The 144,179-nt window shown below is 38.1% G+C and overlaps 8 protein-coding genes, 1 non-coding gene and 2 pseudogenes across 9 annotated transcripts; 3 read left to right on the plus strand and 8 right to left on the minus strand.

The window, feature by feature from the left end:
- Positions 1 to 10,361: 10,361 nt before the first annotated feature.
- On the minus strand, positions 10,362 to 11,398 carry LOC102279477 (olfactory receptor 51F2). The gene is given in 3 exon segments (XM_005902200.2): positions 10,362 to 10,496; positions 10,499 to 11,353; positions 11,356 to 11,398. Coding segments are annotated over 3 exon segments (939 nt in total). The 3' UTR covers positions 10,362 to 10,455.
- A 6,679-nt stretch (positions 11,399 to 18,077) lies between these two features.
- On the minus strand, positions 18,078 to 21,291 carry LOC102279755 (olfactory receptor 51F2-like; annotated as a pseudogene).
- Positions 21,292 to 31,771: 10,480 nt separating this feature from the next.
- Positions 31,772 to 32,717, minus strand: LOC102281095 (olfactory receptor 51F1). Its single transcript, XM_005905152.2, is given in 2 exon segments — positions 31,772 to 31,921; positions 31,923 to 32,717. Coding segments are annotated over 2 exon segments (945 nt in total).
- Positions 32,718 to 42,005: 9,288 nt separating this feature from the next.
- Positions 42,006 to 42,965, minus strand: LOC102280816 (olfactory receptor 51F1). Its single transcript, XM_005902198.2, is given in 1 exon segment — positions 42,006 to 42,965. A coding segment is annotated over 1 exon segment (960 nt).
- Positions 42,966 to 50,187: 7,222 nt separating this feature from the next.
- Positions 50,188 to 51,121, minus strand: LOC102279194 (olfactory receptor 51F1). The gene is given in 2 exon segments (XM_005902199.2): positions 50,188 to 50,422; positions 50,424 to 51,121. Coding segments are annotated over 2 exon segments (933 nt in total).
- A 2,954-nt stretch (positions 51,122 to 54,075) lies between these two features.
- TRNAG-CCC (transfer RNA glycine (anticodon CCC)) lies at positions 54,076 to 54,147 on the minus strand. The gene has a single exon. It is a non-coding gene; the product is annotated as a tRNA-Gly (tRNA).
- A 17,487-nt stretch (positions 54,148 to 71,634) lies between these two features.
- Positions 71,635 to 72,594, minus strand: OR52R1 (olfactory receptor family 52 subfamily R member 1). The gene has a single exon (XM_005910870.2). It carries the CDS (start codon positions 72,592 to 72,594, stop codon positions 71,635 to 71,637), a length of 960 nt encoding a protein of 319 aa, XP_005910932.2.
- A 2,659-nt stretch (positions 72,595 to 75,253) lies between these two features.
- LOC138990948 (cytochrome c-like) lies at positions 75,254 to 75,559 on the plus strand (annotated as a pseudogene).
- A 24,020-nt stretch (positions 75,560 to 99,579) lies between these two features.
- Positions 99,580 to 100,530, plus strand: LOC102281517 (olfactory receptor 51F2). Its single transcript, XM_005910869.2, has one exon. It carries the CDS (start codon positions 99,580 to 99,582, stop codon positions 100,528 to 100,530), a length of 951 nt encoding a protein of 316 aa, XP_005910931.2.
- Positions 100,531 to 111,044: 10,514 nt separating this feature from the next.
- Positions 111,045 to 111,984, plus strand: LOC102281792 (olfactory receptor 51A7-like). The gene is given in 2 exon segments (XM_070383178.1): positions 111,045 to 111,166; positions 111,168 to 111,984. Coding segments are annotated over 2 exon segments (900 nt in total). The 5' UTR covers positions 111,045 to 111,083.
- Positions 111,985 to 117,866: 5,882 nt separating this feature from the next.
- OR51S1 (olfactory receptor family 51 subfamily S member 1) lies at positions 117,867 to 118,834 on the minus strand. The gene is given in 2 exon segments (XM_005906027.2): positions 117,867 to 118,738; positions 118,741 to 118,834. Coding segments are annotated over 2 exon segments (966 nt in total).
- Between the last annotated feature and the right edge of the window lie 25,345 nt (positions 118,835 to 144,179).

The raw sequence follows: 144,179 nt of genomic DNA on the forward strand, positions 1-144,179 counted from the left end.
GAGGCAGAAGATAGGATTAGTGAATTAGAAGATAGAATGGTAGAAATAAATGAATCAGAGAGGATAAAAGAAAAACGAATTAAAAGAAATGAGGACAATCTCAGAGACCTCCAGGACAATATTAAACGCTACAACATCCGAATCATAGGGGTTCCAGAAGAAGAAGACAAAAAGAAAGACCATGAGAAAATACTTGAGGAGATAATAGTTGAAAACTTCCCTAAAATGGGGAAGGAAATAATCACCCAAGTCCAAGAAACCCAGAGAGTCCCAAACAGGATAAACCCAAGATGAAACACCCCAAGACACATATTAATCAAATTAACAAAGAACAAATATTAAAAGCAGCAAGGGAAAAACAACAAATCACACACAAGGGAATTCCCATAAGGATAAGAGCTGATCTTTCAATAGAAACTCTTCAAGCCAGGAGGGAATGGCAAGACATACTTAAAGTGATGAAAGAAAATAACCTACAGCCCAGATTATTGTACCCAGCAAGGATTTAATTCAAGTATGAAGGAGAAATCAAAAGCTTTTCAGACAAGCAAAAGCTGAGAGAATTCTGCACCACCAAACCAGCTCTCCAACAAATACTAAAGGATATTCTCTAGACAGGAAACACAAAAATGGTGTATACACTCGAACCCAAAACAATAAAGTAAATGGCAACAGGATCATACTTATCAGTAATTACCTTAAACGTATATGGGTTGAATGCCCCAATCAAAAGACAAAGACTGGCTGAATGGATACAAAAACAAGACCCCTACATATGTTGTCTACAAGAGACCCACCTCAAAACAGGGGACACATACAGACTGAAAGTGAAGGGCTGGAAAAAGATTTTCCATGCAAATAGGGACCAAAAGAAAGCAGGAGTAGCAATACTCATATCAGATAAAATAGACTTTAAAATAAAGGCTGGGAAAAGAGACAAAGAAGGTCTCTACATAATGATCAAAGGATCAATCCAAGAAGATATAACAATTATAAATATATATGCACCCAACACGGGAGCACCACAGTATGTAAGACAAATGCTAACAAGTATGAAAGGAGAAATTAACAATAACACAATAATAGTGGGAGACTTTAATACCCCACTCACACCTATGGATAGAGCAACTAAACAGAAAATTAACAAGGAAATAAAAACTTCAAATGATACAATAGACCAGTTAGACCTAATTGATATCTATAGGACATTTCATCCCAAAACAATGAATTTCACCTTTTTCTCAAGCACACATGGAACCTTCTCCAGGATAGATCACATCCTGGGCCATAAATCTAGCCTTGGTAAATTCAAAAAAATAGAAATCATTCCAAGCATCTTTTCTGACCACAGTGCAGTAAGATTAGATCTCAATTACAGGAGAAAACCTATTAAAAATTCCAACATATGGAGGCTGAACAACACGCTGCTGAATAACCAACAAATCACAGAAGAAATCAAAAATGAAATCAAAATTTGCATAGAAACGAATGAAAATGAAAATGAAAACACAACAACCCAAAACCTGTGGGACACGGTAAAAGCAGTCCTAAGGGGAAAGTTCCTAGCAATACAGGCACACCTCAAGAAACAAGAAAAAAGTCAAATAAATAACCTAACGCTACACCTAAAGCAACTAGAAAAGGAAGAAATGAAGAACCCCAGGGTTAGTAGAAGGAAAGAAATCTTAAAAATTAGAGCAGAAATAAATGCAAAAGAAACAAAAGAGACCATAGCAAAAATCAACAAAACCAAAAGCTGGTTCTTTGAAAGGATAAATAAAACTGACAAACCATTAGCCAGACTCATCAAGAAACAAAGGGAGAAAAGTCAAATCAATAAAATTAGAAATGAAAATGGAGAGATCACAACAGACAACACAGAAATACAAAGGATCATAAGAGACTACTATCAACAATTATATGCCAATAAAATGGACAACGTGGAAGAAATGGACAAATTCTTAGAAAAGTACAACTTTCCAAAACTGGACCAGGAAGAAATAGAAAATCTTAACAGACCAATCACAAGCACGGAAATTGAAACTGTAATCAAAAATCTTCCAGCAAACAAAAGCCCAGGTCCAGACGGCTTCACAGCTGAATTCTACCAAAAATTTAGAGAAGAGCTAACACCTATCCTGCTCAAACTCTTCCAGAAAATTGCAGAGGAAGATAAACTTCCAAACTCATTCTATGAGGCCACCATCACCCTAATACCAAAACCTGACAAAGATCCCACAAAAAAACAAAACTACAGGCCAATATCACTGATGAACATAGATGCAAAAATCCTTAACAAAATTCTAGCAATCAGAATCCAACAACACATTAAAAAGATTATACACCATGACCAAGTGGGCTTTATCCCAGGGATGCAAGGATTCTTCAATATCTGCAAATCAATCAATGTAATACACCACATTAACAAATTGAAAAATAAAAACCATATGATTATCTCAATAGATGCAGAGAAAGCCTTTGACAAAATTCAACATCCATTTATGATAAAAACTCTCCAGAAAGCAGGAATAGAAGGAACATACCTCAACATAATAAAAAGCTATATATGACAAACCCACAGCAAACATTATCCTCAATGGTGAAAAATTGAAAGCATTTCCTCTAAAGTCAGGAACAAGACAAGGGTGCCCACTTTCACCATTACTATTCAACATAGTTTTGGAAGTTTTGGCCACAGCAATCAGAGCAGAAAAAGAAATAAAAGGAATCCAAATTGGAAAAGAAGAAGTAAAACTCTCACTGTTTGCAGATGACATGATCCTCTACATAGAAAACCCTAAAGACTCCACCAGAAAATTACTAGAACTAATCAATGACTATAGTAAAGTTGCAGGATATAAAATCAACACACAGAAATCCCTTGCATTCCTATACACTAATAATGAGAAAACAGAAAGAGAAATTAAGGAAACAATTCCATTCACCATTGCAACGGAAAGAATAAAATACTTAGGAATATATCTACCTAAAGAAACTAAAGACCTATATATATAAAACTATAAAACACTGGTGAAAAAAAATCAAAGAGGACATTAATAGATGGAGAAATATACCATGTTCATGGATTGGAAGAATCAATATAGTGAAAATGAGTATACTACCCAAAGCAATTTATAGATTCAATGCAAACCCTATCAAGCTACCAACAGTATTCTTCACAGAGCTAGAACAAATAATTTCACAATTTGTATGGAAATACAAAAACCTCGAATAGCCAAAGCAATCTTGAGAAAGAAGAATGGAACTGGAGGTAATCAACCTACCTGACTTCAGGCTCTACTACAAAGCCACAGTTATCAAGACAGTATGGTACTGGCACAAAGACAGAAATATAGATCAATGGAACAAAATAGAAAGCCCAGAGATAAATCCACGCACATATGGACACCTTATCTTTGACAAAGGAGGCAAGAATATACAATGGATTAAAGACAATCTCTTTAACAAGTGGTGCTGGGAAATCTGGTCAACCACTTGTAAAAGAATGAAACTAGAATACTTTCTAACACCATACACAAAAATAAACTCAAAATGGATTAAAGATCTAAATGTAAGACCAGAAACTATAAAATTCCTAGAGGAGAACATAGGCAAAACACTCTCTGACATACACCACAGCAGGATCCTCTATGACCCACCTCTCAGAATATTGGAAATAAAAGCAAAAATAAACAAATAGGACCTAATTAACCTTAAAAGCTTCTGCACATCAAAGGAAACTATTAGCAAGATGAAAAGACAGCCTTCAGAATGGGAGAAAATAATAGCAAATGAAGCAACTGACAAACAACTAATCTCAAAAAAATACAAGCAACTCCTAGAGCTCAATTCCAGAAAAATAAATGACCCAATCAAAAAATGGGCCAAAGAACTAAATAGACATTTCTCCAAAGAAGACATACAGATGGCTAACAAACACATGAAAAGATGCTCAACATCACTCATTATCAGAGAAATGCAAATCAAAACTACTATGAGGTACCATTTCACACCAGTCAGAATGGCTGCGATCCAAAAGTCTACAAATAATAAATGCTGGAGAGGGTGTGGAGAAAAGGGAACCCTCTTACACTGTTGGTGAGAATGCAAACTAATACAGCCACTATGGATAACAGTGTGGAGATTCTTTAAAAAACTGGAAATAGAACTACCTTATGATCCAGCAATCCCACTGCTGGGAATACACACTGAGGAAACCAGAAGGGAAAGAGACACGTGTACCCCAATGTTCATCACAGCACTGTGTATAATAGCCAGGACATGGAAGCAACCTAGATGTCCATCATCAGATGAATGGATAAGAAAGCAGTGGTACATATACACAATGGAGTATTACTCAGCCATTAAAAAGAATACATTTGAATCAGTTCTAATGAGGTGGATGAAACTGGAGCGATTTATACAGAGTGAAGTAAGTAGCCAGAAGGAAAAATACCAATACAGTATACTAACGCATATATATGGAATTTAGAAAGATAGTAACAATAACCCTGTGTACGAGACAGCAAAAGAGACACTGATGTATAGAACAGTCTTATGGACTCTGTGGAAGAGGAAGAGGGTGGGAAGATTTGGGAGAATGGCATTGAAACATGTAAAATATCATGTATGAAACGAGTTGCCAGTCCAGGTTCGATGCACGATACTGGATGCTTGGGGCTAGTGCACTGGACACCCCAGAGGGTGGTATGGGGAGGGAGGAGGAGGGTTCAGGATGGGGATCACATGTATACCTGTGGTGGATTCATTTTGATATTTGGCAAACCAATACAATTATGTAAAGTTTAAAAATAAAATAAAATAAAATAAAAAGGTTAAAAAAAAAAAAAAAGAAACAGCTAGGAACACATGCACTCTAGAGCGTGGCTGGCAAGCCTTCACACATTCAGAGTCCTTCCATATCTGTAAAACTCTTAGTGGCTCAGTGTTCTGGAGTCTGCTAGGACATTTCTTGCTCAGTAAAGTAAAAATGTTGTGTTTTGCTCTCCAAACCCAAGAAGGATAGCAATGTTTAGTAGGCCCCTTTGGGTTTTGGAGGCATTTACCCTGACTCCTTCTCTCCCTTCCTCTCTCCACACATTATTAGGTGCTGCCTCACTGACACTGAAATTTTCTTTTTTTTTTAATTTTATTTTTAAACTTTACAATATTGTATTAGTTTTGCCAAATATCAAAATGAATCTGCCACAGGTATACCTGTGTTCCCCATCCTGAACCCTCCTCCCTCCTCCCTCCCCATACCATCCCTCTGGGTCGTCCCAGTGCACCAGCCCCAAGCATCCAGTATCATGCATTGAACCTGGACTGGAGACTCGTTTCATACATGATATTATACATGTTTCACTGCTAGTCTCCCAATCTCCCCACCCTCTCCCTCTCCCACAGAGTCCATAAGACTGATCTATACATCAGTGTCTCTTTTGCTGTCTCGTACACAGGGTTATTGTTACCATCTTTCTAAATTCCATATATATGCATTACTATACTGTATTGGTGTTTTTCTTTCTGGCTTACTTCACTCTGTATAATCGGCTCCAGTTTCATCCATCTCATTAGAACTGATTCAAATGTATTCTTTTTATTGGCTGAGTAATACTCCATTGTGTATATGTACCATGGCTTTCTTATCCATTCATCTGCTGATGGACATCTAGGTTGCTTCCATGTCCTGGCTATTATAAACAGTGCTGCGATGAACATTGGGGTACACGTGTCTCTTTCCCTTCTGGTTTCCTCAGTGTGTATGCCCAGCAGTGGGATTGCTGGATCATAAGGCAGTTCTATTTCCAGATTTTTAAAGAATCTCCACACTGTTCTGCATAGTGGCTGTACTAGTTCGCATTCCCACCAACAGTGTAAGAGAGTTCCCTTTTCTCCACACCCTCTCCAGCATTTCTTGCTTGTAGACTTATGGATCGCAGCCATTCTGACTGGCATGAAATGGTACCTCATAGTGGTTTTGATTTGCATTTCTCTGATAATGAGTGATGTTGAGCATCTTTTCATGTGTTTGTTAGCCATCTGTATGTCTTCTTGGAGAAATGTCTATTTAGTTCTTTTTGGCCCATTTTTTGATTGGGCCTCTGATAAACAAATGGGACCTAATTAAACTTAAAAGCTTCTGCACAACAAAGGAAACTATTAGCATGGTGAAATTTTGTTCAATACCAAGAGGATCCTCAGATATTTGTATGTATTTCCTCTTAAAGGGTTAGTTTATTTGGTTAACTATTTTCCTTCTGAGTGAAGGTCAGAGTGCTCTATATTTACAGGCCTGAGGACTATGACTGGTTAAGAAATCTGACTCTGGTCCAATCTTGCCCTGACATGTAAAGACAGTTGTCAGCAGCTCTGCTTTCTCATGTGACCCCCCCCCCCCAACCTACACATTTGTATTTCTGGGATAAAAGTGAAGGTATACTTAGATATGGTTAATGTATAGCTCAGATATAGGGACACCTCAAAAAGTATCTGGATTTAATATTCTATTACTTAATTCTAATATTAAAGTGTGTGTGTGTGCATGCATGCATCTTTTTCCTATCAATTCAGAGCTACTCTGAAATAATGTGTTTAGAAATTCTTCACTGTATGATCTTCTATATATCTAAGATTTTCTGGGTATTTTTTTCTGCTTCCTATAGACACTGCCTTTGATATATCTATGGATAGAATGACATATCTTGTCCTGGGGAGGGCAATATGCTCTTTGTTCTTCATCTGGGCATAAGGGTTCTCTGTTCATCCCAGATACTGCCAAAAAGTTAAAGTGCAGACCTGCCTCAGTGGCAGAAACATCCTTATTCATTCTTTTATGTTTAAACAAATTTCTCCTTGGCCTAAAATTTGGCACTAAGAGGGTCAGGTTAGGGTGAAAGGAGCAGAAGTAAAATCATTGGGTATTTGATGGAGTTCTGCAGTCCAGCACCTCAGAATTTGAAACAGCACTTAGAGCAGCCTCCGTTTCCCCTTCAGCATGATCCTGTACATACTGTGGGCTTGCCTTCTTTACATTGGCAGGTAAAGAATCTGCCTGCCAATGTAGTAATCCCAGGTTTGATCCCTGGGTCAGGAAGATCCCCTGGAGAAGAAAATGACAATCCACTCTGGTACTCTTGCCTGGAGAATCCATGGACAGAGGAGCCTGATGGGCTACAGTCCATGGGGTTGCAAAGAGTTGGACATGCCTAAATAACTTTCACTTCACTTTCACTCACAATTGTCAAAATGGCTATTATCAAAAAGACAAGAAATAATAATAAAGTGTTGGAGAGAATGTGGAGAAAAGGGAGCCCCCATGCACTGTTGGTGGAATGTAATTTGGTGCAGCCACTACGGAAAAACAAGAGATTAATTTTTCTAATTAAAAGTAGAATTACCATATGATCCAGCAGCTTTATCCCTCAGTGTTTATCCACAGAAAATGAAAGACTAATTCGAGTAGATCCATGAACCCATATATTCTCTACAGCATTATGAATAATAGCCAAGATATGAAAGCAACCTAAGTGCCCATCAATATTTGAGTGGATAAAGATGTAATATATATAACTAAATGTTATTCAGCCATAAAAAATAAAATCTTTCCATTTTTACCACTTGGATGGACCCAGAGAATCTTATGCTAAGTAAAATAAGTCAGACAGAGAAAGACAAACACATTATGGTTTCACTTACATGTGGATCTAGAAAACAAAACAGATTAACAGCTATAGTGAAACAGATTCATATACAGAGAACAAACATGTGATTATTAGAGGGAGGCAGTTTGACAGTCAAGGGAGGAGAGAAATAGAAGAGGAAGATTAAGAAACTGGTGAGGGAGAATTCATATATAAAATGCATGAGTCACAGGTATGAAATGAACAACATAGGGGACATAGTCAATAATTATGTAATATCTTTATATGTTGACAGATGGTAACTAGATTTACAGTGATTATATTGAAATTTATGGGAATATCAAATCACTATGCTGTGTAACAGGAACTAACAATATTAAACATAAATTCTACTTCAAAAACAAAAATAGAAAAAAAATCATATTTGTGGTTACCATAATGGGGATGGGGAAAGGGGGAATTGGTTGAAAATAGTCAAAATATAAACTTCCACTTAGAAGATTAACAAATACAACATGATAAATATAATTAACCTTGCTGTAAGTTATCTATGAAAATTATTAAGAGTAAATTCTGAGTTCTTATTACAAGGGAAATATTTTTTCTATTTATTTATTGTTTCATCTTTATGACATGATGTTGTACACTAAATTTATTATTCTAATCATTTAATGTATGTAATCACTGCAGATGGTGACTGCAGCCATGAAATTAAAAGACGCTTACTCCTTGGGAGGAAAGTTATGACCAACCTAGGTAGCATATTCAAAAGCAGAGACATTACTTTGCCAACAAAGGTCCGTTTAGTCAAGGCTATGGTTTTTCCTGTGGTCGTGTATGGATGTGAGAGTTGAACTGTGAAGAAGGCTGAGCTGTGAAGAAGGCTTTTGAACTGTGGTGTTGGAGAAGACTCTTGAGAGTCCCTTGGACTGCAAGGAGATCCAACCAGTCCATTCTAAAGGAGATCAGCCCTGGGATTTCTTTGGAAGGAATGATGCTAAAGCTGAAACTCCAGTACTTTGGCCACCTCATGCAAAGAGTTGACTCATTGGGAAAGACTGAAGCTGGGAGGGATTGGGGGCAGGAGGAGAAGGGGACGACAGAGGATGAGATGGCTGGATGGCATCACTGACTTGATGGACGTGAGTCTGGGTGAGCTCCAGGAGTTGGTGATGGACAGGGAGGCCTGGCATGCTGCAATTCATGAGGTCGCAAAGAGTTGGACACGACTGAGTGACTGAACTGAAGTGAACTGAACTGAAGCTATATTTTCAATGTAGACGTTAAACTTACATGGTGCTGTGTGTCAATTATTTCTCAGTAAATCTGGGAGAAAAATTAATTTCAAATCAGTCAGGGAAGAGAAGCCTCACTACCTACAAAAAAAAAAAAAAAGATTTCTTAATGGCACCTGGATGAAGGAAAGAAAGCAATACCAGCAAGAGATAAAATAAGTATATTTTTAAAATTTCAAAAATCAGTAACAGCATGTGGATAATGTAGACAGAGAGAGCAAAATGATCAAAGACAATGGACAAGAGTTAGGGTTATTCATGGTGTTATTCAGAAGTAAGAATGTCTTACAAGAGTGTTACACTAATATGTGTGATATTGTATAAGGTACCTTGTTAAAATGCAAATTCTTGTGCTGATGGGTGTCTGATTAAGTAGTTCTGGGGTGGAGTCAAGGAATCTGCACTTCTAAAAGAATTTCAAGTGGTTTTGATGACCTGGTGCTGGACCACACTGAGAACAGTGAAGGATGCTAAAGGAAAGTGGATGTCATATTCTAAATGTATCCAGTGGGAGTATGAAGACTGATTGTGAGGACACACAGGAACGAAGAGCCTATGGAAGATGAAGAACAAATGAGTTGTATTTTTAGATAGCTGTTTAAACGGATATTATTTTGTTGTCTGAAGTTAAAAAACAGCAATGACAAAAACCTAGTTAATGAGCATTTTTAAGTTACAAAAAGGAAAAATTATAAATCAAATGTAATTAATTGACATTTTGAACATATATTTCCATATCAAATGTGTTATGTACATGTATAATTCATATCTATATTAGTATTTAACTGTATTGTTGGAATAACATTTATCTATATTATTTTATTTTGGATGAATATAATATTTTACCAATATTCTCAAATAAACATTTAAGTAGTTTGTAAATTATCTTTGAATATATAATGATGTGTTGAATATGACAACACATCATTGCATTCTTGACACTTGCCCCCATTAGACACACATTTAGAAGATGAATCACTAGACATTAGATACTCAAAATGTTAAAAAATTTACCAAAAGTTGTGAGGAACTCTGTTAAGAATAAAAAAAGTACACTTTAATTCACATTTCTTCTAGTTTATTGTACTTATTCAGGATTCTCAGCCATGAATAATCTATTTGGGGAAATAATAAGAATTTCCAATAACTAAGAATTATTGAAACCTAGACTTTGCTACTGATCAAATTTATATCATACATGTCTTGATAACTGCATGCACTAGAAGTGGTGAGACTATTTGAACTGCAATTTATGAGTTAATTTGTCCTTTTGCAGACATACTTTAACTATCATCCTATTCTGTGTCAGGTACAGTATTTGTGATAGGCTTACATAACATAAGACATACTCCCTGTTCTTAAAGAATTCAGTCTAGAACTCTTCAAATTGTATTTTACTAGCTCATCAGAAGAATAAAAGCATTGTAACTATATTTCAATGTATAGTGGTAACTCACATTAGTGAATGATCAAAGTAATCAGGACAATGTAAAGAAAGAACACAGCGAAAAAATGTCCTAAATTAGCTTGGAAAGAAATATTTTGACCATGGCCTTGCAGTTTGCTTTGTCTTCACACTGTAGATTATGGGATTCATTACAGGAAAGATGAGCAGATAAATGTTGGCAATGAGAGTATGTACAAGGGGAGGGGCGTGCTTCCCAAATCTATGCACCAGTGACAAGCTGATCATGGGGATGTAGAAGATGGCAACGGCACTTGTGTGGGATACACAAGTTCCAAAGGCCTTTTTCTGCTCCTCTGAAGAGGCAATGTTGAGCACGGAGCGGATGATCAGGACATAGGAGAGGAGGATGAAGACAGAGTCCAAGGCAGTGGTAGAGATGACAATGGCCAGACCAAATGCACTGTTGATCCTGGTGTCTGTGCATGAAAGCTTCATCACATCAGGGTGGAAGCAATATGAATGGTGCAGAACATGACTTCCACAGAAGGACAGACGCTTAAGGAGCAGGAGTAAAGGCACTGTAACTGTTGTCACCCTAACAACAATGGCAAAGCCCACTTTGATGATCCTTGAATTGGTTAAGATTGTGGCATATCTCAGTGGATTACAGATGGCAATGTAGCGATCAAAGGCCATTGCAAGGAGTACCGAGGACTCCATTAATGTAAAACCATGGATGAAGAACATTTGTCCAATGCAGGCATCAAAGCTGATTTCTCAAGTGTTGAACCAGAAAATACCCACCATGGTGACCAATGTGGAAAGGCATAGTCCTAGGTCTGAGAAGGATAGCATGGAGAGGAAATAGTACATGGGCTCATGAAGGCTTGACTCAGTGATGATGACGAACAAGATCATGCCATTCCCTGAGATAGCAATGACATAGAGACAACAGAATGGGATGAAAACCCAGGCATGGTAGGTTTCAAAACCAGGGATGCCTGTAAGAAAAAGACTGTAGGGTGGAAAATGCTCTGATTGAATGATGGCATGATGAGTGCAGGAGGCAGAGTTCCCTGAGGAAAAGGAGCATGTCCTGCAAAAACAGGGAAGAATAATGTTTTATTTTCTTCTACAAATCTTACAATTTTGAATCACTAATGAACCTTGTCTTATTTTTAAATGCAAGTGCCTTACTATTTATTCTTTTATTAGATTCAGAGTTGTATTGATGACTTAGTGGAAGAGACAGAGGACTAAATCCAGAGCACATGGGTTTTAGCAAGATTCTCATTTGTTACCTCTAGGCTTCAGTATATTAAATATATCCATGCTTGTGTGTGTGCTGTTACTTCAACTGTACCCGACTCTTGTGCCCCTATGGACTGTAGCCTACCAGGCTCCTCTGTTCATGGGATTCTCTAGGAAAGAATACTGGAGTTGGTTGCCATTTCCTTCAGCATGGGATTGGACCCAGGAATTGAACCTGCATCTCCTGCATTGACAGACAGTATCTTTACCAATAGTGTCATCTGGGAAGCCCTAAATATATTCATTCAGTTCAGTTCAGTTCAGTCACTCAGTCATGTCCGACTCTTTGCTACCCCATGAACCACAGCACGCCAGGCCTCCCTGTCCATCACCAACTCCCAGAGTCCACCCAAACCCATGTCCATTGAGTCAGTGATGCCATCCAATCACCTCATCCTCTGTCGTCCCTTTCTCCTCCTGCCCTCAATCTTTTCAGCATCAGGGTCTTTTCTAATGAATCAGCTCTTTGCATCAGGTACACACATATAAAAGAGGATGTTAGACTAGATAAGTTAGATTAGATAATGGTAATATATTTCCCATGTCTATGATTCTATGTTCATGGGCAGATAGGGCATTTGTACACAAAAATATAGGATAACACAAAGCCAATCCATCCTGTTTCTTCATTTCTCACTTTTCAAGGAAAATATTCCTGAAGAGGACCATTAAGAATTTGCATACCCAATAAAAGCAGTATAGTAAGATATTTTAAAATATTTTACAAAAAAAAAAAAAAACTACTTGTTTAAATATATAAGAGCTTGGACAGCAAGAAGATCAAACCAGTCAATCCTGAAGGAAATCAACCTTGAATATTCATTGGAAGGACTGATGCTGAAGTTGAAGCTCAAATACTTTGGTTACCTGATGGCAAAAGAGCGGACTCATTGGAAAAGACTCTTATGCTGGGAAAGATTGAGGGCAGGAGGAGAAGAAGATAGCAGAGGATGAGATGGTTAGACAGCATCACCAACTGAATGGACATGAGTTTGAGCAAACTCTGGGCAATGGTGAAGGACAGAGAAGCCTGGCATGCTGCAGTCCATGGGGCTGCAAAGAGACATGACTGAGAAACTGAACAACAACATTGATAAAAATTAAATATTAAGAAAGATATAATTTAATCAGTACATATAGACTATAGTGTGTATAGTTGGGAAAGCATTTGTTCAAGTAGTAGTTATGAATTTGATATTGTTTAAGAGAAATTCTCCTGAAGAAATAGGGCTTAAGTTAATTTTAATGAGAACAAAGGAAGTCATTGCAAACTAACAGATAATAATTGGAGCAGAATCATCTAGTAAGAATATTTCTTTAAAACAAAAGGACACTGAAAATGAATTGAGGGGTTTTGAGGTGGGTGTATGGTCCATCAGAAAGTCTTATTAAATTTGGATGCATTCCATTTGGATGGTGTTTGATGACTCTGAACCACCTTCTCTGTTTGAGGTTATGAGCATATACTCAACCCAGATCAAGAAATCTCTAGGATCAAATAAGTTCCTTTATATTGGTTTTTCCCTAAGTTTTTTGACACCCTATTTTTATCTGTAGAAAGAATGCCTGAATTTTAAAGTATGTATATATTCTTTCTCTCATTCATGTATGCACCCTTTAAAGAAATATGTAAATGATTGACAAAATGCCAAAGTGCAATAAACAGAATTAAAATTAGGCCTAGTGCATAAAGATAGTTTATATGTTACATGGGGAAAAAAAAATCTCAGTTTAAGTTAGTTTGATGAGTTTCATGCCAGCTCCTTAAAGAACATTGGCATAGCTTCAAACTGAGTGGGAATAACTAATTACAGGACTTGTACTAAAGAGAGCATTTGAGAAAAAAAAGAGAAATATGTTCAATAAAGGCATCCCCTTGAGGACTTACTTTTTAAAAATGGGTGGAAATTTTGAATTAATAGGCAATGCATAAAAACATAAAATCCATTGACCTCATTTGAAAGAGAAGGCACACTTTTTAACATTTGACTTTAGAACATGTACTTAATCTCTACATTCCCAATGTCAACTTAAAAAATATTCACAATGGAAAGGTGAGAGTTTTGTTTTACTCAGTGGATATTGTTAGGACATCAAGCCAGAGAGGTGGCATCTCAAGTAACCCTGAGGATAACAGTATCTAATGCACATTTCCAGAATTGTTTTTCTTTTCTTTTTACAGATGCTAAACCCCCACCATATGGAAGAACTTAACTACTTAATTATGATGAACACATTGCCCCCAGATCTATTGGAGCTGGAGGATTGATGTTAACAATTCTGACACCAAACTCTTTCCTCACTACCAACCAACTAGAGTAGTGTGCACCAGCTGATCACAGAACCTGGGACACCCCTCCCTCACCTTGCCTTAAAGGTGCTTTCCTGAAATCCATCAGATATGGGAGTTTGCTTGTTTGAACACACGCTGTCCAGAACCCCTTGCTTAGCGCCCTGAACTAAATGCTGCACTTTCTTCACCACACCCAGTGAGTGGGCTGTACTGCTCAAAGACAAGGGGACCTAAGTTTGGTTCCATAGCAGAAGCAGGCTCTCAAGCTATAGCTCCTTTAATTATAGTACATAAATTAAGTGACCTCATGGATTGTCCAAGTGTCAAAGCTAGTCTTCTTAACAATAGTGATAATTTTTCACTGTCTCCTATGGGCCAAACAAGTTATATCATTTTACCTCTTTCTTTGAATCATTCTTTCTACTATTCTCTAAGCTTCTTATGATGTCTTTTTTTCCACTGATATAATGAAAGGGAAACATAGTAGGGCTATTCTAATTTGGGGAACTCTGTTAGTAAAAAATGTGGGCAGGAATGGCTTTCCCTTTCTTAATTCTGTGGTTCTTAAACTACCCTTAGTTGTTCTTGCACTAAAACTAATGAGCAAATGATAAATCACTCATCTTGGAAAAATACATTTATGTCTCTTTCTTCCCCATGGTGAATCTTTTAAGAATTATTAAATTCTTAAAGAATCCTTGAAACCTAAGCATCCTTGTAACCAGACCACCAAGACCCTGTAAATAGATTGCCCCATCACAAAGCTTCACATCCAGCACAGTCACAAATGCATAGTATATTATCAGCTCCTTTTTACAGATGAAACATTGAGGCTAAGATTACAAAACCAAGGCTCAGCAAATCATGTTACTTTCTCACATTTATCCACATGGAAAATCCAGGACTTGAACTGTGTTCTCTCTGATTTCACTCTGTTCTCTTCACTTCTTATTTAAAAAAACTTAATGAAACATGTGGGATAATGAACACATGTTCATGACTGCAGTCACTATTTTAATAACTATGTTGAACAACACAGCAACTGTTTTTAAATTGATATATATGAATATAATATACTAATCTCTTGAATATGTACTACCAAATGCACCAATTTCTTTTGAACTTTGGCTTTATAAACTATCTGAAAATTACATAGTTCCTCATATATTTAGAAAAGACTTCAATGCATGGAAACATTGATCTCATGCAAAGAAGACTTCTTGAATGTGGAAAGGGAGATCATTTGACCCTTTGAAAGCCATCCCAGGCAGCAGCAGTCTCTTAGAGAGAGAGAAAATCTCAAACTCAGAAACCTACTGGCAAAAAGTTCTCTGTCCTAAGGCTTAGGAAACAGTTCCTGAGCAGTCCTGCCTCCTAAACCATCTCCAAAGTTCTCTTTTGTTAGAACTCACAGGCATTTTTCAGGAAGGAGAGAACTCTCAGATCTGAGAAAGAGTTTATAAGGAGTCCAGGAGCTTCCTGGGAAAGCCATTTACCTAGCAGAAAAACCACAGTTCCTAAGAGAGAACTCCATCCAGCTGTGTCCTTCTAACACTTTTGCCCCAAACAACTGACTGTGGAGGGCAATTCATTTCAGTCTAACTTTTTTTCCTTCCTCCAAAGAGAATCCTGAATGGATTATGATTGTAGTTCTCATTCAAAAGCAATATTACCCCTGTACAATTTACAAGACAGTAACTCAGCTAACAAGCTTTTGAAAACATGATCCACATCATATGTCATTAGGGAAATGAAAATAAGATAGTAATAAGATACCACTACACATCTGTTAGAAATGCCAAATTCCTTAACCCTCAAATCCTTGTGAGGATTTGAAGCCACAGGAACTCTCATTCACTGCTGATGGGAATGCAGAATGGTACAGCCCCTTTAGAAGACACCTTGGTGGTTTCTTACAAAACTAAACAAACATACTCATACCATGCAATCCAGCAGTTGTATGCCTTAGTATATACCCAGAAGGATTGAAAACCTATGTCTGTACAAAGATTTGTTACACTTGTTTTTTTCATTTCTATGCAGGGACTGGTATGATAGTTCCTTGACTTTTTGTATCCTTGTAAAAGTTTGTTAAAAGTAAATTTGTGAGTAGAACATCCAAAACAAACCACCTGTTCTATGCCCAGGCTCATTCGTGATCCCCACACAACCCCGCACCCAGCTGTGAAATCTATCAGCCTCCAATATCAAGTGCATGAATTTTGTACATTTCTAAGAAAACTTTACATTTCTTTTAAAATGTCATTAATTATTTCATCAAGCACTTTAAGTATCTATCACATACCCAGGTTTTGCGCTGGTAATGCAGGGAATGGAACTGAGTCCATGCAAACCACTTTTGATGTGTTTGATCAGTCACAGTACCTTCTTCATATGCTGCACAAATTTTTATTTTATTTTTTTTTCAGTTGTATTCTTACATTTTCTGAAATAATAAAACATAGTATGCCAAAAATGTTGCCTTTTTTCTTCCAGCTTCAATAATAAAATGTGTTCACAAAAGTTCCCAATTTTGAGAAGTGTTTTTTAATGCATGCTGGTATGATAGCTGTCACAGTACAATCTAACAGAATTGTGGATGAGGTTAAAGACAACTAAGCACCACTGGAACCATCTTATGGAAAAAACAAAGGAACCTTTTGTCAAACCCAATGCTTTGTGTCTCTGTAGATTTGCCTACTTTAGACCCTTCATATAAATTGAATCATACACTGGGTAGTCTTTTGGTACTGGCTTTTTTCAATTATAATAATATTTTCAAGATTCATCTATCTTGTGGTAAGTGTAAATGCTTCACTCTTCCTAGTGGTCAAATAATGTTCCATTGTATAAATCTATTGTGTTATATATAAGCATTTTTCAGTTGAGGGACATTTGAGTGGCAGAAACATTTGTTAACACTGTTCTTTCTTCATTGAACTTTATGCATATCTGTGTCAAAAATCAATTGAAAAGAAATGTGAGCTTTTGTTTCTATATTCTCAATTCTATTTCATTAAATTATATGTCTATCCTATGCCAGTATTAGACCACCTTGATTACTGTAACCGTATAGCACATTGTGAAATTGTTTAGTGTGACTCTTCCAAATTTGCTGCCTTTTTATGGTTTTTGCTATTCTGGGTGCCTTAAAATTTCATATGTATTTTGAGACCAGTTTGTCAATTTATGTAAAGAAACAAACTTGAATTTTAGTAAAGATTTCATTACAACTTAAGAATCAATTTGGGAAATATAGCCATATTAAGTCTCTAAATTCATTACCATTGTATATCTTTTTATTTATTTCCACTTCTTTAATTTCTTTGAACAGTGCTTTTGTCTACAATGTTTTCAGTATATAAGTTTTGCACCTCCTTGGCTAAAATTATTTCTGAATATTTTTATTCTTTTTGATTCTATTGTAAATGAAATTACTCCTTAATTTCAAATTTGAATTGTTATTTGTTAGTGTATAGAAATACAATGGATTTTTAACATATTTATCTTGTTTTATTGAACTTTATTGATGTGATTTATTAGTTTTAATAATTTTTAGAATAGATTTCTTAAAATATCAGATCATATGCAACAATGTGGATGGACTTTGAGGGTTATACTAAATGAAATAAGTCAGAGAGAAAAAGACAAACACTGTATGATATCACTTAAATGTAGAATCTAAAAATACAACAAGTTAGTGAATATGATAAAAAAAGAAACAGACTTACACATATAGAGAACAAACTAGTGTTCACCACTGAGCAAAGGGAAGGGATGAGGGGCAATATAAGGTTAGGGGAGTAAAAGGTACAAGCTAGTATATATGAAATAAGCTACAAGAATATACTGTGCAACATGGGGAATATAGTCAATATTTTATAACAATGATAAATGGAGTATACGCTTTAAAAATTGTAAATCACTGTATCACACACCTGTAACTTTTATAATATTGTAAAACTATACTTCAATTAAAATAAATAAATAAATAAAATTTAAACACTAAAAAATGTAAATTTCCACCAAACTACATCCCCACCCCACCCACACAACCTTCTACTTTTTTTGCTTTCGAGTTACAGATAATAGATGATATTAACTAAACCAAGTTTTAGAAGTCATAGCTAAGGAGTAGCTTTTATTGCAGAGTTGTTAGAGTCAAACTCAAATCCCTTGGGAAAAAGGAGTTTTTTAATGGTCCTAATGATCTATTTGGTTTTCACACTGTAGATAATGGGATTCATCACTGGTGGAATAAGCAAATACACATTGGCCATAGGAGTGTGTGCACAAAGACAGAAACATAGATCAATGGAACAAAATAGAACCCCAGAGATAAATCCACATACCTATGGACACCTTATCTTTGACAAAGGAGGCAAGAATATACAATGGATTAAAGACAACCTCTTTAACAAGTGGTGCTGGGAAAACTGGTCAACCACTTGTAAAAGAATGAAACAGGAACACTTTCTAACACCATACATAAAAATAAACTCAAAATGGATTAAAGGTCTAAACGTAAGACCAAAAACTATAAAACTCCTAGAGGAGAACATAGGCAAAACACTCTCTGACATGCATCACAGCAGGATCCTCTATGACCCATCTCCCAGAATATTGGAAATAAAAGCAAAAATAAACAAATGGGACCTAATTAACCTTAAAAGCTTCTGCACAACAAAGGAAACTATAAGCAAGGTGAAAAGACAGCCTTCAGAATGGGAGAAAATAATAGCAAATGAAGCAACGGACAAACAACTAATCTCAAAAATATACAAGCAACTCCTACAGCTCAACTCCAGAAAAATAAATGACCCAATCAAAAAATGGGCCAAAGAACTAAATAGACATTTCTCCAAAGAAGACATACAGATGGCTAACAAACACATGAAAAGATGCTCAACATCACTCATTATCAGAGAAATGCAAATCAAAACCACAATGAGGTACCATTTCACGCCAGTCAGAATGGCTGTGATCCAAAAGTTTACAAGCAAGAAATGCTGGAGAGGGTGTGGAGAAAAGGGAACCCTCTTACACTGTTGGTGGGAATGCAAACTAGTATAGCCACTATGGAGAAAAGTGTGGAGACTCCTTAAAAAACTGGAAATAGAACTGTAGTATCACCCAGCAATTCCACTGCTGGGCATACACACTGAGGAAACCAGAATTGAAAGAGACACATGTACCCTAATGTTCATCGCAGCACTGTTTATAATAGCCAGGACATGGAAGCAACCTAGATGTCCATCAGCAGATGAATGGATAAGAAAGCCGTGGTACATACACACAAAGGAATATTACTCAGCCATTAAAAAGAATGCATTTGAATCAGTTCTAATGAGGTGGATGAAACTGGAGCCGATTATACAGAGTGAAATAAGCCAGAAAGAAAAACACCAATATAGTATACTAATGCATTTATATGGAATTTAGAAAGATGGTATCAATAACCCTGTATACGAGACAGCAAAAGAGACACTGATGTATAGAACGGTCTTTTGGACTCTGTGGGAAAGGGAGAGGGTGGGATGATTTGGGAGAGGCATTGAAACATGTATAATATATGAAACAAGTCGCCAGTCCAGGTTTGATGCACGATACTGGATGCTTGGGGCTACTGCACTGGGACGACCCAGAGGGATGGTACGGGGAGGGAGGAGGGAGGAGGGTTCAGGATGGGGAACACATGTATACCTGTGGCAGATTCATGTTAATATATGGCAAAACCAATACAATATTGTAAAGTTCAAAAATAAAATAAAATATTAAAAAAAGAATAAATATAAACTGATATATTCATATTTGGAATATATGGTGGGAATATAAACTGATATAGACACTATGGAAGATGGTATGGAGATTCCTTAAAAAGCTAGAAATAAAACCACCGTATGACCCAGAAATCCCACTTCTAGGCATATATCCTGAAGAAACCAAAATTGAAAAAAACAGGTGTACCCTAGTGTTCATTGCATGGCTATTTACAATAGCCAGAACATGGAGGCAACCTAGATCTCCTTCAGCAGACAATTGGATAAAGAAGCTGTGGTACATATATACAGTGGAATATTACTCAGTCATGAAAAAGGAACGCATTTGAATCTGTTCCAATGAAGTGGACGAACCTAGAGCCTATTATACAGAGTGAAGTAAGTCAGCAAGAGAAATGCCAATATCATATACTGATACATATATATGGAATCTAAAGAGATGGCACTGGTGAATTCGTTTTCAGGGCAGACTTAGACAACAGACCTATGGATGTGGGGAAGGAGAGGAGGGAGGGGGAGATGTATGGAGAGAGTAACATGGAAACTTACATTACCATATGTCAAATGGAGAGCCAATGGTAACTTGCTATTCGACTCAGGGAATTCAGACACGGGCTCTGGGACAGGCTGAAGGGTGGGATGGGGCAAGGAGTTGGGAGGGAGGTTTGGAAGGGAGGGGACACAGGTACACCTATGGCTGCTGCTGCTTGATGTATGACAGAAACCCACAAAATTCCGTAAAGCAATTATCTTTCAATTAAAAAAAAAAAAAGTGTGTGCATAAGGAAGCGCCTTTTCCCCAAATCTATGGACAAAGCACAAGCTAATGAGAGGGATGTAGAAGATGGAAACAGCCCATATGAGGTAGACAAATGTCTTAAAGGCCTTATGCTTCTCCTCTGGGGAAGTAATGCTCAGCTTGGCCTTAATAATCAAGACATAGGAGAGAAAAATAAAGATGGAGTCCACTCCTGCAGTAACTATGAGGACAGTAAGTTCTTAAACACCATTGATCTTATTGTTAGAACATGAGAGCTGGATTATATCAGGATGGAAGCAATAAGAATGATGGAGCACATGGATTTTTCAGAAGGATAGATATTTAACAAGTAGGGCCATAGGCATTAGGATCACTGTGCCTCTGACTAGGATGGCAAACCATACTTTGATAATTCTGGAATCAATCAGAATGGCAGCATATCTCAGAGGGTTACAAATAGCAATGAAGCGATCAAAGGCCATTGCCAGGGGCACTGAAGGCTCCATGACAGTAAAAAGTTGAAAGAAGAATGTCTGGGCAACGCAGACATTGAAATTGATCTGTCTTGCGTTGAACCAGAATATACCCAGCATGGTGACTAGTGTTGAAATACACAATCCCAGGTCGGTGGGAGACTTGACTCAGGGATGATGACAAATAGAATTATACCATTCCAGGTAAGGCAGTTATGCAGAGACAGCAGAAAGGGATGGAAAACCAGGCATGGGCAGCTTCTAGTCCTGGAACTCCCGTCAGTAAAAAGATCAGAGCAGAGGAAGTAATGTTAGGAAAAGGTGACATTTATACTATGGATGAATAATAGTGTTGAAATAAAATGTCCTATAATGATAAAAGAAAACACCATTCAGTAAATTCATTGTGATTTTTATTAACTGCAGTTAGATAAATCAAATTGGAGATTTTCCTTAGGACCTTATCTCCACTTTTTTTCTCCCTAGTCTTTAGGCTTTCTTTGCTGTACTGAACTTCTCTTGTCTCCTGATTTGTAATAGAGAAGAGGGCATTTTTAATAGTATCTCAAGAGTACTTTTTGTCATCTTCCACTTTGATCCTAAGAGTTTTTCCCCCTTTCTTTGTATTCCCCACATAAAGGAGAATTGGATCAAGATAATCTGAAAATACCCAAGAAGTTAATGGAGACCTCAAAGTAATAATAGGTTATAAAAGAAAGTTGTATTACTTAATAAAAATAAATCATATGCTAGAATATTTGTATTAATTCTAGTGCATTATTGTGGAAATTTATCATACATTTAAAAATATATAGTCTTTCTAGGAAGGAATTTTTTGAGGAAATACTTTTATACATGTTGAGATATCTTAATTTATTATTTCTTGATCAATGGATCTTACCCCTGACTTGATTGGGTCATTTCTAATCTAGAGTTACATTTCTGGTCTTGATTTTTTTCCTTTTATGTCTGTTATCATTGTAGTTGTGTTGAAACGTACCTAGTAAAGATAACTCTGTAATATTGCCTTTAGCAATTACTTCTTTCAGAGACAACTGTATTAAATATCAGGGTTAAGAGTAAAGCGTGCAGATACCTGGTATTAGATACTCCCTCTTCAGCCTAGTCTTGTTGCAATTATCGCCACCCTTTACTTGCCTACAGTCTCAGAACAATACCCTTACAGAGCCTGGCTTCCTCAAAGTAAATAACATATTTGAACTTCCAGTTCCACCAGTAGATTTTTTTGTTAGGTAAGTTATGTCCTGAATATTTTTTTTTCCTTTCTCATATTGACTTAACTCTGATCTAGTCCCCTTATGTACTGCAAACTCTTGCTAAGATCCTCACTAAGCCGATCTGGTGGTGCTGTATATATTCTTAATTTTCTTCTCTTTGCCTCTTGAAGATTGGATGACTTCCTCATAGTCCCAGTCATTGACTGGAATTCCATTGGTCACTCATGAATATTGGAAACATGATTCTCAAAACATATACCCTATTACACAAGAGCCTAGTCTTGCCTCTTGTGATTTTTTATTTTTAATCCCCAGCTATTATTGCTATCCAGTCTCAAATTTTATTCCTGTTCTTATGATTGAATTAATAGCCACGTCTTTGGTCTTGTCATTTGGTCTTAGTGATTGTTTTCTTATTCTATGCAGTTGCAATTTAAAAAGACTGGTACATGGTTATGGACACTACTTAGTATCTTAAATATATGAGAGATTCTAAAGGGATCCACATACAGAAAAATTCAAGTGCACGTTTTATTGATTATGGAATGGCTACTGTCATGATATAAAATGATTAATGTTCTATTAATTTTATAATTATTTGATGGAAAGGTATATTAAATAAAATTAAATCAAATTCTCACTCAGTTTTATGGCATCATGAAAAATTAATATGCAAAAATTTTGAAATCAGAGGACATAATAATCTTGATAACATTGGTAAACTGGAGATGTTAATAGTTAGAGTTGTTTTGAAAGGAAGTTAAGACCTATCATTCATAGAATTCCACAGTATATCAGGCCTGTTATTTAGCTCTTTAAGTGAAGAATCTTATTTAATTTGAAAATCATATTGTTTTTAAGACTCAGGCTTTTCATCCAGAAAAGTAAAAATTAGAGAAATAAATTTTGTAATATTTCATACAATGGAAAAGCTAGGCTTTGAATTCCATCTTGGTATATTCAAAATTTGTTAAAGTCCACCACGGTACATACCAATGCTTCTTGATGGTGGTAAAATTGGTAGAATAACATTAAATAAATAAACTTTTATGTTACATATATATGCAGTTACTAAAATGTCAATTATTCATGTGATTTTTTTCTTCAACAGCCATATGCTGTCATCTTTCTTTGTCTCTAAATAATTGTGTAAATGCATAGACATTAGCATTTCAAACACTTGGTGCTTTTATAGATTTTTGGTGTGTGTTCTGATTTCTATTGTTCTACTAAAACTTATTTTCTTATCAACATTCAAGGGAGATGAAAAAGCATTATTTGCTCACATGCTAAATTATTAAGATGACTGGTAAGATTAACATTGTATAATGAGACCTGCTGGAATCATAGATTTGAGCTAAAATAATAAAAATTAGTCCTATTCATTTCCATAGTCAATGCTGGCATATTTAACCTAAGTTAAGTGACTTCAAATGCATCTCTTTGATATCAGTCTGGCTTGAATATCTTGATCTCTTGAAGAGTATTATAGTCTGTTATTCTGAATGGAACAATATTGTTATAAGGAAGATACTAATGAAACTGTCATGCTCTACTACTAATAAATCACTATTAGTTTTTGATAAATTATTTATCTCTTTGAAGCTCAACACTAGGATTTGAGCATATGACCCCAGATATCCCATAGGCAATATTTTCCCTTAAAGAAATCAAATCTCACTTTTCATGGCAGAATTATATATTGATGACTGAAATTCAGCTCTTTGGGCTATTTGAACTCTCTGTGTTCAGTATCATGAATAATATATTTTAGATATCTTTTCTAAGGACTCTAGTCAGTTTTCAAATTGACCACATAACCTGGATTACTTTTTGATTTTCAGAATTTTATTGTTTATAAATTTTTTAGAATGGAGATTCAGTACATTGGAAAGAATATCTGTTCTTTATTTCTAAGCTGCACTGAAAACAATAAAATACCATTTTATTGTTTTCAGGTAATGGAATATAGCCAATTAACAATGTTGTGATAGTTTCAGGAGCACATCGTATGGTAAATTCTTAAATCAAAGGCAATTCTACAATATCTTTTGTTTGCATGGCTATTATAATTTCCTCTTAAAAGTACTTCCCCAATACATTTGAATCAGTTCTAATGAGGTGGATGAAACTGGAGCCTATTATACAGAGTGAAGTAAGCCAGAAAGAAAAACACCAATACAGTATACTAACGCATATATATGGAATTTAAAAAGATGGTAACAATAACCCTGTGTACGAGACAGCAAAAGAGACACTGATGTATAGAACAGTCTTTTGGACTCTGTGGGAGAGGGAGAGGGTGGGATGATTTGGGAGAATGGCATTGAAATACATATAATATCATATATGGAATGAGTCGCCAGTCCAGGTTTGATGCACTATACTGGATGCTTGGGGCTGGTGCACTGGGACGACCCAGAGGGATGGTATGGGGAGGGAGGAGGGAGGAGGGTTCAGGATGGGGAACACATGTATACCTGTGGCGGATTCATGTTGATATTTGGCAAAACCAATACAATATTATAAAGTTTAAAAATAAAATAAAATTTTAAAAAAAGTACTTCCCCTGAAGAATCCAAATCTCTTACAGCAAAATGAGTCCACATAAACCTTCCAACATTAATACACATCCATGTCTCTCTGATGCCCTTGTACTTACATCCAGTGAAGAGGGTGAGGAGAGACAGGGCTATGTGATCTCCTTCAGTTCCCAGAGTAGAGGTTCTCTATAAAGAACCCATTCTCTTGGAGACTCATTTACCCATCATAAAACCCTATTCCTAAGGGATCTCCCTGGCTAGTTGTATCTGCTTGTTTTGCCGCCTTTGTTCTTTAGAATCACTCTGCATGCCTAAATTGGCTTGCTCTCCCACAATGTTTAGTGTACTATGATTGCTGAGGTTGTTTTCTTTTTGACTTACGATGGTTCATATTGAAATTATATGACAGGAAAATATAAATATTGAATAAACATGAAAAGTCTGCAAATACAGTTTCCATGCATGTTTGGAGAAGAAAAAAAATACCATCCTCCTATACTAGGATTTTAGATCCGGTTATTCCACAGACAGGCCTTCCACAGTGGCTCCGTGGTAAAGAATCAGCCTGGAATGCAGGATACTCAGGAGACTCGGGTTTGATCCCTAGGTTGGATGATCCCCTGGAGGAGGGCATGGTGACCTGCTCCATTATTCTTGCCTGGAGAATCCCAAGGATGGAGGAGCCTGGTTGGCTACAGTCTATAGGGTTGCACAGAGTCAGACATGACTTAAGTGACTCATCACATAGCACACATTTCACATAGAGGAAGATTTAAATTTTCCTTCACAGGTAGACATCAAAACAAATAAATTTAGATTGGAGATAACAATATACCACAGATATTGTACAACACCTTGTTGTATCCTGTTATATATCAGTGGCTCTTCAAACTGGCTAACTTTTAGATATACCTGAGGAATCTTATTATAGATATAGATTCTTAAGCCAGAACTGATAAAATAATATATTCTGGAGGGGGAGTTGAAGGAGGGTGAATTTTTGTAGATTTAAAAAAATTTTTTTTGAAGTCTTTATTGAATTTGTTGTAACATTGCTTCTGTTTTATGTTTTTAGTTTTCCGTCCATGAGGCAGGTGGCAGTTTAGCTCCCTGACAAGAGATCAAACACAGATCCCCTGCATTGGAAGGCAAAATCTTAACCACTGGAGCCAGAGAAATCCCTAGATTTTGATTATTTTAGTGCAGTTTTAGTTTCATATCAAAATTAAGTGAAGGACCTCCATGGTGGCTCAGTGGTAAAGAATCCTTCCACCAATGCAGGAGACGGGGGTTCCATCTGTGGTCCGGGAAGATCCCACAAGCTGCAGAGCAACTAAGCCCATGCACCACAACTACTGAGTCTGTGCTCTGGAGCCCAGGAACCACAACTACTGAAGCCCACGCAATGTAGAGACTGTGCTGCTCAACAAGAGAAGCCACCACAGTGGGAAGCCCAGGCACCACAAGGAGAGAGTAGCCCCTGCTTGCTCCAACTAGAGAAAAGCCCGCACAGCACCGAAGATCCAGCACAGCTGAAAATAAGTTTCAACAATTAGTTTTAAAAATTAACTGAAAATTACAGTGCGCCATATACATCCCATTCCAACACATGCACAGCCTCCCCCACCCTCAACATCCCTCGCCAAAATGATATATTTGTTGCAATCAATAAACCAACACTGACATACCATTATCATTCAATGTTCATAGTTTACATTAGGATTCATTCTTGGTGTGGTTCATGGTACATATTTTGACAAATGTATAATGACATGTATTAAAAATTGCCCTAAAAATTCTCTCTGCTCCATCTATTCATCCTTCCCTCTCCCCAAGTTCTTGTCTCCATGGTTTTACCTTTTGCCAAAATGTCATATAGTTGGAATTATATAATACGTAGCCTTTTCAGATTGATTGCTTTCACTTTATAGTATCCATTTAAGGTTCGTCAATGTCTTTTGTGGCTTGATAGCTCTTTTTAGCAACCACTGTGTGGATGAACCAGGGATCTGTATTTTTAATAAGATGCCCACCCATCAATATGTATCTATCCTGTATTATAATCCTATGGAAAGGCCTTTGGGGAATATATTACAGACAAGAGGTATTTTCTTTAAAATTTGAATGTCAGTTAAAATTGTATATAGTGGATACAACATTCCCATTGAATTATTAATTAAATTAATATACCACATTATTACTTCTCATTTTATCTTGCTCCTATCATTTATGGTTTATGATTTCATACCATGGTTATAATAAAGTAGAATTGCTATTTAAAGTTCTTTTAAATTGAATTAGTCAATGTTTGTCTTTTACTAAGTCTCCTGGAAACCAGGAACATCTATAATAAACATTTTAATGCAACTTACATCTTTGCAAATTATATTCCTTACTAAGAAATAGCTCACTTAAAGTAAGAAGCTAATTTTGTTCACATTTATAGTCTCAATAGACATCCTAAAGTCTGTTTTATTAGAGATACTAGATGCATGTTACTACTGGAAAATGAATAAGAATGTAATTTGGGATGGCCATATCCTTAGTTTTATTTGTTCTACTTTTGTGGCTGCAAAACTCTGAGCTGGTGATATCTCAGATGGCATAGTGTGCCACTGTCTTATCATCATCAGTGAAGAAGCGAGAGAGTGAAGTAGAGTGGGACCAATCAGACTAGCAAATCCAGGGCATTGCTTGGTAATGAACTAGAATAATTGAGGGAGGGTATTTAATTGAGTCTGGGGAAATAAATCTTCGAGATAGCATTTCGAAGCATTTCTATGTCTATACAAAGTTGCAGCCCAGTGCTAACTTACCAAATAGATATCACAGACATATACAGAAATAGACAATGAGGCTTGAAACCACACTGAGCTATTACCTAGGAATGTGTTGAATAGGAGATATGTAGGAAGAGTGAGAGAGAGGAATTCTGGGCAATGGCAAATTTCTCTACTTGGTTTTATGTAGTTATTGAAATAACAGGCAGAACATCCCTAGGAAAGTACTGTCTGAAATACAAATGAAAAAAATTGCTTTACATTTTATTTTTTTCTAAGTTTATGAGTACACATGCATAAACAAAAAAGGATAAAAATAAAATTCATAAAGTGGTTACCTATGGGGAAGTTTGAATGATTGAACTTGAGGGACTATATCAAGGAGGACTTTGTTTTTTCTATAAAATCTTTTATTTGTGGGAATATATTTATTATTATTTCTTGTATAACTAAAATTTAATTCAAAAGCCATTTACAAAGCTTTTTTCTGACTACTTGACAGCAAACAGGAGGAAAAGGGACAATTTTAGAAGTTTATAAACTTAAAAGGAAGCCAAGATTTAGTGTAGAAAGTTAAGTGTTGGAGATGAAAGAGATATTTTGGTGTTAGAACAGTCAAGAAATACAGATTCATTGCATGCAGAAGCAAAAGGAAAGTGAGCATTTGAAGATGGTTTATAAGTTTTTGTCTCTGGCATTGGAAAAAATTTCCAAACTTACCTAATAGCAGCAGTTCTGGAAAACATATTCAATTTTTTAAAAATGGCTTAAATTATTCTTAGTCAAATTGAGCTTTATGGAAACTGGGATAAGTTCCTGAGAGTGCAATCTCAAGTTCCAAAGCAACCCTTTCTCTATATGATGGAGAAATTCAGAACTGATCAATTACTAGATAACACAGGCAGAAAAACTGGGATAAGTTATAAGAGCGATTTCTTATGTTATACATGCCAAACACTGAATTGAAAACTTATCACTGGAATTGTTCAGAAGGACAATTTGATAGTCTATTATGTTCAGTTCAACTCAACAACTATCACTATGTCTGCTCTGTGAGAGATGTTTTGCTATGTGTTGTAGAAGTTTTAAAGAAAATCAAAGCATTTTTTTTTTTTTTTAATTTAAGGAATTTAAGGCCTTGTGGAAAGTATAATATTTATATACAAATGTATAGTCAAAACATTTAAAGGCAAAAAGTATACAGATAAAGCACTTAAAAGGTAAATTATGGGAAGGAGAGATCAGATGTCACCAAAATAATCATGAAAAACTTAATGACAAAGATATTTACAGAGGAGCCTTGAGATATCAGTAGAGTTTCAAGTTGGAGTTGCAGTTGTCAGGATTGAAGTGGAGTCAACAGTAAAACACACCATTAGGAAAGTTGTATGTACATTTGGAGCATTTACTGATTTTTTTTTTAGACTTGCAGAATATGTGAAGAGATAAAAAGACAGATTAAACTTTATAGCAAAATTGAACCAGAATTGTGGAGAAATTCATCACAGATAGGAATTTCTTCTTCATTTAGTTGGTATATGAGGAATAACCATGAAAGAAATGCTTGTTGGTTTGTTTTTAAATTTTAATACAAATTGATTCAGCTATTTGGAAAATTATCTCAAAATGAATGATGGGTGTTTTGGGGCAAAAATATGATTAGAGAAAGGAATTTGGTTAGTCATCTGTAAAATTAGGCTAACTGAGAGATAGTGAGATTCTGAATTCATATTTTAGTGGTGTAAAAGGTAAGATTTCCTTAGATGGGATTAACTAAATCATGGAGATAACTGAATTGGATAATATTTAATTCCACTGGACTATAAAATTGCATATGTTTAGTGGAAAATTCTGAAAGAGATGGGAATACCAGACCACCTGACCTGCCTCTTGAGAAACCTGTATTCAGGTCAGGAAGCAACAGTTAGAACTGGACATGGAACAACAGACTGGTTCCAAATAGGAAAAGGAGTACGTCAAGGCTGTATATTGTCACCCTGCTTATTTAACTTCTATTCAGAGTACATCATGAGAAACGCTGGGCTGGAAGAAGCACAAGCTGGAATCAAGATTGCCAGGAGAAATATCAATAACCTCAGATATGCAGATGATACCACCCTTATGGCAGAAAGTGAAGAGGAACTAAAAAGCCTCTTGATGAAACTGAATGTGGAGAGTGAAAAAGTTGGCTTAAAGCTCAACATTCAGAAAATGAAGATTATGGCATCTGGTCCCATCGCTTCATGGGAAATAGGTGGGGAAACAGTGGAAACAGTGGCAGACTTTATTTTTTGGGGCTCCAAAATCACTGCAGATGGTGATTGCAGCCATAAAATTAAAAGAAGCTTACTCCTTGGAAGGAAAGTTCTGACCAACCTAAATAGCATATTCAAAAGCAGAGACATTACTTTGCCAACAAAGGTCCATCTGGTCAAGGCTATGGTTTTCCCAGTGGTCATGTATGGATGTGAGAGTTGGACTGTGAAGATGGCTGAGCACCAAAGAATTGATGCTTTTGAACTGTGGTGCTGGAGAAGGCTCTTGAGAGTCTCTTGGATTGCAAGGAGATCCAACCAGTCCGTCCTAAAGGAGACCAGTCCTGGCTGTTCATTGGAAAGACTGATGCTGGGGCTGAAACTCCAATACTTTGGCCACCTCATGAGAAGTGTTGACTCACTGGGAAAGACTCTGATGCTGGGAGGGATTGGGGGCAGGAGGAGAAGGGGATGACTGTTGGGGGCCAGAGTGAGGTACTCCGCCCATGGCAAAGGTCATGAGGAAGGAGGCTGGACATACGCAAAGGCGGGATCGAGCCTCAGGAGTCCCCCTGGAAATCCTCGAGCATCTACCCCCATAACCAGAGCCTGCCTACTTTACTACTTTGTGCTCTCACCTACACCTCTGACTTTATGGGGGACTGTCCCCACCATCTCTTTCAGAGAAGGAGTTAACTTAAAGCTCCAGTTAATAAAAACTCCTGGGCATGACAAGAATGTTTTAACCTACAAACTCCTCTGAAGGTTCTCTAGCCTGCCTGATGGGCTTGTCCAGCCACATGTGATTGCTCACAGCCTCCCAACCGTGAGAGGCACGACATGCTTTAAACCTTCTAAAAACAGGTTCCTTAGAAAAGTTAGAAAACTATTAGTATAAGTATAATGGGCTGATTAGAAATTGTATTGGTGAAGGGTTTTTCATTTGTTGAGCCAATGTTTGTTGCTAAGTCTCCACATCCCCTGCCCTTACACACATTAATGAATATATAGAAGAAATAAGTATTAACCTTTGATATTAATCACGTTAGACCTTAGGCTAAGTAAATTCTTTCCTTAACTAAAACCCACTATACCCTCACCCTATAGGAATGTAACTTTATTTGGGTGGTGTCTGTTTTAAGAATAATCACCCCTGGAGAAATAAGTGTTGACTGACCATTGTCACAAGGAGAGGGTCGTAAATTGTCAGCAGGCCCCCTTGGCCAGAAGATGATGTAACACCCCTAAGACCTCTGTATACATTTGTGTGAAGCACCTGACTTTAATAAAAGTCAGGACTGCTGTCCCCGCGTGACTTTTGTATAACATCTCAGTGTATAAAAACAGACTCTGGAAAATAAAGAATTGGGATCAGTTCCTCGAAATACTGGTCTCCCCATGTCTTTCTCCCTCTCAAACTCTGGTTGAGTCTCCATCTGGAGCGCGGGACCCACCAAGCTTACTAATTTTGCCTGGGCTTCTAAGATCCGACCGGGGAGGCCTCAGTGTCTCCTCTCCTTCGGGAGAATGGAAGGACGACTGCGGCCTACGTAAGTGGTGCAAGCTTCTTGTCTTGAAGTTTTATTTGTCTCCCGTGTAAACCAAGCTACTCAGCCTCTTTTCTCCACTGAATTTTCCTACTGAGCTATCCTCATTCTATTACTCTTTACATCTTTAATTAATATCTAATTGAAGCTACTGTATCCTGATCCTTGCCGACGCCGTCCCCGCTTTGAACACCCTGGATCAGCCGAGGCTGGACCCCGGCAGATGACAGAGGATGAGATGGCTGGATGGCGTCACCAACTCCATGCACATGAATTTGGGTGAACTCCGGGAGTTGGTGATGGACAGGGATACCTGGTGTGCTGTGATTCATGGGGTCGCAAAGAGTCGGACATGACTGAGTGACTGAACTGAACTGAACTGATAACTCTAATTTGTGATAAATCTTCACTGACTTTGAAATAGATATTTATGATAGCAGAATTGTTAAAGATGAGTTCCCTTGACACATAAAAGTTGGAGCATAACTTTTTGAATTGGCTTTGTTTTTACACTATAGATGATGGGATTCATCACAGGAGGGATGAGCAAGTATACATTAGCAATGAGTGTGGGCACATAAGATGGAGCGTGTTTTTCCAAATCTGTGAACAAAAGACAGGCTGATCAAAGGGATGTAGAATATGGCCACAGCAATGATATGAGAAGTGCAGGTGCTGAAGGCCTTCTTCCTCTCCTCTGGGGATGCAATGTTGAGAACCGAGTGAATGATTAAGACATAGGAAAGCAGGATAAAGACAGAGTCCACCCCAGCAGTAGAGATAATTGCAGTTAGTCCAAATACACTATTGATCTTTGTATCTGAACATGAGAGCTTCATCACATCAGGGTGGAAGCAGTAGGAGTGATGGAGCACATGACTATGGCAGAATGACAGACGTTTAAGAAGCAGGACTAGTGGTGTCAGAATGGCTGTCCCCCTGGTGATGACTGCTAGACCAATCTGTGCAATCCTTGTGTGTGTTAGAATGGTAGCATATCTCAGGGGGTTAGAAATGGCCACAAAATGGTCAAAGGCCATAGCCAGGAGCACCGAAGATTCCATGAAAGTGAAGAGGTGAATGAAGAACATCTGTGATAAGCAAGCATTGAAGCTGATTTCCCAGGCATTGACCCAGAAGATTCCCAGTACTGTCACCAGTGTTGAGATGCATAAGCCAATGTTAGTGGTGGACAACATGGACAGGAAGTAGTACATGGGCTCGTGGAGGCTTGGCTCAGTGAGGACTATGAACAGGATCAAAGTATTTCCAGAAAGGGCAGTCAAATAAAGGCAGCAGAATGGGATGGAGATCCAGGTGTGGGCCCATTCAAGTCCAGGGATGCCAGTCAAGAGGAAAGTTGGCAAAGTGGAGTTATGGAGAATTGGCATTAATGTATGCAGGAGTGGAATTCTCTTGTTTGATCTTGACTTTCTAAATTTAAAATTTATTTTTAGTTTAAGTTTACTATAAATTTAGTAAAGTTCACAAAACTTCAGAGTACAGCTAAGTCTGGCATCTATATACACCTATGTAACCACTTCCATGATCAACTGATACATCCTTACCACCAACCCAGAAGGCTTCCTAATGCTTCATCCTTAACAATGTCTTCCTGCAGTAACCATTGTTCTGACTTCTAGTACTACAATTACTTCTCTCTGTTCTTGAGCTTGATATAATAGAATCATGTAGTATTTATAATTGCATCTTGCTTCTTACACCAATATTATGTCTGTGATTTTCATCACTGAAATAAGATATTGAGTTCAATTTAATTTCAATTTACTTAGCTAAATATATTTGATGTTTATCACTTATTATCCTATACTCTAACCAACATTTTTATTACATATTTTATTCTTCAACTGGATTGTAAACTTCTACTTGAGAATGAGAGTTAATCTTAATTCTGCTATGTGAGAATAGGAGTGAATTTTAGCTAATCTTTGCTTCAAAGAATTCATTGCTCATAGTAGATATTCAATATGTTTCTGGTAATTGATTTATATTTTATTTGCCTTCCTGAAATACTCTATTTAACCATGAGCAGAACTTGGTCTAAGAAAACAATTGACTAATTTTGCTTTGGAATTTTAGAATTATTAAACTCAGATTATAAATGAAAAGTCATTTTAACTTAGCAGGGAAACCTCTCTTTGTCAGGTTCCACATATACCTAAGACTCTATCCCAGATAACATCAGTTTATCCTGCCTCATTACATTTATTTACTAAAGTGAACTAGAGGGAAGATGCTTCAGGTCCTGTGAATCTGCAGCTTGATACTGTTTTTAATTTGTAACATTAAAATACTGCCTTGTTTACCTTTATAGAGTCTGCCTTTGTTGTGCTAAAAATCAATAGGGAAAAATCTTCTTTTGTATCACGTATTCCTTGGTCCTTAATCTAGTCTTTGATCTCTTATAGGGTTGTTCAGGTGTACAATATTGTGTGAATCTTAGACAGTGTTCTATATAATGTTATAGGTATTTTACAAAGATTATTTCATTTGAACCTATGATAAACCTGAGAGAGATATTTTTATTACAGATAAAACAAAGAGAAGTTCAGAAGTTATTATAAATTACTAAAGGTCATAAAGTCTGGAAGCGATTACACTGAGAATCAGAAAATAAGACTTTAGAACTTGTGCTATTAAAAACTACACTATACTTCCTATGAAAATAATAATTATAATAATAATAATGATAATTACTTATATTTCAACAGTAATATAATTCTCTATTAATAAATGTGGCAACCATGTTAGAGATATCTATGTTTTCAAATCTCCTATATAATATTTTTATGGTTCAGAGATGATGCAACTCTATTTCTGAATTGCATATGTTTTGGAGGACATGTAGATAATTTATTAAAACAATTTAGCAAACAATTTAGCAAACAGGAAACTCTTAAGCATAATATGGGATACATTAATTCAAATTAATCTATAGTGGACATAAATTTATTGTAAAAATAAAGCTATTGTCCAAAATATATTTTGAGCTCATTTAAGACTTCTGTTTTTCTTTAAAAGCCATCCAAGATAATTTCCATAAAGTATATCCATTTTTGCACAATTTTATCATCAAATTAACTACATAACTTACTTATGGATGTAGTCAAAGTTTAGTTTGACTATTTCTCCAATATGTTGTTATCTATTTATACATACTTTTAATTCCATAGGCATTTCATTGATAATGTTATTTTATTTATTTATTTTCCAACTTTAAAATATTTATTTAATCTGAAGTTAATCTCCTAAATACTTCCCTAGTAACTTAGTGGTAAAGAATCTGCCTGCCAATGCAAGAGTCATGGGTTCCACTCCTGGGTCAGAAATATTCCCAGGAGAAAGAAATGGCAACTCACTCCAGTATTCTTGCCTGGTAAATCCCATGGACAGAGGAACCTGGTGGACTATACAGTCCATGGGGTCCAAAAAGAGTTGGACACAACTTAGCGACTAGACAACAACAAATCTCTTAAATATTAGATCCATCTCCCTAACTCTTGGATTTCTCCATTAAAGTATCTCAAAGTCAACTCAAGCACCAAATGAGGGCATCTGAATTATTTCCCACAACTTGTATATTCTATTTCTTCCCATTTTGATTAACAGCTATACATTTATTGTCAATCTATAGGTCTATGGTAACTTAATATATCAGGTTGCCTAATTCAGAAATCTGAATGTACTCTCACCTCCCATCTGTAGATCATTAATATCTATCTATGTTGAAACTCTTTCTAATTTGTATAGCATATTGCTTTCAGAGTTTTCTAAGATTTAAAATAGACTTTGGGATTAAAACATAAGATTTAGAAAAATAGACAACCAAAGGGACCTTAAATACTCAATATCTTGTAATAACCTATAATGGAAAAGAATCTAAAAAGAATATGAATATAAATGTAGATATATATATATATATATATATACACACACACACACATATATGTATATAGGTATAACTGAAATCACTTTGCTCTACACCTGGAACTAACACAACATTGTAAAACAACTATATTTCAATAAATTGTTTTTAAAAATAGAATAGAATAGACTTCCATTTTAAAGTATTTTTAGCCAGTACTAACTGAAACCAGTCTCTCCCAATTTTCTATTAAGTTTTCAAAAAAAGATGAAGGGGAACACAAATAGACTAAAGAAACACGAAAGTTAAAGACAGACAGTCTTCATCCAGAATTTTTTGAAGGTGATTAACTGCTCCTAACTAAGGAATATAGACAGGAATTGAGTCAAAACATAGGACAGCACTTAATGCCGTTTTGACAGACTACATTCAGGAATCCAGAGTCTGTATCCAAAAAAAAAAAAAAAAAAAATCACCTCTTTTTAACGGATATTTAACCATAAGGTGACCTAGGGAGTTTTGCTTCCCCAGACATCTCATCTCAAGAAAAACAGGCAAAGATGATGATGTGAGGGGTGTCATTAGTAGAGACATGTTGAATTTTGACATATCCACTAAAGTACATCTTTGTCAGCAGAAGTGAAAACAGAAGAAAATTTGGCAACAGCATAATTCTGGAATGTAGGTTTTAATTGCCTCTCTTTCCAAAGTGGCAAAGAGCTAGAAGTGTTGGTAGCATGGGTGTTCGTGGGACTGTAGGTTCTAGAAACTGGAAATGGGTCAGAACCTGCACTCTACATGATCATAATTTGTGAGACAGCATCCAGAAGCAAGTTGCAAGAGTAGTTTATTGGGGGTAAAAGGTGTGAAAAGATCTTTCTTTGCACTACAGAAAAAAAAATGTTAGTATAAAATCTTTAAAATATTGCATAAAAATAAAAAGAGAATAGCATCTCAGTCATCAATATCAAAGCTGTTAAAACCCCTGTAGAATGAAGAAGAAAATATCCTAAGGTAATTCAGGTAATAGACCACAAAGCAATATGAAAGAAAAAAAAATGGGAAAAAAAAAAAAATAATGAGAAATTAACATAAAGTCCAAAATAATAGATACAAATAGAATAAAATTCCTGAATTAAGATATCAAAATGTGAGATTTAATTTGCAAATAAAGACTGAAAGTACAATAAAAATAATTTAAAGATTGTATTTTGAGGTTTTGTTATTATATGTGTCATGAAATACACACATAAAAGAAGCACATTTTTTTTTTTTTTGCCATGATTAACTAAACAGATAAGAACAAAACATCTATATGGGGTTTGGGATTTCTGAGTAGATATAAGAGCCATAGAAATCAACAAAACAGTGGAAGTAAGAATAACCAGGAGCTCCGAGGGCCTGGAGATCAGGTACCATGGTAAGTGGGGGAATGCCTTACCTTTCAAGATGTGGAAAATTAGAAGGCATGTAAAAGAAAGATGTTGAAGTAACAATGCCAGAAGACTAGATAAATAGTTGTTTTCACTTCTGGAAAAAGTCTTCCTTTTATTTAAGCTAAATCACTCACGATTCAGCCTTATTTCATCAGATGTATTTTATTGTACACACAACCAAGTACTGTTTCTGATCTGAAAGCAGCTGCTTGAATTGGCCTTTAGACAAGAGGAAAGACTTCTTTACTCTTATTTGGGGTAAGTATATGAAAGCTACCCATTTACCTCTAAGAATGGAGAATTTTATAAGCAAACTTGCTGATATAGGAATTTACTCAGTGGGAATAAATACACCCCAGGGGAATTTCTGTGCCCTTCTGTTGTGCTTTACCTCCCTGCCCCCAGGTTATCTTGCTGGCACCAGGAAATGTGATGCTAAGACAGACACAAAAGAACTAAGAAGAATGAACATCGACACAGCAAATATGTGTTTACATGCTTTAATTAAAAATGAAATTGAATCATTATTTGAGCATGGATATGTCATTTAATGAGGATCCAGTAATCCTTAATTTTCATTCTTTGTGTTTATCTTAAAGAATCTATCATGCAGCTTTTCACGCACAACTAAGTGAAATAATAGATGCTTTGAAAGTATCTCCAGGTAATAACATAGTAGCAGGGTCATAGTGGATATGCATTAAATGTTAAAATGAGCAAATACATTCCTATAATTCAGAAGTAAGCAGCAAAACAGAATTACAAAGTCAAGTGGCTCCATGAGTGTAGCCCTTTTCATACAAGAAGAAAAATTTGGCAACCTGGTGCCCTGGTGGCTCAGATGGTAAAGAATTTGCCTGTAATGCAAGAGACACAAGTTCAATTCCTGGGTTGGGAAGATCCCCTGGAGAAGGGAATAGCTACCCACTCCAGTATTCTTGCCTGGGAAATCCCAGGGACAGAGGAGCCTGGCAAAAGAGTTGGGCACGACTTAGCATCTAAACAACAACAAATCATCTAAGATGATTTTTTCTACCAAAACTTTCTTCCATCCTTCTCTCCCAAACTCAAGGTCAACCTTGCAAAGCATGACAATTCTTCTAGCCCCTTTGTCATCCATTCTTGTCTTGTTTTTGTTATAAATGTTACCTAGCTCACCCCTTGTTGGTTGTTTGTTTATTTTGTCCCAGGTCCCACTACTGCTTGGACATTAATCTCTCTTGTCTACCCTTCAGACGTTGGGGGTTCTTATAATTGCAGCCTCCTGGTTTTTTCTGATTAATCACTGCTATCTGGCCTCTGTTATGTCAAGGCATGGATATTAATGAGCCTGGATATTAATGAGCCTGGCTCTATGACTGCATCTCCAGTGGTCACTCCTGGTCAGCAGAGGACAGCCACTTCTCAACTTCTTAGTGATGCTATCATTTTCACATGTCATTCCTTAATAGCCTTTGAACGACATGCCTCTAGGCCCTCTTCAAGGACACACTCAAGGGTGGGTCTTATGGCTTTATGTAATCTACTCATAGCAGTTTGCCCACTTTTGTCAGCAGTTCTAATGAGGTGGATGAAACTGGAGCCTATTATACAGAGTGAAGTAAGCCAGAAAGAAAAACACCAATACAGTATATTAACGCATATATATGGAATTTAAAAAGATGGTACAGTAACACTCAAAATAGACACTGATGTATAGAACAGTCTTTTTGAGTCTGTGGGAGAGGGAGAGGGTGGGATGATTTGGGAGAATGGCATTGAAATATGTCATACTGATGAAACGTTTGTCAGTCCAGGTTTGATGCATGCTTGGGGCTTGTACTGGGACGACCCAGAGGGATGGTATGGGGAGGGAGGAGGATTCAGGATGGGGAACATATGTACCTGTGGCAGATTCATTTTGATATATGGCAAAACCAATATAATATTGTAAAGTTAAATAAATAAAATAAAATAAAAAAAGAATGCTTCATAGAAGAGGTAGAATTTGAATACAATGTAGATAAAAACCAAAGAGGAATGAATGTGATATTGTAGAGTGGGAAGTAGTAAGATTCAATGTGGAGTTAACCTCTTACATCAGCAGAATGGTGAGAATTCGAATTCAAGCCTATTTAGAATCCTGGCCAATGAAGTAGATAAGCAAGCAACTTATTTCCAGGCTGAGAGATGTCAACTAGATCCATCCTTCTGCAGGAAAAATTTTAATTTTTTCCATAAATTGATCAAATTGGAATTACTGGACAGAATTGGAAAAAGGGAAAGACAGAGAACACAACAGATGTACATAAATGAAAGAATCAGGGCATATGTAAGGCACAGAAAAACATAGTGAAACAATGTTATGCCTTCACATTCACATAGCTCTTTTCCCCTGTCAGCTTCTTTTTTTTACCTGTGACCTAGGGAATGAGCTACTCTGATCTACAAGATTCTCCTGAGTATCTTTTAAATGGGGTCTCCTTGAAGTACTGAATTTTATTAGAATGCTAATTTAGTAAATTTACCTCAAGTCCACTCTGCATCTAAAGCACAAGTCAACCTCCTTTACTGAACCTCCTTTTGCCTGGAAAATCCCGTGATTTAGGCTGCAGTAAATAGAGTTGGACAGGACTGAGCTACTTCACTTTCACTTTTCACCTTCACGCATTGGAGAGGGAAATGGCAACCCACTCTAGTATTCTTGCCTGGAGAATCCCAGGGACAGGGGAGCCTGGAGGGCTGCTGTCCATAGGGTTGCACAGAGTCGGACACGACTGAAGCAACTTAGCAGCAGCAGCAGTAGCAGCAGCATGTATATGTGGAGAAGGAAATGGCAACCCACTCCAGTATTCTTGCCTAGAGAATTCCATGGACAGAGAAGCCTGGTGGGCTGCTGTCCATAGGGTAGCACAGAGTCGGACACGACTGAAGTAACTTAGCATTCATGCATGCATTGGAGAAGGAAATGGCAACTTACTCCAGTACTCTTGCCTGGAGAATCCCAGGGACAGAGGAGCCTGGTGGGCTGCCATCTATGAGGTCACACAGAGTTGGACACAACTGAAGCGACTTAGCAGCAGCAGCATGCATATGTAGTATCCTATATAATTTGTAGACCAATACAACTCAAACTAAATAAAATTATCCAAGTTTCTGCTTGCACCTCATAAAATCCCCAAATATATTTCTCCCTTCCCATCATCTTGTGTGTGTGTGTGTGTGTGTGTGTGTGTGTGTGTGTGTGCACACGTTCAGGTCCAGCCAGAATTATCCAAAGAGATATAAAATCTTTCTTTTAGCAGGTTTAGCTAGGATTACACTTTATAATGCTATAGTCCTTTGGGCATTTCAAAGTAAAAGTTCCTCAAATTTAACATTTTTGTGTGTTTTATATTTTTGAAACTCTATGCAGGAAACAGGCATGTAGAACTGTCAGAACAAAAATTCCCTATATATACACTTCAGGAATAACAATGGAATTTCTAAACCAAATCTGTAAATCAATTCTTCTTAAAATAATATTGTTTAAGCAAAAGATGTTCTTTAAGCAACTAATGAAAATCTTGTAACCTAAATTCACTTGGAAGAATGTGATTGAGGGAAAAAATCAGAAGGAAAGAGAAGGAAATATTTTGTGTTTTCATATTCTTTGATGCTGTGCCTAGATAGGACCTATGAATTTAAAATTCAGGAGAGTATTCTTCCATAAGAGTAAAATGGTGACACAATACCTCTTACATTGTTCCACAGAATTGCTTGCAGAATACTCTTCTCCATTTACCTTTGGAAACATTTTCAGCTTAGAAGGCAGCACAAACAAGGGGTATAATTTTGTATTAGCAACTATCACAACACTTCATACATTATTTTATAATATTTTTGTCTCTATAACTACTTCACACATTAGATTTTAAGGGCATTATCTTCTAGTTTCTATTGCTTTTCACAAAGCCAAATGTGAGACAGACCCCAGTCACTGGTGTGCTGGCAAACTGAAATGCTAGGAAAAAAGAAACAAAACTCATTTTCAGTATTTACCAATGCCATAGTATCAGTGGTGATTCTAGCTGTCAATGTGGCATCATTAATGTGGAGTTGAGAAGAGATGCACACTATGGCTTCGGGCAAAACTAGTGTGAGTTGGCTCCAGCTCACAGCTGCCCCCAGTGTTTCTGGGATTCATGGCTCATTCTTCCTATCTTGGACCACTTATCCAACAGCAATAATATTGATGGGTCTCCCATCAGGTTTCCATCTCCCTTTTCCTCCGTATTTTTCAACCATTTTGTGCAACTGAGTTTTAAGTTTCTATCCATCTCTTAAATTGATATTGTTATCATAATCTCTTTTCAGGAACAAAACTTTTTAAGTCCAGCTGTGTATCACCATTTATAGCCAAAAATTATGAATTCTTTACTTTGGTTCTTTGACTAAGAGAGCCATGTAGGCCCTTCATGGCATTTTGTGAATCCTCTGACATTCTATGGAAAATAATATGAATTCTTTTATATGTGATTGTTCTCTGGAAAAGGGTTGATAGATTTCATTAGGTTTCAAAAGGACCTTTGAACACAAGAAAGTTAACAAATTCTACCTCAAAGGTCCTTACATGCCACTTCATGTTCTCTCCAGTTCTCTAAATTGCTGTAATGAATTAGCTAATGTCTCTAATCCTTGCAGACTTTCTATTGGTTGTTCAGTACTAGATAATGACCTGTGGCTTGCATGCCATGGCATATCTATTTCTACTTTTTGTACTATTAATTATGAATAAAGACTAAAAGCTAAAATATACTGCTAGAAATTCATTAAAATATTTTAAATGCATGACACACAGATGTGAAGACCCAGTTCCTTCTTCTGATCTTGTGACATTTTTGTCATTGCTTTTGGAAGAGTACACAATACGTGTGTGAAGAACACAGTATCTAAGATACAAAAAGCGTGAATTCAAGCCTCAATCCTGCTCTGTTAGATGTCTTGCCTTTGATGGCCCAAGTGTCTTTGTCTGTTTCTTCACCTCTAAAATATAATTAATCATTTCAATGAGCAGTTTTGAAGAATAAATAGTATATATTAAATGCAGTTAATAGAATGCTTAGTATAAAATGGACAATAAATGTTAGTTACTATAGTCATTACTTAAATTATTCCATTATTATTATTTTTCTGCTTCTATTATTGGACTCTAAATTCCTTAAGGTATATTATATATGTATTTTATGACTGAAAATCAAAAATGCTTACCAAATATTTGTTGAACAAATGGAAAGATGAGAAAAAAAAAATGTCCCAAAGACAGTAACCTACCAGAACTGCTTTTCTACAGTGAAAGCCACTTCTATCATGATTTTCTCAAACTTAATTATCTCTGTCTATTTCATAAGAAGAAGACTGAGTATAGCCTTGCGAATCTGCTTTGTTTTTACACTGTAGATGATGGGGTTGAGCACAGGAGGAAAAAGCAGGTACATATTGGCCATCATTGAATGGACCACTTTGGGGGCTGATCACCCATAGCGATGCACCAATGACAAGCTAATCATGGGGATGTAGAAAATAGAAACTGCTCCAAGGTGGGAGACACAGGTGCTAAAAACTTTGTGTTGTTCTTGAGGGGAGGAAATACTGAGAACAGAGTGAATGATCAAGATATAAGACAGGACAATGCATGGTGTATCTACTCCTGTGGTCAGGATGAGATCAATTAATCCACAGATGCTATTGGCCTGAGTATCTGAACATGCTAATTTAATCACATCTGGATGATAGCAGTAGGAGTGGGAAAGCACATTCCCGCCACAAAAATTGAGGGGCTTCAGAAGCAAAAGTAGTGGTACAGTTAATACTACAGTGCGTATAACCATCAAGAGACCCATCTGAATGATTCTATAATTAGTGAGAATGCTAGTGTACCTCAGAGGATCACAGATGGCCACACAGCGGTCAAAGGCCATAGCCACCAGCACCCCAGATTCTGTGCAGGCAAACCCATGAAGAAAAAACATCTGGATAATGCACATATCTAGACTGATTTCGTTTGCATCAAACCAGAGGATACCTAATGTGGTTGACATTGTAGAAACAGTCAAACCCAAGTCAGCAGCTGACAGCATGGACAGGAAATAGTACATGGGCTCGTGGAGACTCTGCTGGGCGATGATGACAAGCAGGATCATGCTGTTCCCAGAAAGGGCAGTGGCATAAAGACAGCAGAAGGGAATGGAGACCCAAGCATGGGCAAACTCTAGGCCAGGAATTCCAGTCAACAAGAAAGTTGGAAATTTAGATGTTGAATTACCTAAGATTTCCATGTTTTCCTGGACTGGTAGCATTTATCTTCACAATGCACACATCCTATAGAAATAATACATTATATTGTTACATGAAGATATCTAGATAAATGTTCTCTTGGTTAGGAGAGTTATCTAAGGTCATGGGTAAGTGATTATTTATATTATATATATATATATAAAAACAGAGTTTGATTTATAGCATTCACTGTATATATATAAAAACATATTTATTCTTAAATTTAAGAAAATACATCCAAATAATTCCATATATTTTCATAGTAATTATTTTCTATATTGATAGAATTTTTAGCTCCATCATAAGATTAAATGGATAGTGAGTTAGGAAAAATCAATACATTGAATATTCAATTTTGAATATCTTATGTAAGAAATGACAAAGGGAAATTCAGCTAAAGATGTTGAGTCTGCTGTGCCCATGTGGGCATGACTTTCCAGGCAAACATTTCCAGATTTTTGCTAGTAATACATGTTTGGAAGCACAGGAGTGCCTGTTAATCCAGTGTCATGTTAGTTCAGTACTGTGGATGAATACCTTCAGGGAGGAGATTTCTATAAGAGAAAACCAATAAAGATGGAATTTGATAGAAGTTAGTGGAAAGGACTATATAGACTAAATAAAGCAAGATGAGGCTGGATAGCCTTCCTGGAACCACTAAAACCAAGAGAGTCTAGTGTCATGTCTGGGTGTTACATGAACAATAGTACTGAACTGCTTGAGTGGGTCTTCTAAGGATCAAAAATGTCAAATGCTGCTGAGAACACATGAATGACCCTAAGAAAAAAAGACAAAAACAAAAAAAAAAACTAGCTGAAATCCAGCAATGAAAGCTGAGAATCTGCCACAGTGGCTTGGGGAATAAATGGAAAAGTCCTGGAGTCATGGTATATATTACTTTTGGAAACTTGTCAGTAAAAGCAAGGAGAAAAATAAGCCATGACTAAGGGTGACCATAAGGTGGATGGAGGATATTTGTAATATAGGAAAAAGAACTGAGCATATTTATAAACTAAGGTTAAAAATGTTACATAGTAAGAGATTAAAACTATAGAATGACAGGAGTTAATTGGCATAGAAAATTCCCTAAGGAAACAGTGTGTGTCTATTTGCGATTCTGTGGACTGTAGCCCTCAGACTCCTCTGTCCATAGAATTTTCCAGGCAAGAATGCTGGAGTGGGTTGCTACTTCCTACTCCAGGGGGGGGATCTTCCTGACTCAGGGATTGAACCCACAATGCCTGCATCTCCTGAATCGGCAGGTAGGTTCTTTATAACTGTGGAGATTGAATATAAAGCATGACAGTATTGGGTTGGCCAAAAAGTTCTTTTGGGTCTTCTGTAAGCTGTTATGGAAAAAACACAGAATTAATTTTTTGCCAACCAAATAATTAGCCCTCACAAAGATGAGGATCAGCACATCCACTGACACTAGAGGGTAGGTGCAAGTGGATAAGTTGGTGTAAGGCTCTGGGGGACATTTATCACCCAGTGCTACTAGTTTTTGTTTTGTTCCACAATTTTTAAAATTGTGGTCAAATGCAACTAACATTTCACTGCAGATGGTAATTACAGCCATGAAATTAAAAAACACTTGCTCCTTGGGAGAAAAGTTATGACCAACCTAGACAGCATATTAAAAAGCAGAGACATTACTTTGTCAAAGAAGGTCCATCTAGTCAAGACTATGGTTTTTTCAGTAGTCATGTATGGATGTTAGAGTTGAACTATAAAGAAAGCTGAGCACTGAAGAATTGATGCTTTTGAACTGTGGTGTTGGTGAAGACTCTTGAGAGTCCCTTGGACTCAAGGAGATTCAACCAGCCCATCCTAAAGGAAATCAAACCTGGGTGTTCACTGGAAGGACTGATGCTAAAGCTGAAACTCCAGTACTTTGGCCACCTGATGCGAAGAGCTGACTCATTTGAAAAGACCCTGATGTTGGGAAATGTTGAGGGCAGGAGGAGAAGGGGACGACAGAGGATGAGATGGCTGGATGGCATCACCGACTCAATGGACATGAGTCTGGGTAAACTCTTGGAGTTGGTGATGGACAGGGAGGCCTGGCGTGCTGCAGTTCATGGGGTCACAAAGAGTCAGACACGACTGATGGGCTGAACTGAACTGAACAACTAATATAAAATTTACCATCCTAATGGTTTTAAAGTGTGCATTTCAGTGGACTTTTAAATGCATTCATAATGCCATGCAACCATCACTATTATCCATCTCCATAACTGTTTCATCTTGTAAAACTGAAACTCTGTATCCATTAAACAATAACTCCTCAGTCCCCCTTTTCCAAGTCCCTGGCAACCACCATTTTATTTTCTGTCTCTGTGATTTTGATTGCTTTAAGTGTCTCATATAAGGGAATCATACAATATTTTTTCTTTTGTGACTGGCTTATCTCACTAGAAATAATGTCCTCAAGTGTCATCCATGTTTCAGCATATGTTAGAATTTTGTTTCTTATTAACCAGTGCTTTTTTTTTTTTACTGAATTTATCAGGAGGAAATTACTACTCTTCAGAGAGTATTAGGTAATGAATATTGGTTTGAGTATACAATAGTGTCGTGTCCACTCAGTCGTGTCCAAGTCTTTGTGACCCCATGGACTGTAGCCTACCAGGCTCCTCTGTCCATGGGATTTTCCAGGCAATAGAACTGGAGTGGATTGCCATTTTCTTCTCCAGTGGATTTTCCTGACCCAGGTCTCCAGCATTGTAGACAGATGCTTTTATAAGAAATAGAAAGGGCAACTTAAAAATGTTATGAATTTTTGTTAAATTGTAATTTAAAAAATAAGTTTAAAGTAATAAATTTCCAGTGTCAAAATAAATTCTAGGAAAACTTAAAATCAAAAAATAGCAATATTAGTTATTATAACATTAATATTTCTCAATCAAGCATTAAAAAATATTAGATAAAACTTACTTCCTAAAAGTGAATTCCCTGCAACAAGTATACATGTTGCTATTCCCTTTATGCTAGTTTTCTATAGTTTCCTTTGAATTTCCAGTTCTCAAGATAACATTCAATCTGAGAAAATCATCATCATAATATTTGACTATAAAGTAGAAAAATCTCAATTGTCTGTGTTATATGGATTTCTGAGGACAGGGTAAAACCTAATGTTATCTGACTTTTTTGTAGGCTCATTTAAACAATTATAAATAGAACACAGAGTGACAAAGCATAAAATCAATACAACAAACACCTTTCTCTAGCTTCTTACCAGCTTTATGGGGAAAAACAAGCCTTCTCTGTCTTTATCAGCAAAGAGTGAACAAGTTACAGCTCTGGAGCCATTGATTTTATAGTAAAGTGGAATTTAATTGTGGAGCCATTGGTAAAATGTGAATATTGCTGGGGCTGCATATATAGAAAAGCAGAAATACTTCTATCTCCATCTATTAATATAATACAGTGCTGTGTAATCCCAGAAGGGTTTTAGCTACTAAGTTGAGTGAACAGTGGTCCACAGAGACAATATTGCAAAGCAAAATAAACCAAATCATCCATATAAAAGGAAAGCTTAGGCATTGTTCTAGGCACTGGGGAATAGAGAGATGCATATTACTATGTCTAGATTATCAGTATGCTAGAAAAATAAGAAAGCAAATTGATTTTCACTGGAACAATTATGAAGACAATGAAGAGAGAAGAAAACATGTACTTCAGTCTCCAAGCCTCTGTCTTTTCACTACCATATTGATCCATAGGGATGATGATATATCCGTTCTCAAATCCATCTCTCTCAAGCTACTCACTTGCTTTTGCCCAATAAATGGGATACTTTCTGGTATGTTCAGTTCAGTTCAGTCACTCAGTCATGTCTGACTCTTTGCAACCCCATGGACTGCAGCATGACAGGCCTCTGTCCATCACCAACTCCCGGAGTTTACTCAAACTCATGTTCATTGAGTGGGTGATGCCATCCAACCATCTCATCTTCTGTCATCCCCTTCTCCTCCTGCCCTCAAACTTTCCCAACATCAGGGTCTTTTCAAATGAGTCAGCTCTTCACATCAGGTGGCCAAAGTATTGGAGTTTCAGCTTCAACATCAGTCCTTCCAATGAATATTCAGGACTGATTTCCTTTAGGATGGACTGGTTGGATCTCCTTGCAGTCCAAGGGACTCTCAAGAGTCTTCTCCAACACCACAGTTCAAAAGCATCAATTCTTTGGTGCTCAGCCTTCCTTATAGTCCAACTCTCACATCCATACATGACTACTGGAAAAACCATTGACTAGATGGACCTTTGTTGGCAAAGTAATGTCTCTGCTTTTTAATATGCTGTCTATGTTGGTCATTTCTTTTCTTCCAAGTAGTAAGCATCTTTTAATTTTATGTCTGTAGTCACCATCTGCAGTAATTTTGAGCTCCCAAAAATAAAGCCTGTCACTGTTTCCCCATGTATTTCCCATGAAGTGATGGGACCAGATGACATGATCTTAGTTTTCTGAATGTGAGTTTTAAGCCAACTTTTTCACTCTTCTTTTTCATTTTCATCAAGAGGCTCTTTAGTTTTCTTTGCTTTCTGCCATAAGGGTAATGTCATCTGCATATCTGAGGTTATTGATATTTCTCCCAGCAATCTTGATTACAGTTTGTGCTTCATCTGCATATAAGTTAAATAAGCAGGGTGACAATATACAGCCTTGACATACTCCTTTCCCTATTTGGAACCTGTCTGTTGTTCCATGTCCAATTATAACTGTTGCTTCCTGACCTGCATACAGATTTCTCAAGAAGAAGGTCAGATGGTCTGGTATTCCCATCTCTTTAAGAATTTTCCAGAGTTTGTGGTGATCAACACAGTTGAAGACTTTGGCATAGTCAAAGCAGAAGTAGATGTTTTTGTGAGACTCTTATTTTTTGATGATCCAACGGATGTTGGCAGTTTGATCTCTGGTTCCTCTGTCTTTTCTAAATCCAGCTTGAACATCTGGAAGTTCACAGTTCACATACTGTTGAAGTCTGACTTGGAGAATTTTGTATTTTATGTTAATTGGGTCCAATTTTGCTAGTGGCTGAGGTCACTTTGGGTAAATGATTAGTTTTCATGTGTATGTGTTCTTGCTGTCTTACTTGCCATTTTTCCTGTGGTACTCAGTGTAAGGATCTAGACTCTGGGAGAATTTGTCATCCTTGTCACTGTGGCCAGTTGAGCAATGGACAGAGACTACTGTATGGACCTAGAAATTCTAGATCCATAGGAAAGGTGAAAATTTACACCCAGATATCATGTATCTCATTTATAGAGAAGCCTCACATCAATAGAGGGTGTCTTGTTTGCCTGCTGCTGCTGCTGCTAAGTTGCTTCAGTTGTGTCCAACTCTATGTGACCCCAGAAATGGCTCCCCCATCCCTGGAATTCTCCAGGCAAGAACACTGAGTGGGTTGCCATTTCCTTCTCCAATGCATGAAAGTGAAAAGGGAAGGTGAAGTTGCTCAGTCGTGTCTGAGTCTTTGTGAACCCATGGACTGCAGCCCACCAGGCTCCTCCGTCCATGGGATTTTCCAGGCAAGAGTACTGGGGTGGGGTGCCATTGCTTTCTCCACTTGTTTGCCTAGATAGCAATAAATCTAATAGTGTGTTCCCATTTAGCTATTTTCCTTTAATGTATATTTGGCTATTATTCCTTGTGTAAGAACTCTTAATGGCAGAAAGTGTTAGTGGGATTTAATTCAAGCATTGTAGTTCTTCCTGGAACCACCACCCCCACTCTGTACCTCCAAGTGTCTGGACTGATACTTCAACAACAGAAATGAACCAAATTAATGTTTGAAATCTAATGTCAGTGTTAAAGAATGAAAAGTCCACCACTATTGAATTCAAATAGTTTAGAATCTAACTAGATTCTCCATCTACATCCTTTGGTTAAGACAGCCCAAGGGACTCTCAAGAGTCTTCTCCAACACCACAGTTCAATAGCATCAATTCTTTGGCGCTCAGCCTTCTTCACAGTCCAACTCTCACATCCATACATGACCACTGGAAAAACCATAGCCTTGACTAGACGAACCTTTGTTGGCAAAGTAACGTCTCTGCTTTTGAATATGCTGTCTAGGTTGGTCATAACTTTTCTTCCAAGGAGTAAGCGTCTTTTAATTTCATGGCTGCAGTCACCATCTGCAGTGATTTTGGAGCCCCCCAAAATAAAGTCTGACACTGTTTCCACTGTTTCCCCATGTATTTCCCATGAAGGGATGGGACTAGATGCCATGATCTTCGTTTTCTGAATGTTGAGAAAATTTTACTACCGTTTCTGTCTTTTCCTTTGTGTGTCAGTTGCTCAGTCATTTTCAACTCTTTGTGATCCCATGGAGTGTAGTACTCCAGACTCCAAAGCCCATGGGATTTCCCAGGCAAGAATACTGGAGTGAGTTGCCATTTCCTTCTCCACTGGATCTTCCCTCTTAGAGTCTTGTAATCTTCATTATCTACCCTTGAGTACTTAAGAATTAGAGCTGGTGCTAGAAATTTTAGAATTCAAGTTCAGCAATAGTAGATCATAATGCCAAAACTATAGAACCCCTATGTTTAAACCAGGACAAAAAATACATTTATATGACATTAAGGGATTGAAGATTAACATTTCTTAGATTCCCTCAAATCAGAGGAATAAAGAGATTTTTTTTTTTCCAGGGCATCATGGATTTTTTTAAAAAGAGAATCTAATAAAACCTTCCAATTCCATTTGATTGTTCTTCAAGCTTTCATACTGTCACTTTATAAAAAGGTTATAACCTCACATATAACCTCTCTTACTCCTTTCACCATCTCACGCATCCCTTACTCCAGCTATAGTAACCATGTACAATCCTTGGTGTATCAGGCTATGTCACATTTCATTGACTGCAGAGACCTGTGCCCTGGGCCTGGAAGATCCTTACATTTTTACATGTTACATATTATTCTTAGTTCAAGTAGTTAGCTCTTCAAACAATTCTTTGAATCTGCAATTTGATCTAGATATTTTATTCAGTGTCATATAGCCTTCTGGATATAATTCTTTGGTAACACTCCTATTCACTGCCATTATTATATATATTTAACTTTATGTCCCTGACACTAGACTATATAAACTAGACTATAGAGGACAAGGATGTTTCTTATATAAACTTGTATTACCACCACTAAGGAAAAGTGTAATGTTACTCACAATAAAATGTTGAAGGAAGGGAGGAAGAAAGTAAGGTTATTTCTATCTAGGACATTGCATGATCAGACTTGCTACTTTGTGTTTGGAAATAGTTTGTAGAAAGCTTTACGGATTTGTTTGGTCTTCACACTATATATAATAGGGTTCAGCACTGGGGGCAATAGAAAATGGAGATTTGACATCAGTGTATGGACATATGGAGGAGCACTATGCCCAAACCGATGTACTGAAGCCAAGATGACCCAGGGGATGTAGAAGATGGCAACAGCCCCAATGTGAGAGATGCAAGTGCCAAAGCCTTTGCCTTTCCTCTGGGGAGGTGATGCTAAGGATGGACTTGATGATCAGCATGTAGGAGAGGAAAATGCAGGGAATATCTATACCTGAGGTCAGAATGAGAGCAACTAAAACACAGATACTGTTGACCTTGATACTTGAGCAAGAACACTTAATCACATCAGGGTGGTAGCAATAGGAGTGAGAAAGCACATTAGGACCACAGAAGGATAACCTCTTAAGGAGCAGGAGCAAGGGCATCAGGTTGACCAGCATTCGTACAAAAATTACCACACCAGCTTTGATGATTCTAGAGTTGGTTAGAATCATAGCATATCTTAGGGGGTTGCAGATGGCAACAAAGCAATCAAAAGCCATGGCCAAAAGCACAGAAGATTCCATGAGGGTGAATCCATGCAGAAAGAACATCTGCAGAATGCAAGCATCCAGGCTGATGACCCTGGCATTGAACCAGAGGACACCAAGTGTTGTGGGAAGAGAGGAAATAGTGATGCCAATGTCGGTGGTGGAGAGCATGGAGAGGAAGTAGTACATGGGCTCATGGAGGCTGGAGTTTGTGATCACTACATATAGGACGGTGCTATTCCCCAAAAGGGCAATCACACAAAGGCAGCAAAAGGGGATAGAAAACCAGATGTGAAAATCTTCTAGCCCTGGAACTCCAGTCAAGAAGAAAGTTGGGGAAGTGGCATTACCAATCGACAGCATGGTGGCCTGAAGTGAAATGGTATTCTTTCACTTAGTTCCTGCAATGATACATTTCATTGAGTCGAAACTACTGTCTGTCAGATATTCTGATAATTGTTCTAATTATTATACCTCATGTAGTCCCTACAGAGTTAGAAGTAGCTTTTATCTATCATCTTTATTTTACAGATAAATTTTAGCTAGATTAAATTAACCCATTAAACAAGTAAAAGACAAGTGTGACTCAAACTTGTCATTTTTCCTAACTGTCATACTTAGCATATGCTATGAACAGCAGGACTGAAGCTAGGGTGAGGCAAGTAAGACATTTGCCTTGGGAATGGAATATAAGGATGGTGCTAAAAAAAAAAAAACACACACACACACACACAACTCACAGCAATTGGATAGATAACATTTTTATGCAATATTTAAAAAAGTCAAAATCAATGCAAAAATATCCATGACAAACAGAACATCAAAATTCTGAACCAGAGCTGTGTCAAACCACATTGGAGTCCAAAGCAAAATGAAAATGTACATCACTATGTACATGTTTTTATGCATTTTTTGATACTTAACATTTTCGCAGAACATTAACATAACTTGAAAATGTTGACAAATGAAAAGTAATTGTATTAAATCTCACATTATTATTTTATATTTAAATATTTTATTTATATAATAATAAATTATAATTTTACTTCAGCTAATTATAAATTATTTATAATTCTCATGTATCTCCAATATGGCAATTTTCTCAACTGAAAATGAGATAAATGGGACTTCCCTGCTGGTCCAATGGTTAAGATTTCATGTTTCCAATGCAGGGGGATTGGGGTTTGATCCTTAAATCCCTGGCTGGGGAACTAAGATCCCATAGGCCACACAGTATGGCCAAAAAGAAAAGAAGAAAATAAGGTAAGCAAAAAAAGTATTCTTTAAAAAATATATTGAGGAGCCTTGATAAGTTGCATAAGAGTTGGACACAACTGAGCAGACACTCCCCTCCCTCATCTTTCAGAGAGGAGGTGTTTCTCATTTTTTAGCATGAGTTTTGTGGCCTTACAACGTGGGAACTGTAATTTAGTGGATGATCCTGGCATGGTACAAGACAACATTTTTCTTGTAAGTACACTATTTTGAAAACAAGGGTTTGTGCTGTGTGGATCCACTCGTATTTATTTTTCAATAAACACGTGGACTAAAAAAAAAAAAAAAAAAAAAGAAAATAAAGTTAAAAAGTAGATTTAAAAATATATTGTTGATAAGTTTGCTTTCATTAAAACTAAAGGTTCATATTTTTTTCTTTTGCATTAAAACATTTTATTTAAAATAATTGATTATGGACTAAAAAAAAATTAGATTAGATTAGATTAAAATGCTGCATTAAAACATTATCATAATTGCTAAATTTTTTGGTGTCCCCTTAAATTTTTCACTCCCCTCCCTGTAGTACTGACCTTTAGCAGTTGCTATCCTTGGATGACCTCCCATCCCAACATTCTGCTGCTGCTGCTGCTGCTAAGTCAGTTGTGTCCTGACTCTGTGTGACCCCAGATTCTCCAGGCAAGAACAATGGAGTGGGTTGCCATTTCCTTCTCCAATGCATGAAAGTGAAAGAGAAAGTGAAGTCGCTCAGTCGTGTCAATTCTTAAATGATGCTAAAAATAATTTTAATGATTCTGAGTTTCAGGAAAAGTTTCAATACTTAACTTGTATTTTAAAATTTTAGAGCACTGCTGGAGGGTTTCTTTTTCCCCTCCCCCATTTCCAGCTCCTTCCCCACTATTTCCCCAATCCAAGAAAGAGACAGGAAAGAAATATTTCTTTCTCTTTCATATTTCTACTCCAGCTTTCCCCACCTCTCTGTGACCTTGGTGCTTCTCCCCCACATCTTCTCTTTTTGTCATCTCCATACCTGCTATTCACTGGAGGAAAAAGTTCCCTGCCTTTACAAGACCCCATCAAAGAGATAAGTGAAAACTCCTGACTGATGGAACTGCTTTCTGGGGCACTTGGCTGGGGAAAATCTACAATTTCAGCCTTTTCAAGCAGGAGCAAATAGCCATTTAAATAGCTTTTCCCGCATGACAGCCCTGCCAAGAGCAGAATCCCTAGCTCCAGAGGGGCCTCCTAACCCACCCCAGAGAAAATGTATGAATTTTTTCAGGCACTTGATACACTTGAGGAAAACCTCTTGAGTGTAATATTTTTGCAAAGACATTAAGCACAGCTTTCTTGCTGTGAATTACACCCTTGGAAGGGGGAAGAGATGGAACTGACGTAACTGAGTATCAACACAGGACTGCACAGGCAGGTCTCACTACATATATCATCTGATATTCTTACTTTAGCATTTCATTACTTACATTATGCATTTAAAGAAAAAAAAATCCCCAAGCATCCAGTATCCTGCATTGAACCTGATGGTGCAGGGAAAGAAGCATGTTGATGTGTTGCAGAGCCAATACAACATTGTAAAGTTAAAAATAAAATAAAATATAAAAAAAGAAATATAAAAAAATCATTGACAGAAAGAAGCACTAGTAAGTATTATTTCAAAGACGTCAGGAGGGATTAAAAGGAACAAAAAAGATCAAAACAAACTGCAAAAACAAGTCTTCAATAAATAGAATTTTTTGGCATGTTCAGAAATAATGATAACTATCATTTTTGAGCAGCTCTCTATGTGCTGTATTTTATGGCTTAATTAATTCACACATTTGTGGCTGTTTTCACTGATAAATTCATTTAAATAATTATGGTGAGTATGTACTGTGTTCTGACCTGTTCTGACAGTGACATCTAATAATGGGGGAAGCAAATACATTACATTTACTTAAACCAATTTCTTAGTTTTATTTGGCTGTGCTAGGTCTTAGTTGTGGCATGCAGGATCTTCGATCTGCCTTGTGTCACAGGATCTTCTCATTGCCTGTGTGGGATCTTTAGTTGAAGTAGGTGGGATCTAGTTCCCTGAACAGGGATTGAACCTGGGCCCCTACATTGGGAATGTAGAGTCTTAGCCACTGGACCACCAGGGAGAGTGAAAAGTGGCAGTCAATCAGTCATGTCCAATTCTTTGCAACCCCATGGACTGTAGCCCAGCAGACTCTTCTGTCCATGGAATTCTCCAAGCAAGGATACTGGAGTGGGTTGCCATGCCCTCCTCCAGGGGATCTTCCTGACCCAGGATCAAACCCAGGTCTCCTGCATTGCATGGGGATTCTTTGCTGTCTGAGCCACCAGGGAAGTCCCTACTTAAACTATTTTGGATTAAATATTTTGAGCTGAGGAGACTAGCCTGGATTATCCAGGTGGACTTGATGTAATAACAAAGGTTTTTATAAGAAGGAGGCACAAAGCTCAGAGGTTGAGTAGGACCCAGAACTATGGAAGGAGAGATTGGAGATCTGTAAGGAAAGGGACATAAGCTAAGGAATGCAGACAAGCTCTAGAAACTGGAAAAGGCAAGGAAACAGATTTTCCGCTAGAGCCTCCAGAAAGAATACAACTCTGCTGATACCTTGATTTTTAGCCCCACAACATTTATTTTAGACCTTGACCTCCAAACTGTAAGATAATACATTTGTGGTATTTTAAGCCACTGAATTTATACTAATTTATGGTAATTTGTTAAGCAGTGCAAAATGCTAATTCAGAACTCACCCACAAGGCAGTGTGAGCAAAGGTTACTCCACTGGTGTCCAAATGCCTTTTCTGCTGTTGGCAAATAGCTACACTGCTTTTGGCACCTAAAGCTAAGATCTCTCCTTTTTAATCATCTCCTTTTTTAAAATCTGTTTTATTTATTTATTTATTTTGCTTTACAATATTGTATTGGTTTTGCCATACACTGACATGAGTCCACCATGGGTGTACATGTGTTCCCCATCGTGAACCCCCCTCCTTCCTCCTCCCCATCCCATCCCTCTGGGTCATTCCAGTGCACCAGCCCCGAGCACCCTGGATCATGCATCCAACCTGGACTGGCGATTTGTTTCACATGTGATAATTTACATGTTTCAATGCCATTCTCCTATATAATCCCACCCTAGCCCTCTCCCACAGAGTCCAAAAGACTGTTTTATACATCTGTGTCTCTTTTGTTGTCCCTCATACAGGGTTATTGTTATCATCTTTCTAAATTCCATATATGTGCATTAGTATACTGTATTGGTGTTTTTTTTTCTGGCTTACTGCACTCTGTATAATAGGCTCCAGTTACATCCACCTCATTAGAACTGATTCAAATGTATTATTTTTAATGACTGAGTAAACCATTGTGTATATGTACCACAGCTTTCTTATTCATTCCACTTGGAGGATTCTATTTGGAGATGAGGCTAAAAATGCCAAGAAAAAATCAATTATATGAATTATTTAAAATGTAATATTTGCTAATAAATACATAGTTTAGAAAGGCTATTTCATATTTAATTATATAATTTAATCCACAAAATAACACTATATAATTTATTTATAATTATCATTCTAATTTAACAGAAAAGGAAACCGAAGTCCCAGTGTGTTAAAGCAATTTATTCAAATTTATGCAGCTGGTAAATTGTGGCATGTAACCCTAACATTAAATATGTTTCCTGCTCAATTACTGCTCCTCATCATGTTTGAAGGAGTGCATACTTCAGAGATATAACAACAAATATAAATAATACAATTTTCCTTTTTGCTATCACGTTCTACATGAGTTCATACTGAAAGTATAACCATTTTGGAATCTGACTGATTGGTGTTTAAATCTTAACTCTGTCATCACTAGGTTGTGACATTGGGTATGTGCTTGTCTCATTGATAAAATGTGGATAATAATATAATAATATTGTGAAAATGACTTGAGACAAAGTCTGTACAACACAACATAGTGTTTGTCACATGGATAATGCTCAATGAATGGGAGACTTATTTGGATAGAACTTGGCAAAAACTGATATTTTTGAAATTACATTTGGAGTATTTACAATATTCTAGTTGTGGATTAAATAAAAGTTTCTGTATACTCTATGTATATTATATATAGTATATAGATGACACCACCCTTATGGCAGAAAGTGAAGAGGAACTCAAAAGCCTCTTGACGAAAGTGAAAGTGGAGAGTGAAAAAGTTGGCTTAAAGCTCAACATTCAGAAAACGAAGATCATGGCATCCGGTCCCACCACTTCATGGGAAATAGATGGGGAAACAGTGGAAACAGTGGCAGACTTTATTTTTCTGGGCTCCAAAATCACTACAGGTGGTGACTGCAGCCATGAAATTAAAAGACGCTTACTCCTTGGAAGGAAATTTATGACCAATCTAGATAGCATATTCAAAAACAGAGACATTACGTTGCCAACAAAGATTCGTCTAGTCAGGGCTATAGTTTTTCCTGTGGTCATGTATGGATGTGAGAGTTGGACTGTGAAGAAAGCTGAGTGCCAAAGAATTGATGCTTTTGAACTGTGGTGTTGGAGAAGATTCTTGAGAGTCCCTTGGACTGCAAGGAGATCCAACCATTCCATTCTGAAGGAGATCAGCCCTGGGATTTCTTTGGAAGGAATGATGCTAAAGCTGAAACTCCAGTACTTTGGCCACCTCATGGGAAGAGTTGACTCATTGCAAAAGACTCTGATGCTGGGAGGGATTGGGGGCAAGAGGAAAAGGGGACGACAGAGGATGAGATGGTTGGATGGTATCACTGACTCGATGGACATGAGTCTCAGTGAACTCTGGGAGTTGGTGATGGACAGGGAGGCCTGGTGTGCTGCAATTCATGGGGTCGCAAAGAGCCGGATACGACTGAGCGACTGATCTGATCTTATCTGATCTGATACAGAATAAAACTATGGAAAATGTTAATTGTTCTTATCGCTAGTTTGAAAATGACAACAGCTTATTTGTTTGGTTTCTTCACCCAATTCTTTTATCTCCCTCTCATGGTAGAAAGGAACTTTTAAAAAATGCAATATGCACACACTTATGCCATGAGGAATTGTCAGAATGAGTAAGAAAGTGTTTGTTCATCCTATATCTACTTGCCCAAGTTCACTATTACAAGGGACTTATTCATTTTAAGAATCTACTCATTCTAATTATTGAGCCAGGTAGAATAAAATTGAGGACTTGGGTTGGTGCTCTTCCTGGATATCATGTTGCAAGTAAATGAAGAAGACACAATTCATGTCACAGTCCAAGTAGGGCTGGACATAAAGTTCTTCCCCTAGAATACTTCACAGGCACACTGCAGACAATTCCTGAAGAAAAGACACTGTGATCCTATCCTTTCTCAATCTTCTTTATTCCCTCTGCTTTCTCCAAACAGGTGTGCTAACAATGCTTACTTTTTTGAGTGGAACAGGCTATAACAAGAAAGGTTACAAGACCTTGATGTGCTCCCTCTGTGGGGTAATCTTTCATTGATTTTTGAAAGGAATCCAGGGTTTTAGTGACTAGAGTTTTGAGATGCAATTATGTGCACTATTTAAGTAGGGAGAGAGGCTTCTAGGAGGCTGAGGCTCAGCCACACAGAATTCATCAGTAGTGGCATTGTCTTCCCAATTCATCTGCTTCTCTTTCTATGTGTGACTTGATGGATAACGGGTGTAGAGGAAAAGATATGTGTATATATGTCCAAAGTGGCATCAGTCACCTCATTCCCCTCGTTAGTACTGCTTTCAACACTTGGCAGAGTCAACTACAGAACCAGCATTCACAGCACAGTTGGAACGCCAAAGAGAATAGCAGCGTAAATTTATCATGCCCTTTGGATAAGGGGCCAGTCTGGGCTTAAGAATTTTGAAGGGTTAAGAAGATGAGTAGCACTGAAATATGTATAATATCATATATGAAACTAGTCGCCAGTTCAGATTCGATGCACGATACTGGATGCTTGGGGCTGGTGCACTGGGACAACCCAGAGGGATGGTATGGGGAGGGAGGAGGGAGGAGGGAGGAGGGTTCAGGATGGGGAACACATGTATGCCTGTGGTGGATTCATTTCGATATATGGCAGAACCAATACAATATTGTAAAGTTTAAAAAAAAAAAAAAAAAAAAAAAAAAAGATGAGTTGTGCTTAATATCAGGATAATAGTAAATACTTTCTCCATAAGTTCAATGTGATTTAATTCAATAAAGTGATTATTTTGTTGACCCCTGCCCCCATTAATTGCAACACACTCCAGTACTCTTGCCTTGAAAATCCCATGGAGGGAGAAGCCTGGTAGGCTATAGTCCATGGGGTCTTGAAGGGTCGGACACAACTGAGCGACTTCACTTTTTCACCTCCATGATTGGAGAAGGAAATGGCAACCCACTCCAGTGTTCTTGCCTGGAGAATCCCAGGGACAGAAGAGCCTGGTGGGCTGCTGTCTCTGGGGTCGCACAGAGTTGGGCATGACTGAAGCCACTTAGCAGCAGCAGCAGCAGCCCCACCCCCCCCCCATTAAGTAAGCAAGGAATTCAATGTGTGCGTGTTGCTAAGTCTCTTTGCAACCCCATGGACTGCTAGGCTCCTCTGTTCATGGATTTCCCAGGCAAGAATACTGGAGTTGGGGGTCATTCCTTCTCTAGGGGATCTTCCCGACCTAAAGATCGAATCCATGTCTCCTGCTTGGCAGGCGGATGGATTATTTACCACTGTGCCATCTGGGAAGCCCAAGGATTCAATACTGTGAGCAATTGTTGACTGAGTGGATGATTGAATACAGACAGGAGACCAGACCACAGCTATGTGCTTTTAACTGTGTCTCTGTATTTGCTCTGGTCTTACCTAATGCATGAGTTGGCCATCAAGCTGCAAGGCAGAGATATTTCTTGTTGTGATTTAAAAATACTTTTCTATTAGTGCATCTGTGAAAGTAAAGGGCTTTTCTGAATTCCTGTGAAACAGCTATTGGGTCAGAAGTCTGATAAAGAACAATGCCTGCTAGTGTGAATGAGGGAAATGTGATGTTGAATGTATATAACTGAGAAGAAATATTATGCATCTGTGGGCCTTTCTGAAAAATTTCTGATCAGGAATTTAGATTCATGGATGCATGTACATTTCTGAAGCCTTCTCTCTTGCTTTATATTTCATTAGAATGAATTTTCAAAAAAGACTAATTCTCTAATTTTCCTACCTGGGAAATAAAGTGTTTCTGAGTGTCTGCTAGTATATTCTTTTTTTTCTGCTAGTATATTCTTAAAATAAGTATCTCTGAAAAAATGCTAATGTCAAATTTTAACTATTTTTTAAATGCTTGGATCCAGAATTGAGTTACACATGCTAGATTATCATAGATTTTATCATAGATTTTATATTGATAAAATATATTCACACTGGATATATTCATATTGACCAATATAAATAATATTTATTAAGTGTCTACTGTGGACCAGACAGATTTGTAGCTACACTCAATGTAGAGAAACATTTAAGAAGGTTATATGTATAGCATAACAATCAACTTATCATATTTAAATGTTTAAAGAATCTAACTGGGTATTTAAATAGATGGGTAAACAAGTATTAAAATTAAAGTGTATCTCCTATTTAAGAAGGAATCAATGGTATTATAGTAATTAAATGTATAATAGTAACTGCATTAGAGTAATTATGGTAGCTAAAGCAAAGGAAGAAGTAGAGTCCCTGAGACATACAGCAACAGGATGACATGAGTATTAGGGGCACAGGCCACATGCCTTGGGCAGGGCTTCTCCAATGGGTAGCTAAAGAATAGCCTGGACTATCATAACATATGGTGTTGTAATGACATATATATCAAATTCAATCACAGAGAAGATCATAGATATGGTCTGGCATCAGCATACATCAGTTTCAGCATAGCCACATGCTTACAGTAGGTCTAAGGGATGATTTGGTTGAGGACAATCAGGAGAACATGGAGCAAAGGGGGTTCACTCCTACAATGCTTTTGTTATTACAGCTGTTCTCAGCTTGACTGCCAATTACTGGAATATGATGAAATGGTGGGGTAGGAAGCATATGGAGACATTCAGTACCAGATGGCATATGGCCAACACTGACTGACAGAGTATGGATACAGCAGACTTGGTGGAGCAGAAGCAGTTACAGTAGTTGATTTTATGGACAGCATCTCAGATCACGTGAGAGTAAGAGGGTCTCCACCATGAAAGCTAGTAGGGTCAAGAAGAAATACATGTTTCAAAAATACGATGAACAAATTGAAAAATAAAAACCATATGATTATCTCAATAGATGCAGAGAAAGCCTTTGACAAAATTCAACATCCATTTATGATAAAAACTCTCCAGAAAGCAGGAATAGAAGGAACATACCTCAACATAATAAAAGCTATATATGACAAACCCACAGCAAACATTATCCTCAATGGTGAAAAATTGAAAGCATTTCCTCTAAAGTCAGGAACAAGACAAGGGTGCCCACTTTCACCATTACTATTCAACATAGTTTTGGAAGTTTTGGCCACAGCAATCAGAGCAGAAAAAGAAATAAAAGGAATCAAATTGGAAAAGAAGAAGTAAAACTCTCACTATTGCAGATGACATGATCCTCTACATAGAAAACCCTAAAGATTCCACCAGAAAAGTACTAGAAATAATCAATGACTATAGTAAAGTTGCAGGATATAAAATCAACACACAGAAATCCCTTGCATTCCTATACACTAATAATGAGAAAACAGAAAGAGAAATTAAGGAAACAATTCCATTCACCATTGCAACGGAAAGAATAAAATACTTAGGAATATATCTACCTAAAGAAACTAAAGACCTATATATATAAAACTATAAAACACTGGTGAAAGAAATCAAAGAGGACACTAATAGATGGAGAAATATACCATGTTCATGGATTGGAAGAATCAATATAGTGAAAATGAGTATACTACCCAAAGCAATTTATAGATTCAACGCAATCCCTATCAAGCTACCAACAGTATTCTTCACAGAGCTAGAACAAATAATTTCACAATTTGTATGGAAATACAAAAAACCTCGAATAGCCAAAGCGATCTTGAGAAGGAAGAATGGAAACTGGAGGAATCAACCTACCTGACTTCAGGCTCTACTACAAAGCCACAGTTATCAAGACAGTATGGTACTGGCACAAAGACAGAAATATAGATCAATGGAATAAAATAGAAAGCCCAGAGATAAATCCACGCACATAGGGCCACCTTATCTTTGACAAAGGAGGCAAGAATATACAATGGATTAAAGACGATCTCTTTAACAAGTGGTGCTGGGAAATCTGGTCAACCACTTGTAAAAGAATGAAGCTAGACCACTTTCTAACACCATACACAAAAATAAACTCAAAATGGATTAAAGATCTAAACGTAAGACCAGAAACTATAAAACTCCTAGAGAGGAAACATAGGCAAAACACTCTCTGACATACATCACAGCAGGATCCTCTATGACCCACCTCACAGAATATTGGAAATAAAATCAAAAATAAACAAATGGGACCTAATTAACCTTAAAAGCTTCTGCACATCAAAGGAAACTATTAGCAAGGTGAAAAGACAGCCTTCAGAATGGGAGAAAATAATAGCAAATGAAGCAACTGACAAACAACTAATCTCAAAAATATACAAGCAACTCCTACAGCTCAACTCCAGAAAAATAAACGACCCAATCAAAAAGTGGGCCAAAGAACTAAATAGACATTTCTCCAAAGAAGACATACAGATGGCTAACAAACACATGAAAAGATGCTCAACATCACTCATTATCAGAGAAATGCAAATCAAAACCACTATGAGGTACCATTTCACACCAGTCAGAATGGCTGCAATCCAAAAGTCTACAAATAATAAATGCTGGAGAGGGTGTGGAGAAAAGGGAACCCTCTTACACTGTTGGTGGGAATGCAAACTAGTACAGCCACTATGGAGAACAGTGTGGAGATTCCTTAAAAACTGGAAATAGAACTGCCTTATGATCCAGCAATCCCACTGCTGGGCATATCACTGAGGAAACCAGAAGGGAAAGAGACACGTGTACCCCAATGTTCATTGCAGCACTGTTTATAATAGCCAGGACATGGAAGCAACCTAGATGTCCATCAGCAGATGAATGGATAAGAAAGCAGTGGTACATATACACAATGGAGTATTACTCAGCCATTGAAAAGAATACATTTGAATCAGTTCTAATGAGGTGGATGAAACTGGAGCCTATTATACAGAGTGAAGTAAGCCAGAAGGAAAAAAAATAAATACAGTATACTAATGCATATATGGGAATTTAGAAAGATGGTAACAATAACCTGGTGTAAAGACAGCAAAAAGAGACACTGATGTATAGAACAGTCTTATGGACTCTGTGGGAGAGGGAAAGGGTGAAGATTTGAGAGAATGACATTGAAACATGTAAAATATCATGTAAGAAACGAGTTGCCAGTCCAGGTTCGATACACGATACTGGATGCTTGGGGCTGGTGCACTGGGATGACCCAGAGGGATGGTATGGGGAGGAGGGAGGAGGAGGGTTCAGGATGGGGAACACATGTATACCTGTGGGATTCATTTTGATATTTGGCAAAACTAATATAATTATGTAAAGTTTAAAAAAAAAATAAAATTTAAAAAAATATTAAAAAAAAAAAAAAAAGAAATACATGTTTCATAGAAGTAGTCAGTGCAGGACACATCAGAGAGGGGGCTGATTTTCACAACAGCCGTTGTGTAGCATATACAGGACAGGAAACAGATCCAGATTGGGGAGCCTCCCACCTTGAAAAGACACAAGGAGTTGGTGGAGGGCTGGTCGACAATGGTGGCATCAGAGGATGACTACTGTTGGATGAGGAGCCTACCTTCCAAAGAGACTAATTGAGTCACAAGCACATTCTTTTTGAGAAGTCTTGGAATTATGAGAGCTGAGTAGTAGAAAATGGTCTGAACTGGAAATCGCTTATCATATGTTAATAAATACACATATTTTTCCTAAATTAAACCTTAAAATGAACTATATTTTCTCCTGATGGTATGTTTATAAATCACAAGCCCAAATTTATGGAATGAAGAATAAACATTTTAAACTTTGTTTCCAAATGGAAATGAGTCACAGTAAACGTTACATCAACCTCTGTCCTTTTTTTCCACATAAAAGTCAAATTTGTCTAAAGAAACAAATTATTTTTTCATTATTCCTATGGGTGTATTTTTGTTGTTCTGTCACTATGTCATGTTCAACTCTTTGAAATCCCATGGATTGAAGCATGCCAGACTTCCCTTGTCCTTCACTGTCTTCCAGAGTTTGCTCAAACTCATGTCCATTGAATCGATGATGCCATCCAACCATCTGATCCTCTGTCATCCCTGTCTCCTCCCGCTCTCAATCTTTCCAGCATCAGGGTCTTTTTCAATGAGTCAGCTCTTCACATGGGTGTATCTAACCACTCTTTTATACACATTAGATTAAAATAAATTAGAAAAATCATGAAAATGGGAAAGAGAGAGAAAGAGAAATGCCTAACTCAACCATCATCTTGCCATCTATCCTTGTGCTCTGTGTAATTCTTTATAGCCTGCTGAGGATGTTTTCATGCTTTTGCCTTCATCTGGGGCCAGCGTTACCTGTTAGGGCTTCCGTTTTCCCCTCAGATCCCAGTTTGTCTAGGAGCCCCAAATTCCCACCCTGAATTTGCTTAGGATCTTTGGTTAAACACAGAGATCTCTTGGAGGATCTCTGTCCTGCAAGCTAAAACCCTGAAGACCTAGATAAGATCGAGCCTGTATTTGACTCTGCAGCCTTGTTTCAGCCTTGTTTGCTGCTGCTCCTATATCTTTCATTTCAAAGGTTTATCACCTTTAAAAATGCTGATTCCTCGACTTTGACTTTCCTTCCCATTTGTAGCCCTTTGATGTATTAAAACTATCCAATTAAAGCCACAGATTAATCATCACTTCCTTTGTGATATCTCTTCTGATGCTTTTCTTGCTCTCAAGTCTCCCTACCAATGGGAGAATTCATAAATACACAAACTCCCTTGTGTATTTATATTTCCATAAATACAAACTTGTTTCTTTGGAAGTAGGCAGGTCTAATGGCAACCCACTCCGGTATTCTTGCCTGGAGAATTATGGACAGGGGAGCCTGTCGGGCTACAGTCCATGGAGTCACAAACAGTTGGACATGACTAAGTGACTAAGCAACAACAAATTAGTGATTGTTGTTTTATTCAGAGAGCTGAGAAGAAGGTCATTGAAGAGCTGGTCCCTGAAAGACTAGAGATGTACCAAATCATACCCTAGGACCAGATCTGAGCTGAACTGGTTTTCGGGTCTACTGACTCTGTGTAGTGGTTCTCCCATTCTTTTGCTACTTTTAGGGAAATCTTGGGCCTAATTTCTGGGAACCTGGGGGAAAGGATGAAGCCTCTGGGCTAGTATCTTCCATAATTTCTGCTTGAATTATCATTATTAACAGTGAATCAATAAACCAATAATTCAGTTCAGATTCATATGCTTTTGTGCTTTATGAATGTGAGAGATCACAGAAAACCCATACAATGGACTGCTTGTTTTCTTTCAATTCCAAATGAGATATTTTTAGGATATACTATTAATCATTCACTTATCTGTTTCTTTAAGCACTTACTCTATTCCAGGCTGCTAAGTGTTGGGCATGCACCAATGAGAATGGTCTGGTGGCTGCCCTCAAAAATTCTCAGTCAAAAGACCACAAAAAGCATGGCTGTTGAGGATTATTAGTAAGACAGAAGACACATGGAAGAGTAATTATTGAAAAATCACTGAATGAATGAGTGTATAAATGACTCCCTCTCCTATGTGGATTAAAGAATACCAGCTTCAAAAATAATTGAATCATTTTGTTGATAATTCAAATCATCACTCCCATTGGCCCAGAGACAATATCACTACACTGTAGACTTCACTATTCCTTTTCCAGAGCAACATTTACCTTCTCTCAATTCATCTCCTCTTCCTGGCTCCATGCTCACACACCTTCCTGCTATAATGGATCTGACAAGTATCACTGCTCTGTTTCCAGAAATAAGAGAAACAGCAGCCTGAAGATGCTGAAGATCTGGATAACAGCATTCACTGAGACCTTTCTATTCCATTCCAGGAGACAATTAAAACATGAGACCTGCTGGGGAAGTATCCTGCCCCTGTTTTATTGTTCAGTCACTGAGTTGTGTCTGACTCTGTGACCCCGTGGACTGCAACACACCAGGCTTCCCTGTCCTTCACCATCTCCTGGAGCTTACTCAAACTCATGTCCATTGAAACAGTGATGCCATCAAACCATCTCATCCTCTGTTGTCTGCTTCTCCTCTTGCCTTCAATCTTTCCCAGCATCAGGGTCTTTTCTAATGAGTGAGTTCTTTGCATCAGGTGGCCAAAGTATTGGAGCTTCAGTTTCAGCATCAGTCCTTCCAATGAATACTCAGGGTTGATTTCTTTTAGGATTGTCTGGTTTGATCTCCTTGCAGTCCAAGGAACTCTCAGGAGTCTTCTCCAACACCCCATTGGCCTTGAACATCTTTTAAAATATGAAGTTTACAAAACAGAAATTGGCACACATTCCTTTTCAAAACTCTTCCAAAGGAGCCATGTTGCATGACTCCAGGGGCATCATTAATACAAATTATCATGTGAATGTCTCCTCAGAGTTGTAAACATGTAGTGGATTTCTTAGAAAGGATCAATTCCTACCTAGTAGATCTGCCTTTTGTTTATTTTCACCCACTCCCTTTCTGCCTCTGCTGTACATTCTGACTCAGAAATATACCCAAGGATCTTAGATTGTTCGGTTTCTGTTTTCTCATCTACAAAATGTAACTGGATAGACACTTGTAGATACACACGTGCAATGATGCAAATGTCTGTAATCAATACTGGAGCTGGCATCTGGAGGGCTTCCAGAAATGAGAGATCCTAAATCTTTTCCCTGAGGAGCCACACCTAAGATAGACCCATGGAGAACTGAAACCCAGAGACTGAGACTCTACGTTGATCTTGGATGAGGTTGGGGTGGAGGCTGTGGTCTGTGAAGTCAGGCTCAAACCTCCTTGGGCCTTTCTCTCCCTCCTTCTCTGGCCCTGGGAGTCCAAGGCTCAGAAGACAGACTAGGATTAGTCAGTGACTTCAGGGTTAGCTGACTGAGAGTCAACATTAAAATGCACAATCAGATCACTAAGGTGTTTAGGAGTAAGTAAGTGTGATGACAGCAGTTTTACCAGTTGCTGTTAGAATACACACATGCATGCTAAGTCACTTCAGTTGTGTTCGACTCTTTGTGACCCTATGGACTGTAGCCCACCAGGATCCTCTGTCCATGTGCCCTCCTCCAGTAGGCCTTCCCTACCCAGGGATTGAACCCACATCTCTTAAGTCTCCTGCTTTGGCAGGCAGATTCTTGACCACCAGTGCCACCTGGGAAGCTGTGAGACCACAGTAACTGTTAGTCACTCCTCTGTTTATGGGGATTCTCCAGGCAAGAATACTGGAGTGGGTTGCCATTCTCTTGTCCAGGGATCTTCTTGACCCAGGGATTGAGCCCAGGTCTCCTGCATTGCAGGCAGATTCTTTACCATCTGAGCCACCAGGGAAGCCTGTGAGAACACAGAGGAGTAGTTTTTAGGATGAGCTATGAACTATTGATCTCTATAACCACAGCACCAAGTGCAGCACTGACATATAAGTGATAAAGAAATGCTTGTTGAATATGAAATGCCATCATACCAATAACCCTGTGTCTGGCTCCACACAGAGTAGACAATACTGATGAAGATTCAGCTTTCGAAATTACTCTAGAATGGAATTCTGAGAGCTTGGTTTGGCTCTTAGCAATGTTTAAAAACCTGGAGAAGCTGACTTTCTGGGGCTGCATTTGTTAAGGTCTGTCTGGTCTCTCTCGGTCACTTGTGTCATGTTAGAGATGTGTGTTACTTGAGAGAAGAGAGGGGCAGTGATGACTCTGCCTGTCTTACAAAGGGGAAATTGAATTCCTCAATCACAGTACTCATTTGATACTTTTTACAAATTGGCTACAGAAAGCTTGAATTTAGTTACAAATTTGAACCCATTGGCTCTTGTATGATGAAAGCAATCATCTATTTTCATCAATTCAGAACAGCTAAGGATACTTCTAATCAGGATGGACTTAGGAGATCATGCAGTGTTAGAGAATTTGCCAGCCAATGCAGGAGACACAGGAGTTGTGGGTTCAATTCCTGGATTGGAAACATCCCCTGAGGATGAAATGGCAGTTTACTCCAGTATTCTTGCCTGGAGAATCCCATGGACAGAGAAGCCTGGCAGACTACAGTCCACGGGGTCACAAAGAGTCAGACACAACTGAGTGCAGGAGAGAGCTGCATAGCTCAAGTACTAACTTTTTATACTGGAGCTGGAATTGTAGGTATTCAGGATGTTTATTTTGAGTCTCTCTTACTATTTAAATGCTCTGATGGACAGTTTCTCTTGTTCCCCACTCTATTCCCATCCTCTTACAGAATGTTTGGTGCAGACAATTGTTCAATAAATCATTTCTTGAACAGAAATTTTAAAATGTTTCAAATATTTTACATTTGTTAATTAAAAAGAAGAGAATGAGGGAAATTGTTATTTATATAATGAACTTATCTCATTTGACCAACAGAAATCTTTAAAAATTCCATGGGGATAAATGAAAGGGGCCTTTAGGACTGAGATCCAGTTTTGGAAGGAAGAGGGGATAACATACATGGAAATGCCATCTTGTGGTTCATAGTGAAATTGTTAGGACAAAGGTATCACACAGGCAAAAATTCATTCATTCACTCAGTGAGGTTTTGTGTGTGTGTGTGTGTGTGTGTGAGTGTGTGAGCTAGTTTTGGGTAGAATAGTCAGCAATTATTTTATGCTTTCATGAATTTATATTCAAGTCAGAGGAATAAATAACAAGTAAGTATTTTAAATAATTACACTTTGGGCTAAGATACATAGAAAATAAAATGTGTTGAAAGAAAATAATAAGGGGAAGAATCTAGTTAAGATACACAGGTTAAAAAATAATTCACTGATCAGGTGGTATTAGTTGAACTACAGAGTGATGAGAAGTAGAAAGTTCTAGAAGCAAACCATGTGGAAACTGGTATGATTAAAAGCAAAGCCTTAAGAGCAGTAAGAAGTGGATATGTTTGGAAGTAAAAGACTAGAATGGTAGAAGGTGAAGCAAGAGAGAAAGATGTAGAAAAAATTTATACTCCTGAGAAAGAATAGGAAATGAATCATTCATTAATGCAACAGTATGAATGAATCTGAAAAGCTTTATACTGAGTGGGACACCAAACTAAAGTTTTAGTGAGAGGAAAAAAATAACTAAACTCAAGTTTTAGTGAGAGAAAGAACTCAGATCAGAATTTACCTGCTTGGGAAGAGGGGAGTGTTTAACTAAAAGACACAGCAAAAATCTTTATGAAGTGATGGGGATTTTCTATATCCTAATTGGGCAGGTCACCACACAGACATTTACATGTGTCAGAACTCATTAAACTATGTATTAAGATATTCCCATTTTACTGTCTCAAGTTATATAGCCAAAAATGATTTTTAAAAGAAAAAGGAAGAGACTCACAACTATTAACTGATTTCCTGATAGAGGGATCAAAATTCTAGGCAACTCTAAAATTTGGGAATTTTTACAATGGTCCTTCAGAACACCCAGGCTACCCTGGTGGCTCAGGACGGATGGGGAACACATGTATGCCTGTGGCGGATTCATTTTGATATTTGGCAAAACTAATACAATTATGCATCTGCCTGCAATGATTTCGGGGATGACCTAAAATTTGGGAATTTTTACGATTCCTGGGTGGGGAAGATTCCCTGGAGAAGGAAATGGCAATCTACTTCAGCACTCTTGTCTGGAAAATCCCACGGACGAAGGAGCCTGATAGGTTACAGTCCATGGGGTTGCAAAGAGTCGGACACGACTGAACGACTTCGCTTTTACTTTCAGAATACCTATTTATTTCTGGAGGCACTTTTAGGCTCCAATAGCTGTTTTCTTTTCGAAAAGCAAACATACTCCTTTAAACACCTTCATCTGATGTTGATTTTTTTTTTTTTAACATTGGCTTTAGAAACATGAGCGCCTGAATTTTCGAATCTTCTTCACCACTGATTGTGACAAGAAAGAGATGAGTAAGAATACAAATATAAATGTGATACATGCTTATATTACCTTGACTGTGGTGATGGTATCATGGATGTATGCATATGCCCAAATTCATCAAAATGTAAGCATTAAATATGTGATTAAATAAATGAAATTAATCAAATAAAATTAAATTTTATTAAAATGAAAATTGGAAAATGTAAGTGTTCATTCCAATCCCTAAGAAAGGCAATGCCAAAGGATGTTCAAACTACCTCACAATTGCACTCATCTTACTGCTGCTGCTGCTGCTGCTAAGTCGCTTCAGTCATGTCCAACTCTGTGCGACCCCATAGATGGCAGCCCACCAGGTTCCCCCATCCCTGGGATTCTCCAGGCAAGAACACTGGAGTGGGTTGCCATTTCCTTCTCCAATGCATGAAAGTGAAAAGTGAAAGTGAAGTCGCTCAGTCGTGTCCAACTCTTAGCGACCCCATGGACTGCAGCCTTCCAGGCTCCTCCATCCATGGGATTTTCCAGGCAAGAGTACTGAAGTGGGTGCCATTGCCTTCTCCAGCACTCATCTTACATGCTAGCAAAGTAATGCTCAAAATTCTCCAAGCCAGGCTTCAACAGTATGTGAACTGTGAACTTCCAGATGTTCAAGCTGGATTTAGAAAAGGCAGAGAAATCAGAGATCAAATTGCCAACATCTGTTGGATCATTGAAAAAGCAAGAGAGTTCCAGAAAAACATCTACTTCTGCTTCATCAACTACACCAAAACATTTGACTGACTGTGACTGTGTGGATCACAACAAACTGTGGAAAATTCTTAGAGAGATGGGAATATCAGACCACCTGACCTGCCTTCTAAGAAATCTGTATGCAGGTCAAGAAGCAACAATTAGAACTGGACATGGAACAACAGACTGGTTCCAAATTGGGTAAGGAGTACATCAAGGCTGTATACTGTCACCCTGCTTATTTAACTTATATGCAGAGTGAAAGAAAGTGAAAGTGAAGTCGTTTGTCCTGTCCGACTCTTTGTGACCCCATGGACTGTAGCCTACCAGGCTCCTCCCTCCATGGGATTCTCCAGGCAACAGTACTGGAGTGGGTTGCCATTTCCTTCTCAGGGGACCTTCTCAACCCAGGGATTGAACCCAGGTCTCCTGAATTCCAGGCAGACACTTTAACCTCTGAGCCTATATGCAGAGTACATCAAGCAAAATGCTAGGCTAGATGAAGCACAAGCTGGAATCAAGATTGCTGGGAGAACTATCAATAACTTCAGATATGCAGATGCCACCACCCTTATGGCAGAAAGCAAAGAAGATCTAAAGAGCCTCTTGATGAAAGTGAAAGAGGAGAGTGAAAAAGTTGGCTTAAAACTCAACATTCAGAAAACTAAGATCATAACACCCAGTCCCATCACTTCATGGGAAATAGATGGGGAAACAATGGAAAAGTGAGAGACTTTATTTTGGAGGGGCTCCAAAATCACTGCAGATGTTGACTGCAGCCATGAGATTAAAAGATTCTTACTCCTTGGAAGAAAAGCTATGACCAACCTAGACAGCATATTAAAAAGCAGAGACATTACTTTACCAACAAACGTCCATTTAGTCAAAGCTTATGGTTTTTCCAGTAGGCAGGTATGGATGTGAGAGTTGGACTATAAAGAAAGCTGAGTGCTGAATAATTGATGCTTTTGAACTGTGGTGTTGGAGAAGACTCTGGAGAGTCCCTTGGACAGCAAGGAGATCCAACCAGTCCATCTTAAAGGAAATCAGTCCTGAATCTTCATTAAAAGGACTGATGTTGAGGCTGAAGGTCCAATTCTTTGGCCACCTGATGTGAAAAACTGATTCATTGGAAAAGACCCTGATGCTAGGAAAGATTGAAGGCAGGAGAAGGGGAGACAGAGGATGAGATGGTTTGATGACATCACTGACTAGATGGACATGAGTTTGAGTAATCTCCGGGCATTGGTGATGGACAGGAAAGCCTGGTGTGCTGCAGTCCGTGGGGTCAAAAAGAGTTGGACACTGAGCAACTGAACTGAACTTAAATATGTACAACTATTTTTATGTTACATATACTTCAATACAGACTTCCCTGGTGGCTCAGATGGTAAAGAGTCTGCTTACAGTACAGGAGACCTGGGTTCAATCTCTGGATCAGGAAGATCCCCTGGAAAAGGAAATGGCAACCCACTCTAGTATTCTTGACTGGAGAATTCCATGGACAGAGGAGCCTGGCAGGCTACAGCCCATGGAGTTGCAAAGATGTGGACACGACTGAATGAGTTTAACTTCACTATAACTCAGTAAATTTGAAAAAAAAAATTGTGACATCCTGGCAAACGTTATGCATTTATATCATCAATGCCTTAACAGTAGGGACCTTGGGGTGGTAAAAACCCTATGCTTTGAGTTGGGAGTCTTTTCTAGAACATCCTTGAATAACCCTGTCCCTGATCTGTTTGGTTCTAATTCCATAGATGATGGGGTTGAACATGGGAGGTACCAGGAGATAGAGAATAGCAAACATGACATGTACTACTCGGGGCACATGATGTCCAAAGCGATGGGTGAGAAAAGTAAAGAGGGCTGGGATATAAAGAGCCAAGATGACACAGATATGGGAGGCACATGTGCCAAAAGCCTTGAGCCGGGCTTCACCTGAGGGTAACTGTAGCACTGTTCTTAGAGTCATTACATAGGATACACTGATGACAATAATGTCAAAGCCAACCACAGAGAAGGCTGCAAAAAGCCCATATGCACGATTAACTCTAGTGTCAGCACACACCAACTTCAGCACAGCCATGTGCTCACAGTATGACTGGGGGATTATCCGACTGGGGCAGAAGGGCATCCTGGACACCAAGAAGCAGAAAGGACTCACCCACAGCAGCCCTCTCATCATCACACCTGCCCCCAGTTTACCTACAACAGATGGGGTCAGGATACTAGAGTGATGCAGGGGGAAGCAGATAGCCACATAACGGTCCACGGCCATAGCCATGAGCAATCCGGACTCCACCGAAGAAAAGGCATGGATGAAGAACAACTGGATGAGGCAGGCATGGTATTCAATCTCATGATCGTGAAACCAGAATATGGCCAGCATTTTAGGTTGTGTGGAAGTGGAGAGGACCAGGTCAGTGGTAGCCAGCATGGCCAGAAAGAGGTACATGGGCTCATGCAAGGTGGGATCAGTTCGGATTACATGAAGGAGAGTGATATTGCCGACTAGAGCCACAACATACATGGCACAGAATGGAAAGGCAACCCCAAACTGGGAATTCTCCAATCCTGGGATCCCAAGCAGGATGAAGGACACAGGATGAGAAGAGCTATTCCGTGAAGTCAACATCATAGGATGGTTAATGTTTCTCCACTGGAAAGGTGATCTAGTCTCTGCAGGTGATAGCATTAAAGTAAATTATTATTATTATTTATAATCCTTTGGATGGAAGAACTGGGCTTAATGGTAAGCTACAATGAATTCAACTATTTTAATAAATAAAATTTTGCAATATAATACATTGCTAACTTTCATTTTATTTCATATTTATGTCCTTGAAAATAGGGTCAGAACATGCTTGTTCCAAGTACAATATTTTATAAATTTTGAAAGTAGAATCTGCTGAAGGAAAACTATCTTGGAAAATAATGTCATAGTAATTCTTTCCCTCTGTTCGATTTATAACCAACAACCAATTCACTTAACCTTTCTCATAGATCCCTCCATCACACTTGGGAAGCCCTGCCTCAGGGAAGCAGTTGATTCACTACACCACACCAATGAACCCATTCCTGGGGACCCAGGCTCTGTGGATGTGGGGAGCAGTGATCTGCCCTTGCCCTTCCTACTGGAAAAGGGCTCCTGCTTCTTCAAGGGGGACAAGTATGCAGGCGATGACTATGCAGAGGACCCCACCATCTCCCTGCTGTTAGGTTTTAGACTCCCAAAGCTAAGGACCCCAGCATCTCCTTAGGCCCCAGGAGGAAGGTTGGCCTGTACTTTCCCTCTGACCTCTCCCAGGACAGGGCTGGTCTCTGGGAGATGGAGCAAGCACACTAGCCAAGGGCACCAGGCTGGTTAGAGGTTGAGTCTGTGCCCTGTCTTTCTCTGGACTTCATACACACTTGGACTGACCAGTGTTGTGGGTATTCAGAGTCAATGTATTTGTATTTTACATGAGAATCTCCTTTTCTTCTTCTGCAGAAATATTCAGATATACACTCAGGCAGACATCCAGATGATACAGGCAGAGTTCTATAAAAAAAAAAAAAAAAACAAAAAAAACAGGCTCCATGCTGTAGCCTCCTACATCAGAATTCAAAGAACAGCAACAATACAACACTTGGGCCACTTTTTGGGGTAGGAAGTCAGTTTGGAAAACTCTTTGGCTTAAAGCCCCTAAGCAGTTTGTTTAGTGACACTGAGTTAGTTTTGACTCTAAAACAATTACTATGAGGATTTGACTCAAAGGTATCTGATTGACCAATTGTGTATGGTTTGTGTAAGGAATTTAGTGTATGGCTCTTCCTAGTTGTAGGATCATCAAACTTTTTCTGTAAAAGGTCAAATCATCAATATTGTAGGCTTTGTGGGCCATAAAATCTCTGTTACAACTAATCAGCTTAGCTGAGTAGCATGAAAGCAGTCATAGTTGATATATAACCTGTGAGTGTGGCTGTGCTCCAACAAAACTTTATGCACAAAACCATGATGCAAAGTGGAGCTGGTGCAGGCTGTAGTTTTCCAATTCCTGTCCTAAGTGTTAAATTTCATGAAGTCATCCCTGAGTCGTGCTCTATTCCTAGAACCTGTGCTTTGTGAAGAAAAGGACTTTAATCAATGCTGACTGAAGAAACTAACAAATAAAGGTCATTATTCAGTAGCAATGGAGTCATTAACCAATCAACCATTTCTTAAAATGTCCTGACAGAACACCCCTCTTGAACACCATGAGCATAAGACAGTTATGTCCATTTCTCATACTGTGGTTGCTCTGCTGGCCAGGGGAGGACTTTGTGAACATCATTCTCTACTAATATTTGCTAGCATTATATGGGGGTAATCTTACTGTTTCATCCCACATGTGAACACTACCTAACTCAGAGTAAGTGACACAAAAACTCACCTGGTTCTTACCCACCACACTCACACTATTTACTCTCAGTTGACCTATCCTTTGTTTGAAAGAATTAGCTCTTACCTCCTTCATAACAGAAGTATATAGACAAGAAGTATCTTTTCAAACTCCCTTTAACAAATCAACTCTGGGTATGGACAAATGTTTCATTCCAGATCCAGTAGTTAAAAAAAAAAGAAAAGAAAAGATTTCTGGAAGATCTAAAATAATTATGATCTTCTCTAGATTTTTAACATTATTAAAGAAGTGGAGCTCAGACCTTATCGTTCTCTAACTTGAAAACTTTACCATCCTTCATAGATAATAGCTATTGTTGTTTAGTTGCTAAGTCATGTACAACTTTTTTGGGACCCCATAGAATGTAACCTGCCAGGCTCCTCTGTCCATGGGATTTTCCAGGCAAGAATACTGGAATGGGTTACTATTTCCTTCTCCAGGAGATCTTACTGACTCAGGTATCAAACTCATATCTCTTGCACTGGCAGGTGGATTCTTTACCACTGAGCCAAAAGCAAAGCTCAGATAATAGCTATGGTCCATCCGAGTGTTCAGTTGTGTCCAACTCTTTCTGATTATATGGACTATGGCCCACCAGGTTCCTCTGTCCATGGAATTTTCCAGACAAGAATGCTGGAGTAGGGTGCCATTTCCTCCTCCAAGGAATCTTCCTGACCCAGGGATTGAACCCACATCTCTTGCATTGGCAGGCAGATTCTTTACCACTGAGCCACCTGGGAAGCCTGATAATAGTTATAGGTTTGCTCAAAACAAACACTCCTATCTATGATAGGGTGACAATAGAGAGACTTAGAAGGATGTTCTGCTTGTGAGCAGGAACCTCTTGGTCACATGAGGAGACAGAACAACTTAAATATGGGTGATGTTGAGAAGAACAAGATTTTTCTTCAGAAGTGTGCCCAGTGCCATACTGAGAAGGGAGGCAAACATAAGACTAGGCCAAATCTCCATGATCTGCTTGGATGAAGGACAATTCAGCCTGTTGCGTTTTCTTACACAGATGCCAACAAGAACAAAGGCATCACCTGGGGAGAGATGCTGATGGAGTACTTGGTGAATTCCAAGAAATACATCCCTGGAACAAAAATGATCTCTGCTGGCATTATGAAGGGAGAAAGGGAAAACAGGATAGCTCATCTGAAAAAAGATACTAATGAGTAAATCAGACAGGCTTGTGGCTGAATGAATATGATCAGATTTTCAAATTTTGATAGTAATTCTGGTTTAGCAAGTATTATCACTGTTTCCCCCTTCTAAAGAGATGATTGAACTTGATTGAAGAATGCTAAGCTTTTCAGGGAAATGATGAATGCTATCTCAAACCCTATGGGAGATTGACTTTGACTTTATATTCAGATTTCTATAATTGGCTATATTAATATAAATATTGAGAAGATCCCTTCACTGTCTCATAGAACAGAGTAAGCTTCACCTGATTTCAAGTTCTGCTCATTAGCCTGTCAAGGCAAGGGCTGAAGATACACTGACAATGTTCACTTTATCTTTTGTTTTTTAAATTGTGCCAATTTAAGGGCTTCCCAGGTGGCTCAGTTGGAGAAGACAATGGCACCCCACTCCAGTACTCTTGCCTGGAAAATCCCATGGACAGAGGAGCCTGGTAGGCTGCAGTCCATGGGGTCATGAAGAGTCGGACACAACTGAGCAACTTCACTTTCATGTATTGGAGAAGGAAATGGCAACCACTCCAGTGTTCTTGCCTGAGAATCCCAGGGATGGTGGTGCCTGGTGGGCTGCCACCTATGGGGTCACGCAGAGTCAGACATGACTGAAGTGACTTAGCAGCAGCAGCAACAAGTGGCTCAGTGGTAAAAATCCTCTGCCAATGCAGGAGATGCAGGAGACATGGGGTTCAATCCGTGGGTTGGGAAAATACTGTGGAATAGGAAATGGCAACCCACTCCAGTATTTTGCCTGAGAAATCCCATAGATAGAGGAGACAGGTGGGCTGCAGTCCATGGGGTCTCAAAGAGTCCAACATGCCTAAGCAACAGAGTGCACACACATGCCAATTTAATTAAAATTTTCTATGTAAAATTTTCCTTTTACTTAATGAAAGACATTTTAGTGTGGTTTATATTTAGCATCAAATAAAGAGCATTTAACACTACTGACATTTTATAGATGATCTTTAAGATCAGAAGCTTTTAAATTCACTGAGACAAAATATGTTACAAACTTTGCTTGTGAATTCTTTATAAGGTCTAATCTGACTGTTATAACTCGGGATTATCTTTCAAACAAGGACGCTGTTCAGTAACACAACTGTTGAACCACTGTATACATGTGATTGATAAAGGTGCTTTTGACTACTCATTAGAAGGGTTCAACTAGAAGTGATATATAATTACCCAAAATCTGTAAATTATCTAATCATAGCTTAGGTTTAAAAACAAAATCACAGATCACTAAAAAAGAAAGAAAATTTAGAAATACATACACATTATCTGGGCACTTAGGTTTTGTTTTATCCCCATCTGCCTGGCCTGACCTTCCCAAACAGTCATATATTCTCTTTGAGCTAGAGGCTCCCTCCTTCCCTTCTGTTTACTGCTTGTGTGTCACCCTCCACTTGTATGGACATAGTCACTGACACTGAAGGTCACCTGGAGAAGAATGCTTGGGCCATCGCACTCTTGCATTGGTCACTGGCGAAGATGCTGACTAAAAATGCAATTTATCAAAGTGAGTATTAACTGCTTTGATTAATTGTAGAAGGCATTCCTATTTTTTGTAGATATAACGCTATACGCTTTTGCACTTTATTATTTTTCTCACACACAGTTTGCATCTCTATTTACAATAAGAAAAATAGAGCTCAGGGTAGTTACATGATTTATCAAAGACTACACAATAATTCCGTGCCAAATGCATATCTCACAACCAATGATCTTGGTGGTTCACACCACTGCCTCTGTAGGTAGTGATTGATTGGAGAAACTACTCTGGTAGGATACAGCAGAGATTGTTGGCCTGTCATGAAAAAGTCAGATACAAAGGGAACCTGTGAAATTGTATGTGCTGTGCAGTGCTTAGTCGCTAAGTCGTGTCTGACTCTTTGCAACCCCATGGACTGTAGCCTGCCAGGCTCCTCTGTCCTTAGAGATTCTCCAGGCAAGAATACTGGAGTGGGTTGCCATGCCCTCCTCCAGGGGATCTTCCCAACCCAAGGATCAAACCCAGGTCTTCTGCATTGCAGGCAGATTTTTTGCCATCTGAGCCACCAGGTGAAATTGTATACAGTTGTCTACAATTCTGAATTACAGAAAGATCTGTATTTGAAACCAGAAATCCTGCTATATCATTGGATTGGTTGCCTTTAGAACAGGTTTCTGATCAATTGTCTGGCATCTCTGGGTATAAGCTGCATTCTCTAGGATGGCATCTTTACTGAGTTCTGCCCATGATCCTTAACAGATAACTCACCTGTTGCACAACTCATTTAGGGATGGTGACTCTTTTCTCAGCCAAGGTTCAGCTACTCATATACTGTAGCCACTTTGAAAAGCCAGTTTTTATCCTCTGATCCATCTATTTCCCAGACTCTCCAATGACCTTTTCACAGATCAAATTTCCCTCATAAGCGATGCCTCTCAGCTTCCTCATGTGATTCTATTGGCTCTGACTTCTCACTGTCAGATTTTGTTTCTTGGGTGAACACTGTAGGAAAAGAACCGACCTGTTACCCAAGTCTGAGGTGACAAATGGGAGCCCTTGAGAGACACTTCTCTTTCCTCTCTGCACTTTCTGCCCGTTCCTAATGAACCTGATACTTTCAATATCATTAACTTGGAAAAGTATCAGTTTAATCCATGTTGTTCAAACCTGAATGGATAGACTAAAATGAGTTGAGAACTTGCTAAGGAATAGCTTCAGAAAAATTTACACTCTGCTTTCCTACATTGGGGTATTTAAACTAAGACCAAGGACAATAAAGCTGGAGCGGTATGGGGTTCAGATCCAATCTCCTTCCTGGAGGGACTGTGTTTGGAGGAAGTCTTCCTACTTTTCTAGCGTGTCCCTGGAGGATGCAGAACAAGCAGCAAGTCTTCTTCCCATATCAGGCTGGAGATTAGCAGTCATGGTCTGTGGATCTGGAGCCCCCAGTGAGTTCAGCCATTCTGCACAGTGCACACCATGCCTCTAGCTCCTTTTAGCCTCTGTGAGTCCTGCTGCTCCCAGGGATGGACAGAGATGAATGGGGCTCTGGGCACTGAGATCTGCTTTGGTACTCATCAACTCCAATGTGACCAGAGTAGCTCTAAATGGCTTCTGGAAATCAGCTTTTAACAGAGACCACCTGCTAGAGCCTATTTAAAAACCTAGGAAAGTGTAGCCTTTTCCTTCCCCTAGACACTAATTCTCTGAACCCATCCTGGGTCCCACTGCCTCTTACCAACACTGGCTTCCTCTGAGACTGGAGACTAAAGCTGAAAGCATTAACCCCTAATTCTCCTTTCTCCCATGTACACACAAATCCAAAGACATGGGATTTGAATGCATATAAAAGAATGTGTGTTGAGATTACATGAGTGTAAATTTATCTGTATTACTGTAATTTACTGTTAGTCAGATTATGTATGGGCTTCCCAGATGGCATAGTGGTAAAGAAACTGCCTGGCATTGCAGAAGACACAAGAGACATGGGTTCAATCCCTGGGTTGAGTAGATCCCCTGGAATAGGAAATGGCAACCCACTCTAGTATTTTTCCTGTAAAATTCCATGTATGGAGGAGACTGGAGGGCCACAGTCCATAGGGTCACAAAGAGTCAGACATGACTGAGGACGTGTGCAGGCAGAGTATATATATATTTAGACCTGAAGGGATATTTTGTGCAATGTGAAAGTATGCTTATTCATTTTGTATGTTGATGTGTATATCTGAGAGAGAGAAATAAATACACGTGTAAAGGAGTGGAGTTGCTTACTAATTTATGTGTGTATAATTTTGTATGCAGCTATGAATAATCATTTGGAGAAAGTATCCATGTTTAGTGTGATAGTAGGGCTTTGTGAAGTCAAGGTAACTGACACCTGTGGATAAAAAATGTCCCCTGTCATATCAGTAAGCAAAAAATGCAGCCTGACATTAAGCCATGATGCCATCAGCCAGTGCAGTCCCCTATTCTCTCCACGTGCCGTGAGGGGAATTCAAGAGAGAGAAAAACCAAATATTGGTCCTAGATAGTTAAGATACATTGTCAAAGTAATCAATTTAATGATTCCAGACTCTTGGAAAGGCACCAAAATTATTAACTTGAGATGTATCATTTTTGTATGCTTAGCAATAATCTTGTGATGCTCAAGTACATGTTTGTTTTTCCTTCAGCAAAAGTCCTATATATCCTGTCTCCTCTCTTATCTCTTTGGAACAGTTTTTCAGAGTTGAGAGGCAATATCCAAGCTACAGTACTCATTAGTACCTTCCATGATCCTGTGGAGCTCCTGGGCATAAAAAACTTTCTGTGACCAGAAAGGTTTGGGAACTACAGACCCAAGCTGCCCACCCTGGCCAGGCCTGATAGTAACCACCTGCATGAGTCATCTCACAACAGGAGGTCCTGGTAAAGAACTCAGAACTAACAATCTACCACCAAGCAAAAGAACTTGAGAAAAGTCAAAAGAAGAGATGAGACACCAGACTATATGTCATAGCATCCTCCCAGAATCCTTTTCCCTGGAATCCATCTTGGCTGAGCAGTGAATGCTTTACCAGGAAGGGGCATGGTGGTGCTCTGTCCCTGAGTCAGAATGATTTGCCAGGGACAAGCCAGAAACTAACTCTATTACCATAAAACCTGAGTGTGCAAGCCATGTGACAGAGCAGTTCTTCTGGGTTCACCATGCTGCTGCTCTCCACCCAGGCACCAGTTCCCAGTGAAGTCTTTTGCTTTGTCAGCACATTTGTCTCCTTAGATAATTCATTTCTTTTTTTTTTTTTCCTCTTCCACTAATATTTATTTATTTTTTTAATTTTATTTTATTTTTAAACTTTACATAATTGTATTAGTCTTGCCAAATATCAAAATGAATCCACCACAGGTATACATGTGTTCCCCATCCTGAACCCTCCTCCCTCCTCCCTCCCCATACCATCCCTCTGGGTTGTCCCAGTGCACTAGCCCCAAGCATCCAGTATCGTGCATCAAACCTGGATTGGCAACTCGTTTCTTATATGATATTTTACATGTTTCAATGTCATTCTCCCAAATCTTCCCACCCTCTCCCTCTCCCACAGAGTCCATAAGACTGTTCTATACATCAGTGTCTCTTTTGCTGTCTCGTGCACAGGGTTATTGTTACCATCTTTCTAAATTCCATGTATATGCGTTAGTATACTGTATTGGTGTTTTTCCTTCTGGCTTACTTCACTCTGTATAATAGGCTCCAGTTTCATCCACCTCATTAGAATTGATTCAAATGTATTCTTTTTAATGGCTGAGTAATACTCCATTGTGTATATGTACCAGTGTTAGACAAGAGCCCACTCTTGGGCCCTGGAAAGGGTTCCTCCTTCTTGCACCATCACATCTTGGTTACAGGAAATAGGCTTCATTCAGTCTCCTTGACCTTGTCTGAGTTCTAGTGAATAGGTATACATACATACATATATATGTAACAATATGTTTGAGCTGTTTTACAGATACTGAAACTCCTGCCAGGTTGGAGAAATTAATGATATGCTGCTCACAAACACAGAGACCCCAGACCTGTTGGAACCTGAAGCATGGTGATTCTGACTCCCACTTACCACGTCAGCAACCAATGAGCAGAATGTCCACAAGCTGATCATGACCTCTTTGAACCATTACTATAATCATTACTCACTAACCTCTCCAAATTTGGACACACAGTTTTTGAGGACATTACCCCACTGTGACCCTGTTTGCCTGGCAGAGCAATAAAGGTATTCTTTTCTATTTCACCCCAAACTCTGTCTCAAAATTAATTTGATATTTGGGTACAGAGGCTGGATTTGGCTTCATCAGTAAGAACTTGAACTCAGATAGCAAGGTTCTAACCTTTAGTACCTCAGAATGTGACCTCATTTGGAAATAAGAGCATTGTAAATGTCATTAGTTAAGATGAGGTCATGCTGAAGTAAAGTGGGTTCCTAATCCAATATGATTAGTGTTCTTATTAAAAAAAAAAAAGAAAATTTGGACACTGAGACATACACACAAAGAGAATGTCATATAGACATGAAAAAAAGATCAAGATAATACATTTACACACCAAGGTTTCCAGCAAACCAACAGATGCTAGAAGAGAGGCAAGGGACAGTTTCTTCTACACAGCCAACAGAAGGAATCAGTCCTCTGATACCTTAATCAGGGACTTCTAAGCTCTGGAACTTCTAACATGACCAATTTCTGGGTTCAAGTGACTCAGTTTGTGGTACTTTGCAATGGTAACCCTAGAAAACTAACACAAAAATAAATGCATTTTTATCCATTATTCTAAGTCATCATCTATGAATACTTCATTTAACACAAGCCAGTGGTTTTTTAAATAGAATTCTAAGGAAATTTTTTTTCCTGAGTTAAGACCCTACAGAACATATTTGCTTAGTGTTCCACATATCCTAGGAGTGATCTTGTATTTATATAAAAATAGATCAATACATTGTGAAGGAAAATCATGAGGTCAGTAATAGCCCCAAACATAATTAAAAACATAATTGACTTTAATCAGAGAAATCAATGAACTTCAGTGATATAAAAATATCTTTATGTGGATAGAACAACTGGATGGATATCTGTATGAAAACTAAAATGAACCTTAATTCTTACCACAGTGTAAAACATCTTTATTTGCAATATAATATAAACCTAAATTTGAAAGCTGAAACTATAAAGATTCTAAAAAAAAAATATATAGGATAACATTGTTATGAACTTGAGGAAAGGAAAAAATTTCTCAGCACACAAGTGGATTAAAAAAAATTGAACTTCATGAAAATAAAAACAAATTTACTTACTGAAAAAGATATAAGTGAAAAGGAAGTCCACAGATGAATAAAATATTCACAGTGCATATATCTGAGAAACAAAATGCCACAATCAATAGAGAAAAAAATCTCATTAAAATTTTATGCTAAAGGAATGTAAATGAACCTCTAACAGCATGAATGAATATGTGCTCAAATTATTATTCATTAGAAAGATGAAAATACAAACCAGAAAGAATTGCCAGTACAAAGTCATCAGAATAACTAAAATGAAATACACTGACATCACTAAGTGTTGGCAAAATTGTGGGGCACTTGGGGGCACTCAGGTCCTGAGTACACCCCATCAGGAAGTGTTTTTAACTATTTCTAACAATGTTTTGCATCTTTTTGACCAAGCAGTTCCACTTCAAGTTGTATTCCCCACATAACTAGTTTATATTTACATCAAAAATGTCAGAGTATCAGAACATTGTAAATCAACCATACTTAAATTTAGAAAATGTTAAGAGTATGTTTAGAGTAGTTGTATACAGAACAGCTAAAATGTGGAAACCTAAATATCTGTCAATTGAAGACTAAACAAATTTTGCAACATAATAAAAATTTTGCAACATACTCGGCAATGAAGAAAAAAAAAAAAAAAAAGAACCAAAAAAGCATTTGAAAAATAATGCAGTGGAATTTCAAACTGTCAAGATAAAGAATGGAGCCTAATGCTTTAAAATAAATGGAAAAAAATCACCTACAAAGAAAAGTCAACAAGTTTAATTTTAGTCTACCCAGGCTTAGTAATGAATGGGTGAAATTAATTTAGTAGTTTCTATATGCCAGGTTGCACTCTAGAGGTTTATAAACTATGTGGTCATGAATTCTCTATAAGACTGAATGAAATAGGTATCAACATCCTCATTGTATAGGTAGAGAAGCTAAGACACAGACAGGTTAACATTTTACAGTGCAGACATACAGAACCAAATTTTTATCTCTATTTTTAGTTACTATATTAGGCTAAACCTTAAATGTTCAAAGAAAATTATTTAAAGCCTAATGATTCTGTATAGTCAATCTATCAATGAAGTGCAAGAGGAAAAAAAACAGAAAGAGATTTTAAACAGGCAAGAACACACAGAAAAGTTATCATTTATGCATCACATCTATATTTTTCTGAATAAAACTGGATTATGTACTTCAACAAAATGAGACATACATCCAATAGAGATCAACAGCTGATAACCAAGTAGAAATTACTCAAGGGCACCATGGAGAGTAATCTCAGGAAACAGCACTCCAACATGCCTTTAAAAATGCAGAATGTATTAAAGTCTTGCACAAAATAATACTGGCCTCAGAACAGAAGTGTTGTCAGAAATTCTTGACTCAGGCCCCACTCCAGATCTATTGAATCAGAATTTCCATTTTAACAAGATCTTGAAGATGTTTGTATGATAATGAAATCTTAAAATTTAGTACCATTATGAATAATTAACAGAAAGTCACTAAGTGAGATGATACTGAAAGCTTGTCTTTATCCTGCAAGTGGGAAAAATGGAAGATAATTTGAATTCCAGAAAAAACAGAAAGCTATCCGATAAATCTATGGCCTGATGCAAATTAAATAGAAATGTGACATAATTATGGTCAGTTGAATCAGAGTCAAAGAAAAGAATTGACTTTATTTTGTTGAACGAGTGCCTTCTTTTATAGCAATAGGTGTTTAGTTAGAGAGTAACATGTCACTCTTTTTATTTTTTAGACATACCATGTATTCCAGATTCTTGTTGAATAGCATTATTTAATATTTCAATCAAAGTTGATTTGCTTAAACGTTCCAACAACTGAAACATAAATATATCATATTTTATATATTTACCAGACTGTATGTAAACTTGGACTGAAGCAAAGAAGAAAGGGTAACAATATTCCAACTGAGGTACATAGGAAAAACCAAGCATACTACTGAGCAATAATAGGAAATGAATCACTCATACACACAACAGTATGGATGAATCTGAAGAGCTTTATATTGAGCAAGACACAAGATGCAAGTTTTAGTGAGAGAGAAAAATATCAAGAAAGAAATCAGATCAGAATTTGTGTGTTTAGGATGGATGGGAGAGTTTGACTGCAAAGAGGCAACAAAACTGAAACTGGTTACTATTCAGCAGGGCTCTAAAGAGCTCCGGTACTACTGATTTTTACATCTCAGTGTAGAAAAGAATTCAGCAAGAGTCAAAGTGATAGATGAGAAGTGATTTACTAGAATATGACATTTATGAAGTTTACAGCTGGGTGGGCAAGAAACGCCTTACCCTGAAACTTTCAGTTCAGTTTAGTTCAGTCGCTCAGTTGCTCAATCATGGACAACTCTTTGTGACTCCAGGACTGCAGCAGTCCAGGCTTTCCTGTCCATCACAAACTCCCGGAGCTTGCTCAAACTCATGTCCATTGAGTAGTGCCATCCAACCATCTCATCCTCTGTCATCCCCTTCTTCTGCCTTCAACTTTTCCCAGCATCAAGATCTTTTCCAATGAATCAGTTCTTCACATCAGGTGGCCAAAGTATTGGAGCTTCAGCTTCAGCATCACTCCTTCCAATGAATATTCAGGACTGGTTTCTTTTAGGATTGACAGGTTGCATCTTCTTGCAGTCCAAGGGACTCTCAAGAGTCTTCTCCAAAACCACAGTTCAGAAGCACCAATTCTTCAGTGCTCATATTTTTATACTCCAACTGTCACATCCATACATGACTACTTGAAAAACCATAGCTTTGACTAGACGGACATAGCTTTGACATTACTTTGTTGGCAAAGTAATGTCTCTTCTTTTTAATATGCTGTCTAGGTTGGTCATAGCTTTTCATCCAAAGAGCAAGCGTCTTTTAATTTCATGACTGCAGTCTCCATCTGCAGTGATGTTGGAGTCCAAGAAAATAAAGTCTGTCACTGTTTCAATTGTTTCCCCTTCTATTGGCCATGATGTGATGGGATCAGATGCCATGATCTTAGCTTTTTGAATGTTGACTTTTAAGTCAACTTGTTCACTTTGCTCTTTCTCTTTTATCAAGAGGCTCTTTAGTTCTTCTTCGCTTTCTGCCATAAGAGGCAGGGTCACAATATACAGCCTTGAAGTACTCCTTTCCGATTTGGAACCAATCTGTTTTTCCATGTCTGGTACTAACTGTTGCTTCTCAACCTGCATACAGATTTCTCAGGAGGCAGGTAAGGTGGTCTGGTATTCCCATATCTTTGAGAATTTTCCACATTTTGTTGTAATCCACATGGTCAAAGGCTTTAGTCTAGTCAATAAAGCAGAAGTAGATGTTTTTCTGGAACTTTCTTGTTTTTTCAAAGATCCAACAGATGTTAGCACTTTGATCTCTGGTTCCTCTGCCTTTTCCAAATCCAGCTTGAACATGTGGAAGTTCACAGTTCAGAAACTTAGCTTGGAGATTTTGAGCATTACTTTGCTAGCTGTGAGATGAGTGCAATTGTTTGAACACTCTTCAGCATTGCCTTTCTTAGGCATTGGAATGAAAACTGATCTTTTCCAGGCGTGTGGCCATTGCTGAGTATCTGAATTTGCTGGCATATTGAGTGCAGCACTTTCACAGCATCATCTTTTAGGACTTGATATAGCTCAACTGGAATTCCATCACCTCCACCAGCTTTGTTTGTAGTGATGCTTCCTAATGCCCACTTGACTTCGCATTCCAGGATGTCTGGCTCTAGGTGAGTGATCACACCATCATGATTATCTGGGTCATGAAGATCTTTTTTGTATAGTTCTTCCTTGTATTCTTGCCACCTCTTCTCAATATCTTCTGCTCCTGTTGGGTCCATACCATTTCTGTCCTTTATTGTGCCCATCTTTGCGTGAAATGTTCCCTTGGTATCTCTAATTTTCTTGAAGAGATCTCTAGTCTTTCCCATTTTACTGTTTTCCTCTATTTCTTTGCATTGATCACTGAAAAAGTCTTTCTTATCTCTCCTTGCTATTCTTTGGAACTCTGGATTCACATGGGTATATCTTTCCTTTTATCCTTTGCCTTTTGCTTCACTTCTTTTCTCAGCTATTTGTAAGACCTCCTCAGGCAACCATTTTGCCTTTTTGCATTTCTTTTTCTTAGGGATGGTCTTGATCACTGCTTCCTGTACAATGTCACAAACCTCCATCCATAGATTTTCAGGCAGTCTGTCTAACAGATCTTATCCCTTGAATTTGTCAATTCCACTATATAATTGTAAGGGATTTGATTTAGGTCATACCTGAATGGTCTAGTGGTTTTCCCTACTTTCTTCAACTTAAGTCTGAATTTGGTAATAAGAAATTCATGATCTGAGCCACAATCAGCTCCTGGTCTTGTTTTGGCTGACTTGATAGAACCTCTCTATCTTTGGCTGCAAAGAGTATAATCAATCTGATTTTGATAGTGACCATCTGGTGATGTCCATGTGTAGAGTCTTCTCTTGTGTTGTTGGAAGAGGATGTTTGGTATAACCAGTGCATTCTCTTGGTAAAACTCAAAAATCCATAACCCTGAAACTTACTGGCCTATAGTTTTATAATCAAAGAACAAGTGAGGAGGGGAGAACATCTTTGCCTTTCTTGAGTTGACACCATGCTTCCATCATCAGTTCCTTCTCCAGGTTGAGCAGAGGAGTTTTCTTATACCTACATGGTCAAGTTAGGTCCACAAATTATTGCTTTTTATGTGGTCAAAAAGCATGTCCTAACTTACTGAGCTGACTGGGCAGGATGTGGGCCTCATGTCACTGCTGTTTTACTGTTTTGGGGACAAGTCTCATGCTTCTGTCACATGGTTTTGTTGCTAAATAAGCCTGCATGATTTTGTGGCTAAGTAAACCTGATTTCTTGAGTAATCATTAACTTACAGGGATCTCCCATATTTTTTTCTACTTACAATCCCTTAGTGGGATTAACTATTTAATGACCTACTTTATCCCTTCACTCTGTCCCTATTGAAACTCTTTATGAAGTGATGGAAAATTTCTATATCTTAATTGCATGGGTAATAACACAGACATTTACATGTGTCAGAAATCATTAAACTATGTATTAAAATATTTGCATGTTATTGCCCCACTTATGCAGCCATAAAGCTAATTTTAAAATGAAATATAGACACACATTCATTAACTGATTTACTGATAATGGAATCATGATTTCTTACAGCTCTAAAATTTGGGAATTTTGACAAAGGTCCTTCAGAATACCCATTTATTTCTGGAGGTACTTTTAGGCTCCAATAGCTGCTTCTTCTGAGAAAGCAAACATACTCCTGATTTCTCTTAAAGCACCTTCATCTGACATTGGTTTTAGTAAATTAAGAGCCTGGATTTTAGAACCTTCTTCATCACTGACTTTGACAAGAGAGTAGTTAGTGTGGACAAAAATACAAATATGGTAAATGTGATAAATGTATTCATTACTTTGATTGTGGTGATGGCATCACTGATATATGTCTATGTCCAAATCCCTTATGTAAAAATGTATGCCTTAAATATGTGCAACTATTTGTATATTACATGTGGCTCAATAAAGTTAAAAATAAGAAAACAATACAGGACATGTAGTTTTCTAAGCTAGTTTAAAATTTTAATTTAAAAGGGAATTGAATATTAACAAATAATGAAATTTCTAGGTACTTTCTTGCTACTATGAACCCTACATCATAGCTATGTTCAAAGAGATTCTTCTTCCTTCTTCTTTCCCAGAACTTCTTCATTTGAAATCCATTGTCATTAGGGAATCAGCAAATTTTGGTAAGAGAGACCAGCATTTAGTCTACCTAATTCTTATTGTTAGGAGTCTCAATAAGTTGTGATTTCTAGCAACAATGTTATACCTAGACTTTCAAATTTTCTGGATTTTATTCCAAAGTTCCTCATGTTCTCAGATTGTACATGGCATTTATGTAGGCTTTGGCACTAAATGAACTTCTGTACACTTTTGTTGTTATTTCAGTTACTTTTTCCTCATACTGAAATTAAACTTCCTCAATCATTGATAATTTTAAAAAATAGCTAAAGATGCCAAAAAAAAAAAAAAAATCAAAATACCACAAATCTCACTGTTATTCTTAAATGTTATATCATTTGCATGTATTTCCTGAATCCTTTCCTATACATATATATTACCTTTAAGAATTGGCATCAGCCGTATGAGTAGGTTTGATGTTAGGACTTTGACGTTATTGTCATCAGTGTATCCTATGGGATGATTTGGGAGCTGTGCTGCAATTACCCTCCAGTGAAGCCCGGCTCAAGGCTTTTGGCACATGTGCCTTCTGTATCTGTGTCATCTTGGCTTTTTACACCTCTGCTCTTTACTTTCCTTACCCACCACTTTGGACATCATGTGCCCTGAGTAGTACATGTTATGTTTGCTATTCTCTATCTCCTGGTACCTCCCATGTCAACCCCATCATCTGTAGAGTTAGAACCAAACAGATCAGGGACAGGGTTATTCAAGGATGTTGTAGAAAATACTCCCAACTCAAAGCATAGGTTTTAACCATCCCAAGGTCCCCACTGTTAAGGCATTGATGATATAAATGCATATATTTTTCCAGGATGTCACAAATTGTCACAAAGTCATGGCTGTGAACAGTTGGCTCAGAGGACTGACATCCTCATGAAGAGGGACAATTTTCAGGATACCCTGGATAAGAACTCTCAGAAAGAAGTGATTGATAAAGGCCACAAGGTTGGCCTATGTTCATCATCTGAAGAAACAGTAAAAAAAAAATGTTCAGTTATCAAATTAGTGAACATCTAAAAAGAATATCATCTTCACAGACCCTGAGGTGAAAATTCCTTTTACATGGCTGGTAGAAGTATAAATTGGTATACCTTGTTACAAAGGAGTTTAAAATTTCCCTGCAAACTGTTTAAAAGTCCTGTATTGTCCTCAACTTTGGAATTTACTTATAGAATTTTTTTTTTTTTTTTTTACAAATTATTATTAATTTTACTCAGATGGTAAAGAATCTGCCTTCAATGCAGGAGATCTGAGTTCTATTCCTGAGTCAGAAAGATCCCCTGAAGAAGGGAATGGCTACACACCTGAGCATTCTTGCCTGTAAAATTCCATGGTCAAAGAGTCTAGTGAGCTACAGTCCATGGCATCGGAAAGAGTCGGATACAACTGAGCAATTAACAGTTTCACAAACCATTTTTTCCTTCTGTAGAAATATTCAGATATATGGACAGACAGATATCCAATGAGACAGGCAGAGGTCTATAAATAATGGGCTCTATCTTGTAGCCCCCTGCTTTTGAATTAAAACAACACAACACTTGGGCCACTTTTCAGGGGAGGAAGAGAGGCTTAAAGCCCCATAGCAGTGTACTTACAGATACTGAGTTAGTTTTGACCCTATGACAATTACCATGAGAAGTTGGGCTGGAAGATAGCTGACTGACCAATTGTGCATTTGTAATGCATTTAGGGTGTGACTCTTCTTACTTGGAGGATCAGTAAATTTTTTTCTGAAAAAAATCATAAACATTTTAGGCTTTGTTGGCTATATAATCTCTGTTGCAACTTCAGCTTAGTCATTATGGCATAAAAGCAGACATAGTCAATATATAAACATGTGTGTATGGCTGTGTTCCAATAAAAGTTTATTTATAAAAATAGGCTGAAAGATGGATTTGGTGCTAGATTTTCCTAGAACCTGGCATGGCACAGAAAAGGTATTCAATAAACAAATTCTGAGGTCAAAGTATCAAATACAGGTCATTAGTCAGTAGCTATGGAATCACTAAGCAATTAACCATACCTTAAAATGTTCTAACAGAAAGGTTTACTTTGTCACCAGACTCACAAGACACTTACATCCTCTTCTCATACTAGTGGTTGCCCTGCTGGCTATGGAAGGATTGTGTGTGCCTCACACTGCCAGTATTCTGCAGGTTCATACACCTTGATCCCTCTGGTGACCACCACCTAAGAGTCAATGACACAAAAACTCATCTGGTTCTTATCTACCCAACACCTTTTCAGTATTTAATCTCACTTGACCTGAGTCTTTGCTTGAAAACATTGATTTTTACCTGCTTTTATAGCAGAAACATATAGGCAAGAATAACATCTTTTCAACTTTATTTAACAACCTACGGACAAATGTGTCAGCCAGCCCAAAATGTTCTTCAAAAGGTTTCTGCAAGATCTGAAATAAACCGAGCCTCTTTCTGATTTTCTCTAGATTGGTAACATTGTGAGAGAATTGGGGCCTACCTTATAGGTTTTACTCTATAATCTGGAAACTTTACCATCCCACCTAGGTAATAACTATAGGTTGCTCAAAACATATACTCCTATCTGGCTTATAGTGACATTCAGAAATACACACTCACTATCAAAGGAACATTTCATGCAAAGATGGGCTCGATAAAGGACAGTAATGGTATGGACCTAACAGAAGCAGAAGATATTAGGCAGAGATGGCAAGAATACACAGAAGAACTGTACAAAAAAGATCTTCACAACCCAGATAATCACGATGGTGTGATCACTGACCTAGAGCCAGACATCCTGGAATGTGAACTCAAGTGGGCCTTAGAAAGCATCACTATGAGCAAAGCCAGTGGAGGTGATGGAATTCCAGTTGAGCTATTCCAAATCCTGAAAGATAATGCTGTGAAAGTGCTGCACTCAATATGCCAGCAAATTTGGAAAACTCAGCAGTGGCCACAGGACTGGAAAAGGTCAGTTTTCATTCCCATCCCAAAGAAAGGCAATGCCAAAGAATGCTCAAACTACCCCACAATTGAACTCATCTCACACGCTAGTAAAGTAATGCTCAAAATTCTCCAAGCCAGGCTTCAGCAATGTGTGAACTGTGAACTTCCTGCTGTGCAAGCTGGTTTTAGAAAAGGCAGAGGAACCAGAGATCAGATTGCCAACATCTGCTGGATCATGGAAAAAGCAAGAGAGTTCCAGAAAAACATCTATTTCTGCTTTATTGACTATGCCAAAGCCTTTGACTGTGTGGATCACAATAAACTGTGGAAAATTCTGAAAGAGATGGGAATACCAGACCACCTGACCTGCCTCTTGAGAAATTTGTATGCAGGTCAGGAATCAACAGTTAGAACTGAACATGGAACAACAGACTGGTTCCAAATAGGAAAAGGAGTACGTCAAGGCTGGATATTGTCACCCTTTTTATTTAACTTATATGCAGAGTACATCATGAGAAACGCTGGACTGGAAGAAACACAAGCTGGAGTCAAGATGGCCGGGAGAAATATCAATAACCTCAGATATGCAGATGACACCACCCTTATGGCAGAAAGTGAAGAGGAACTCAAAAGCCTCTTGATGAAAGTGAAAGTGGAGAGTGAAAAAGTTGGCTTAAAGCTCAACATTCAGAAAACGAAGATCATGGCATCCGGTCCCACGACTTCATGGAAAATAGATGGGGAAACAATGGAAACAGTGTCAGACTTTATTTTTCTGGCCTCCAAAATCACTACAGATGGTGACTGCAGCCATGAAATTAAAAGACACTTGCTCCTTGGAAGGAAATTATGACCAACCTAGATAGCATATTCAAAAGCAGAGACATTACTTTGCCAACAAAGGTCCATCTACTCAAGGCTCTGGTTTTTCCAGTGGTCATGTATGGATGTGAGAGTTGGACTCTGAAGAAAGCTGAGTGCTGAAGAATTGATGCTTTTGAACTGTGGTGTTGGAGAAGACTCTTGAGAGTCCCTTGGACTGCAAGGAGATCCAACCAGTCCATTCTGAAGGAATCAGCCCTGGGTGTTCTTTGGAAGGAATGATGCTAAAGCTGAAAATCCAGTACTTTGGCCACCTCATGTGAAGAGTTGACTCATTGGAAAAGACTCTGATGCTGGGAGGGATTGGGGGCAGGAGGAGACGGGGACGACAGAGGATGAGATGCTTGGATGGCATCAATGACTCGATGGAGGTGAGTTTGAGTGATCTCCGGGAGATGGTGATGGACAGGGAGGCCTGGCGTGTTGTGATTCATGGGGTTGCAAAGAGTGGGACATAACTGAGCAACTGAACTGAACTGAACTGCTAAGACCATACAGACTTCCCTGGTGGCTCAGACGGTAAAGCCTCTGCCATATATGCTGCTGCTGCTGCTGCTAAGTTGCTTCAGTCGTGTCCAACTCTGTGCGACCCCATAGACGGCAGCCCACCAGGCCCCCCTTCCTTGGGATTTTCCAGGCAAGAACACTGGAGTGGGTTGCCATTTCCTTCTCCAGTGCATGAAAGTGAAAAGTGAAAGTGAAGTCGTTCAGTCATGTCCGACTCTTAGCGACCCCATGGACTGCATGCAGCCAATCAGGCTCCTCCATCCATGGGATTTTCCAGGCAAGAGTACTGGAGTGGGGTGCCACTGCCTTCTCCACTGCCATATATAAATTTATATAAATATTCAGGAAAATATTATGGTGTAGGTGATTATATTAATATCTGGGAATGAAGAAAGGAGATAATGATAAGGGCATTTCTTGTCTGCAACCTGCACAGCACTAAACAAAATTGAAAATTAATGGAGGAAAAAAAAGACTGTTTAAATTTATGGAACATTTTATAAAGATAGTGAAATAACTAAAAGGGAGATGGCAAACATATTATTTAGATTTTATTCAATCTGAAACATACTATTTAGTATTTTCCAGGTGAGCCTCCTGGGAAATTCTAGTCTTCCACCTAGGATTATGCTGCTCATTTAATTTTACTCACTCCAAGCCTCAAGGGTCTCTTGGCAGTAGGGCTGAGTCACATGCTGGGCTCCTCAGAAGGCTGGGTCTGAGAGCTACACTGTACAACTGGCTGAGCAGTAGAGGAAAAGGCAGCTACCCCTCTGTTGGGAACCAGGTAAGATGCTAGGACCAGAACGTGCAGACCAAGAAGAGGGACTGTTGAAAGCTCATCAGAAGGGCAAGGGACAGAGCAGAGGGAGGGATGGGGAGAGGGGAGGCAAAAGACCGCACACCTGAAAAGGGAGAGTAGAGTGATCACAGTGACAGCCCCAAAGCTAGAGCTTGTGAAAGTTAAGTGACACGTTTGCAAGCACATATATGTCTACAGGAAAAGCATTAAATTCAGTTCTATCAAGAAATTGAGTGAATTGTACTTCTCTGTAGCCCCAATTTGATATTTATCTTATATTTTATTGTTATTTCACACAGCTTTTAATTTTGATTTCTGTCTCCCTATTTGTTAGAAAGTAAGTTTTTTGAATTCTTTCACTTGGCATCAGTTCCACCTTTTTTACAGGATCCTCACAGTCTGAGCTTCTAAGAAACCTTTTATGTTTAGAAAGAAGTACTTCAAATACATCTTGGCATTTGATCATTATAGAAACAACTGGATATTGGCAGACCAGGGATTTTATTTTTTAATTGAAATATAGTTAATTTACAATGTTTGTATCAGTTTCTAGTGTACAGCAAATGATTCAGTTATACTCATATGTATAAATATTATTTTCAGATTATTTTCCATTGTAAGAAATTGAGTATAGTTCTCTGTGTTATACAGTAGGTCATTGTTGGTTAGTTATATTATATATAGTAGTGTGTATATGAGATAAATTAGGAGTTTGGAACCATGGATATTTAAGTCCAAGGTTTATGGGTAAGGAATCTTAGATGGGAATGGGTTACCAAGGTCTACCTCTCACCAATGTCAATGAAGGAGCAAGGACTCGTACCTTCATCTTTATTATTATAGTGGGCCAGAATAATACATCCCAACATCCATGATCAAAACCTCTGGACACAAAAATTTGTTAAGTGTTATTGTTCCTGTTTCAAACTCTCTAACCATGTATCTAACCACAGACTGTCATCAAATAAATAACACATACACAATCTACTTTAAATCAGATGCAACAGTATTCTTTGGCTTTGGCATTATAATGTGTATATTTGCTGTACAACTTATTTTACTTACACGTATCTTTTGTAACCAATTGTATTTAAGTTTGACATACTGTGTTCTGTATTGGTATTTTACTTAACTGTTTTCATTTCATCTTATTTAAGAAGGCACTCCCAAAAAATATGCATTTTCCCTTATTTATTCTAATAGTAATTATTATAGCTTTTTTTTGGTCTTGAAATTTTTAACCCAAGTACAGAGATGTGTGAAATAGGGATCCTTTCATATTATTATAAATTGTTAACCAACTGACCAAGTATTATTTATTATATCAAATTTTTCCTGGTAACATGCCATTGTCATTATATTCTTTATCTTCATTTAAACATTTTTTGGAAATACTCTTCTGTTCTGGGGGTATATATTTTTAAACCTTTGACCATTACATTTTTTTAATGATAAAACTTTCAATTACATTTTGACATATCAAAGGATATCCCACCTTTGTTGCTTTAATATTATACCAAATATATTTGCACATTTATAGTACCTAATACATTTTATAATGCATCTGTCACTATCCATTAAAAACTTTTGTGTTATTGATTGATAACACTTTGAATTTATGGGAGTGTTAATGGGAAAATTCACATCTTTTCACTGTTGAATATTCATTCTTACTTTTAGGAAAGGAATAAAGGACTTAATGTTCTTCAGTAAATTTTTACAGACCTCCCCTATCTCTACCAAACACAAACTTCTGTCATATGAATGCATTTTATAGCTTTGTAGCTATAATAAATAAATCATTGCTTTTATAAAATTTCCTCAGCAGTTAATTTCTTTTTAAAAAAAAATTTTATTGAAGTATAGTTGGTTTACAATGTTGTGTTATTTTCAGGTGTACAGCAAAGTGAATCAGTTATACATATACATATATCCACACTTTTTAAATTTCTTTTCTCATATAGGCCATTATAGAACATTGAGTGGAGTTCCCCGAGCTGTACAACAGGTTCTTAATAGTTATCTATTTCACACATGATAGTTTGTCAGTCTCAATCTTCCAGTTTATCCCTTCCCCACCCCACCTTTAGCCTCTGGTAACAAGTTTGTTTTCTACATCTGTGACTTTACTCTCAGTGGTTAATTTCTGTGGCAGAAAAAGCTATTAATCTGTGATATTGATCATCTATACCATCACTTTGGCAGATCCTGTTTTTAAGAGTTTTCAGTCTATTCTTTTAAATGATTAATTAAAACTTAAATAAAGACATTTTTGTTTTGTCTCAAAGATAACACTATCTCCTTTTATTTACTTGTTTTTTTCATTTATGAAGACTGTTCCATTAAATGTTGAATAGTAGTTGTGTTAATAAATATCATTGGGGCTCAGGGCAGCCCATCCCAAATGGCATGTTGATTATTTTGAATTAAAAGTTACTTTAGAAACAACCTTTTGCAAGAAGGACACTCTGACTGTCTTCTCTGTTTCTTAAAGTAGGAAATAAATCTCCCACGTGAAACCTTCCCTGTACTGTAGGGTAAAGAAAGGACCTTATCATCAGAGACAGTGAATTCAGAGCCCAGAGGGCTGTACAGACAGACCTCGCTACTTCTTTACTAATTTACCACCCCAAACCAAAACTCTGTTTAGATGTGTCACTAATTAACCACCCAAGCCTAAGTTTCTTTGTCTGGTCATTTCCTCACAAATATGCTGTTTCTTTGTCTTAAGAGTATAAAGCTGCCAGCTTTGGCCATCTCTTATGTTCCATTTCTATGAGACCTCCACACTCCACATGTAGAAATCAAATTTAATATGTGTGTGGGGTGTGTGTGTGTGAGCTTCACCTGATAATCTGCCTGGTGTCAATTTAATTACTAGATTAGCCAAAAACTAAGTATGGGTAGGGGGGAAATTTTCCCCTCCCTAACAATATCTTTATCTTGTCACTAACTGATCTGGAGAAGGTCATTGGTAAATACATTTACTCTTTCCTGGAAAATCCTTTCATTTGGAACACTATTTGCCTTTATAGGCTGCAGTCCATAGGGTCTCTTGAATTTTCTGATTTCTTCCTCATCTCTTGAGAAAATCATCATTTGCTTCCCTTGCTTTTTGGTTTATGCATTGGAGAAGGAAATGGCAACCCACATTTAGTGTTTGTTTTTCTATAAATGTTATCTATTTTGTATCTGTTGCCAAATATAGTATTATACTTATGCATACTATTCTATTATAAAGTTTTATTTCTCTGTTCTTATCATTTCTCATCCAGTTAATCTGCTTTTCACAGGTCACTGGTAAATACATTTGCTCCAAATTTCTGAAAGATACCTTTCATTTGGAACACTATTTGCATTTTATGTATTAAGAATTTTATCGTAGATTGCCACTGAATTTTCTGATTTCTTCCTCATCTTTTGAAAAAATCATCATTTGCTTCCCCAGTCTGTTGGTATAGACTGGCATTGCATTTCATAGCATGATATTTTACATTTTTGATTGTTTTTTCTATAAATGTTATCTATTTTGTATCTGTTGCCAAATATAGTATTATACTTATGCATACTATTCTATTATAAAGTTTTACTTCTCTGTTCTTATCATTTCTCATCCAGTTAGTCATGCTTTTTCTAAAATTTTCTTGAAAAAGTTCACATATTTTCTTTTTAAATAATCTACTTTGGTTTTATTGTTAATGCATGAATTTGTGCTCATTTTTTGACTTTTATTTAAATATTTTCCTAACATCTTAAGCTGAAAACAAAAAATGTTTTATATCATTGCTTTCTGTGTTTAATAAAAGAAAGTTTCATTAAAACAATGAGGTTTTGACCAATATGAGCTGTGCTTAGTTGCTCAGTTGTGTCCGACTCTTTGTGACCCCATGGACTGTAGCCCTCCAGGCTCCTCTGTCCATGGGGATTCTTCAGGCAAGAATACTGGACTGGGTTGCCATTCCCTCCTCCAGGGAATCTTCCTAACCCAGGAATCAAACCCAGGTCTCTCTTTGCAAGTGGATTCTTTACCATTTGAGCCACCAGGGAAGCCCATCATTGTTTTCTAATAAATGTATATTTTTCAGGTTAATATACTGCACTCCAGTGCATTGCCTCACAGGTTCTGATATGTGTTTTTCTAATTTTTATTCAGCTTAAAGTATTATTTTTTTCATTTATATTTTTCTATCATAGAAAAGATTTTTAATAAATGAGTGTTGCTATTGATGCAGAATCCTTTGGTGGGGGTTCAGGGGGAAGTTGCTGAGTGGTGGGAGGAAAATAATAGAGACTTATACCATATATATATATAGAAAGGAAATTTCCAGAAAGAAGGGGTCATCAGAATAATATGTAAGTGGTAGATAAATGAGATGGTCACCAAAATGATTCAACTGAATTTGGTTGTTCTATTATACTTTGGCATTGTTTTCCATACTGGGTATATCCTCAACATCTAATTCTCTGGGCCCTTTGCACACAAAACTATTCATGATGAGATTCTTTTCTTGAGAAGCCTAAGCAGCATCATACCCACACAACTGGCATGGAATTAACATTTTAGGTGTCTGAAAGTAAACATCTAAAAAATATTTGTCATGGACATTTGTCAGACTATGTTAGAGACCACTTCTGTATGTGCCTCAGCCTCACTGAATGAGGTCATACATGCACTGGGGTCATACATGAAAGTTCCAACTTCAGCTCTTCTATATCTAACTCCATAATTTGGGGCAAATTAACTTAACCACTTTAAACATCAGTTTCCCCATTTATATATTAGAGATAACATTTTTTGATACTTGATTGGATAGTTATGATTATTAGATCAGATTATGGATATGAAGATAATAACATCTGTCACATGGTTTGTATTTAAGAAATGCTAGCCTTTGTGGTTCAGTAATTGTTTAGTCACTAAGTCATGCCCAACTCTTTGGTGACCCCATGAACTGTAGTCCACCAGGTTCCTCTGTCCATGGGATTTCCCAGGCAAGAATCCTGGAGTCAGTTGCCATTTCCTTCTCCAGGAGATCTTCCTGACCCAGGGATAGAACCCATGTCTCTTTCTTTGCAGGAGGACTCTTTACCACTGAGCTACCAAGGAAACCATTTTAGCAGTAGCTTGGCAAATTTATCAAAATGAGGTGTTACTGGACTTTGTTAAAATAATTGCAAGTTTTGTCTTTTTTTCTTCCTTCCTTCCTTTTTTACTTTCCTTCTTTCCTTCACCTTTGCTAAATATGTGGTTTCTCTCAACAATTGTTATCTTTATCTTTAAAGATCAACCTGAGGATTATTTAATTAAGTCTTCATTTCCTCATATGCCATATATACATTTATACATACTACCTACCTTCTAGAGTTAGTGTATGGGTAAAATCATATAGTTCTTACTAGTATTTGTCAACAACACAGGGAAATTTCAATGAATGAGAAATATACTGATTTTTCTTAGTGTGATTCTTTGGCCCATCATCATATATATAAACATCTGAGTCTTGGAGATGCCTTAGACATGTGTGTGTTAGTCACTCAGTTGTGTCCAACTCTTGTGATCCCACTGACTATAGCCTTCCAGGCCCCTCTGTCCATGGAAATCTCCAGGCAAGAATACTAGAGTAGGTTGCCATTCCCTTCTCCAGGGGATTTTCTCTACCCTGGGATTGAACCCAGGTCTCCTGCACTGTAGTCAGATTCTTTACATACTTCTGGATATATCCCAGGAAAACCTAGTAATATCCACATTTCAAATATGAACTTATTTTTTTGGTTCTTTATTCTAGGATCAATATATTATTAAAAAAATCCTGGAAACCAGATTTATCAGCATATTGTTTAGGTATTCTACTGGGGACTTTTATAGTTAAGAAAAATTGAACTGTGTTATTGTTGCCACCAACTGCTAACTAAAGTCAGTTTTATCAGCATATTGTTTCCCTGGTATTCTACAAGAACACTGGGACTTTTTCTCCAATGTAGTTAAGAAAAATTTAGAACTGGCTCCTCCGTCCATGGGATTTTTCAGGCAAGAGTACTGGAGTGGGTCGCCAGTGCCTTCTCCAAAGACAATTATAGACTTAAGAAAATTTGATGTAAAATAATTCAGGGAATCTTCAGTTCTCAAAAATGAGAAATACTGAGAGTCAGGGAAAGAAACTTGTGGCTCTATAAAACTCATAAAATACTAAAATTCCTAGATCAGTAATAGTAATTTAGTGACTCTCAGAGTGTCTAATGATAAGCTATATTTTTATCATATGTTATGTTTAATTATTCAAATATCCCTGTCTTCTCAGCCCCTCATTATGTGGGTCCTCAACAATACCAGTGCTCAGCCTCTGACCTTCCTCTTGATGGGTATTCCAGGCCTGAGAGTGGCCCAGATCTGGGTCTCCATCCCTGTTTGCCTCCTGTATGCCGGCGCCCTCTCTGGGAACAGTATGATCCTGTTTGTGGTCCTCCGTGAACAGAGCCTTCATGAGCCCATGTATTATTTCCTCTCTAGGCTTTCAGCCACAGACCTGAGCTTATCCCTGTGCACACTTTCCACTACCCTTGGTGTCTTCTGGTTTGAAGCCCGAGAGATCAACTTAAATGCCTGTGTTGCTCAGATGTTCTTTCTCCATGGATTTACTTTCATGGAGTCTGGGGTTTTGCTGGCCATGGCCTTTGACCATTTTGTGGCCATCTGTGATCCACTGAGATACACCACCATCCTCACCAATGCCAGGATCGCCCAGATTGGGATGAGCATGTTGACAAGAAATGTTGCTGTCATGTTGCCAGTTGTGCTTGTTGTCAAGAGGCTGTCCTTCTGCAGTTCTATGGTCCTCTCACATTCTTACTGCTACCATGTTGATCTCATTCAACTCTCATGCACAGACAACAGAATCAACAGCATCCTTGGTCTGTTTGCACTCTTCTCCACGACAGGGTTTGACTGTCCTTGTATCTTGCTCTCCTATGTCCTGATCATCCAATCTGTCCTCAGCATCGCCTCCATAGAGGGCAGGCAGAAAGCCTTCAACACCTGCATTTCCCACATCAGTGCTGTTGCCATCTTCTCCATCCCTCTCATCAGCCTGTCTCTTGTCCATCGCTATGGCCATTCAGCACCTCCCTTTGTCCACACCATCATGGCCAATATCTTCCTGCTTATTCCTCCTGTACTCAACCCTATCATCTACAGTGTGAAGACTAAGCAGATTCAAAAGGCTGTTATCAAGGTCTTAATTCAGAAGCGACTCCAAATCTAATCTTTAGCTGTCTCAGAGTTAAGTGCTTTGAATGAATGCTTTGGTAGAAAGGTGTAACTGTCCACCAAATGCCTAGATATGCCTCCAACAGTACAAACTATTCAACTTATAGGTTGTATGATATTTGCTTAGCTTTCTTATTCAGTAAGTTCATATTAATAACACCAAAATTATTTTTGTTTTTAAGATAAAGTGAAATAATATATATAAACAAATATTTATATTTGAAAGTAGTATGATGCCTGAATAAAATATTCACCAGACTCTGCAATAATAAAAGCTCAGATTTATGTAGGTAACTTTATTAATAAGCCAGTTCTTTTCTGAATGATATACAAAAAAACACTTCTAATAATTGAAATTTTTTTCTTAAAAATTCTCAATTCTCTGCATGCTTCCAAAACAGATATATATAGAGTGGATCCTAAAATATACATCAGTGTAACCTAACATTGGATCTTATGTAGGTAAATTTATTTTTGTCCTTTATTATGTTATAGGGGCATACCCAGTGTGAATGTAAAATGTCATATCAAGTGCTCTGGATCAGTTTTGCTGCTGTTAGCTGAACATTAAACACTTGTAATAACATTTTAACATCCCAGGAATGAGGATTGTACTGTTTCCCCATGATCAGCCTTGAGAAAAGAGAGCTCATACTTTTGGCTCATGCTTTATTTCTAACTCTGCCATTACGACTCCATCTATGGGCCCACTGGACCAGCATCAGTGGAGCTAAGGCCCAGTGATATTTCTATGTAGGTTCTCTCCACTTGGTTATTGAATTCCTCCACTGAGGTGTGTACTGTTTGGTGGGTAGTAGCATGAGATTTGGTGGGTGGTAGCATGAGGTAAGGGGCTTCCCTTATGGCTCAGATGGTAAAGAATCTGTCTGCAATGCTGGAGACCCAGGTTTGATCCTCAGGTCAGGAAGATATCCTGGAGAAGAGAATGTCAACCCACCCCAATATTCTTCCCTGGAGAATACTATGGGCAGAGGAGCCTGGCGGGCAACAGTCCATGGGGTCACAAAGAGTCAGACATGACTGAGTGATTAACTCTTTAACTTTCAGCATGAGATAAAAGATTTTCACTCTTTATGACCCTCTTCAATATGTACTTCACATACATCTTCTACAGACTTCCTTTTTTCTCTTCTTTCAGAGTTGATCTTATTCTGTCCCATGACCAACTATCCACACCTTTCAGAAAAGTACAGAAGTCCATATATATCCACATAAGTCAGATAACCTCTCTTTCTACACAATGTTGACAACCAAGAGAACTGCATATTATGATAATTTTTTTCATCATTTTTTTTTATGACCACCATGTGTGGGACTGTTTTGCTGTTGTATTATATTTTGTGGCTCAGACCATAAAGAGTCTGATTGCAATGAAGGAGGCCCAAGTTCTATCCTTGGGTCTGGAAGATCCCCTGGAGAAGGAAATGGCAACCCACTCTAGTATTCTTACTTGGAAAATCTTAAGAACAGAGGAGCCTGGCAGGCTACAGTCCATAGGGTCACAAAGAGTCAGGCATGACTGAGCGGCTATACTTTTCTTTTAGCACCAAATTGTCCACCAATCCACCCATAAAACCAGTGATAGATTCCATAGGATTCTAGGACAACCATTCATTCACATAATTTGTTTGTGCTTTGTATAAATAAATTATGTGAATGGGACCTTGCACTTTGTCTTTCCCACCATGATGGTTTAAACATCCCAGATAGAGTAATAACATGAGATTTCACCAGCTACTAAATGTAATCTTGCCAGGTATATACTCAGGCATCTGTATATACAGCTGTGTATCTCTACACAGGTAGAACTGAAAATCATCAAGTTCACTATGAGATAAACTTGGTCCAGAATTCCATCAATCATCTTGCTTCAATAATCTCATACTTTAACCAAACAAGAACATGATGGTATATTTGGTTTCCCATATCAGTGAGATATTATATCCTATATCAATAGTCCTCAAAGAATCTGGGTATTTGTCTTTCCCCAGTGAACAAGAACTTTTGTAAATGGACATGTGTCTACTTGGGGAAAGACCTGGGTATTTTTTGCTGTTGTAGTTGTGTACTTATAATGGCATGGCAGGTTATTTCATCTAGGGAACCAAGACTCACATCCAGTTGATGACCACCCGGTATGTGAAGTGACTTAAGTCTTTCAGATAATCTGAGGAGTCACAGCTTCCTGTTAGAGTGGTTGACGCCAGTCTGATGGTCAGAAATTCTCTGTTTTAAGTGTATTTCAAGTAATGCCTAGTCACTGTCTACTTAGCTTGTCTTCAATGCCATCCTCTAATGCAACTGATCATTATGGGTACTGCCACCCTGATTGTCATTCAAGACTTGCTACTCTCTACTGCAGTTATTTAGCTTACTTCTGATTGTTAAGTACTGCCATGTGGTCTCAAAATCTCCCTATTCTCATTGTTAGTGGGGAGTTGCTCCACAGAAGCAGCTTTCACTACCAAGTCCAGGCTACAGAGCACAGCAACTACCGAACTATTCAAAGACACCAGATACTCTCTTGCAGACACATTCTTTATTGCCTCAGTGAGGGAATATCCTTTCTTTCCTCCCAGAGAAAATAATCATGTGATAAATTATCTGGTCCTACATGATAAATCCATTCTAATATTTTCACCTCCTTTAGATATCTATATATTTTGCCAAGCAGATATGGCATCTCTACCAAATTTTCTATAGGTAAATCATCATGTTAAAGTTTCAAACAACCATCTCAGCAGTGCATTATGATAGTTTGCAGGCTTCTTTGATGTAATGGTGAACTCCAATCATGTATGAGCGTCCTCATGTCAATAAATTATTCTCTATGTCAACTTATATCACCAGTCACTTCCTCTGCTGTCTCAAATCTAACACTTTCAAGATCCAGGTTTACAAGTGTTTCAGGTAGTACGTTTAGGTAGATTCTGTAGTGATGTCAGTGGTTAAGCCATTTTCTCCCAAAACTTCAATAACATTACCCTGTTCATGCTTTGCTGAGATATGATTGCTTATTGGCTTGGGTACAGTGAGAAATGATGGGGGCAGACCTTGCATGGGAGAAGCTCCATGTTGTAAGGCACTGTACTCAGGCTTGGTTTTGTGAGGTGTCCAGACGTGATAAAATAATTACCCTCTGTAAAATGAGAATAGAATTCTTTCTTCTGGTGTGAAATCTTAAAAGATTTTGAGATTTTGGGGCTTATTCATGCAAAGGTCCACATTCTGGGAGTGAAGATCATATTACTTCCTCAGTTTTTAATTCCCTGTATTTTTCAGTGTTCTGACTTAATGAAAGACAATGTATCAAAAGTGAACATTCAGGCTGCCTTGAAATTCTGTTACTCTTTCAGTTACATTGTCTGCTGGATATTTTTAGAACTTATGATCTTTGGGTGCAGGACATAAAGGAGATAAGATAAAGGAACCTTAAAGGTTCCTATAGCAGCCCTCTGACTTCCACACACCTCTTGAATTGTCAGTGGCTGTCCTAATTGAATAATCTTCCTACCTAAGGTTTTCAGTGAAGATACCAACAGTCAGTTCATTCCATAATCTTGATAGCAAATGTTTTTTGATAAAAATGGGAGACTACAGTCACCATGTAACTTAACATTGCACCTTCCACCTGAATCTCATCCAATCAACCACAAGTGAGAGTCTTAGTAATTGTGATACTGTTGCATTTCGGAAATCATTGTCAGTGCATTGACCACCAGCAATAGATTCTTGGTTATAAACTGACCATGTTATTGATAATGTGATGTCAGCAAACATACATGAGAAACAACTGAAGTCAAAGAGAAGGGTAATAAATTTATTTTAAATTGAATGCTGTGTTGTTAAGGGTCCAACAGGAGACAGAGACCACATAATAATTTGAAAAGGGAAAATTTAATATAAAGAATTCTGCTATTAAAAAGTATACTAGTGGGGAAATTGGCTAGTAAAAGTTAAAAGAGAAATACAAAGAACCTATGAGAGAAGATATAAAGAGTAATCACTACTTCTAGAATTGAGGTGGGGCATCCAAGGAAGAACCTTCCTCTCTTTTATTTAAGCCTGTGAGTTTACTAAAGTGACTTATTTGGGAGCCTTGCCAAAAATCTGCCCTCTGGGAAGGTCAAGGAAGGGCTTCTATAGGAAGTTGCCAAGCCTCTTGAAAAATAAAATATTTCCTGCCAGAACAGCAAACAAAGGATTTCACAGTCAGCAGTGAGAACTCAGAAAGGAAACAAAGAATACTTGCCATCTAGCAGCTACCACACTGCAGCCTCTCACAGCCACTCACAGGGGTGAGCCCTAAGGGAATTCAGGATGAGAAAACCCAAGACATGGCCCCAGATACATGAGATGTACATACCCGGACTCTTGTATCTTCCTGTATATAGAAAACTATTAAATTCTGTAACTTGAGATAACTAGTCTGTTTTTAACAGTAATCTTTTGATCTGACTACCTGCCTTTGTTGCAAAATTCCTATATATCCTAGGTACCCCTCCACAACTCCTCAGAGCAGTTTTCTGTTACTTGAGATGCTGTCTCATGGGTTTGAAGTCCTCAGTATGTCTGCTGAAAAAATCCCCACAACTCTCAAACTTTTAGATTGTTACATATTTTTTTTAGTTGACACTCCGAACTCTAGATGCCAGAGAAGCCTATAACTGTTAGGTGCCACTTGAACTAGAATATGGGGAGGCTGCCTAAGGCTCAGACTGAGGAAGTTCCAGGCTGCCTTTCTGGGAGGAGGTTTCGATGTCAAGGTTGTTAGACAGCTCACCCTGTACAGCCACATAGCCAAGGCTAATGAGAAGATGTAGGGAAGCTGTTTCAGCTGGGGTGCTGGTCCATTCTGGCTGGGCCCTGGTTATACCCCTGCTGTTCCACTGGAGAGCTGGAGAACAAGCTCAGTGTGTGAATGCTGGAGGGAGCTATGCACTGCTGGAGCTGAGCACTGAAGAAACCGCACGGTGCCAGGCAATGGGGAACTGACATGTTCTGTGAGTCTGGCCTGAAAGCAACACAGAAAGCAGGGAGAGAAACCCCTCTTGCTCTGGTGTTCTCCTACCACCCTCTAGTGACAAGTCTTAACATTGTGCCAAGTGACAGAAGAGAAATCGTCACAGAATCCAACACCATCATCAAGGAGCAGGCAAAAAGAAATCTGGAGCTGAGAGATGATGAATCAGTAATAAGCCAGATACCATTATGGGTGACTATTGCAAATCCTGCAGATCCATCTCTGAAGCCTTATCAAATAAGCCTTATGATACTCTATCCAGGAAAATAAAGTGGGGAAGATTTCTCCATTGGATCCTATTTGGTCAAAACTGACCCTATTTGTTGTTGATTGTCCCGTTCTTCTGGGTTGCAGATTCATGAACACTTAGTTATTGTTGTGGTTTAGTTGCTAAGTTGTGTTAAACTCTTTTGTGACCCCATGGGCTGCAGCCTTCCAGGCTCCTCTGTCCATAGGATTTCCCAGGCAAGAATACTGGAGTGGGTTGCCATTTCCTTCTCCAGGGGATCTTCTGGACCCAGGGATCAAACCTGCATCTCCTGCATTAGCAGGCAGAGTCTTTACTGCTGAGCCACCAGGGAAGCCCTGAACATGAACACCTAGTTCAGTTCAGTTCAGTCACTCAGTCATGTATGACTCTTTGTGACCTTATGGACTGCAGCATGAACACCTAATACTACTTATGAAAGTCTCACTCCTCAGTGTCAGCCCTGGGGCAAGAAGCAAGAGGTGCATGGTGCAGGCCTAAAGCAGTCTAATATCTTGTTTTCTCTGTGTGAAATAAATGAATGATGGGGCTGCTTACTGCACCAGTGACTAGACAATGAAGCTGAATGATTTGAATGGTACACTGTAAAAAACTGACTTTTAAGGCAAACTCAGACCGTGATATTCTAGCCTGGAGAGTTTGTAGGTTGAAAGATTTGGTTGTCTCAGAGTAAGGTTTGGGCCATCCTGCCTGTTGTACTGTAAAGTTACCCTTAATCATTTTTTTTTTTTTTTTTTGTGCAAGTTGTATTGCCCCTTTAAATCCCCATAAGTTAATTGTTGTTTTTTAATTGCTCAGTCCTGTCTGAGCCCTCCAGGCCCCTCTTTCACATAGGATTTTCCAGGCAAAAATAATGGAGTGGGTTGCCATTTCCTCCTCCAGTGGATCTTCCTGACCCAGGGATCAAACCTTTGTCTCCTGTATTGGCAGGAAGATTCTTTATCACTAAGTCACCAGGGAAGCCCTATAAGTCAGTTAGGGTCATATATTTATAAACTCTGTTCCTTTATATTTTAAACCTCAGAGAAGAAAAATGATCCAGAAAAAGGTTTTCATAGGCAACATGCTTTAAAAAGAATGAAAGTAGTTTCAGGGCAATGGGGAAAGTGCAATGAGTATATGATGTAGACAGAAGTGGTCTCAGAAAGACCCTCAGAGCAATCCCTTTTATCAAAAATATTTGTTGTTAAATTCATGGCCTTTTCCATTAAAATAATAATATTAACAATAAGAAAAAAGGAACAAGGGGAAAATAAATGAAAGTGGCAGAGATTAGGCAGCAATTTGAATTGGAAGAAGAAAATAATATATTTTATTTTATATTTTACCTGACTTTACCTAAATTTACTTAGATAAATGTACCTTTTACTTAAATATAGACCCTATAGGTCCAGATTTCTCCTGCCTTCCTTCCTGAAAAAACAAACAAATAAACAAAACACATTTTTTTTTTTTTTTGGTTCCAGCTGCTTTTCCTCCTGATCCCATTTTGTTACCTGGAGACCAATGGATTTTCAACTCAAAACAATGCAGATACCTGACAAAAAGTGATGGGAAGATGTAACATAGTTGAACTTGAGCTGTATAATTGCATTATGATCCTAGAGTGATATGTATATCAAGGTTAGACATTTATATTACTTTATTTAGTACTTTAACTGGAGTAAGCATTTTTGGAGGGGAGTGGAAAACCAAGATTAATAGTCTATAGGCATCTTTTCTTCAATTTCCTTCCTGATCTGATTTGATAACTGTAGCCCCATCCCCAGCACATTCCCTCTTCTACTAACCTGGAGACAGGGTCATCATTGTTGGCTCATCAAAACTGATTCATTTATCTCTTCTTACTTTTTCAAGAGTAAGATGTTTTACTAGATCTTATTTTCTACTCTCTGCCTGAAAAATCATGTCATCCCATAAAATATTATTAAAATTACACCTTTTATTTACTTTCAATCTTCAAAGTTGAGGGCTTGATAAAAATTGATTTTCTCTTCTAAATTTGAGGGTCCAAGATACTAGGACTACTTGTGACCCTTGGCTTTCTGCTCTGTGAGATTAAATGCCTTTGGTTGCCAGTAAATGTAAAGACAATGAAAAAAGGGGGAATCTGTGATAAATTTGAGAGTTCATAAGCTATTTAAATGCATTAGCATTAAAACTAAAACATTGTGATGACCAAATAGAGTTTTGTGGACAGAACTCTACATAAGGTCTGTAATAGTCTCACATTGAGTCTGCTAAGGTACATACTTTATCTTGGAGCTACAGCTGGATATGGCTGCCTTACCAACATCTGAGACTGGCATTCCCAAAGCCTGCACCTGATGTGGGAACAGGGTCACAGGAATTAAATCTGACTGTGAGACAGAAACTTGCTATCTGCATTTTCTTAGGAGAGGTTATTACTGACAGACAGTGATCAAGCGAGTGAAGTCAGTATTCCCAGGGGCATAGTATCTGTTCATTCTCATGAGGATGTGCCTGTGCTTCCTAGAGATGTATATGAGAGCATAAAAAAGGATGCAATTCCCAGCAGGCGCTGGAGCAAAGAAGCTGCCGAACCTGAATAATCTGAAACCTTGCCACCCTTGTTCTGGGATAAGGTAACCAGGAGCCTGGTAGGTGTCCTGAAGACTCAAACTAAACTTCCTTAAGATGATTTTATGTTTTCCAAGGAAAACTCTGCAATTTATAGGCATCAACCCAATGCCTTTCAGAGGGCTATAGATAAAAATGTTTCATAGGTTCTCCAGCCAAGGGATCAAGCTATGTTTTGGACAGTGTTGATGGCTGAAAAGATTAGGGTCTATAAGTGGGACAGCATACATCTTTGTATTTGCATGATGAACAGTTGAAAAAAATGATATTATCAACAGTAGCTCATTTGTTTAGTTACCTGAATTAGGTTGGGAGCTTGTCAATAAAAACCTCCGACATGGAACTTGGAAATGACCCATTTTGAAGGGACTTATTGAGTAAGGATAGACAAGGGGTTATCTTTTTTTCTCTGGCTCTGAATTCCATTCACCCACAAAGGCAGACTGTCAGCTGCATCACTGGGGCTTCTCTGGTGTAGAGTTGTTAAAAGGAGAGTCACCCAAGGTGTTGGTGATGCTGATGCCAGGGCCAAGTCTAAACAGCAGAGATAAGAACCTGAGTTTCAAGTCACCAATCTAAGGGCATTCACAGAAAAGCCAATAAAAATGGGAAAAGAACTTGGAAGAGGGAGAAAAGAGCAGTATCTGTGGCTTTTATGAGCAGGACCAGTAGCAATTGCATGAAAGGATGTGAGGCTTTAGGCAACAACAAATAACGACTGTGATATGTGCTGCATGCCAAGGGAACACTAACCACACCTGAAAGGCTGAGACACAATGCACACTCAGGACTGTGGTGATTGATTTTATATTTTCCTACACATGTTCCATGAACAGTACTATAAGATTTAGGTCTCCTTTAACTCCTGTTACTATAGCATCTGTGGTTTGTTTGAGTACATGACCATTGACAACATCCATGATGTTATAGCTTTTCCAGATTGCAATATATTCCAATTTAGTTTTCAATTCAGTTCAGTCACTCAGTCATGTCTGACTCTTTGCGACCCCATGAACCACAGCACGCCAGGCCTCCCTGTCCCTCACCAACACCTGGAGTTCATCCAAACTCATGTCCATTGAGTCAGTGACGCCATCGAACCACCTCTGTTGTCCTCCCCTTCTCCTCCTGCCCTCAATCTTTCCCAGTATCAGAGTCTTTTCAAATGAGTCAACTTTTCGCATGAGGTGGCCAAAGTATTGGAGTTTCAGCTTCAACATCAGTCCCTCCAATGAACACCCAGGACTGATCTCCTTTAGGATGGACTGGTTGAATGCCCTTGCAGTCCAAGGGACTCTCAAGAGTCTTCTCCAATATCACAGTTCAAAAGCATCAATTCTTCAGTGCTCAGCTTTTTTTATAGTCCAACTCTCACATCCGTACATGACTACTGGAAAAATCATAGTCTTGACCAGACAGACCTTTGTTGGCAAAGTAATGTCTCTGCTTTTGAATATGCTATCTAGGTTGGTCATAACTTTCCTTCCAAGGAGTAAGTGTCTTTCAATTTCATGGCTGCAGTCACCATCTGCGGTGATTTTAGAGCCCCCCAAAATAAAGTCAGCCACTGTTTCCATTGTTTCCCCATCTATTTTCCATGAAATGATGGGACTGGATGCCATGATCTTAGTTTTCTGAATGCTGAGCTTGAAGCCAGTTTTTTTCTCCCCCCTTTCACTTTCATCAAGAGGCTCTTTAGTTCTTCTTCACTTTCTGCCATAAGGGTGGTGTCATCTGCATATCTGTGGTTATTGATATTTCTCCCATCAATCTTGATTTCAGCTTGTGCTTCTTCCAGCCCAGCGTTTCTCATGATGTACTCTGCATAGAAGTTAAATAAGCAGGGTGACAATATTCAGCCTTGATGTACTCCTTTTCCTATTTGGAACCAGTCTGTTGTTCAATGTCCAGTTCTAACTGTTGCTTCCTGACCTGCATACAGGTTTCTCAAGAGGAAGGTCAGGTGGTCTGGTATTCCCATCTCTTTCAGAATTTTCCACAATTTAGTTTACTTGATTCATAAACCTCCAAACATGGTGGCTTAAAAAGAAGAAAAAAGAAAAGTTATTAAAGCATTCTACTAGTTCTATAGATGGGCTTCCTAGATGGCACTAGTGGTAAAGAACCCACCTGCCAATGAAAGAGACAGAAGACCCTCTGGTTCAGTCCTTGGATTGGGAAGATCCTCTGGAGAAGGGCATGGTAACCTACTCCAGTATTCTTGCCTGGAGAATTCCATGGACAGAGGAGCCTGACATGCTACTGTCCATAGGGTTGCCAAGAGTCGGACATGACTGAAGAGACCTAGCGTGCACAGACACACTTCTATAGAGTTGTTTAGAAGTATATAAGGAATAAAGATAGATTTGAAGGGTATAAAGGTCTTAGATAAAAATGAATCTATTTAAATTTACTCCTTATTTTTCTTTATATAGAAAAAGTTATATAACATTATTTCTTGATACCTAAATGTGAACTGTGTTTAATTTAACTGACAACTAAAGTGAGTTGTGTTCAGTAAACATAACTGAGAATAATAATTTGATTATTTATCTACCAGGAGCAGTATGTAAGAGACCTATTTATGATGCTTCCTCTCAATGCCTCAGAAGCTGCAGTCTCCACATTCCTGTTGATGGGGATCCCAGGGCTTGAGGGTGTGCACATTTGGATCTCCATCCCTGTCTGCCTCATGTACCTCATGGCTATCCTGGGAAACCACCATTCTATTTGTCATCAGGACAGAGCCTTCTCTGCATGAGCCCATGTACCATTTCCTCTCCATGCTGGCATTATCGGACCTGGGCCTGTCCTTCTCTTCTCTTCCCACCATGCTGAGGATCTTTTTGTTCAATGCCATGGGGATTTCTGTTGATGCCTGCATTGCTCAGGAATTTTTCATCCATGGATTCACAGACATGGAGTCCTCGGTACTCCTGATCATGTCTTTTGATCGCTTTGTAGCAATTTGCAACCCCCTGAGATACCGCTCCATCCTTACTAGCTCCAGAGTTTTGCACATTGGGTTAGCATTTGCTTTTAAAAGCATTCTCCTAGTTCTTCCCCTCCCTTTCACTTTAAAGAGACTCAAATACTGTAATAAACGCCTGTTATCCCACTCTTACTGCCTCCACCAGGACGTCATGAATCTGGCGTGCTCTGACAATAGAGTTAACTTCTACTACGGTCTGTTTGTTGCACTCTGTATGATGTCAGACAGTATGTTAATTGTTGTCTCCTATGTGTTTATTCTGAAGACTGTATTGGGTATTGCATCTCACAGGGAATGGCTTAAAGCTCTTAACACCTGTGTGTCCCACATCTGCGCTGTGCTCATCTTCTATGTGCCCATCATCACCTTGGCTCTCATGCATCGCTTTCCCAAGCATACACCCCCTGTGGCTATGATTCTGATGGCTGATGCATTCTTGCTGGTACCACCCTTGATGAATCCCATCTTGTATTGTGTAAAAACTCAGCAGATTAGAGTGAAGGTTCTGGAAAAATTGGAAAAACTGGGTCTGAAGTCTAAATGATGAGGCAAAGGTGGAAGTTCCATTTTCTCTACATCAAATTGTCTCAGGAGTAGGACAATGTTTCTTTCAAATAGGAGCTGCTTCCATTTACTTTAGAGTCCTTAATTATATTAATTAATTAAGTAATCAATTAATATCTATCATGGATGTCACACACCACAGCTTTTGATATTAAGGAAGAAGAGGCTTACAATTTATAAAGTAGGTAGTGATCCTGTTGTTGTTGTTGGGGGAGACTGAGGCCATCTATCCTCAGGTAAAAGAGTAAAGAAGACATCTAACCTCAGAGAAGCTTGTAAGTAGGAATTCAACTATAAATGGGAGAATTCTGCAAGATTCTGGACCATTTAGCATCTTTATATTTGCCTCTTGGCATTTGATTCCTCCTTGTGATTTACATTAAATCCTTTCCAATGTGATTAGGTTTGTCTAAGTAAGTTTTCTTCCTTGCTAACCAAAGGGTGGTGCACTGATATGCCTCAGCAGCATCTGGGAAATAATAAGAATCATAGGATCTCATCCTTCTTCAAGCCTACTAAGTCAGAATCTGTCTTTTAACAAGATTCTAGGTGGTTGGTGTGTACATTAATGACTGAAAAATACAAAATACTTTCCTGGGATAATGTGAAAAGGAAACCTAGAGAGTGTGTCTTTTGCCAAAGCCAATTTGGAGGGAAAGTGTAGGAGGAAATCCTTGGGGCACAAAAGATGGAGACCTACATACATCATCAACATTCATACATCTCTCTCATTGATGCCTTGTGAATTTACACAAGGAAAGAGTTATGAATGATTCAAATTTAAAAGTCTCTTCAAGATGAAATACTTCATCCATTGTATATGCTTGGCAGGTGTATCTCAATTTGAACTAAAAGAATAGTCTAAATGGAAGGGTGTGGGTAAAATGGCTAGCATAAAAGTGTAATAAACATTAGAGAACAAATTATGGTTCCAGAAGTTCTTATTAATATCTCTATCCCCATATGTGCTGTTGAGAGGACAAAGAACATTTAAGTTCTTCCTGAAACTTATCATTCAGGTTGGTGTGGAATGATTTTCAGAGAGAGAACAGTGCTATGAATGGTAATAGTGAGCCCTGAAAACCAAAGATGTTACAGGATTGATGTGGGTGTGGCCAGTGGTGAGGAGAGAGTGAGAGCCAGGGGACAGCAGTTGAGGCCCTGCTGTGAAATGAAGAGCTCTTTGCTCCCATCTCTTCTGTCTCTCTCTAAGTTGCTTCAGTCGTGTCCGACTCTGTGCGACTCCATAGATGGCAGCCCACCAGGCTCTGCCATCCCTGGGATTCTCCAGGCAAGAACACTGGAGTGGGTTGCCATTTCCTTCTCCAATGCGTGAAAGTGAAAAGTGAAAGTGAAGTTGCTCAGTTGTGTCCAACTCTTAGCCACCCCATGGACTGCAGCCCACCAGGCTCCTCCATCCATGGGATTTTTCAGGCAAGAGTACTGGAGTGGGGTGCCATTGCCTTCTCCGTCCCATCTCTTAGTAAAGTAATAAAAACATGGAGGCAGTCAGTGATTCTGCATTTAGCTCATCTACCACCAAGTTACAAAGGGCCATTCAAATGCTTTCAGTAGTTTCGTGTATACAATGAGGTGGTAGGAACTTAAAGAAACTTCCAACTGTAAAATTCTTTATTCAGATTAAATATTCATATGAAGTTTAAATATAGTTATTTTAATTTCCATGATTAATTCCACAAAACTATCATTTATTGAATATTTTATATGTTCAGACACTATGATACAGAGACTTGACTGCATGAAATCCTTATTGCACCTATTTTACAAACATGGAACAGCTAGTGCCAAATCACTCAGGAATAATGGACTGAGGACTCAGCCAGGCCAATGTGACTCCACATTCTTTATATCCAACATTCTACTCTCGGTAAAGAAATGGGAAGATGGAGGTTGGTGTTCCAGGGAGGAGGAAAGAATGGGCTTTGGGGAAAAAAAAAAAAAAGTTTCTCAGAGACCTCATCATTGTTCTTCAAGACCAAGCTATTTTCCATTCAATAATTTTAAAAGAGTATTTTGTAGCAGGGGTTTTGAATTAAGGCAAATCTGAAAATAAATTCTGTTTAGTAACTAATTTTATAGACCTGGGGCATTCTTAAAATCTCACCCTCAGTATTCTCATTCATGAAATTGAGAGCTGCTGCTGCTGCTGCTGCTAAGTTCCATCATCAGTCGTGTCTGACTCTGTGCGACCCCAGAGACGGCAGCCCACCAGGCTCCTCTGTCCCTGGGATTTTCCAGGCAAGAATACTGGAGTGGGTTGCCATTTCCTTCTCCAATGTATGAAAGTGAAATGTGAAAGTGAAGTCACTCAGTTGTGCCCAACTCTTTGTGACCCCATGGACTGTAGCCTACCAGGCTCCTCCATCCATGGGATTTTCCAGGCAAGAGTACTGGAGTAGGGTGCCGTTGCCTTCTCCATGAAATTGAGAGACTGACATCTAATTAGTTTACTAAGAGAATATATAGTATATCTTAAAAAATAGTTTGATAAAATATGAGGCTATAAACTGTTTCTGTATTCCTAGAATATGTTCTAATATATCACTGTGTATTCTTATCTTGTGGATTTGATCTGAAAATTTGATTTTTTCACTTTTCATTTAAAATGTGTTCTTCTGTAATCACAAGTAACAAGGATGTTTCAACTGCTCAACATATTAAAGTAGAGAATTATTATTGTGTTAGTGAATGCTGAAAATGCATTTAATAGGATTCATTGCTACTACTATGCTAAAGTAGAACTTTGTTATTATTGTCCCCGTCCCTGGGATTCTCCAGGCAAGAACACTGGAGTGGGTTGCATTTCCTCCTCAATGCAAAAGTGAAAAGTGATTTAATAGTCGTGTCTGACTTTAGCAACCCCATGGACTGCAGCCTACCAGCTTTCATTAAGGAAATTTTTTTCCTCCATCCATTTTTTAGGAAAGAGTACTGGAGTGGGATGCCATTGCCTTCTCCAATAGGATTCATTAAGTAAGCTTATTAAAAATTTAAAAAAATGCAACATAAATGAACTATTTAAGTGTTATAAAGTTTATTCAAAGATCTAGCAGTCAACCATCTAGCAGTGCCAGTAAGTGAAACACTAATGCCATTTAAATAAAATGAGAAACAACATTTTTTGTTCACTCTTAAACTTTCATAACAGGTTGGACATTCCAATGAATTTAATAAAATAAGAAAATAAAATAATTTATATGAATATTAGGGGAACATTACCTATCATCTCTTTTTACTTATGAATGCTATTAATAAATACAAATAAAATACAAAAATTTTTAAATGGTCCTAAAATTTTGTGATAATTTGGTAAAGTACATACTAATGCAAGATAAAAAAATGTTTTTCTAAATCTAGCAATATATATGTGGAGATAGAAATGGCCAATTATCTCAGTTGATTAGAGTTTGGTGCTATTAACACCAAGGTCCTGGGTTCAATCCCCATGCAGGCCACAGAAAGTTTTCCTCCTTACTACCCAAGGTGATTATATATTAAGGGCTTCCTAGGTGGTGCTAGTGGTAAAGAACCTGCCTGCCAATGAAGGAGACTCGAGAGACATGGGTTTGATTCCTGGGTGGGGAAGATCCCCTGGAGTAGGAAATGACAACCCACTCCAGTATTCCTGCCTGGGGAAACCCATGGAGAGAGAAGCCTGGCAGGCTACAGTCCTTGAGTATGACTGAGCACACACACACACACACAGAAAGAGAAATGGGATAATGTTTTATTTATAATAGCAACACAATCATACATTTTAAAAACTACATAGAAATAGACTTAAATAAAGTGAATAATTTTATTGAAAAGTGTAGAAATGTTCTTAATAAATGAAATACATAAATTGTTGGATGTGGAAATTAATCATGAATGCTGATTTGTTTATATTTAATCTACTAAAAATGTAGTTCTTGTTAGAATTTCAGAGTTTTTAATTGCTTTTGAAAGAGGATCACTTTACACCACATATTAACCAAATCACACTATGAGGCTGGTCTAACAGATCAGTGATATGTGAACATATATGACACACATATATATATTGTTGTCCAGTTGCTCAGGTTTGTCCGACTCTGTGACCCCATGGACTGCAGCACACCAGGCCTCCCTGTCCATCACCGACTCCTAGAGTTTGCTCAAACTCATGTCCATTGAGTTGATGATGCCATCCAACCATCTCATCCTCTGTCATCCCCTTCTCAGTATCAGAGTCTTTTTCAAAGAGTCAGCTCTTTGCATCAGGTGGCCAAAGTACTGGAGCTTCAGCATCAGTCCTTCCAATGAATATTCAGGGTTGATTTCCTTTAAAATTGACTGGTTTGACCTCCTTTGCTGTCTGAGGGACTCTCAAGAGTCTTCTCTAGCACCACGGTTTGAAAGCATCCATTTTTTAGTGCTCAGCCTTCTTTATGGTCCAACTCTCACATCCATACATGATACTGGAAAAACAATAGCTTTGACTATATAGACCCTTGTCAGCAAAGTGGTGTCTCTGCTTTTTAATATGCTGTTTAGGTTTGCCATAGCTTTTCTTCCAAAGAGCAAGCGTCTTATAATTTCATAGCTGCAGTCACCATCTGCAGTGATTTTGGAGCCCAAGGAAAGAAAGTCTCTCACTGTTTCCATGGTTTCCCCATCTATTTGCCCAGAAGTGAAGGGACCAGATGACAAGATCTTCATTTTTTGAATGTTGAGTTTTAAGCCAGCTTTTTCATATATATATATCATACTCCATAAGAAGATTTCTAAAGCAAAGTCCATATCCATACACACACCTAAAATATGACATATATGCTGCTTAGTCAGTCATGTCTGAGTCTTTTCGACCCCATGGACTATAGTCTGCTAAGCTCCTCTTTTCATGGGATTCTCTAGGCAAGAATCCTGGAGTGGGTTGCCATTCCCTTTACCAGGGAATATTCCCAATCCAGGGATCGAACCAGCTCACCTGCACTACAGGTAGATTCTTTACCATCTGACCCACCAGGGAATCCAAAAATATGACATACATAGTTTTTTATTTCAGTGAGAAAAAGAGAATGTATGTAATAGATGATGCTACTATGAGTACATAATTACCTTGTTAACATAAAATTGGACTTAGAAAGAAAAGTCATTATAACAGTTCTTTTAAAACAGGTTTAAGAGAATATGTGCAGAACAAGTTACAGACACTTGTTTTAAAAGCAACACATGAAAAACAAAAATTATAAAGATATATAAAAGTGGATTTGATCATGTAAAACTGTATTTACTTGAGATTTGGTTGCTTAAATAATGAAAAAGGCAAATATTATATTGGCAAAGGTATAAAAAGGATTTTATATGAAGGATTTCTTGCACATTTGTTTTTAAAACCATAAACAATCCAGTAGAAAAATGGATGAAGGCTTTTTGAAGAGACTATTCATAGAGGAAGAAACAAAATAGCCTACAGATATGTGAAAGACACTGTTTCTATTAGGAAAATCTGATGTAAAGTAAAATTCATCACTAATAAAATTGATGAAAATTTGAGAATAATGGTAACAGGAATTCTGATGGACATGCAGAAAACATACACTCCTAACAACCTGAATGGTTGTGACAAGACTTAGATTCTGACTGTTTCTGGGCCATGGATGTGATGTTAATAGGGGCTCACAATAGACCACTCCCCTTCTCTAGGGCTCATAAACTTTCATCAATATGCACATGAACACTTCAAGGGACAGAAATGTACATCCATGTACATGGACTTTTGTGTACCTGAATGACATTTTATGCATGATAAACTGAGTTCTCAGTCATGGAAACCTTTGTGTCAGGTAACCAACAAATATGGAGGACACATCCTTCTCACTAAGCACAACCCACCTTCCTGGGCTGCAATCTCTTGTGGATTCTCTCTCTAATCTCCTTCATCTTGACACTATAGAGAATAGGGTTTATCAATGGGGGAAGCAGGAAGTGGACATAGGAGAGAAGAGTACGGGCAGGCTGAGGGATTGGCATCCTGAGATGATCAATGAGAGCCAGGAGGACCATTGGCACATAGAAGAGAAGCACAGCAGAGAGGTGGGCAGCATAGGTTTGGCCAGCCTTCCAGCGATTCTCACTGGATCCCAAACCTTGCAACACCCTGCCAATTAGGCCATAGGAGAATAAAATAAGCAGAGGATCCAAGCCCATGGCAGACAGGACCACAAAGAGGCTGTAGACTGCTCCCCCACCTCCAGGGCAGGCCAAACGGGCTATATCTGGGTGCAAGCAGTAAGAATGGGTCAGGACCTGTGGACGGCAGTAAGGCATGTGGGCCAGGAGGAATGGCAGGGGCAGGTGGAGACCCAGGCATCGGAAAGCAATGGCCACACAGATCTTGCTGATGACACCATTGGTGAGGAGTGTTGGGTAGTGGAGAGGGCGGCAAATGGCCAGTGCCCGATCCAAGGCCATGGCGAGTAAGACAGAGGACTCCATGACAGAAAAGACATGGACAAAGAACATCTGGAGGAGGCAGGCTGAGGCAGAGACAGCATGAGTATTTGCAAAGGCAAGACCCAGCAGGGTGGGCATCAGGGCTGTGGACAAGCCAACATCAGACATGCTGAGCAGGAAGAGGAAGAAGTACCTTGGGCGGTGCAATGTGGGCTCCAGGGCAATGATCCAGAGGATAGCACCATTGCCCAGGACAGACAGAAGGTAGACAGTGATGAGGGGTACTGCCCACCAGGAGGTACAGCTGATAGGCCTGGCAGGCCCACCAACAGGAAGGTGGGGGCCATCGAAGTGCTGGCATTGGGAGTTGAGTGGGTGAGGAATGTTGACATACTTCAGGATCCCACTTTGAACTCTGGAAACTGAAAATGGATTAGAAAGATTTATTTAACCTTATGACACATTTGCATAAGGCTTTCTAAAACTGCCTGGCCCTCCCTCTCCTGTCCCAGGCACACATACACATACTCATTCTAGTATCTATGCCACAGTCATCCCTTGCCTTGGAGCGTTTCCTATAGCTGTCCACAAAGCTCTGATTCTCTCTTTAAATTATTTTCCCATTTTCCTCAACTCTGTTTTTCACTGTAGCTTTTTTCCTAATTTGCTCCCTCCTTTAACGGAAAACACCCATAAGGGGGGTCTATACTCCTATGAGCACGTTTTCTTTTTTTCTTTTTTAAATACATTCGGCTATGCAGGATCTTAGTTGCAGCATGTGGGATCTAGTTCTCTGACCAGGGATTGAACCCCAGGCTCCCTGCATTGTGAGTATGGAGTGTTAGCCACTGGACACCAGGGAAGTCCCTAAACATGTATTCTACTCCTCCCAGGCCCAGGCAATCTGACTTCTGTGCTGCCTCAACACACATTTCAATTCACTTTAACTGCTCTCATTAGTCATCCATTACTTCTTTGTTACTAAATCTAGGGGCACTTAAATTTCCTAAACTGATGTATTTCTCAATGAACTTTGGCTCTTATGAAACACTTCTTTTCTTTTTAATTCTACCTCTCAGAAATTATATTCTTAGTTCTCCATGCCCTTTCCCATCCAATTTATACACTGGTATTTTTGAGAATCTTTATTTGGCTATTTCCTTTTTCCTCAGTGACATTCCTCCAGAGTTCAACTAAATTTTATAAATTGATGAATCATAAATATATCCCCAGATCATTCTATATTTACTCACCCAAATCTCTACTTGGATGTCATAAGCATTTTAAATTCAAATAATCCAAATCAGATCTTAACAAATGTATTCAGATACAAAATATTAAATTGTACTTGATTTTATACTACAAACAAAAATCAACTCACAAAGGTTTAGAGATTTAAACGTAAGACCAGGAACTACTAGATGAAAATATAAGGGGAAAGCTTCATGACATAGGAATTGGTGATAATTTCTTGAGTATGACACTGAAAGCACATGTGACAAAAGCAAAATTGAAAAGTGGCATTAAAAAACTGAAAAACTCCCGTGTAGTGAAGGAAACAATCAGTGGGGTAGAAAGGTAACCTATAAAATGGAAGAGGATATTTTTAAATCATATATCTGATATATCTAATATCTAAAATACATAAAGAGTTTCTACAGCTCAACAGAAAAAAAAGGAATAACTCCATTTTAAAAATGGGAAATGTGACAAAGGAAGCAAGAATATACAATGGATTACAGACAATCTCTTTAACAAGTGGTGCTGGGAAAACTGGTCAACCACTTGTAAAAGAATGAAACTAGAGCACTTTCCTACACCACACACAAAAATGAACTCAAAATGGATTAAATATCTAAACGTAAGACCAGAAACTATAAAACTCCTAGAGGAGAACACAGACAAAACACTCTCCGACATACATCACAGCAGGATCCTCTATGACCCACCTCCCAGAATATTGGAAATAAAAGCAAAAATAAACAAATGGGACCTAATTAAACTTAAAAGCTTCTTCACAATAAAGGAAACTATTAGCAAGGTGAAAAGGCAGCCTTCAGAATGGGAGAAAATAATAGCAAATGAAGCAACTGACAAACAACTAATCTCAAAAATATAGAAGCAACTCCTATAGCTCAATTCCAGAAAAATAAATGACTTGATCAAAAAATGGGCCAAAGAACTAAACAGACATTTCTCCAAAGAAGACATACAGATGGCTAACAAACACATGAAAAGATGCTCAACATCACTCATTATCAGAGAAATGCAAATCAAAACCACTATGAGGTACCATTTCATGCCAGTTAGAATGGCTGTGATCCAAAAGTCTACAAGCAATAAATGCTGGAGAGGGTGTGGAGAAAAGGGAACCCTCTTACACTATTGGTGGGAATGCAAACTAGTACAGCCACTATGGAGAACAGTGTGGAGATTCCTTTAAAAACTGGAAATAAAACTGCCTTATGATTCAGCAATCCCACTGCTAGGCATACACACTGAGAAAATCAGAATTGAAAGAGACACATGTACCCCAATGTTCACTGCAGCATTGTTTATAATAGCCAGGACATGGAAGATGAATGGATAAGAAAGCAGTGGTACATATACACAATGGAGTATTACTCAGCCATTAAAAGAATACATTTGAATCAGTTCTAATGAAATGAAACTGGAGCCTATTATACAGAGTGAAGTAAGCCAGAAAGAAAAACACCAATACAGTATACAAACGCATATATATGGAATTTAGAAAGATGGTAACAATAACCCTGTATGCTGCTGCTGCTGCTGCTAAGTCGCTTCAGTCATGTCCGACTCTGTGAAATAGACGGCAGCCCACCAGGCTCCCCTGTCCTGGGATTCTCCAGGCAAGAATTCTGGAGTGGGTTGCCAAATGCATGAAAGTGAAAAGTGAAAGTGAAGTCGTTCAGTCGTGTCCAACTCCTAGTGACCCCATGGACTGCAACCAGGCTCCTCCGTCCATGGGATTTTCTAGGCAAGAGTAAATTCTCTGATAACCCTGTATACGAGACAGCAAAAGAGACACAGATGTATAGATCTTTGGACTCTGTGGGAGAGGGAGAGGGTGGGATGATTTGGGAGAATGGAAAAATATGTATAATATCATATATGAAACGAGTCGCCAGTCCAGGTTGATGCACAATACTGGATGCTTGGGGCTGGTGCACTGGGACGACCCAGAGGATGGTATGGGGAGGGAGGAGGAAGGTTCAGGATGGGGAACACATGTATACCTGTGGCAGATTCATTTTGATATATGGCAAAACCAATACAATATTGTAAAGTTAAATAAAAAAATAAATGATTCAAGGCTTAAAAATAAATAAATAAATAAAAAGGGAAATGAGTCTCCCAAGATTACATACAAATGGTCAACAGGTTCATGAAAAGATACTCAACATCAGTAATAATCAAAGAAATATAAATAAAATCTTAATTATATAATAACCTCACACTTGTTAAGTTGACTATAATTTTTTTTTTAAAAAAAGATAGGAGTTGGCAAGGATATGAAGAAATTGAAAACCTTGTACACTGTTACTGGGAATGTGAAATGGTGCAGTCACCAAAGAAAACAGTACAGTGTTCCTTAAAAATTTAAAAATGAAATTGCTAAATGATCCATTTAATCTGTTTGGGGGTATATATTCAAAATATTGAGATCAGAATCTCAAAAGGTATCTGCATCCCCATGTTCCTTGGAGCACTATTCACAATAGTCAATATATGGAAACAACCTAAATGTCAATCAGTGGATAAATGAATAAAGAAAATATGGTAAACACGCAGGGAAGGCTGTTTCCATTGTTGTTATTTAGTCACTGAGTCGTGTCTGACTTTTTGCGACCTCGTGGACTGTAGCCTGCCAGGTTCCTCTGTCCATGGGTTTTCCCAGGCAAGAATACTGGAGCAGTTAACCATTTCCTTCTCCAGGGGATTTTCTTGATGCAGGGATTGAACCCTGTGTCTCCTGCATAGCAGGCAGATTTTTTTTTAATCACTGGGTCATTAGGGAAGCCCACAAGGAAGGCTATTCAGCCTTAAGAATGAAGGATGACTTGCTATATACAACAACATGGATGGACCTGGAGACAGTATGCTAAGTGAAATAAGCCTGTCACAGAAGGACAAATACTGCATGATTTCACTTATACGAAGTATATAAGTAGTCAAACTCATAGAAACAAAGAGGAGAATGGCGGTTGCTGGGAGAGGGGCAAAATTCTGTTTAATGAATAAAAAGTTTCAGTTATGCAAGATGACAGGTTCTGGAAATCTTCTGTACAACATTGTGCATACAGTTACCAACTTAAAATTTTAAGAGGTTAGATGTCATGATTCATCTTAAAATAAAAAATTCCACAACAACAACAACAACAAAATCTAATATAACCATGGTATTTTATATGAGGTTAAAAGATTAGGGAACAATGGAACAGAGTGTCCCTAAATGGAACAATATTTGCAGCTTACATTACTGAATGAAGTTTAGAATTTGAAATACATTTAAAAACTACAAATAAGAGAGATGAGTAATCTAACATCAAATTTGGCAAAATATGATTTTTTTCTTATAAAAATAAATACAAATACTGAACAAATGTACAATAAAATCAGTTCCAATGGTTACAAAAATAATACACATTTTCAAAATAATAAAACTTTTCTTACCCATCACATGGAATAAATCATAAAATCTGATAAAATTATATTCTGGAAAAGATTAAGGGCCTGGCTGTTAATCAAGGCTGCAAGACTATAAAACTGTGTGGCCCTTTTGGAGAGCAATTTGGCAGAACTCACTAAAATAAGAACTTTATTTGGCAGTTCTAGTTTTTGATATACTAACCAGACAGAACGACTCTCATATGCATAAGGAGGCATAAAAAAGATTTTTGTTTGCAAAAGGAAAAAAGCAGAGTTCTTTATAATTCTTCAATTAATTAGTTTCCGATAACTAATTAATCAGGGAGATGGTCATGGTGAATAATAATCTTAATAGTTAAGAAAGAAAATATATTGTTGAGTTAAAAAATGTATAGTGATTTCTATACAATGGCATCAGTTTAAAACCCTCTTAAAGTACTCTGTCTCCCTGATAGCTACATTTGTACTTAAATGCCTAGAAGCTGTGGAAGGATTTGCATTCAATTGATTTGATTAGAGTAGTAACAGCTGTGGAAAAGGGACTAATACTGGATGGAGGATAGGAATTCAAAGATGACTTTGGCCTTAAGCCTAATATTTTATTTTTTCAGATAGATTCTTTTATCAAATGAGTAACTCAATTACTTGGTAAGCTCCATTGTTTCATATCAAATATTTCTCCCTAATCCAATTCATTCACTCATCAACAATGTTGTGGTCTTTGCTGAGGCTTATATTTGCACTTATCTCCATTGGTTTCCCTACTACCAATTCTTCTTTTTAATCCTTTCCACCATACAAATCTCACAGTGTTATTTCCAATTTGCTGTCTGATAATGTGGCTGTGATGTCTTTCCTCAAATCCATCTGGTTTTCTCCTGCTTTAAAACAGAGTCCAAAACTGCTTTACCATCTGGCCCCAAACAACGTTTACTGTTTAATCCAATTCTATTTATTTCTACTCATCCGTTTTAGCCTTCCAGCCCTACTGGGACTCCTCAGGTATGTCACTGACTTTCACACCTTTAAAAATACAATACATAAGTGCAATTTTCTTCTCTCTCTCTATCATCATGCCTCATATATATCATGAAGTTCCAACACAGATACTGTTCCTCTCTCCCCTGCGGAACCCTGGAGACCACCTTTTCTCCCAGGATCCAGGATAGATTACTTACCCTCTCCTGTCACACTCTGGCACATTTCCTAATACAGTCTCTAACATTCTCAGTTCAGTTCAGTTGAGTTGCTCAGTCATATCCGATTCTTTGTGACCCCATGAATTGCAGCATGCCAGGCCTCCCTGTCCATCACCAACTCCCGGACTTCACTCAAACTCATGTCCATCAGTCAGGTCAGTGATGCCATCCAGCCATCTCATCCTCTGTCGTCCACTTCTCCTCCTGCCCCCAATCTCTCCCACCATCAGAGTCTTTTCCAATGAGTCAACTCTTTGCATGAAGTGGCCAAAGTACTGGAGTTTCAGCTTTAGCATCAGTCCTTCCAAAGAACACACAGGACTGATCTCCTTTAGAATGGACTGGTTGGATCTCCTTGCAGTCCAGGGGACTCTTAAGAGTCTTCTCCAACACCACAGTTCAAAAGCATCAATTCTTCGGTGCTCAGCTTTCTTCACAGTCCAACTCTCACATCCATACATGACTACTGGGAAAACCATAGCCTTGACTAGATGGGCCTTTGTTGGCAAAGTAATGTCTCTGCTTTTGAATATACTATCTAGGTTGGTCATAACTTTCCTTCCAAGGAGTAAGCATCTTTTAATTTCAGAACTGCAATTACCATCTGCAGTGATTTTGGAGGCCCCAAAAATAAAGTCTGACACTGTTTCCACTGTTTCCCCATCTATTTCCCATGAAGTGACGGGATCAGATGCCATGATCTTCGTTTTCTGAATGTTGAGCTTTAAGCCGACTTTTTCACTCTCCTCTCTCATTTTTATCAAGAGGCTCTTTAGTTCCTCTTCACTTTCTGCCATAAGGGTGGTGTCATCTGCATATCTGAGGTTATTGATATTTCTCCTGGTAATCTTGATTCCAGCTTGTGCTTCTTCCAGCCCAGCATTTCTCATGATGTACTCTGCATAGAAGTTAAATAAGCAGGGTGACAATATACAGCCTTGACGTACTCCTTTTTCTATCTGGAACCAGTTTGTTGTTCCATGTCCAGTTCTAACTGTTGCTTCCTGACCTGCATATAGGTTTCTCAAGAGGCAGGTCAGGTGGTCTGGTATTCCCAATATTCTCAGTTATTAATATTTCTTTCTATGCTTTCCTTCTCAATGAACTCTTACTTCCTCAAGATAATCTGGTTATTTTATTCATTATAGTGATTCCAGTTTCTAACTTACTTGTGGGTGTTCAGTGTGCTCAATCGTGTCCAACTCTGCGACCCCATGGACTGTAGCCTACCAGGCTCCTTTGTCCATGGAATTTTACAGGCAGGAATACTGGAGTAGGCTTCTGTCATTTCCTCCTCCAGGGGATCTTCACAACTAAGGGATCAAACCCACATCTCTAGTGTCTCCTGCATTGGCAGGTGAATTCTTTACCACTGTGCCACCTACGGAGCCCTTCTATTAATAGTTTATATTAAGCTGCAAATAAATTTGATTCATAAGTCTTATACTACTATTTTGCACTTCTGCAATTCTGTTTCTCTAAATTTTCTTCTGGATTTGATCACTCTTTCTGAAATGCCCACTTGATTTTATTATTCCATAATTATCATCTTTCTCAAAATCTTCCTATCCACTCCTAATGCAGAACTAAGTTTCTCCAAAATGTTATTCTTTCCTTCAGTGGAGTGCTTTCTTCCCAACCTATTTCTAGTTCACACCTTCCCTTCCTGTTTCTTGGGTTCTCTGCCTCTCTATCCACTAGATGGAGCTTGCAAGTATCAGAGCTTGCAATCAGGAGAATGAAGGTTCCTGATATATACCATACATTTTCACGGAACATCCCTATTCATTAAAACAGTTCAGGTAATGGGTTATGCTTGATAGATGTAAGGTAGAAATATGCTTGGGACATGTTTCTGTTGTGGGGATATTTAAGTCACCATATTTGTCAAATCCACTGAGGAATGAAAGTAAGTGAAAGTTGCTCAGTTGTGTTCAACTCTTTGCCACCCCATGGACTTTATATATAGTCCACGGAATTCTCCAGGCCAGAATGGGGAGTGGGAAGCTGTTCCCTTCTCCAGGGGATCTTTCCAACCCAGGGGTTGAACCCAGGTCTCCCATATTGCAGGCGAATTCTTTACCAGCTGAACTTTCAGAATTGTGAAAGTCTTCTCATACATACCTAGCAAGTATACAAGAAGCACTTATATCATCTCCCATTTACACTATTCACACACAAAAGGACACTCACATCTGGTAATCAATGTACATGCCCACACATAACACAGACATATACATATGCACTCATACATGTTTATTCATACTGATATACGGAAACACATACACTTTCATATACTCATGTAAAAAAAAGTTTATTCATGGACAGAGGTATTTTTGAGGCTGATGCATATTAAATTAGCATGTATTTAAACAAAATGTAATGCATACTCATGCAAACACTCAACAATGAAGAGATATACAAAATGCTCATTCCCTAAGATGGAAGCACTTCTGAAAATGTACTGATATATATACACATATTCACATGAAAATACATGTGGAACAAAAACACCCGTACATCCATGTATTAGTATATTGTTATCATACATACACTCATCTCCACAGATTGTGAATGGCAAGTGCCCTTAACCAATCTTTTGCTGCTTTACACCATCAGAGCCAAGTAAATACAAAGACTCAATCATTTTCCATAAACACATCTGCAGACAATGAATAAGTCTACCTCTTCACATACACATATTCCTCAGATGTTCAGAAACTTCCCTCAGTATGCAGCACACAAACAAACATCTGCACCCTTTAGAAATGCAGGTGATCATAAACACATATCTAATAATCACATCTCACATCACTCATTTTTATAAATATTTTTCTTAGGGCATTTTTTATCCATATTTTACTTCAAATATCTGATAGATTACTACAAAGACAAGTATAAGTTCCATTTTTCTCATACTGAAATCTTTCTTTCTATAGATTTATTTCTGTGATTCAAAACTGAAAGTGGGGACATTATCAACAAAAGACGTGTATAAATACTTAACGATGTTTTCTGGGAGAGGACAAGTTTCACTCATTACCAGCTTAGTTCCCTGCCATTTGAAATACAAGTGGCTCAGGCTACTAACGGAGAAGGCAATGGCACCCCACTCCAGTACTTTTGCCTGGAAAATCCCAAAGGATAAAGTCCATGGGGTCACTAAGGTCGGATATTGGTGACTTACTTTTACTTTTCACTTTCATGCATTGGGGAGTGTTCTTGCCTGGAAAATCCCAGGGACAGTGGAGCCTGATGGGCAGCTGTCTATAGGGTCGCACAGAGTTGGACATGACTGGAGTGACTTGGCAGCAGCAGCAGCAGCAGCAGGCTACTAAAGAGATAGAGTATGGGATATTTGGTTATAGGGGAGATTTGAGGCTGGCCCAATGGAGAGATTGGCACAGCCATAAAGAGATGGCAGAGTATTATGAACAAATCTCAATTTACAGTTGCATCCAGACCAAGACTGGCTATAGGGTTCTCAGTAAAATTCTCCTTGCTACTTACCAGGCCAGTATTGAAAAATTTATGTCAGACAGGGTCTTCAGTTGCAGATGAATGCTACAGAATTAGAAGTGGCCAATTTGAGAAACTGTTAAGTTAGGTAACAGGAGATAAAACACAGTAGGAAGAAATGGCTAAGGGATTGGACTTTTCTCCAAGGTGATGATTGTCCCTCCATTTCCTGAGAGACCTCCCTTTGTCTCCATATTAACCTTGACTGTACTGAAAGAGATATTTTCAGGGCCAAGAACTAATGAATCTGCTGGAGGCTGGTGGTATATCCATATGACAAAGTAAGAGATCAAATCAGATACGTTATGAAATTTGAATATGCAAAGACCTAGGCATATAAGAAATATTTTTAAAAGGGTGTCACATGTGGGATTGAGAAATAAAACAATCCAGGGAACAAAAATGATTTGGTAAATTATAGAGTCTAACTTTTGGTAATAAGCTCTCTATTTTTGGTCTCAAATCTGTGGCTAGTTGGAATACAAGGTAGGGGATCAGTTCTGCTACTCCGTATATTCAGACTATATTCAGATTCTTTCTCACACTATGTCTTTGTGAGGACACCCATGGGATTTAGCTTTGCTCTGAAGAATCTGGGGAAAAGGACCCTGCAAATCTTATCAGGAGTGTAAGGTAGGCAGAAAGCCAGCCCACATATAGGGAATAGTAGATACTACTACTGAATTTTCAAGATTCCCCAAGCTCCACCATCCAGATTTTGGCCACCAGTAAGCTTAGAACTATACTACATTAATTTTTGCAATAACTTTTTAGTTTCTATTGGAGTATAGCTGATTAACAATGTTGTGATAGTTTCAGGTGGATAGCAAAGAGACTCAGCCATATCTATACATGTATCCATTTTCCCCAAACTCCCCTCCCATCCAGCCTGACAAATAATATTGAGCAGAGTTTCCTGTGTTGTATAGTAGGTCCTTGTGGGTTATACATTTTAAGAACTATACTATATTAATTTTAAGACATCTCTCAGTGATATATTTGGTCTTCAAAGTCTGCTTCAAGTGACTTCCTATCTCTAAAGTATGGTGGTAACTGTTAGAGTCCTTTATGCCTAGTCTCCAAGACTTTAACCTAATCCTGAATACTGCATGCTGGTTCAGAATCCATGTCTATGCATGGACAGTGATTTCTATCTTCATTCCATTATCCATCTCAGGAAACAATTTATTCTTACAAGAACTCATCTGCTACCAGTTCCCATAGACCTGCTAATGTTAATATATTACTCACTGCAAACAAATCACTTATTATTCTCTTAACTTTACTCATCCCTCTAGCATAAACTAGTGCACTATTATAACACTTTCCATGCCTTCCTGCTACTCTGTGAGCTGTATAAAGACATATCATCTTTTATGTTTTTCACTCCTATAATAATGGTATCTTTCCATTATACATGAAATATATTTGTTGAATTCCATGAGCTGTTTTACAGTCTGCTTATATAAAAATTGCTCTCATTGTCCAGATTCTGAGCCCATAGCTCCTTATAAATGCCATTGTGCTTTTCTAACCTTTCTACTGTTCCATTCCAATTCTCCAACCCAAATCTACATTTCCATGCTCCAAATATGAAAGTGACTTTCTACAAGTGGTCAAATTCTTTAAGCTATCTTCTTTTTGCCCTCTCAGGCTCAGAAACAGTAACTTTCACACCTATTTCTCCTTCCGCTTTCCTCATTCTTTTTTCATCTCCCCAGTTACCACCCTCTCCCCATTTACTTTATCACTCTTACCTCGAGTCTTATGGTCCTTTTTCACACCTGCTTCTCCCTTTGTGCAGTTCACTCACTTGGTCCTCCCAGTGACCCTCATACACTTTGGGGTTCTATTGGACTGCCTCAGATGTATTCTTTATACTGTCCTTGTTGTACAGCTTCTGGAGGAGTGGGTGGCATGTGGGGTACAGGAAAGTAGAGCACAAGTGTCCAGTCTGTTGTTGCCAGAACCCCATGGGGATCCTGAGAATGCTGTAGTTAGTTAAGGGTCTGTGGTTCTGCCTAGAGGAAGTATCATGATAACTTTTGAACTGTAGCTGGAATGGAAGAATCCTTCCATCCCCAGCATCAAGTCCTGCTCTCACAGCCTGTAAAACAAGTCTCTTCCCACCTCACACTAACTCTGAGCTCATAGGCCCACTAGGTTCTGATGCCCTATTTTGTCCTGGCCTTTCTGCTCTTTGGCAGTTTACAACCTCTCCCAAGCTTTTTTTTTTTTTCAAAGAGCAGATAATGAGCCCCAGAGAGTATCCCAGGTTTAGTCCATAGGGGCACCTTCTGGATTTGTTGCTTGTCTTTGTTTTGACTAATTGCCATGAGCTCAGTGGAGTACCACAGGGTGTTAATGGCTGTACAGGTTCCATCTCTACAAAGATAACTTACTCACTTTGCTTTGTAACTTCAGGCTAAGGGCTGAATCAATTCAAATAATCCATTCAAAGAGGGCTGTTGAATGACCTTTTATCCTTGTTATGGTTTGATGCTTATCCCCAACCACACTCACTCTGCTACACATAAAGTCAGATCTCTCTGAAATACAACAGTGAGCCTGACTGGATCCCCCTCCTCTGGCCCAAATCAAGTCATTTGCACTCACTCTTTTACTCTCTCTTCCCTATATTTGCCCTTTCTCATTCTCCCTGCCTTTTCTCATTCTTTACAAATGTCCTGTTGTCTGGTGGATCAGGTATCAGACACTCCCACTCCCCACACCAGCTTGTGGCTTTTCCTTCACACCTTGGACATAATTAGCCCAAATCTCTGTAAAGAACCTAGGGACTCATGTGTGTCATGCCACCCACTGCTCCTCCCCTACCTGAGGACTTTCAGGGATGTTTTTGTTCCTATAATCCCTAAGGCAGACCTGGGTAACCAGATTCCAGCTTGTGGGTTTATACTGGCTCATCCCTCTTATTTTTATGCCTCTTGAAGATATTGTGCATTAATGTCTTTATCCCCAAGGTACAACTAAATTTCTTCTAGACTCAACTTACTTCATCCTTCCTCTAATTTTCTTCCAGAAAATTCCAGTAGGTGTGATCTATTGGACCTGGAGGCTGCCCTCAAACTCTCTGGACTGAAGCTTTTTTAATCCCTGGGGATTGGAACTAGGACCTTGATAAAGTCAGTTTTACCTCCTCAGAACACCCACAGTCCCATAACCAGTCCTGCAATAGGTTCCCTGTTCAATTCAATGTACCATTCCCTATACTTTCATGCCTTTGGGATCCAGGGTTGTCTCTAAACCATAGAAATGGTCCCATATCTCTGTACTCTGGTCTTCCTAATGTTCAGGATAACTATTTTCTAATGTGATAAGTGACTCTGGCCTAATAGCTTGGAGGAAGGGACAGAATTAAACCATTCCTGGATACTTTTTATCTCAGATGAGGTTCTGTGATCTGCTTCATATTTCAGGAGACAAGGATCATTATGATTCCCATAGAAAAGAAATGCAAAAAAAAAGCAAAATGGTTGTCTGGGGAGTCTTGTCAAATAGCTGTGAAAAGAAGAAAGTGCAAATGCAAAGGAGAAAAGGAAAGATCATAAACATCTGAATGCAGAGTTCACGTCCAATAGCAAGAAGAGATAAGCCATCCAGCCATCTCATCCTCTGATCAATGCAAAGAAATGAGAAAACAACCCAGAATGGGGGACTTTTCCAGATCAACTCAAGAAAATCAGAGATACCAAAGGAATGTTTCAGCTGCAAAGATCAGTCCTTGAATAAACACCCAAATGGTATGGACCTTTAACAGGACTGAAGATATTAAGAAGAGATGGCAGTCCACAGAAAAAATGTCAAAAGAGTCTTCACGACCAGATAATCACAATGGTTCAATCACTGACCTCAAGATATCCTGGAATGTGAAGTCAAGTGGGCCACAGTCCAACTCTCACATCCATACAAACTACTGGAGGTGACAGAATTCCAGTTGAACTAGATGGATCTTTGAAAGACGATGTTAATGTCTCTGCACTTGAATATGCCATCAAATTTGGAAAACTCAGCAGTGGCCAAGAAGGACTGGAAATTTCAGTTTTCATTCAATCCCAAAGATTTTGGATGCAAAAAATGTCTGAAACTGTTTCACTGTTTCACTCTATCTCCCATGAAATGATAAACCGGATGCTCAAAATTCTTTTCTGAATGCTTTTAAGCAATATGTGAACCTCCACTTTCTTGATGTTCAAGAGGGTTTTTAGTTCCAGAGGAACCAGCCATCAAATTGCCAACATCCTCTGGATCATAGAAAATTGATATTTCTCCAGAAAATCTTGATTTCAGCTTTGTTGACTTCCAGTCCAGCCTCATGATGCTTGACTGCATATGGATAAATAAACTGGGTGAAAATTCTGAAAGAGATGGAATACTCCCACCTGACCTGTTTTGAACCAGTCTGTTGTTCCAGGTCCAGTTCAACTGTTAGAACTGGATCTGGAACAACAGATTGGTTCAAATAGGCAAAGGTCAGGTGGTCAAGGCTGTTCCCTTGTCACCATAATTTTTAAGTTGATTGTGATCCACATCATCAAACGCTGGACTAGAAGAATAAAGCTGAAATAGATGATTTTTTCTGGAGAAATTCTTGCTTTTTTCCAGATCCAGCAGGATGACACCATTTGATCTCTGAAAGTGAAGAGCCTTTCTAAAACCAGCTTGAACATCTGAAAGTTCAGAGTTCAAAAGTTGGCTGAAAGCTTGGAACATTCAGAAATTACTTTACTAGCGTGTGAGATCCCATCACCTGTTGGGAAATAGATTTGAGCATTCTTTGTCAGACTTTATTTTTTTGGGACTGGAATGAAAACTGACCTTTTCCAGCCTGTGATGGTGAGTTTCAAATTTGCTGGCAAATTGAAAGATGCACTTTCACAGCATCATGGAAAGAAGAGCTCAACTGACCAACCTCCACAGCATGTTCAAAAGTGATGCATTGCCAACAAAGGTTCATCTATTCAAGGATGTCTTTTCCTGGGTCAGTGATGGATGTGATCATGATGGATCTGGGTGAAGAAGGATCTTTTTGTAATAGTTGATGCTTCTGTGTGGTGTTGGAGATCTCTTCTTGATATCTCCCTTAGACTGCAAGTCCATCCATTTCTGTCCATTATTGAACTCATCTTTGTATGAAATTTCTTTGGAAGAAATGATTTTTTGAAGAGATCTCTAGTCTTTGGCCACCTCATTTTTCCTCTATTTGACTCATTGGAAAAGACTTGATGCTGGGAGGGATTGGGGGCAGGAGGAGATCTCTTCTTGAAATTCTGGATGGCATCACTGCATTCAGATGGACATATCTTTCCTTTTCTCCAGGAGTTTGGACAGGGAGGTCTGGTCTTGATTCATGGGTCACAGCTATTTGTAAGGCCTCCCCAGACAGCCATTTTGCATTTGATTTCTTTTCCATACATGGTATATGATCCTTGTTTACTGTAAAAATGTTGGGGAGGGAGATAAATTAGGAGTTTGGGGGTTAACATACACCCACTATTAAATTAAATTTTGCTTCATACATTAAATTTTCTCTGTCTTCCCCACTCCCTACCAACTAACAGTGATCCTCATGATTTTAAATGCCTTATCTTGGTTTGCGCTCCTTCTACAGTACATAACACATTTAACTTTTCTTATATGTATTTCAATATTTCATTTCTAAATCTATTATTTTGATAGAAAACATATGAGGAAATCTACCATGCTAACCACTTTTAAGTATATAGTTTAGTGATACTAAATATATTCCCATTGTTGTGAAATAGATTTCCATAACATTTTGTCTTCTGAATCTGAAACTCTATAACCATTAAACAGTAGTGTTCTGTTTTCCTCTCCTAAAGCTCCAGGTAAGCACCATTCTATTTTCTGTTTATATGATTTTGACTACTTTTGATACCTCATATGAGAATTACAGTATTAAAAGGGCTAGTATTTTTAGTGATGTTCATTTTTATTAACAATACATTAAAATGCATCTTTTTCCTGAGAAATGAAAATTTATAGGATTAAATATCTGAAATTTAGTCACTGATTTAAGAAAAACTCATGACATATTCCATATAGATACTCAAAGATAAAGATTTTATCATTAAAGAGATCAATAGTTACTCTTGATCATATTTTTTTCTATATATACATATCTTTTAAAAAGTCTTAAACAATTTGGTGGATGAAAGGTAAAGTTACACATGGTTATATAGAAAGCTTTTGAAAACAAAATTTAACCCAATGTTAATTTGTTTTACACAAATGAAATGAAAAGCTTTGAAAAATATCTGCTAAAATAAATCAAAACTGAACAAACAAAACAAACATATGATATAGTTGCAAAAACACAAAGTTCTGTTTTTATTCCATTGGTACCCACACAGTGGAGTCAGTATTAATGAAAAATAAATAGTATAGTCTATTTATACACAGGATTATTATCTTTAATTTCTCAGTGCAATGGGACAGAGATATTAATAACTAGATAATTCACAAGTTTAATATATCTTGTTTTTCAGTGTTTTTGACCAATATAGACCTGATAATGCAATGCAGATGCTAAATAATGACAGAAAGACATACCTAAAATTTATCATTCAAACATTTTAAGCAAGATAACTGCAAGTCAGAAAAACAAATCATTTCAATTTAGCAAAAGTATTCATAAAAGATAAAGTAGCTTAATATTTACTCTTTGGAGTGTATGTTCCTTTTGACTACAAACTGTCTCCTTACCTAATAGTAAAGAACAATCCAGTTATGGAATTTGGCAGAGTCATTAAATATTTCTAGATGAAAATACAGAAGAAAGGATATAAAGTACAGTTTTGCCTTTCTGTTCTAGAACATTGACTTCACCTTTTCCTTCAACATGGCTTTTTGCTCTCTGGGAGGAAGATGGTGGGAAAGCAATTGCTGCTTTTGTTGGCAGGTTGGTTATATCAGATCATCAGATAGGAAAAGTGTGACTCACAACAGAAGTCAGAGTGCCTGACACTTTGCCTTTGAATGCTGATATGCAAACAAAATGGTTGAAAATTATTTTAAAGGAGAATTAACAGCTAGGTAACAAACAAAATTTGCATCTTGTGCATACTAGGAGTGAAAGACCCCCAAGAAAAGGGACAAAAGTCAAATTCAAAATGAAAGGAAAAGAAAAAGAAAAGAGAAGTTACAATTACCTTTCTTGAGAATTTGGAGTCTTTCTTCCATTCAGGGATATTCTGTGTGAAATTCCCCAGAACAATGAGAAAGAAAGAATAACCCCAGAAGAAGAAAAACGATGGAGTTAAAGTGGATATGACCATGACGGACAATGCTGCCTAAGCAATCTGGATACCATTCTCTCTTCTTTTGAAACAATATTTACTCTAAACTCCCTAGGCTGAAACTCAAGAAGGAAATTTCCAATTTGTGAAGCAACCTGAAAATTTGACTAGAAAATTGTTCCCCCCCCCCAAAAAAGAAAGATTCAGTAAATGTCATTTTTTCCTGCTGCCAATGTTGTTTTAGAAACATAGCACTGAGAGGAATGATTCACTCCAGGTTTTATTGCACATCCTTAGATTTAGAATACACCAATACAAGAGTGAGAAAATATGTTGGTATACACTATTGGTAATTTTTCTAGTTCCCTACTAGCTAATATCCCCTGAAATATGTATGGCAATGAAATTCAATATTTCTGCTCATAAAAGAGCTTCTTTTAAGCTAAGAGAGCTTCATGATGGAAAGGGCAAACCAGACTCAGTCTGCATGCTCCCCAATTTATTGTTAGCTAGTGGTTGGGGATCACTATCGTATCCTAGACCCCTGCAGGTAGTCTCCTTCATCTTCAAAGTCCAGCAATGACACGTTGGCATTCATGGCAAAAGTTCCCAGGACATTAGGAATACAACAGGAATTTTCCTAATTTCATAAAGGACATCTGCAGAAAGCTTCCTGTAACATTTTTCTTAATGATGAAAGACTTATGCTTTCTCTTTGAGATTAGGAAAAAAAGGCAAGAGCCTGTTTTTCAACACTCTTATACAACATTGTACCAAAGTCTTAGTCAGTGATAGTAGAAAAAAAAAAAAAAAAAAAAGATGGAGACATATTGATATAGATTGAAATGAAAGAAATTGAACTGTCTTTTCACAAATTAGCATGAGAGTCTATGCAGAAAGTTCCAAGAAATCTACAAAATGCTCTTAGAATTTAAAGGTGATCTTGGCAAGATCATAGGAAACAAGGTCAATATACAAAAATCTGTGATATTTCTATACCTTAGCAATGGATAATTGGAAATTGGAAATTTTTAAAGTACCATTTAAAAAAGAGCATCAAAATGAGTCATTCAGGTATATATCTAACACAGTTTGTGCAGATTATTATGTCAAAACTATAAAGCATTTCTAAAAGAAATCAAAGATGATCTAAAAATGGAGAGAATAAATTATGACTTATTCTTAAGATGTCAGTTCTACCCAAGTTGTTCTAAAGATTTAATGCCATTTCAATCAAAATTCTTGCAGTTCTTTTTTTGTAGATATAGACTAGCCAATTCTAAAATGTCTATGAAAAGTCAAAGGAACTAATACAGACAAAACAATTTTGAAATAGATGAGTAAATTTCAAAGGCCCACAATAAATGACTTTTAGATTTCTTAGAAAGCTACACTAATCAAGAGGATATGGTTTTTGCAAGGGGATAGATGTGTAAATCTGTATCTAGAAATAAACCTACATAAGTATGTCCAGATGATTTTTGAACCAAAAAACACATAAACCTAAAAGTAAATCATGATACTATAAAACTTTTAGATGAGAACATATGAGAATGTCTTTGAAAATTTTTGTTATACAAATAATTCTTAGACACCAAAAACATAACATATAAAAGGATAAGAAAGATAAATTAGATTTCATCAAAAGATATTTTTTAATGTTTGATGAAAGACATTGTTAATAGAATGAAAAGACAAGACACAGACTAAGAGAAAATATTACTAACCATATGAACAAAGGCTTTTATCCAGAATGTGTATTAAAATAAAAACATTATAAATTTAACAATAAGAAAAAATAGTAATCCAATAAGAAATATGGACAAAAACTTCACACTTCACCAAAGAAGAGGTATGCATGGCAAATAAGAAGCTCAACATTACATGTTAGTCATTGCAGAGATAAAATTAAAAGTACCATGATGAGATGCCACTATATACCTATTAGAATGATAAGAAGATAATTTGAGGTCAGAATACAAAACAGCTAGAATGTTCATACAGTGGAAATGCTACATAACACAAATACATTGAAAAACAATTTGGTATTTTCTTAGGAAGTTAAACATATACTTAACATATGACTGGGCAATTCATTTCTAGGTATTTAACTAATAAATGAAACATGAACATATAAAATCCTATACTTGAAAGCTTACATCAACTTTACCTACACTAAAGTTCTTTCAACTACTGAATGGGTAAACAGAACATCATCTATATCCACAGAGTGGATGTCCATACAAAGGAATACTGTACAACAATAACAGGATAAATATCAAATACATTATGTTAAGTAAAGAATGCAGTTTGAAAGATTAGTTACTGTATAATGAGCCATAATTTTTGAGTTAGACAACAGATTAGTAGTTGCCTTAGGTCTTTTGATGAGTGAAGAGGTTGACTACAGGGGGGTAGCATGAGAATGGGCTTTGGATTGATGGAACTTCTTTGTATCTGGATTAGGGTAGTGGTTACATGACTATGGGTTTTGTGTTTGTCAAAACTCATAGAATTGTACAAAAGAAAGTGATTTTCAGTATAATTTTAAAGTGTTAGTTGCACAGTCATGTTCAACTCTTTGTGACTCTATGGACCGTATCTTGTCAGGATCCTCTGTCCATCAAATTCTCCAGGCAAGAATACTGGAGTGGGTTGCCATTCCCTTTTCCAGGGGATCTTCTCAACCCAGGGATCAAACCCAGGTCTCCTGTATTGCAGGCAGATTCTTTACCATCTGAGCCACCAGGAAAATCCCATAAATTTAAAAAGCATCTGAAAACTCTGTTGCAGAGGGAGACGGTGGGAAGATTTGGGAGAATGGCATTGAAACATGTATAATATCATGTATGAAATGAGATGCATTTGATGCAGGGTTTGGGTCTAGTGCTGGGACGACCCAGAGGGATGGTATGGGGGGGGAGGGAGGAGGAGGGTTCAGGATGGAGAACACATTAAATTCATTTTGATATTTGGCAAAAACTAATACAATTTGTAAAGTTTAAAAATAAAATAAAATTTAAAAAAATGAAAACTATAAACTCTTATATGAACATTTGGCAGTTTCACTTCTTTAAAATGTACCTATATGAGGCTCATTCTTCTTTTCTTATATCTTCCCTGTCTTTTCTCCCATTTTTTCATTATAATATCTTCTTTCTTGAGTTTTCTGCTTCTTTCCTTTCTTCTTTCTTCTATCCTTCCATCCTGCCATTTTTCTATACAACAAATATTTCTTGATCAACCCTGACCATACAATATATATTAGCCCTGGGTTATGATCTGAAGGATCTGTATTTGACACATTGTAATAATCCAGTTTTTGAAAGGCCTCAGAAACATATTAAGAGTGAGTCAATAAGAAAGAATATGTTTTGGGAAAAACACACTCATGAATGCTGAAAATTATCTTGACAGTATTAAAACTGCTTAAGGATAGACAAGATGTATTATACAGGCTTGCAAATTATTTCAAATGTACTTTTGGCTGTTTATGATTATGATTTTTCATATGACTTTCATAAATATCAAATTTATGTGGCAATTAAATCATTTAACTAGAGGTAATAAGAGATCTGTCTAATTCAAATTTGGTTAGTGCTAAATATTATTAGACTAATATTTTCTAAAGAAGCTGACAAGACATAAGAGAAAGTGATTTCTCATTCAAAGTAAAACAAAGAAGGAACAGGGGAAAAAAAGAAGAAGCAAAGTGATTTATTTTTATGTGAATAAGAAACTTAAAATGTTACTGAGGAAGTCCACATAGCAAAAATAGAGACCCTGGAATTGTATAATATTGTTACATATGGAAAGAAAAGAGCAATAATAGAAATATTTAAGAGGTCAAATCATTGGGACTTATGATTTATTGGATGATTATATTTTCCTAAACCTTGTTTTTACTAATTTACTAACCCAAGCCCAAATCCCCTCTGTATTGTCAATTCTTCACAAATGCATTGTATCCTTGTCTAAAAGGTACAAAGGTTGTCTGCTTTGGTCAATTCTTTGAGTCTCATATTATTTTATGAACTCCTATACATGCAGATTAAATGTTTTTCTCTTCTTAATTTGTTTTATGTCAATTTAATTATTAGGCCAGTGAAATAATCTAGAAGGGAAGAAGGGAAAAGTTTTCCACTCCTCCAATGGCCACCATGCAGATAACATATTATTATCTGGAACTCATCATAAGGCTGAGTATCAGAGATGTAGATCTGAAAGGAGAGAGAGAGAGACCCAGCATCTAGAAAAGAGCCCGATGCTCAGAAAGACTGAAGGCAGGAGGAGAAGGGGAGGACAGAGGATGAGATGGTTGGATGGCCTTACCGACTCAATGGACATAAGTTTGAGCAAACTCCCGGAGATGGTGAAGGACAGGGAAGCCTGGCATGCTTCAGTCCATGGGGTCGCAAAGAAGAGGGCACGACTAACCAACTGAACGATGACTAGAGAGAGAGAAAGAGAGAAAGAGAGTCACTTCACTGGGAATGGTGAGTGGGGGTACTATTGAACCTGGGAAGGGGTAATTTACTGAAATGTTAAGAAGGAAAGGATGGGTGTGGATGTACTTCAAGAAGTAGCTAAGAGATAAACAACAAGGATATATTGTATAGCACAGGGAACTATAATCATTATCTTTTAGTAACTTAGAGTGCAATCTGCAAAAATACTGAATTATTATGATGTACACCTGAAAATAATACACTATTGTAAATCAACTATGCTGCTGCTGCTAAGTTGCTTCAGTCGTGTCCGACTCTGTGTGACCCCATAGACAGCAGCCCACCAGGCTCCCCGTTCCTTGGGATTCTCCAGGCAAGAACACTGGAGTGGGTTGCCATTTTTTCCATTAAATTAACTAATTAATTTAAAAGAAGTCACTAAGAGAGGAGGACTTTTGATAAAAATGGGGTTAGTATCCAATCAAGGGAAAATAAACTAATTAAAAATAGATTCTCTAAATATAGAGGACAATAGAGTCTGATCTATTGTATAATCAATCTCCTCTGCATTTTTAGCATTGATCTTCACGACCCAGATAATCACTATGGCGTGATCACTGACCTAGAGCCAGACATCCTGGAATGTGAACTCAAGTGCGCATTAGAAAGCATCACTACAAACAAAGCTAGTGGAGGTGATAGAATTCCAGTTCTATTCCAAATCCTGAAAGATGATGCTGTGAAAGTGCTGCACTCAATATGCCAGCAAATTTGGAAAACTCAGCAGTGGCCACAGGACTGGAAAAGGTCAGTTTTCATTCCAATCCCAAAGAAAGGCAATGCCAAAGAATGCTCAAACTACCGGCAGCATTCTTCTCACACGCTAGTAAAGTAATGCTCAAACTTCTCCAAGCCAGGCTTCAAATATGTGAACCGTGAACTTCCTGATGTTCAAGCTGGTTTTAGAAAAGGCAGAGGAACCAGAGATCAAATTGCCAACATCTGCTGGATCATGGAAAAAGCAACAGAGTTCCAGAAAAACATCTATTTCTGCTTTATTGACTATGCCAAAGCCTTTGACTGTGTGGATCACAATAAACTGTGAAAAATTCTGAAAGAGATGGGAATACCAGACCACCTGACCTGCCTCTTGAGAAATCTGTATGCAGGTCAGGAAGCAACAGTTAGAACTGGACATGGAACAACAGACTGGTTCCAAATAGAAAAGGAGTACGTCAAGGCTGGATATTGTCACCCTGCCCTTCTATGCAGAGTACATCATGAGAAATGCTGGGCTGGAAGAAACACAAGCTGGAATCAAGATTGCCAGAAATATCAATAACCTCAGATATAAGATGACACCACCCTTATGGCAGAAAGTGAAGAGGAACTAAAAAGCCTCTTGATGAAAGTGAAAGAGGAGAGTGAAAAAGTTGGCTTAAAGCTCAACATTCAGAAAATGAAGATCATGGGATCCGGTCCCATCACTTCATGGGAAATAGATGGGGAAATAGTGGAAACAGTGTCAGATTTTATTTTTCTGGGCTCCAAAATCACTGCAGATGGTGACTGCAGCCATGAAATTAAAAGACGTTTACTCCTTGGAAGGAAATGTTATGACCAACCTAGATAGCATATTCAAAAGCAGAGACATTACTTTGCCAACAAAGATTCGTCTAGTCAAGGCTATGGTTTTTCCTGTGGTCATGTATGGATGTGAGAGTTGGACTGTGAAGAAGGCTGAGTGCTGAAGAATTGATGCTTTTGAACTGTGGTGTTGGAGAAGACTCTTGAGAGTCCCTTGGACTGCAAGGAGATCCAACGAGTCCATTCTGAAGGAGATCAGCCTGGGATTTCTTTGGAAGGAATGATGCTAAAGCTGAAACTCCAGTACTTTGGCCACCTCATGCAAAGAGTTGACTCATTGGAAAAGACTCTGATGGTGGGAGGGATTGGGGGCAGGAGGAGAAGGGGACGACAGAGGATGAGATGGCTGGATGGCATCACTGACTCGATGGACGTGAGTCTCAGTGAACTCCGGGAGTTGGTGATGGACAGGGAGGCTTGGTGTGCTGCGATTCATGGGGTCGCAAACAGTTGGACACGACTGAGTGACTGATCTGATCTGATGTTAAAAAATAGGGCTTCCCTCAGAGCTCAGTTGGTAAAGAACATGCCTGCAATGCAGGAGACTTGAGTTTGATTCCTGGGTCTGGAAGATTCCCTGGAGAAGGAAGTGGCAACCCACTCCAGTATTCTTGCCTGGAGAATCCCATGGACAGAGGAGCCTGGCAGGCTACAGTCCACAAGAGTCAGATACTTTTATTTTTATGTTAAAAAAAAAGATAGTATCATTTGTTTAGTTTTATACTCACACTGGCAGTTTATGACAGAAAATCAGAATCTATGTGGAATGTAAATATTCAACCTGTATAAGTAACAAAAACAACAACAAAAATCTGTTACCTGAGGAGCTGGAATGAAATTATAGTGATTCAATTACTCAAAAACCCTATTTGTCAATATGAAAGAAAATTACAAATAGGAGAAAAACTGAGCTGCAAGATGAAACATTTATAGTGAGCACTGGAGTAAGGTTAAAGAGGAGGTTAAACTATTGAAAGTAGAGCAATTTCACATTTTAACTACTTCAAAAGTATTAAAAGAATGATTATGAATTAGAGGTGAATTTCACCTGAGTTAAGGAACTCAATGGCACCCCCACTTTTGTCTGGAAAATCCCCATGGATGGAGGAGCCTGGTGGGCTGCAGTCCATGGGGTCGCTAAGAGTTGGACACGACTGAGAGACTTTACTTTGACTTTTCACTTTCATGCATTGGAGAAGGAAATGGCAACTCGCTCCAGTGTTCTTGCCTGGAGAATCCCAGGGATGGGGGAGCCTGATGGGATGCCGTCTAGGGGGTCACACAGAGTCGGACATGACTGAAGCGACTTAGCAAGGAACTCAGTACTTTTAGAGTCTATAGTATTAGAAGAGTAATCTGCACTGATATTAACTTAGTCCAGGATTATCATGTAGATATATGTTCAGTGACTGAGTGCTTAGTACCTGATCTTGTTCTCTATGAGCATTTCTCCCTTACCTAGTCCTGGTGTCCTCCAGGATCCAGGAAGTCCAGAATCACCTGGGGCAGTGAGGAGTCCCTGCCCTGTTATTTCTAACCTGAGTAATTTCTATAGTTAAATTCTTACTGGGCCAATTCCCAGTGTTATCCTCTTTTCAAAGGAGTATTAACGTCATGAGGATTATAATGGTGAAGTGTAAAGCAAATGTGATAAAATGTGATAAAATTGTACAACTGATAATCCTCAGAATTAATATTAGATGTTATTATCACTATTATTAATGCCACTTATGATACTATTATTGTTATTCAGAGGCAGGTAAAGACAGTAACATTTTCTAAAGATTATAACTGGATATTTTGGAATATTCATTGCCTCCTGCATTTATTAATGACTCCCTGAAGGGCTTCTTGCTTTCCTTTTGCACAGAGCATGATTAGTTTGATATTGAAAACTGAAAAATGCAAGTGAATTATGAAGAAAAATTTATTCATTAGAGAATCATTTCAACTTTAGAACCATATTTCTTTGGGAGAGTTTTATTAGTTTTGCTGTGTTTTGAGAAAAACAAAGGCAAGTATTATTCATTTCAGGGCATGGAAGAGTGAGGTACCCAAGATGGCTCTAAGAGAATGTGACTGAATACTGACCAGCCTCTGAATCCTCCACCCCAAATATACACACACACATGCACTTTTTGAAAATATCCTCAATACCATCTCATTTTTCAGACATGAGAATCTAGGGCTTGATTTCACAATCCTGGAGAGACCGCCTCAATCTTGGGAGCCCCAGGGAACAACCCTGCTTACCGATCTGTGAAACTCTCTGTGGTCTGGTATGGGGAGGAGTTTGGAAGCAGCTCAGGAAATAAAAGTCTTTATGTGAGTAGAAATGATTTTGCCAAGTAAGCCTCAGGCAGCTGGAGAATCCTCTTCCAGCTAGGGGTACCCTAAGCAACAAGGTAAGTTTTAGAGCAAAATCAGAGGCTAAAGTTGTGCTATCAACAGAATATCTTATGATAATGTTACTAAAATTTCCAATTGTCCCCCAACCACTTTCTAGTACTTAGTAAAATGGAAGTGTTTTTGTTTTTATGCTGTAAATCAGACAATAGAGAAATTTTGTAATTTTATTGTCCACTAGTCAATCAAAGATATCTAAAATGAGAGCTTCCATCACCCCACTCCAGTGCTCTTGCCTGGAAAATCCCATAAGGATCCTGGTAGGCTGCAGGCCATGGGGTCAGATATAAAAATGAGCACTTACACAATCTTTTTCCATAAATGAGGCAGCTTCCATGGTCAGTAGAGGGTCAGGTTAGGTGAAACTTTCAGAAGAACTTGGGATCTAAGAAACTGATCTTCACCTGTTTAGTACATCCTGGGAAATATAATTATGGACAAAATCAAGGACACATTTTAAGGAATAAGCAACCTAGCCAAGAGATGCCTTTTAACTTTGTCTTTGCTAGCTAAACCCTCAAGCTTCCAGTATATTTAGTTATAACATTTTTTCCTCCATTTTCTCATCTG

This window comes from Bos mutus, chromosome 15, assembly GCF_027580195.1.
Source record: "Bos mutus isolate GX-2022 chromosome 15, NWIPB_WYAK_1.1, whole genome shotgun sequence".
Classification (NCBI taxonomy): domain Eukaryota; kingdom Metazoa; phylum Chordata; class Mammalia; order Artiodactyla; family Bovidae; genus Bos; species Bos mutus.

Bases quoted from the DNA above. Each gene is read 5' to 3' on its own strand.
- OR52R1 (XM_005910870.2), bottom strand. From the start codon at position 72,594: ATGATGTTGACTTCACGGAATAGCTCTTCTCATCCTGTGTCCTTCATC.
- LOC102281517 (XM_005910869.2), top strand. From the start codon at position 99,580: ATGTGGGTCCTCAACAATACCAGTGCTCAGCCTCTGACCTTCCTCTTG.